The following is a 144,179-nucleotide window of genomic DNA, read 5'->3' on the forward strand; positions in this document are numbered from 1 at the left end:
TTTTAACTACTTTTACATTTCTTAATCTGTAAAAAGACAGGGAGACTTCACTTACTTATAATGAGCTTTTCTTGCTGTATATACTATTTGCAAGGAGGTGAATGGTTGGGGAGTGAAATCTATAGTGTTATTCAAGAGTGTATAAATTAGCAGATTATAGAATATTATAATAAAAACAACTATTCTCTCTCTTTTTTAATTGCCGCTACTTGTCGGTGCCTTCAAGCCCGTCTAGTCTGCTCAATATGGCATCGTCTCGCACTATCATTGTCCAAAGTAGTTTTTAAAGCTTAGTACCAGACTTGTGTACTCTGATTCAATCGAATTGCTAATTTATGGGCAAAACCAAAGCAAATAGCTCAGAATTTTCATCCGAAGTTCATGGGTCCACATTCACTCACATTCTCATTCTCTCTCTCTCTCTAATACTTTCTAAATGTTTCCCTACCTTCTCTGCCGACCACTTCGGCTTCCGCATCTCCTTCATCTTCTATTTTCTCACTTGTCTTCTCTATTCTATCTTCAACCCTCAATCTGCTATCTTCTTTCTTTGTCTGCATCTCTGTGGACTTAACCTGGCAGCAACTTGTGCCAAGATGGCTTCCCTCTGGTGACTTCCTCCACGAACATTCAATCAGCAAAAAGGACATCACTGCAAGCTTTGCCATTAAGTGATTTTGCTTTTTTATGACCTTTGAGTCAAAAGTAGTTCAATTTATATTTTCTATTTTCCAAAACTACAGAAATTAGGCATTCCCTGCGTGTGAACTATGTATCATTTTTACAAAGTATATACTTCCTACTGGTCCTTGTGATAAAAGTTTGTTATCACAAAAAGCTCATTGACGTGCCATAAGCAGTAAGGTTAACAAACGTTTTTTTCTCCTAATTAAAATATGCACAGACTAATTCTTGTTCAATCTTTTCATATATTTTCCAAAAGCCCAACTGTTATAATTTCTCTTAGCTTTAAGTTAAATATACTTTAAACATTGTAAATTGTATCCAGCTGCATCTCATAGTCCACTCTCCTGCTCCGTTCTCTTGATCCATGTAAGAAAACATACATATGCAGTGACATAAGCTAAAATATTTATTCAAATACAGGAAGCTACTTCTTTATCCAAAAATACAAACACATGTTTCTATATGTGAAGGAGCTGCATGAGTCCTTGGTTCTGTTGTGTGTTTTAGAAAGAGATGAAGAAAGAGGCAAAAACTTTCAAATGAGGTTATGAATTAACAGTAATTATAGTGGAGCATTTGTGAAGCAGTGTTATCACTAAAGCAACAAATGGAATCAGCAAAAACATTGGTTGCTATGGTGATAAGATCACATATAACTTTGTACCAGAATCATTTTTTATACATAAGCCCCAAAGCCTTTCTCCCGTTCTTTGTTTATGTATAAGAGCGAGATGGGGGGAAACACAATGGGGTTATTTAATAAAAAGCAACCAATGGTATGGTCCAGTCGCCAGGAACATATAATTGGTTATGTTGATATTTTTCTTTTGTAACATCATTGCTCTTTGTAAATAAAACTGAGTGTGTTTACAATGAATTTAATGCATAGTGTCGCACACTGCAAACATTATTTTCACTTTTCAACAAATGTATGTTGTGATTTCATCCAAATGGTCATGCAAGTAATTTGGAGAGTATACATCCATCTTGTTGGTCATCTCTTTCACGGCAATAATGGCCACTGTCAGAGGCAAACTGATGTGTCTTTCGAATCTGGAATTTAGTGTATAACTATTTTTTATGGACATGTCTGGCAACTCATTATTTGCCCTTGAGTGTCAGCATTATTACTGCAATCTCAAGGGCTCAAGATGCAGTCAGATCCTCAAGGTCATGTGAAGCAGCATTACCTCATTCATGTTCTGAGTTGATACCATGTTTGATTTACAGTGTATTGCTCTCTAGTACATGTCTGTACTGAGACCAAAAGTAAACATAGGCATTGAAAGTGCACCCGCTCACAAGTGATTACATTTGTAGGGATAGTTTTTTAGTTGTTCACTAAGATCTGGTTTGGGTACATATAAGGCAAATCCAATAGGGGGCATAGATGTTGTTCTGGCACATGTAACAATGCAGCTACTTGCTCTACTATGTTATATATATGTATAAATCTATTGTTGTACATGTAATGTAAAAGAAAATGTGATTCATCAGACAAGGCCACCTACTTCCATTGCTCCGTGGTCCAGTTCTTATGCTCACATGCCCATTGTAGGCTCTTTCGGCAGTGGACTGGGGTCAGCATGGCACCATGATTGGTCTTCGGCTACGCAGCCCCATACACAACAAACTACGATGCACTGTGTGTTCTGACACCTTTCTATCAGAACCAGCATTCATTTTTTCAGCTATTTAAGCTACAGTAGCTCGTCTGTTGGATCTGACCACACGCGCCAGCCTTCTCCCCCCATGTGGATCAATGAGCCTTGGCCCCCCATGACCACTGCAGACCAGGAACACCCCACAGGAGCTGCAGTTTTGTGTGTGTTTAAACCAAATATCTCAAAACAATTACACTGATTAAAAAACAAGAGCACGTGATTTAGCTATGGTGAAGGTTGCAAAGATCATTGTTTTAAGAGAAAAAGAATAATACATTGGTATAAATAAATACAACATTTGAAGTATCATTCATTGTATTCATGAATCTCCAGTAAATATTTATATATTTATAAATATAGCACTCTCATTTCCCACAGCACTGCACAACTGATAAAAAAGGAAAAAGTGCATCACATAATAAATTGGTAATGAGGGCCCTTCACAACAAACTTACAATCTAGATGGAAGTTGGGTTTTATTATTTCTTTAATTATGTAAAATTGTGCTTCATAGATTTTTCTTTGCTAGGAACATGTTATTGTCATGCGACACAAAAGCAGGCACTGATAGGCTGCTGCCATAGATACCAAAAAATATATTTCTGTGTTGTCTTTAGGCAATTAAAACTTCAAAAGAATAAAATGGGAGATGCATGAAAATCTATTTCTTACTACTAGAAAGAGAAATACAGATTACCAGGTACACGCCTGCAATTTTGCACTTGTTCCAAGTTTTGAACTGGAATTTTAACCACAGGCATACAGTATAGGCACATTTTAAAGGTTAAAGGTGCCTTTCTATGTAGATAGTACATTTGCTTTCCATTGTTGGTGCTCTAAATATGTACAGATGTAGCTATAAAGGCAGTTGGAATGCACCTATTTAAACAGACTGCAGCATCGTAACAGTATAGCCCACCATTTCAAAAGATCATGTCAAAATCCACAGGAAGTCTGGGTATTTCTCACCTACAGATTGCGGAGCATTACTGTGTTTTTTTGTCTTTGAGGCTTTTTACGTTAAAAGGAGGTTGCATAAAATGAAGAGGAAAGGAGGGAGGTATGTTGGGCGAAGTCAGTACCAGAATGGAATTCCAATTATGTGTTTATTTGTGTCACAGAGCCAAAAGAAGGAGTGTAGCAGGGTTGTGGAGACAGTCGTTGCCAGATGGGGTACCACATTAGGGCATATTACAGAGCTGGACATTTGTTAATAGACTAGATCACCAGAAGTGAAAATCCATAGATGAATTTTGCTATTTAAGGAGCCTTGGCAGTGCAGCGAATTTTATTCTGGGAAAGTATATTCTTCAACTTTCCCTGTCTAAAGTCTAATGATCTCATGTTCATTTTTTTGTGAAACAATCACATTCCTGAATGCTATATCTGCATCACTCATTGGAAACTAAATGTATTTAAAGTGTTGTTGGATTTGCAGTGAGATTCATTATCATTTTGTGTGTAAAATGAGGACTGCGATCGTCAGATCTTTTTTGGAAGATAACCAATAGCCCATATTTTTCTGACAGTGTAATTGTTGAGGAAGTATTTGGTATGAAAGTAAAAGACAACTTTATGTCGTGAACCCCCCTCCCCTTCCCGTTACAGAGACATTGTATACACTTTCCTTTTTCTTTCCCTTTTAAATCTATGGATGGATTAATTAGAATCTCATTATGCATGTGCACTTTTTCCCTGCCACCCCTCCAGCCCAAACACACTTCCTGCTTACAAGCAATCTCTTACAAAAGAGACAGAAAGTGCCCCCATTGACTTTAATTAGAGCGATTCCTTGCTAATGAGTGGCAGCTTTAAGCAGCCAAAACTGGCAACAAAATGGCAAAAAAGTATTGGGGGCAGTGCACTACAGAGTTTTTAAGTAAGTAGTTTATTTTATTTATTTTTTTAGAAATTATTAAAATGCATAATAACTAAAGCTTCCTTACATCAAATAAAAGTAAATATCCCAGGGGTTCTGTGGACCTCAAGCTACTAGTTTTTACATTTTAGTCTGCGCTATTGCAGTGAGAGCAGCACAATATTCCTCAAAAATAACAAACTTGAAAAGTAAACTAATGAGCTGAGCTCAATCAACTGTCCCAAAATATAATAGAATCCTCGCTTTACTACAGAGGTTAAACAACTAACAGGGGGTAATATGCAAAGAACAGCCCCGTAGGGAAAGAATGGGACGGAGGGGCCCCATGAATGAAGTGCCGGACGAGGTACCCCTGTTGAATGCCTGGTTTTAAAGGTTAAGGGATGACTAGGCAACAGTTTGGTACTTAATGTGTTAATGCTTTGTGGCATGTGCAAAGACCGAAGGGGTGGGGTAATTGCCACCCCTGAGGGTATATATTAAGGGGGGCTTATGCTATAGGGGCAATCATTTTAAAGAATATTTTCCTGCCCATCCCTCCCCTATTTTCTGCGTTAACCAGGGCTCAGGTTTTTTAGGCTGGTACGGTGCAGGAGCTAACCATCTATAAGAATGGTTACTTGTGGTGCACAGAGGTGTAAGTGCAGGATACTCCAGGGGCATCTGCCCCTGTGAATCGTATGGTCGTGTGACTGTGGCGCTAGGGAACGCCGGCAGTTCCAGCAGGGACACAGGTGGATTCGCCCATACCAGCAGGTTACTTCATTGGTTATGATTGGTTATCATTGTTGCTTTTATTTTGACGGTAAATGTTTATATACTGTGTCAAAATATGTTTGGCTAATAAATGGTTAAAAAACTTATAAATGATGTAAAACATTTAATAAAGGTTGAGTGTTGCGGTGCTGTGTTGTATGCGGTCCGCACTGCGGACAAAATAAAATCCATAGTTGACGATTAATAAAGTTTTTGAAATAAAGAATTGTCTCTTGTATTATTTAGTGGGGGACTGGAAACTGGACGCTACTTCATTCATGTGTATGAAAGTTATGATGTTTGTTATTTTTGGAGAATCTTGTGTTGCTCCCACAGGTGTAGCACAGACTAAGTTCTAGTAGATTGAGGTCCACATCTAAGATTTTTACTTTAATGTAATAAAGTTTTACGTTATGTAAGCAATGTTTACTTTATTGAAAGTGTGTTGGTTATGTGGAACATCATCCCAACAGAAATAGCTGAGGTCTGCAGAACCCTTTTTCTTTCTTTTTATTATCTTTGCACTTTATTATAAATTGGTGTTTCGGTTGAGATTTTTCGAAGGTACTATTTTTTATTATAAGTTTAGTTTTAGGACAATCTGAGGTAGGATTTTTCAGTACATATATTTCTGGCATTGCAATGGTTAAATATAGCTTTTTTCCTTTGCTGTATGTAGCTTCTTGCAACCTGGCCTTAATTGTTTTTTTGGAAGGTTGCATTTGCTAATACTTAATAAGCAGCACCTGTTATTTTATTGGATACAATGCTTAACACATGTACCCACTTTAAACCCTAACCACATTTTGTGGGAACATTGCCAAGATACCAATCACAGCTTGTTTAATCCTGTCTAACTAACATCTTCTAACTTACTGGCAACTATCCGAGAAATGTGTGAGAGGGATGACTTAGCTACAGCAGACAAACCAATGAATGAATCATAACCAAATTTTAAAGGTTTTGCCATTTGTTTTCATGTGTTTCATTAGGGGTCCTCCTCATTATCGGAGATTTGTACACAATTGTCAAAATTCGCAAGCCTGTTAATAAGCGATCAACAAGTGGAAGAACATCATATGAGTTATATTTCAGTACTAGAGGAGAGTACTCATCCTATCCTGGATCTGATATCAAATGGTTAAATGTAATAAAATATATGTATGTTTTGTTTCTTTTTTGTGCATTAAAAGTAATGGGTTAACCTTGGCTGTCTTGGATCAGTTCTTCCAGGAAAATGTTTTTATCTAAATTGATGCACCTTCTAGCTTCTAGTCATATATTGGTTTATACTTCAGAATCATAATCAGTAATGTTGCTATGCTCATCCAAGACAGGATGGGGCATAATCATGATTGGTCAGAGTATATATGGCAATATATTGGCCGGTATGTAAGTACAGAGAACCATGATTAAATGACTTGTAAACCTGAATCTGAAACATGAATCATTTGCGATTCAATTAATTGTCTAAGATTAAACTCTCAGGGGCAGAATCTAAACGATCGCTAAAAAGTATTACAATGAAAGAAACATTTGTACTTATGCCATTCATTGGTGGAAATTAGAGCATATTAAATTCATACATTTTAGTCAGATTTTCCAGGCGATAAAAAGGACTAAACATTTGTAGACAGATCTTAAAGGGACAGTCTACAGTCTAATGCCCCAGACACCTCCTCTAAAGAAGAATACATATTAAACTACTCTGTGTGAAACTTAATGGCAGATTCAGTCTGCCCATTTTTCCCGATCTAAAGACTCAGATGTTTATCAGTTCTTTGTCTTGTCTTAGATTCTAGATAGCTTTATGCTTATTGCATGCATATTTACATATTCTCACTGTATTAGTCACTGTATTAGTCTCTGTCACTTCTGCTGGGAAGCTATTCCATTTATCTACCACCCTCTCAAAAATGTATGAACAGGTTTTTTATTATTATTTATAGTCCATGGGCAATCTGCTTTTCCAGTTTCTTCATTTCATATCTGATGATCTTGTTTTTTTATTTTCTTTGCCTTCATGACCTTGAAGGGACCAAAGTCTGTTAGATTTTATCTTCAATTTGTTTTTGCCCAATTAGCTGCTGCCTATTTCTCAGTAATATTTTCCATGTACCAGACAACACAAACACTTTTGTTAAGTGCTGTGTAGACATTTAATTACAAAGTCAGTAAGCTGCATGCACTTGAAAGGCATGACCTACTTTTACACTAGAGCTGGGGCCATCTACCAGAGCCCTATTTTGATCTAGCATAGGGACACATGGAGACACAGGCTAAGCTACACAGCCAATCTCAAAATAGTGTTTGAACATCATGATGGCTTTGGTGAGCAGAAGAGTATTCTAATATGCATTCTTCCAAAATGAAAAGAAAAAAAAAGAAAATGAGGACCTGGCCTGTGAGAGTTTTGCTTCTCTTCTATTTAAACAGAACTGCAAGGTGAATCCTGAGGATTGGTAAACCTAAGTGCAAAATTCAGGTGAATCCTGGTAAGTAAGTGAATTAGTTGGAAGACAGGAAGGAGGGAAAGTATAAATAGTACACTTGCATTTATTGCCTATGAAGCATGGGGATGGAGTGTAGGAGGTATCTAGAGTACAAAGATGGGTAAACTGAAAGAGGGGAAGTAGGGTAACAGGTTTAAGGAGGCTAGCTCTGGACTTGCTCAACCCAACATTTTTGCTAGTTTGTGTGAGGATGCTGGGGACATCAGTTTAGATCTGGCATTACTAGGCTGGCTGATTAACCTAGGAGGCAATAGTCTGTCTAGTACAGATGGGGAAAAAGGGTAGAAAGGTTATCTGAATACTGTTGGACAAGAAGGCCTGGCTCCTAATCTCTGTTCCAGTTCATCCCAAAGGTGTTTAATGGGGTTGAGGTCAGGTCTTGGTGCGGGACAGTCTTCCACATCAAACTCATCCAACCGTGTTTTTATGGACCTTACTTTGTACACTGGGAATAGAAAATGAGAATTCCCAAAGCTGCTCACACAAAGTCAGATGCATAGCATTGTCCAAAATGTTTTGGCATGCTGAAGGGGACATTTTGTGCCTCACAAATACTCTACTGGATGAACCGACAAAAATACCCACTGAAACACTCCAAAATCTTGTGAAAAGCCTTCCCGGAAGAGTGGAAGCTGTAATAGCTGCAAAGGGGGGACCAACTACGTTGGGTGATTAAATCAGCCAATCAGTGGCAGGAAAATATTCCCATATAAATCAGCAATACTGCACATGTGCAGTGGAGCCTATATACACGTTAAAATAGCTAATTAATATGTACCAGCATTGCTGTGCAATACAGGATATCATAGATTGTGTAGTGCATATGTATAGCATATATTTTAATAATGTACTGTACTACTAGTATTCAAAAGATAAAACAGTATGCACACACACACACACACATATATATATATATATATATATATATGTAACATACACCCAGAGGAAAAAGGTTGTATAGACATTTTACTCTGGGTCTGCATAATTGAAGTTGCAGGCCACAATAATTAGATCACCAAAGCATTGCTAACCTAACACTTCCCAACTCCTGTAAGTAGGGTTACTTGCTTTAAATGTTTCTTGTGAACTTTGATCCTTTCTTTGTGGTTGCCCTTACCATACATTTTTTTCCTGTTAGGTATTAAAATACTTTGCACATCAGGCTTTCCTGTTGAATTCATGTTTTCCTAGAAATGTCATACAATATGTAAATTAGATTTATTTTGTATTTCTAAACTTTTGACAGTAGTATGAAACAGTTTATCTCAGGAATTGCTGGATTAGTAACAAACACGCAATAAGGTTAAAGCCTATAGTTCAAACTGACACATTCACTTCCTTAACCCCTTAATGACAAGACTGTTTCTTTTTCATAGTACACTTTGGGACAAAAGCTCTTTTAACATTTTTCAGTGTTGCTGTTTAGCTGTAATTTTCTTCTTTCTCATTTTGTGCATCCAAACAGATCACATTTTTTTTTTCAGGACAAGCAGGGCTTTCTTTACCTTATATTCCGGCGTAAAAGACGACTGGGCATATAAGACGACCCCCAACTTTTCCAGTTAAAATATAGAGTTTGGGCTATACTCGCCTTATAAGACTACCCCTCTACCCAGTATACAACAACCAGCTAATCACGGCAAGCGATGTACCTTACCGGTGATTGGCTGGTTGTTATATACAAAGCCTGCTTAGATTGGGTGGGTCAGCTCTTCCTAACATATGCTTGTGCACACAGACATGTATAGACATACACTGCCCTCACACACCCCTTCCTTTACACACATATACACGTACACACCAGCTTACAAACACACATATACACATACACTGCCCATACACAGACATATACATACATACACTGCCCTTACACACACACATATATATATTATATACACACACACCAGCTTATAAACACACAAATACCTACACTGCTCTTACACACACCTGACCATACACATACCCTGACCATCACACCAACATATATACACATACACTGCACGTACACCCCTTTCTCCCCATCTCTTACCTTTCTCATCTTCTATCTTCCATCCAGTGGGAGGGTGAGGTCTGTCATTTCAGACCTCTGCTTTACTGCTCCCTAATCACTACGCGCCGGCAATTGATCATCCCCGCGCTTGGCATCAATAGCCGGCGCGTAGTGATTAGGGAGCACGGAAGCCGTGGTCTGAAGTGCCAGACCTCGAGCTCCCTAATGTTGGGGTAGTTAGAGGGAGGTCGTGATCTCCCCAACCAGCCCTGCTCATTGGGCGCCCGCTGATCAGGGCTAGTTGGGGAGATCACGATCTTGCACCTACCTCGGCGCGGCCCTGAAGACCGGCCCAGGGGAGGTGGCTTCTCCGCTCGCCCCTCCCCTAGAGATTCGTGATTCTCCAGTCCGGCTCGGTAAGTTTCAGTACCCGGCGTATAAGACGACCCCCGACTTTTGATTAGATTTTCACAGGTTAAAAAGTCGTCTTATACGCCGGAAAATACGGTAATTTACTATAAAAACACCCCCGGGTATTTCAAATGCTGGTATTTTAACCCTTTCCATGCACTAATTCTACCATCAGCCTTTGTCACACACATTGTACTTCAGGTGTGAATTTACCGCTCCTGGTATATGTCACTGTCAAACAACACCCCGATATGTGTTCAGTAACATCTGAGTACAGCGATACCCCCCCTATGCATGGGTTTGTTGAGTTATTTGGGTGGCAAAGGGCCACCTTTGTGAGGTGTACATTTTTTGGCATCTATAGCTATATTTTGACTTTTTTGTGACAGTGGTGGATTATTTTGAAATGTTACCATTTATTTTTTAAATATTTTTTTACCATTTTTTTATTTTATTTTACTAATCACATTGACCTGCATGGTTGAATGCTGTACCTGGATAGACCCTCTGTGAACTCATTGATCTGACAGTTGACGCCGCCATTTCCTGATGGTGCTTATGGTAGCTCTTCGGAGCAATCACAAGGCGATCGGATAGGGGGCTGTGTTACTGACATGCCTTGATACTGAAGCATGTCAGCAACACCAATTATGCTTAGGAAGCGATTGTTGATAGCTTCCTAAGCACTGTTGATCGGTTTGGCGGCAGTAATTTTTTTCGGGGGAAGGCTTTCCTCCCATGATCCACAGGGATTTTCGGCGTGAGGGTAATGTAGAACTTTTGGGGTAAGGATATAAAGACCACCAAACTACCTTATTGATTGTCCACTGGAGCTTTCTAATGAACATGAATCTAATTAATGTTTACATACATGCATGCATACTTGATTGACCACTTCAATGTTATACTTAATGTTATATACTTATCATTGTTATTCTTCTACTCCCAGCGTAATGCAGGTGCCACTGCCATCATACACATGCAACTGGACATCAATCAGTCACAAAGCATGTGCCGTGATATGCAACAAACATTATCAGAACTGATCATACCAGCTGTAAGGTTCACAGTCTACATAATATTGATAACATTATATTATTAGGTGACTTCCTATAACCTAATAAAGTTAACATATTAAAATAAAAGTGTTTTCCAAGACACATATAATTTTTACATATTGCTGACCAGCCCAGATAATGTGCTGCCCTAAAGTATGGGGGAAGTATATCTGACTGGGGTGTTAACCAAAAAACATACTCTGAAAAATTGGTTCATAAACAGAACAGAGGGAGCTCTTAAAAAGATATACAATGATTTGTGTGCATTGTTGAGGAAATTACTTGGAGACGTGTAAAATTAACTCAGCTGGGTTTGTTCTAAAGTCTGTAAAGTTGCATTTGATTGAGACTTTGCTTAACAGATGACCTTGGTAAAAACTTTCCATAAATATGATAGCATGTACCAAACTCGGTGTACAAAGGTCTTTGCATTGCGTTTGTTTGAGTCACAACAACCTATTTAGTGCTCATAAAGGGATACAGGATCCAGTCTTAGTATAAATGATACTTAAAGTAAACACTTATGAATACACCAATAAATATTTAATAATAGTAGTAGTTATATAGTAAAATGTGCAATGCTCCTGCTCTCCTTTGGAAGATCTCCCCTTCTGACAGTAGTGGTAGCCAAAGTGCATAGACAGAACTGGATAATTGTAGTGGTCTAAATTAATTCAGAAGTACATGTTATCTTCTGACATGGCCCATGTTTATATTTAGTGGCATATTCTGGCATAAGATAAGTCCAGGTCCCAGTGATGCACTACTGGGGGGAGATGCCCCTATTGGGTGATCAGGTTCCACAGTGCACCAATGTTCTATGAGACAGTTGGTCAGATCAGAGACCTCCCTTGTAACTGTTTCATTTCCATTATGGAGGTCTGTGTCTAGCTGTCTCTTTCATTAAATCATCCCATGCTATATAGGCTACTTTTGGTTAATAATTGTTGGACTTGGTGACAGGTCCCACCAAATGCTGGCTAAGCCCTTTGGGAGGTTAATGGCAACTGCATGGTGGCTTGCCCCTGGTTTATGTAAAAGTAACAATATTTAACTGTTCCCCGTTCTTCTTGCATGCATGTTATGTGTATTTTATTTACTATCAATCAATGGGAAATTTACACTACTGTTAAGGAGAGTTAACAGGTTAGAGCTGCCAGTCTAATGCAAGAATCGGTGCAAGAATTCAAGAATCGGTTTGTGAAACAAAAAAATAAAATAAAGAAAGAAACTAAACACTGGGGCCAATGCTCATGAGCCATTCTGAAGGTTGTTCATGTACTTTCCACTGAAGTTATAAAAAAACATACTGTACACACTAACACAGGTTAAGAAACTAATTTGAGCTGAGAGACAATGACTTATGTAATATGTGTTACAAGGGAGCTCTGTATTTCCTCCCTGGATGCTGGCAGTCAGGAACACCAAGCTGGCTATTAGCGCTGCAGCCAATTAGATGAATCATGCACGCATTGGGTCAGAATTTGAAACTCTGTTATCTAACTGCTTTTACATACCTATCACCTCTTACTTAAAGTGTAGTCGATATGTGCCTTCCTGGGAAGTCTCCAGTTGAACCACCGCTTCTCCAAGTCACTAAGAGGGAAACTCGGTGTAGCGCGAGTGGTGCACGCCCCACTTTTTTAATCATTTTTTTTATGCTGTAACATTAATGTTAGCCTTCACTGGAAGTAAGAGGCCAAAACCTGGAAACCAGCCCATGACCATTAACTCCTCCACCAAACTTTACAGTAGGCATTATGCATTCTGATAGGTAGCATTCTAGTTGCATGTGCCAAATTCAATAGAGTCGCTCCCGGGTCCGTGGTCAGACGGCTACCATGACCCAGAGCGCCCAAAGATGGTGTTCAGGAGTTATTAAGCAGTAGCGGAGTTGGACAGGGCCTGGTGCAGGGCGACTGCACTTTTCAGGGTGTTGAGCACCTAGGGTTGTGCAGCCACGTACCAGCACCCTGACATATTAGCGGATGTTGTCCAGTTCATAGCCACCCTGGAGCAGGTATGAGACATAGCTCTACAGACGAATGTACAGGATGCGGCAGGCTGGGAGTAGGGAAGCTGAGCAGAGTACAGGAGAAACGTAGCAAGCAAGGGGGACAGAGCAAGGAGCAGGGAGACCTCGCAAGAAACATAACCAGACAAGACATACATGGTACAGGACATGACAAAGGACAGGGAACATGGCAAGGAACACAGGGGATGAAGTAAGGAGCCGAAATCCTCAGACGCTTTTCCTTTAAGCAAGGATAGGATCTTAAACTGGGACACGGGGAGATGATCCCGGGAAGAGAGGGCAAAGGCACATAAAAGACTGACACACATAAAATCAGGATTAGCCTAGGACTATGTGACAACAATTGGAGATTCATATTGACCATATAATGCTTACCACTACGCCAAAGTACTCCAATATTCGGTGGGTCCTAGCACTAAACCCTGCCTACAGAGGTACTAAAAAAACTAAACATGAAATCTAAACACATAGAGAGACATACCTGTAGACTGCAGACTGAGACAAACATAACGGGTGGGGTACACCTTATAAAGGAAACAGAGCTGAAGCAAAGAGCAGAACTAGAATCAAGGAATCAGAAGTACAGGACAGAACATAGGGAAATCCAGGAATGGATTACTGCAAAGGGAGAACTGTAGCAAGGACTAGGGAAACTGTAGCAAGAACTAGAGAAACTATAGCAAGACAGGGAAACTAAAGACATGCAGCTCCGCAGCCCGGATGGGGCCTGACATCATGGCACCTGTCAGTGGGTGGGATATAGTAGTCAGCAAGTGAAAATTTTGTCTTCAACGTTGATGTGTTGGAAGCTGGAAAAATGGGCAAGTGCAAGGCTCTGAACAACTTTGACAAGGGTTAAATTGTGATGGCTAGATGACTGGGTCAGAGCATCACCAAAACTGCAGCTCTAGTGGGGTGTTCTGCAGTGGTCAGTACCTATCAAAAGTGGCCCTAGGAAGGAAAATCAATGAACTGAAAACAAGGTCATGCGCAGCCAAGGCTCATTGATGCACGTGGGGGCAAAGCCTGGTCCGTTTGGTCAAATCTAACAGACAAGCTACTGTAGCTCAAATTGCTAAAAACGTTAATGCTTATTCTGATAGAAAGGTGTCACAATACACAGTGAATCGCAGTTCCTTGCGTATAGGGCTGCATACCCGCAGACCATTCATGTGCCCATGCTGACCCCTGTCCACTGCTGAAAGCACTTACAATGGGCATGTGAGCATAACAACTGGACCACAGAGCAATGAAAGAAGGTGGCCTGGTCTGATGAATCACTTTTTTATTTTAGTCACTTGAGTTGCTTCTGCATTGAGATAGTCTCTTTCCAAGTAGGCTATTTTAAGTAGGAGTTAAAAAGAAACAGGAGTTCCCTTGGAGGAGTACAACTGGTGGAAAAAGCTTTATTTGGTTGCATTTAACCCCTTGATGACAATTGCCGGTCCGGGCACGTCACGGAAAAACATGTCGTTAACGACAAATGACGGGTTTAGGAAGCGATCGCGAGCCGCTTCCTTTGCTTAGCTAGTGTTGCTAAGATGCCTCAGTAGCGAGGCATCTTTGCAACACCTGTTTAGCAAAGGAAGCGACTCGCGATCGCTTCCTAAATGCTTAACTTACCTTCCCGGTACCGGCGTCTTCGAAACACACGCGGTGTTTCAAGATGGCGGCGCCCATCAAGCCGGGGGGCAGAGCCTGCTGTCATCATCGGGGGGGTTGTGCTGGATGTCATGGACATCCAGTGAATAACACCCCTAGTGGTCAGATCACTCATAAGAGTGATCATGATTTGATAAATCAAAGGCAATGTTTTCAGTAGTGGATCTGCCTCCCTCCTTCACTTGCTTCTAGTGAGGGAGACAGATCGGTGTGTTTTCTGGTATTTCAGGTATTCTGAATAAAATAAAATATATATATTGATCCTAAGGCTCTTATAAGAGCCACCCATTCAATATTAACCCCTTCATTGCCATTGATCACTGCATAAACAGTGATCTTGCATAGTGGCAATTGTTTTAGGGGTTCTTTTTTTTTTTACATTTTTTTTTTCTTTTTTGCTTTTTTTAGTTTTTTTTTTACATTTTTTTTATTTTTATGAGAGCCATTAACACTTTCCTTCCCCAATATTTTTGCTGCAATTGTAACCATGCAGCGCAGGTATACGGCTGAGCAGGCGTATGCCTTTTTGGCCACAGATTCTGAGGCCACTGATACAGCGTCAGATTTTGACGTTGGTCAGTTCACAGATACATCTAGTGATGTATCTGTGGCTGTTAGGAGGCCTGCCACACGTAGTCGTGGCAGTGCACCAGAGGCATGGGTAGCGCCTAATAGGTACAAGCCAGCTATCCCTCCTTTTTCTGGAATTCCTGCAGGTTTTTTTGGGAGATGATGTCTTGGGAGACATTGTCACACAAACTAACCTTTATGCCCAGCAGCACCGTGCTGCTAGCCCTAATTCTTTTTGGGCAAAACAGCCATGGACTCCCATTGATGTGCCAGAATTTCTTAAATTCTGGGCACTCACAATGTTAATGGGCATTATAAAAAAGCCCTCCATCCGCTCCTACTGGAGCACCAGCCCCATCCTTAGTACCCCCATTTATGCCCAGACTATAACTAGGCAAAGGTATGAAATGATTCTTCATTTCATGCATTTTAATGACAACAGCCTGTGCCCCCTAAGGAGCACCCCCAGTTTGATAGGCTCTACAAAATCCGCCCCCTGATTCGCCATCTCGCTGCCAGGTTTCCAGAGGTTTATACACCTGGAAAGAATATCTGCGTGGATGAATCCCTGATGAAATATAAAGGAAGGCTGGGATTCAAGCAGTATATTCCTTCCAAGCGCTCTAGGTATTGAGTGAAGGTGTATAAGCTCTGCGAGAGCGAGACAGGGTATACTCATGCCTTCCGGGTATACGAGGGTCAGGATAGCTACCTTGACCCTCCAGGTTGCCCAGAACATCTGGGCACCAGTGCCAAGATTGTTTGGGACCTAATATTCCCCCTTATGAACAAAGGCTACCACTTGTATGTAGATAACTTCTATACAAGCGTCCCTTTGTTCAAGCTGCTGTATTGTTTCGATACAGTAGCTTGCGGTACTATAAAAAAGAACCGCTTGGGTTTCCCACAACACCTGGCACGAACCCGGCTAGGAAAGGGGGAGACCTCAGCTCTACGCCAAGAGGAGCTTTTGGCATTGAAGTTCAGGGACAGAAAAGAGGTGTGCATGCTGAGCACCATCCACGATGAGAGAACCGTGGAGGTTTCTGTCCGTGGCAGAGCTGGGGTCACTAGAAAGCCAGTGTGCATCAGGGCCTATAATAAGAACATGGGTGGAGTTGATCTGTCAGATCAACTCCTACAGCCCTACCTCATTATGAGGAAGACAAAGGCCTGGTACAAGAAGGTTGCAATTTACCTAATGCAAATTGCAACCTATAACGCTTTTTTGTTGCACAAAAAAGCAGACACTGTGCTGAAACTGTCTTTTTTGCAGTTTCAGCTCCAAGTAATTTCAGGTATCTTGTACCGTGATGCACCTGGTCCCCAAGTGGTGATGGGAGCCAGCAGAATTGGGGCTACCCATTTTATTTTTAAAATCCCCCCTACAGCAAAGAAGCAGAATCCCCAAAAGAGATGCAGGGTATGCTACAGCAGGGGGCAAAGAAAGGACACCACATTTTACTGTCCAGATTGCCCTGGAAAACCTGCACTGTGTCGGTGACTGCTTCAAGTTGTATCACACAGTTTCCCATTTTTAATTTTTTTTTTGTTCCTGCTCCATTTTTGTATTTTTTTTTTTTACATTTTTTTTTACATTTACTGTTTTTTAGCTTTTATTTGCACTGTCAAGTGAACCCTGTGTCCATTCCGTGGCATGAGGGACCGCTTAAGGTGCTAGATCAAATCCCTTCTTGGGGATAGGCTAGGCTTTCTTGTAACCTGTCCCTACTGATAGTTGGGTACAAGCATTTTTCTTTACCCAGATGTAAAACTTCCTAGTTGAAAAACTGAATTGCTCATGTTCCAAATGTGGCCCTTTTGCCCCCAAACAATCTGACAAACCAATGCATGTGGGGTATCAATGTACTCAGGAGATGTTGCTGAACACATATCGGGTTTGTGTGACAGCAACATATACCAGGAGCTGTAATTTCACACCTGAAGTTCAAAGTGTGTGAAAAAAACACCAAAAACAATTACTATCACAAACTTTGATAAGGGTTGGTGGTAGGATTAGTGCATGGAAAGGGTTAAACTATCAGCATCTAAAATACCCTGGGGTGTCTAGTTTTCAAAAATATATGGTTTGGTGGGGTAAATTAATTTCCTGGCTTCAAAGATGCCCCAAATACCACATGGAGACAAAATTACCAGATTCAGAGAAAAATGGTTTTGAATTAGCAAAACGCTACTTGTACTTATTGCCCCATAACGTGTAGAAGAAAGCAAAAAAACATAAAAACATTGGGTATTTCTAAACTCGGGACAAATAGTAGAATCTATTTAGCAGGTGTTTTCAGTAGTTTTTTATGATGAATAAAAGATTTTTCAAATAAAAGTGAGAAAATTTGTTTTTTTTTAAATTTTTCGTCATATTTTATTATTTTTATTATAGGAAATTACATCATATATGGTGTCTGAAGAAAGCCCTTCTTGTCCTGAAAAAAACAATATATAACTTGTGTGGGTTCAGTAAATGGGTTAAGAGAAAATTACAGCTAAACACAAACACCGCAGAAACGATAAAACAGCCATTGTCATGAAGGGTACAAAAATTAGAATCAGCCTTTGTCACGAAGGGGTTAATTATCTGTTTTGGGTGCTTTATTTTTGGTGTTTTTTTTTTTTTTTCTTCTGTGTGCTGCACCTCAGTTAATTGAGGGGAGTGGTTACCTAGTTTCAGAGCCGGCCTTAGGTGTTCTGGCGCCCTGTGCGGACTACTCCTCTGGCGCCCCCCCATCCCAAAAAAAGAAAGGAATAAAAACTTGTAACAAAACTTGTAACAAAACCCCAATCACTATATACTACGCCAAACATTGATGTGGTCTAGGCCTACCACTTAATTGTCTGGCTTAGTAGTAGGGATGCACCGAAACGAATTCTGGACTGAAACCGAAAGTGCAGCATTTACCTGGCCAAAACCGAATATGACCCCCCCAACACCATAAAAACACTTTTATTTAAAGTAAGTAACACACCAAAATAGGAGAAAACAATTAAATAATATTATATATATATAAAGTCCAAAAATAGTTACCGGCACTCCAGGGACTTTCCAAATAACCACACAAACAACTTCGGTTTTCAAGTCTATATATATCATATATATATATGATTAACAGCAATCACATTCCTATCATGCCCAGGCATACCCAGATTCCAGGATTTACTCGCAGACTTGGCATGATAGGAGTATGATTGCCCTGTCTACCCCTTCTCACTCTCTTCTGCCGTATCTACCCCTTCTCACTCCCTTCTCCCTATCTACCCCCTTTCCCCTGTCTCACTCCCTTCTCCCTATATACGCCCTCCTAACTATCTACCCTTTCCCTCTTTGAAGTTCACTTACCTTTCAGGAGTCCTGCGGTGGGGGTGCAAGGCCTCTGCCTCCCAGCTCTGCCACTGTATGGAACAGTATAGAATGATGGGAGTTATGATGTACTTTTAGAGCATAATTAGATCATGAAAAAGACATTGGAAATGGTACAGCATAACACCCATCACTCTCACACATTTACCAATCCACACATATACTAATCCACACGCATACCAATCCACACGCATACCAATCCACACGCATACCAATCCACACGTATACCAATCCACACGTATACCAATCCACACGTATACCAATCCACACATATATACCAATCCACACATATACCAATCCACACGTATACCAATCCACACGTATACCAATCCACACATATATACCAATCCACACGTATACACTAATCCACACATATATACCAATCCACACACATACCAATCCACACATATATACCAATCCACACACATACCAATCCACACACATACCAATCCAGACGTATACCAATCCACACATTATTATTATTATTTATTATTATCTTTTATTTATATAGCGCCAACAGTTTACGCAGCGCTTAATACAATACATAAATTCAAGGGATATGACAAGACAAGAATTGACAGACTAAGACAAACCGATACATTTGGTGGAGAGAGCCCTGCTCGCAAGCTTACAATCTAGAGGGAAAATGGGGTGATAAACATAAGGCATAGAGAAAGGGTGAGAGGTATTGTGGGGGTATCAATGACAAGGATGTTCTAGCAGCTAAGATGGTATGCTTCTCTGAAGAAGTGGGTTTTTAGATGTTTCTTAAATGTCGGGAGGGAGGGTGAATTCTGAAGGTTCCTTGGGAGCAGATTCCAGAGATATGGGGCAGCTCGAGTGAAATCTTGTAGCAAAGTAGCACACATATACCAATCCACACGTATACCAATCCACACGTATACCAATACACACGTATACCAATCCACACATATACCAATCCACACATATACCAATCCACACATATACCAATCCACACACATACCAATCCACACATATATACCAATCCACACACATATACCAATCCACACGTATACCAATCCACACGTATACCAATCCACACGTATACCAATCCACACGTATACCAATCCACACATATATACCAATCCACACATATATACCAATCCACACATATACACTAATCCACACATATATACCAATCCACACACATACCAATCCACACATATACCAATCCTCACGCATACCAATCCACACACATACCAATCCACTCTCACTGAATGCTTTCCTGCCTTTCCTCTTTTCTCCTTACAGCTCCTTTTCCTCCTCTTCGTTCTTCTTCTTCAGTTCTTCTGTCTTCTTCCGGGTCAGAGGGCACGGACAGCGGTGGGCGCTGTGGTCTGTTAAAGACCTCCGATACCGCTCCCTTGCGAGCCTGCTCCTCCAGCGGCGGACATTACTGTCCGTCTCTGGAGGGGTGCCGGGTGCCCCCCTGATGAGCGGCACCGGGTGCCGCTCGCCCCCCCCCGCTAGGTACGCTGCTGGCGGCAGCGGTACACTACGGTGGCGGCGGCGCCCCCTGGAGTGTGGCGCCCTGTGCGGTCGCACAGGTCGCACACCCCAAAGGCCGGCCCTGCCTAGTTTCACCTGTGTGGGTTTATCTATATAAAGCCCCAAGTAACTCACAGAGCTTGCTCACTTGAGTTGCTTCTGCATTGAGATAGTCTCTTTCCAAGTAGGCTATTTTAAGTAGGAGTTAAAAAGAAACAGGAGTTGGAAAGAGAAAAAGGGGTTCCACAAGGTACTGTATTTATACTGCTATATATTTATTGGACTGTTTTTGTTGAACTATAGTTCTGTACTTTTAACTTTATTTTTGACGGGTGTTCTTGTTTAACTGTTATTTGGTAGATTCTCTATTTATTTTTTTCTCTTATACTTGATTGTGAGAGGTTATGGGAGTTAGCAAGATTGATGATCTGACTCAATGCACATCTTGCTTCATGTATGCATGCCTGGATGAATCCGTCCAGGGTCCATACCTCTGTGGCAGGTGTGAGCAAGTGGTTTCTCTGGAAGCTCATATTAGAGATCTGGAGAAGCAAATTGCAACTTTGAGAGCGATAGACAATCTTGAAAGGAGTCTGCTGCTCACTGAGCAGAGTTTAGTGGGTGCAGGTAGTGAAGAGGGAGGAGATAAGTCAGCTGGGGAACAGGCATGTAGCTGGGTAACAGTTACATGTGGTGGTAGAGGGGGAGGAAAGAGGAAAGGTTTAGCTAGTCCTGACCTTGTGCAGCCTAACAGATTTGCCCGCTTGAGTGAAGATGTTGGGTGCATCAGCTCACGAGTAGCTATACTGGAGGAAGCTGTTCCTTCTAACAGCCGAGGGAACAGCCCCTCTAGTATGAGTGGGGTTGAGAGCGTAAGAAAGGCTAGACAGGTTGTGGTGGTAGGGGACTCTATTATTAAGAGAGTAGATAGGGTAATCTGCCGCTCTGATAGGCTCAACCAGGCAGTTTGCTGTCTCCCGGGTGCTCGGGTCCGGCATGTTGCTGACAGAGTGGATGGATTATTGGGAGGGGCTGGGGAAGACCCAGCTGTCATGGTCCATATTGGTACCAATGACAAAGTCAGTGGAAAATGGAAGGTCCTAAAGAATGATTTCAGGGAATTAGGAGATAAACTGAAGAAAAGGACGTCCAAGGTAGTATTTTCAGAAATATTACCTGTGCCACGCGCAACAGTAGAAAGGCAGCGGGAGATCAGGGAGGTAAATGCATGGCTAAAGTCATGGTGTAGGAAGGAGGGTTTTGGCTTTCTAGAGCACTGGGCTGATTTTGCGCTTGGGTACAATCTTTATAGTGGTGATGGATTGCACCTAAACGAAAGAGGGCCTGCTGTGCTAGGGGAGAGGATGGCTAGAAGGCTGGAGGGGTTTTTAAACTAGTGGTGGGGGGGAGGGACAGAGAGATCTTGAAAATGGAGATAGCACAGAAAGGAGAGGGGCTTCAGATCAGAACAAGGGGGTGGAGATAGGGGGAGGGGCAAGATCAGAACAGAGGAGGTATGTATTAATACAAATTCTCATAAAATTCAAGAGACTCAGGGTAATATTAAATGTATGCTTGCTAATGCAAGGAGCCTAAATAACAAAATGGGAGAACTAGAGGCAATAGCATACACTAAGCAATATGATATAATAGGCATAACAGAAACATGGTGGGATGAGACCCATGACTGGGCAGTTAACTTAAAAGGTTATACATTATATAGGAAGGACAGAAAAAGCAGGAAGGGAGGAGGAGTATGCTTGTATGTTAACAACGAGCTAAAGTCAAATATTAAGCATCTTGAAGGCGACAAGGGATTTGTGGAAGCTTTATGGGTAGATATCAACTTGGGGCAGTAGCGTACCTAGCTGGGGGCGGGCGGTCCGCACCGGGTGCCGCTCATCAGGGGGGTGCCAACTTGCTGGCACCCGTCACCCCTCCAGAGACGGACAGTAATGTCCGCTGCTGGAGGAGCAGGCTCGCGAGGGAGCGGTATCGGAGGTCTTTAACAGACCTCCGGCTCCCTTGAGTGATTTTAAGCCGGGTTCAACCCTTGAACCCGGCTTAAAATCACTCAAGGGAGCCGGAGGTCTGTTAAAGACCTCCGATATCGCTCCCTTGCGATCCGCGCGGCAACAGCTGCTGTGCGCCGGGATTTGTTGTCAGATCCCGGCGCGCAACACTGAAGCCGCGCCCACTGAACCGGAAGAAGACAGAAGAACTGAAGAAGAGGAGCAAAGAGGAGATAAAGAAGCTGTAAGGAGAAAAGAGGAAAGGTAGGAAAGCATTCAGTGAGTGAGAGTGGATTGGTATATGAGTGGATTGGTATGTGTGTGGATTGGTAAGTGTGTGAGAGTGATGGGTGTTATGCTGTATCATTTCCAATGTATTTTTCATTATATAATTATGCTTTAGTACATCATAACTCCCATCACTCTATACTGTTCCATACAGTGGCAGAGCTGGGAGACAGAGGCCTTGCACTCCCACCACAGGACTCCTGAAAGGTAAGTGAACTTCAAAGGGGGAGAGGGTAGATAGTTAGGAGGGGGTAGATAGGGAGACAGGAGTGAGACGGGGGGATAGGTGGTAGGTAGGACAAAAGGGAGTGAGAAGGGGTAGATAGGGCAATCATACTCCTATCATGCCAAGTCTGCGAGTACATCCTGGAATCTGGTAGGAATGTTAACAATCATATATATATATATATATATATATATATATATATATATATATATATTAATATTTAAATGTTTTGTCCTATTTTGGTGTGTTACTTACTTTAAATACAAGTGTTAGATTTTTTTTTTTATGGTGTGTGGGGGGGTCATATTCGGTTTCGGCCAGGTAAATGCTGCATTTTTAGTTTCAGTCCAGAATTCGTTTCGGTGCATCCCTACTACTAATGAAGTGGTAGGCCTACACCACATCAATGTTTGGCTTAGTATATAGTGATAGGAGTTATGCTGCACTATTGTCAATGTCTGGCTCAATGTATAGTGATAGGGATTTTGCTGTACCACCGTCAATGTGTGCCTCCGTATATAGTGATAGGTGTTTTGTTGTACCACCGTCATTGTCTGCCTCAGTATATAGTGGTAGGTGTTATGCTGTACAACCGTCAATGTCTGCCTCAGTATATAGTGATAGGTGTTATGCTGTACCACCGTCAATGTCTGCCTCAGTATATAATGATAACAGTAAGTGTTATGCTGTACCACCTTCAGTGTCTGCGCCGGTATATAACGGTAGAAGCTATGCAGTTTTAAAGTGTGTGTGGGGGGGTGCCACATACAGGATCCGCCCCAGGTGCCAAATACTCTAGGTACGCCCCTGACTTGGGGCAAAAAAAAGGAAAAGAACTACTGGTTGGAATATGTTATAAACCACCTAATGTTAATAATGATGAGGAAGAGCAGCTGTTAGAGCAAATTGAGAAAGCTGCACATCTGGGTAACACGTTAATTATTGGAGATTTTAATTACCCGGACATAAATTGGGATAGAGGGACTAGTAGTTCTGCAAGGGGATTCAGGTTTTTGAACCTGTTAAATGACACATTCTTGTCACAACTGGTACAAGCACCAACTAGAAAGGATACTTGTTTGGATCTGGTGATAACAAACAATGTTGATCTTGTGTCTAACGTTCAAGTGGGGGAGCACTTGGGTAATAGTGATCACAATATGGTCTCTTTTGAAATAAACTCAAAAAAGATATTGCCCATGGGGAATACTAAAACATATAATTTTAAGAAGGCCAATTTCAATAAGATAAAGGCAGCCTTACAACTTATTGACTGGCAAAAACTCTTCAGGGGTAAAAATACTGAGGAAAAATTGAGTATTTTCAAACAAATATTAGCAGGGTACACTTCTCAGTATGTACCACTAGGAAACAAATATAAAAGAAACTAATTGAAACCGATGTGGCTTAGTGGGGACGTTAAGCAGAAAATTTAAAATAAGAAAATGGCTTTTACAGCATTTAAATCAGACGAATCAGAGGCATCCTATATAAGATATAAGGAAGCCAATAAAGCATGCAAAAAGGTGATTAGATGGGCTAAACTAGAAAATGAGAGGGTGATTGCCAAAGACAGCAAAACTAACCCCCAAAAATTCTTTAAGTACATAAATTCTAAAAAAAACAAAAAATGAAAACGTAGGTTCACTAAAAACAGAGAGGGGAGTGTTGGTTAAGGAGGACCAGGAAAAAGCAGAAACTTTAAATGACTATTTTTCCTCAGTATATATTAAGGAGGAACCTATGGCAATGGATATACATAGGACCACCGAGAAAAATTTTCAGTCAAACTGTGAGTGGATGACTCAGGACAAGGTGCTGCAGCAACTAAAGAAAGTTAATGTCAACAAAGCTCCGGGGCCTGATGGTATTCACCCACGAGTACTTAAGGAGCTGAGTCAGGAAATAAGTGAACCTCTGTTTCTAATCTTTCGGGATTCTTTTCTTTCAGGAATTGTACCAGAGGATTGGAGGAACGCAGATGTGGTTCTTATTTTCAAAAAGGGTTCAAACTCTGTGAAATTATAGACCTGTGAGCTTAACTTCCGTGGCTGGGAAAGTATTTGAAGGACTGTTTAGGGATAATATTCAAGAATTCCTCGGGAAGAACAGTATTATTAGCAAAAATCAGCATGGTTTTATGAAACATAGGTCCTGTCAAACTAATTTAATTGCATTCTATGAAGAAGTAAGTAGAAGTGTCGATCAGGGGTTTGCAGTGGATGTAATCTACTTGGATTTTGCCAAGGCGTTTGACTCGGTTCCACACAATAGGTTAGTATTCAACTGAAGGAAATTGGTCTAGATGCAAATTCTTGTTCTTGGGTAGAACATTGGCTTAGAGATAGAGAACAGAGAGTTGTTATAAATGGTAAATTTTCAAGCTGGTCAAAAGTGGTAAGTGGTGTCCTTCAGGGTTCTGTTCTGGGACCAATTTTATTCAACATATTTATAAATGACCTGGCAGTAGGAGTTGAAAGTCATGTTTCTGTGTTTGCAGATGACACTAAACTAGGTAAAGTAATACAGGGCGAGCAGGATATTACTGTGCTGCAGAGAGATCTAGATAGACTGGGGGACTGGGCACACAAATGGCAGATGATATTCAATGTAGATAAATGTAAAGTTATGCACTTCGGGGTAGCGAATGCACAAGCAACCTACACCCTAAACCAGGGGTTCTCAAACTGCGGCCCTCCAGCTGCTGCAGGACTACATCTCCCATAATGCTCCTTCAGCTAAGGGGCTGGCTGAGGAGTATGGGAGATGTAGTCCTGCAGCAGCTGGAGGGCTGCAGTTTGAGAACCCCTGCCCTAAACGGTAGTGAATTAGGGTTAACGATAAATGAGAAGGATTTGGGAATTGTTATAGACAACAAACTAGGCAACAATGTGCAATGTCAGTCTGCGGTTGCTAAGGCCAGTAAGGTATTGTCGTGTATAAAAAGGGGCATCAAGTCGCGGGATAAAGATATAATGTTGCCTCTGTATAAATCAATGGTAAGGCCGCACCTTGAATATGCTGTGCAATTTTGGGCACCTAGTCTAAAGAAGGATATCATAGCACTAGAAAGGGTGCAGAGGCGGGCTACAAAATTAATAAAAGGAATGGAGAACTATAGTTATGAAGAAAGGTTAACTAATTTAAATCTGTTTAGTTTAGAAAAACGTCGCCTCAGAGGGGATATGATAACATTATATAAATATATTCGGGGCCAATACAAACCATTGTGTGGAAATCTGTTCATAAACAGGCCTATGCATAGGACACGTGGTCATGCGTTCAGACTGAAAGAAAGGAGATTTAGACTAAAGCATAGGGTTTTTTTACAGTAAGGACAATAAGGATGTGGAATTCTCTGCCTGCAGAGGTAGTTTTATCGGAGTCTGTACAGACGTTTAAACTGCAACTGGATGGATACCTGGAGAAACATAATATTCAGGGATATAATATTTTAATTATGGGGAAACAGCTTATTGATCCAAGGAGAAATCTGACTACCATTTTGGGGTGAAGAAGGAATTTTTTCCCTGGTTAGTGCAAAATTGGAAAGAGCGAAACCGGGGGTTTTTTTGCCTTCTTTTGGATCAACAGCAACAAATTAACAGATATAGGAAAGGCTGAACTTGATGGACGCATGTCTTTTTTCAGCCTATGTAACTATGTAACTATGTAATCATGTGGATGGCCAGGTTCGTGTGCATTTCTTACCTGTAGAACACATGGCAACCATGATGCATCCCTTCTTACAACTTACAAGACTTAACCCCTTCGCGACCTTTGCCGGTTCAGGACCGTCATGACAAGAAGGTCACTAAATGACCTTTGACGGTCCTGAACCGTCAAAAAATTAAATAAGCTTAGAAAGTGATCAACGATCACTTTCTTCGCTTAAATGGCGTTACTGTAATGCCTCGATGTCGAGGCATTCAGTAACGCCGAGATCGGCATCGGGGGCCATGTCTGGCCCCTCCCCGGGGCGTCAACAGCCGCCATACATTGTATAGCGGCGGACGCCCGTTTTAAAAGCGTTTAGGAGGCGATCAACGATCACCTCCTAAACTTAAATGGTGTCGCTGGAATGCCTCGATCAGGAGGCATCCAGCGACACCAAACACTTACCTTTGGATGGGATGTGACCGCTCCGGAGAGCGGTCACAGCCGCAGCTGCCGGTGATCTTCGCCATCAACAAGATGGCGGCGGCCCGGGGAAAAAAACAATAAAGAAGAAAGAGTTCGCTAGACGGTCTCCAGACCCTCTAGAGAACTCTGGCTCCACTTGCAGGTTGAATACAGGTACTACATTCAACCAAGCAAGTCAATGGAACCCAGCTTTCTAATCACTATGTGATTAGTAAAATATTCAAAAAAAAAAAAAAAAAAAAAAAATGGAAAAAAAATAAAAAAAATGTGCTAACATTTAAAAATAATTATGCAGTGATGTCACTTGATGAACCATCCAGTACCAGCAAAATGTGTAAAAAAAAATCTAAAAAAAGTATTAAAAAAATAAAATAAAAAAATAAAGTTTATTATTTTGAGCAAGTGCTAAAATTTCTCAAAAATGTCAACAAAGAGTTAAAATAAAAGCACTTCAAATACCCAAGGGGTGTCTAATATATAAAAAAAAATGGCTGATGGGGTAAATTGGAGTGGCCGAGCTCAAAGATAGGGCATAGGTACAGACTGACCAAAATGGAGAAAAAAAGCGCACTTCCCAAATGTGGCATTTTAAATCTCAAACAACCCGACAAACCCATGCATGTCGGGTATCACTGCACTCAGGAGATGTTCCTGAACACACATTGGGGTGTTGTTTGACAGTGACATATACCAGAACCTGTATATCTATAACTAAAGTACAATTTGTGTGAAAAAAAAATAAAAAAAATTACTATTACAAAGTTTGACAAAGTGTAGTTCTATAATTGGTGCATGGAAAGGGTTAAAATAACAGCATTTGGAATACCCTGGGGTGTCTAGTTTTCAAAAATATATGGTTTGAATGGGTTAAATTGAGTTAACCGGCTTCAAAGATATTCCAAAGAGGAGATGGAGGCAGACTGAACAGATTTGTTGAAAAAGATTTGGAAATCATAAAATGCTGCTTGTACTTATTGCCCTATAACTTACAAAAAAGAGCAAAAAAAACATAAAAACATTGGGTATTTCTAAACTCAGGACAAGTAGTAGAATCTATTTAGCTAGTTTTTTTACTTGCTTTTTTAGGTGAGTAAAAGATTGTTCAAATAAAAGTCATAAAAAGGCCCATCTTGTCCTGAAAAAAACAATATATAACTTATGTGGGTACACTAAATGGGTGATGAGAAAATTACAGCTGAACACAAGCACCACAAAAGTGTCAAAACAGCCTCGGTCCCACAGGGTACAAAACGAAAAATGAGCACGGTCCTTAAGGGGTTAAAGGATAATGTTACGGCTGATCGATGTATCTACTGCACTCTACAGTCACTATAATCATACAAAAAAACCTCTCACCAAATATATATGGCTAAGTTCCTTATTCGTATGAGCAGTGCTCCTATAGGACAAAATAGGATTTAGTGCCTAGGAGATGTGACTATGTTTTGGCTGTTTGCTTTGGGGATTGTCATTTTTATTACTCCCCCCCAGTATGGACATGATAACTTTTTGAGCAATTCAGTCCCCAGGTTGAATGAGGAGATCCGATTCACCACCATTTAGGAATTACCGTATTTGCTCGATTATAAGACAAGGTTTTTTTCAGAGCAAATGCTCTGAAAAATACCCTTCGTTTTATAATCGGAGTCATCTTATAATCAGACCTCAAATAGGTCTGACTATGAGACTAAGATCCAGATCCCCCGCAGCGCTGCAGGGGACCTGCATCCTCCTGTCTTATGCCCCCCATTTAATCCCCCCAATTTACCGGTGCTTCTGACTCCCCGGTCATGTAGGCGGGGCAGCGGGTAGACGTCTACGCGATCCGCGTAGACGACTTCCGCTGCAGCCGGAAGGAGGTGCGTTTAGCAGCGGGGGTTGTCTGCGTCCATCGCGCAGACCTTCCCCGGCTGTCAGAGATCAGAGTTTCCCACACCGGTGCAGGGAATTCTCTCTGGCAGTCGGGGAAGGTCTGCGCGATGGACGCAGACAACCCCCGCTGCTAACCACACCTCCTCCCGGCTGCAGCGGAAGTTGCCTACGCGAATCGCGTAGACGTCTACCCGCTGCCCGGACAACACACCGGAGATTCAGAAGCACCGGTAAGTTTGTGGGTGGGGGGAGTGTTAAATGAGGGGCATAAGGCATTTCTGTAGGCAGAGTGCTCTATGAAATGCCTTTTAACCCCCTTAATGCCACTCTGCCTCCATAAATGCCTTTTAACACTCTATACGCCACTCTGCCTCCTGAAATGCCTTATACCTCCCTATATGCCACTCTGCCCCATAATATGCCTTTTAACCCCCTAAATGCCAGAATGGCACATAGGGGGTCAAAAGGCATATCATGGGGCACAGTGGCATATAGAGGGTTAAAAGGCACATCATGGGGCACAGTGGCATTTAGAGGGTTAAAAGGCATATCATGGGGCACAGTGGCATATAGGTGGTATAAGGCATTTCTGGGACAGATGTGCATAACTGGGGGGGGGGCAGGTTGGAAAATATAAGGAAATAAAAACAAAATATTTTTCTCAATCATAGCTTTTATTAAAAAAAAATAGGTTACATAGTTTGCATGAATTAACATTTACCGCTAAAACTTTTTTCCTATAGGGCCGTCTTATATTCAGGTTTTTTCTTTTTTTCCTAAATTAATATTCAGATTTTGGGGGGGTCGTCTTATAATCAGGGTCGTCTTATAATCGAGCAAATACCGTACTTTGACCCCCCCAGTATTATTGCAGTGAGGATGGATCTAGCTTTTCAATAAGCTAATAACTTTTTCGTATCAGTTCAGGTAGCGGCTGTGAAATGCGAGGAAGGGGTTATCATGTGCACAGGGCTGATTGAAGGCTCTGGTGGGCCGTGGGCAAACAATATAATAGTGGGTCCCCCTCCTGTCCTTCTGCCAATCAAATGCAAAAACTGGGGAGTACAGGGGCTTGTTGTGGGGGGACAGACAGGGGGCTTGTAGTGGAGGGCCCACGTGCGGCCATCTTTGAATTCCACTACCGCGGACCTAGGGTGACCATTTTATTTCTGCCATTCCGGGACACACTATGAAGTATATATATATATATATATATATATATATATATATATATATATATATATATATATGTGGGTGTGTGGAAGCATTGTTAAACACTCATCTACAGACACCAGACAAGCCAGAAGGCTTGTTGTTCCCTCAGAAATCTCATGGTGATGCCACAACCACAAGGGATTCTGGGTAGGCGCATGCCAATAAGGTCAACAATTATCACCATTTGCCTCTATATCCACTTTATACATGGATCCCTTGAAAGTAATTGCCTGCTGTACAGGACAGCCTTTAGACAAAACTCGGGAAGAGGTGCAATAGCCAGATCACCACTCATGGACAGCTGTTTCATCCTTAATGGGACTCGTCAGCATGAGGTTGTGATACTGGCTTAATACTTGAGGCTTGGGGCAAACTAAATAATATGTATCTTATCTCTTTGAAGTAAAGACTATGATTGAAATATGATTTCAAAATAACAGATGAACTACTCAGTTTCTTTAATGTTAGACCCTGCTGCCGATATATATTAATATTAGCCCAAACTGTCAATATATATATATAAATATTACCCTTACGAAAAAATTACTGCAGTTTTTCTGAAGTAATACTGCAGTTTTTGGACATGAAAAAACTGCAATACTGCACTTTTACTGCAGTATTACTGCACATTTACTGCAGTTTTACTGCATTTGTACTTCACTGTACTGCAGTTTTACTGCAGTTATTTTTGTACGGAAGTACAAATGCAATAAAGCTGCGGTACATTGAAGCACAACTGTAGGTTTGCAATATAAAAAAAAAAGTGCAGTAAAACTGCAGTACAGTGAAGTACAAATGCAGTAAATGTGCAGTAATACTGCAGTAAAAGTGCAGTATTGCATTTTTTTAATTTCCAAAAAACTGCAGTAAATTTTCGTAAGGGTAGACCCTGCTGCCAATACATTTTATATTGATAAAATTGGACCCTATGCAAGCATTTCCTTGGAACCTGCTCCACGCGCCATAAAATACGTATAGATCAAATAAACAACACATAAAACTGCACTTGCATGTAAAGATTGACTGAATAAGCGATACAAACCTACATAACTACATACATAAATAATGTATGGAAACAGCATAGCAGGGATAGAGCAACACATTAACACACAAACCCAGCTTTGCATGTATAGATCAATTGAAAATCACATGTGAACTCAGCACTGAAGGCATAGAATCAGACAAGCAAATCTTGTATTTGCAGGTATAGAATAGTAATGTATGGAAACATAGCATTGCAGGTACAGAACACACAAGCCCAGCATTGCAGGTATAGATCAACTGGAAATCACATGTAAACTCAGCACTGAGGGTATAGATCAAATAAATACATGGAAACAGCACTACAGGTATTGATCAACTGAATAAGACATACAAACCCTGTATTTGCAGATATACATAAAATATGTATGGAAACTAGCCTTGTGCATTCATATTCGGGTGAACATGAAAAAAAACACGAAGGGTGCGTTTTCGTTGTTCAGCCCGAATACCGAACATACGAACATGACGGCCCTGCGCAGCCCTTTAACTCCTGCCGGCGCAACCAGTGGTCTCCCCCGGCCAAGTTGCGGCACCAGGATTTTAAGTATGTATGAGCGACTCTATTGGCCGCCAGCAAGGGGCTCGTCTGCCATCAACCAATGAAGTGCACTTCCATTGGTTGATGGCAAAAGAGGCCCCTGCCAGCGACCAATAGAGTTGCTTGTTTTCTTATTGTGTCGTTTTCATCAGATATTTACACACATGCATACAGTATATGTCAGTTTACACAACTGACAGACTCTGTTTGTATGAAATGTTTATCCACATTGGAATTGTATGAGGCTGTGATGGTTTTATCATGGAGTTTAGACCCTTCAATTATGCTCCTTGGGTTAGCTCCCTTGTCCCCCTTCTTATTTGGTTTTGTAAAAAATTCAATAACATTTTGATTTATAAAAAAGTTACTTGGCCTTTGTGCTTTTATCATTATTTGGAATGTGTTATGTATGGAACCCATCAATGCTCTCCTTCCACACTGACAACCCTCTCCCTCCCCTCTGCTTGCAGCTGTAACCCTGAAATATCCCTCTGTTCAGGGCCATATTCTACACTCCCCTCCCATTGTCCTTCACGTTGTCTCTAGCTGTATAAGAAGACCCCCCCGTGCCCTCTGACCAACAGACATCATGCTCCTTCTTCGTAGATTGCCTGGCCGTCACTTTCCCCCTGGGCTGCAGAGCTTTCACTCAGTTGTGGGTGAAACCCCTGCAGTGGTCAATGTATCCTCAGAAGTAAACCCTTTACCCTATGAACAACTACCTGGCAACTGGAGGAGAGGCTGGCATTCACTGTACCGCTTCTGGAGGAAAGATGGATTCCATAACATCCATCATCACATGATGGAGAATTATCGACACTTTGGACCCATATACAGGTAGGAGGGGAAATGTTTTTGGGAGAGAGGATACATGTTTTGCAATGATGTTTAGAACATTGGCAGGACGAGAGACCCTCTAATTTAGGGACAGGCAATAGTTTGCCATCCAACTATTAATAACCTAATGGTCCTATTATTCTCATTAAGCATCCTAGGAAATATGTGCTTAAGGCTAACCAAGCAGAGTAATAATTGCATTTCCCCAATAGCTAAGTGCTAATAGTTAAGTGTCTAAATATAATAATTTGATAAGCAGAAAAAGTCAGTTTGCTGCCCAGTTGATAAGACCACTTGAACTTTGCATCAGACTCACTTTTTATATGCACCCAATGTTTACTGTAGGTGGCAGGATAATGATGTCCACAGATGTTCTGTATACTAGAAACAAATAATCTTCACCAAGTAAAAGTAAATCATAACAATTTATAACAATTTCCTCCAGCTAGGCATCCCAAGTATTTTATGTTAATACCCACTACCACATAACATGGACTTTTGAAATTAAACAGGTCTTGAAGTATGAGCAACAGGGCTGTAATGGATTTCATTTGACTTGATTCACTGACTCATCTAAACCTTGATTGATTTTAACATCTTACTAAAATGATATTCCCAAGGGTTGAACCTAGACTGCTAAAAAGGCTACCATAAAAGCTAATAGAAACATCAGTGTCTAAGTGATTTTAATGGGGTCTGTCAAAATAGTGCATGTTAAAATTATAAATTTTAGTTAGAATTTCTAGAAAATCAAAATAAAAACTGTACCCTTAAACTGTAAAAAAAACACTTAGCACATACACGTTAACAAACACAATTTACTCTTTTATTGCGGGGCGAATTTGTATATGTGTCATCATTACAATGATGGAACACATAATATTGTAGTATGTAGTGCATATCATTTCATTAATCTTATTAAGATAATTACTAACAATAATGGAGATAATTAACAATACATTAATAAATGACTTGATTTAATTTATTTCAAAAAGTAAAAAAAAGTTGCCACGCTTGCCAGGCTTGTTTTGTTAACCATTTTTTTTACTCAGTCTCATAATTGTTTTCTATGAGCCAGCATTGCTAGAAAACTAAAATTTTAAATAACCACAATCACAAACTTTTTATTGTACATTTTGTTACAAATTTCACCAATAAAAATGACAGGGTGCGCTGATCCTATAAGGGCGAAAAGTTTAAAAAAAATCTGAGACAGTAAAAAGTGTCTTAAAAATAACCCTTTCAATACTGCCACTTTTTTTAGAAACAGTTATTAATATATTAATAATCAATATTGTTAATATTAGTAATTATTAAATTATTTATATTTTGACACACAATTAGCACCCACATATGTGTGCAAAACATATATTACATAGGGTTTTAAATTTGTATGTTAAAGTTTTATTGACATGTTTTTATAGCTAATTTTAGCTTAAATGAACCTAATTATTCAATAACTTGGATCTCAGTTGGCAGCCTGCGGGTTTGCTGTTATCTACTTAGATAAGCGGTTATTTTAAATTGAAAATAGTGTTCTTTGTGAAGAAATGCAAAGCAACATGCACTAAATGTGTATGTGTAGTTAAACAGTTAGTGCATGTTACTTATGTGCTCTGGAAGATGGATTGCTTTGTAACAATTTAGCAATTATTCCTTTTTTTTCAGCAAGAGTGTAGAAATGGGCCAAAGAATCTGGTCCATTATTTCAAGCATTTTTGGGATTGTGGTAGAGGACTGCATCGGGATTGGGATCAAATCCCCATCAACACATTCTGTGTGTTGCGGGAGCGGGCGGTCACACAATATACCTACTGGTCCCGGTAAGGCTAGGTTTCCACTTGGGTTTTTGTCCTGCGTTTTTTTTCTTGATGGAGTTTTTTCTGGCGTTTTAGCCTTTCTGTGGAAATTGCTTTTTTTGACCTTAGGCAGTTTTTCCAGCCTTTACAAGTTAGAAGTTTCACCCAGCTAAAAAAGGGATTAGGATAAATGGCAAGTATCTGCCCCCTGATGTCATCTACTCGGTAGAGTTCTACTTAAACGCCCCGGCGGACCCTTTTGTCACTTTTCTGTGGTTTGTAAGGCCTGCTTTATTCTGAATGTCTGCTCCTCTAGGAAGATTGGCCCCAAATGATGGTGCAACTTGTTTGCTGTTGCTTTTGGCACGCAGGATCCAGTTGATGCGTCGCGTATGTTTGTTTGTAATGGCATGTTTGTTCCAAATGGTGTAGAATTCAATATGAACTTTGTTTTGTGTGAAACTGTTTGTTTCCAGCCTATTTCTCGTAGGACACACAGATACTGGGTCCATCCTCTGCATTGTAACTGTGGAAAAAACGCCATAAAAAACGCCAAGGCAATAAACCCACATGGCTTTTTCATGGCGTTTTTGCTCTCCCATTGACTTCTATTGGAGAAAAACGCCAAGATTTCCTTGCAAAAAACGCCAGAGTGTCAACATGCTGCGATTTAGAAAAACTGCCACAGAGCCCAAAAAAGCAGAAAAACGCCAAAGAGGACTGAAAAAAAGCCAAACAAAAAAACGCCAAGTGGATATGGCATTCTGCGTTTTCCTATTGAAGAACAGCTTACATCTGGCTGCAGCGTTTTTTCACTAAAAAAACGCCAGGTGGCGCTATTGGCGTTTTTATGGGCGTTTTTAGCAAAAAAAAACCTAGTGGAAACCTAGCCTAATCCTGTACACTCCTGCAAGGCTGCAGCGGTTTTTCTTTTGCTTCGTCACATTCAATTTCAGAGGCGGCCCTAGCTTAACTTTTATATTCAGCCTCGTTTTCATAGAGATGGGAGAGAGAAGAAGCGGGAGTGAGTGACTCATGCATGCAGCGCTGAGCTGAAGACAGGTTGATGTTAGACACCCAGCCCATTTGTGAGCAGGCCCATTTCAGGCAGATTTTTGTAAATCCCAATTATCTGTAAATAAATGTATTGGCATAGAAGCTTGCGGGAGCAGGCGGGATTGGACACACATGTTGCGAGAGCGGGCGGGATTGGACACACATGTAGCGGGAGCGAGCGGGATTGGACACACATGTTGCAGGAGCAGGCGGGATTGGACACACATGTTGCTGGAGTAGGCGGGATTAGACAGACATGTTGCGGGAGCGAGCAGGAGTGGAACACACACACACTGCGGGAGCGGGCGGTAATGGTCAGAAATTCAGCGGAGCTCTAGATTTTGAAGTTATATAAGAATACGAGATTTGGAAAGAAATTAGCTGAGATTTGGAAAGAAATTAGAATAATAATAATAATAAAAATGTCCGATGCTTGATCTTTAACAGCAGGTAAAAGTGTCTCTACTCTACTGTATTAAGTTTCATGTATAGTGTATTTGGGGGGCTATCTGAAGATTTTTATATTGAGTTCATATGGTAAAGTTCTTTTAAGGCTAGTATAGGGCTAATGCCTAGCAACACCCTGAGGACACATAAGGTATGCTCCTTTAACCTATGATGTTAACCACAGTTGTTTTTCATACAACAATTAGTAGGGGGAATTAGAGATAAATAAAAAATGTGAGGTGTAATTAGCCGCAAAGACCAGGCAAACATTGTGAAAAAAGGCTTTGGGAAGACTGGGTAATAGTGATGTGTAACATACAGTAAGAAGAATATTGTTAAAAGGTAAACAACAACAAAGAATTCCGTTTATCAACTCTATAAACCCTTGTCAAGAAGATTAGAAATTGTTCATTAGTTCAGTAAAAAATGTCTTCACCTTCCGTTGAAAATGTTTCTTTTGTACCTTTCCCTACACTTTCCTATGCTGCAATACCTCCCAGTCAGACTATATGTATAGCGTCACACAAGGGCTGATTTATTTAATATTCCTACTCAGATTTTAGAAGAAACACTAATGACATAACTTAATGCTGTTTGTCTTGCAGCAACGCTCACTTGACTAATTAATCAGAGCTGAATTGAATTTAAGTTAACCTGACATACAGCAAGTTTAAAACTGAGTTGCATCACTTTGTTGGGGGGAGAGGTGGGCCGGTACCCAAATCTACCGTTAAAATATTTTGCTGAATACCGCAAAACGAAAATATTCAACTTGGCACTTTGTGAATACAGTTCATTGAGGACAGCATAGTGCATCACAGCTATGAATGGCTGCACAGTGTGATATATCAGCTCGTGCCATAGAGGTAAGTCGCAGTAGCCTTTGATGTGCTTGGCTGGATTAGGGGAGATACACTTTAGCAGTGTTGATTAACACTATTACTTACACAAAATAACATGTGACTCCACTTGCTTAATAGAGACATATCAGTAATAGCTGTATTGCTGTGAGAACTGAGGACCTGTCATGAAATATCTTGATTCAAGTTGTTTTTCCTATACTTTTAAATCCCAACTGCATCCAGTTACCAGTAGTTTTAACTAAACAAAACAGCAAACCAGGAAGAGGTCGGATCACGTTGGCAAATTATATGGTTTATGCACGGAGAAGCAAATGTCAGCATACATCTATTATAAAAATGTTAAACCTAATACCATCATGATACTATGCACAGTCAACAATAACTGTAAATGTTAGGTGTGCAACTTATGCATAGTCATAGATGACTATTTATATTACATACATTAGGGAATAGCTTCTTCACGTATTATATGCATTGAAAGATAACATTTTGAAATCATCCATTACTGGTGAAGAGGCCTAGCTTTATGTATCAGGGGGAAATTTCACTGCTGAGCGTTTAAATTCTCTATGGAGTGGTGAGATTGTCTGCAGGACAACACTGGGGGGCACAAGCTTATCCATGCCTGGAACACAACATTATTGAACTTTTAAGACCATATTCCATCAATAAGCTAGTCCCTGAGGACAAGATCTCTGGTTAAGGCTCTTATGAGGTTAAACATTTTGCCCATAGGCAGTCTCATTCTTAGATGATATAGTGGCAGAGCTCTATACCGCCAAATATCTTGTTGACATTGTAATATTGTAAACGGTAAAATAAACTACTGTGATCTTGTGGGTTATGTGATTTTAAAGTATTTAGTTCCTAGAAAGTAAACTTACCATATTGGTCTGTAATTCTATTGGTCTGTAATTCTAATGGGCGGTCTTGGGCTCTGTTGTTGGGCCTCATACGTATATAGATGGACAATACATGCCCATAACGTCAAATAAACTCACCCTAGCTTGTCAAAACAGCCCAAATTTCATGAAATGTTAATTTGACATATGTGCAACACACATAACATAAACATATCTGTACAGTGTATGTATGTGTGTACCGCTATGTATCAATAATTAAACATTTCTGTTTACTGTGACCATCAAAGCCAGGATAGACAATAACAATCCAGACAGGAAGTACCTGTTAGAATATTCTTTGTCTTGAATATCTAAGCTTCTCCAGTGATCAAACAGCAATCAAGACCACAGCTTCTATGTCTATTAATTAGGTTTATTCGATGACAAATTATCAATTCATACAATACCAATGCTGGAACAAATGGTGATAAAAAGGTATTGTAGGCTAAGTATCTTGGTGAGATGAAGATGAGAGCGTGGAAAGAGACCTTGTCCTTGTAGTCATGCCAATTTATAGCCCTTTACATTTGGTAAGGGTATACGTAAAGGAATCCTAGCGGAACAGTCATATGATACACCGGCATTCAACAGAAGACCCTCTAAACTACGTCACTTAATTGATACCATATGTTCCTAGCACTCAAGTTGCATTCAGGCCTAAAATGTGCAGAACAAAATAAAAGTATAAAAATGATTTCTTACAGTACCTATGGAACAAACGACTTGAGGAATTGGGAGAGGGATTTTATTCTCATACGTGTTGCTCTAACCATAGAGTTCAGCTAGTTTTTTGAAGGTGAAATGGGCTGCTCAGGATGTCTGGGCCCTGGTCACTTTTGCCATTTGGTCTGTGTTACAGGCAGCCCAGGAGAGATGTGTATTACAGATATAAACTGTGTAAAGCGAATAATTAATTTATAACATTTATGAGGAAGAATATAATGGGGGTTATGTATAAAGTATTCTAGTGCAATATGCATATATCCATAACAACCAATGGAGCCTTTCTGATTATTGGACATTTCCGTGCATATGCTATGGTGATTAAACCATTTTTGTACCTTTTCACGACAAAAAAACATGTTTTGTATGCAACCTCCACTGAGATTTCTTACATTTCATACTGTGTATTGGATACAATTTTAAATGTCACATTTATATAAAGGCATGAAAATTAGGATTGGGGTTTATGTGCAGTTGCAAGATCAGTCCTGGTGAATGAAACCACCCATAGGGTGTCTATACATAATTAGATATGATACATTCCAGAGAAGGTAACATCAAATGATTAGTTAGCTCCATGTGAGATGCAGAGAGCAGTCTATGCACGGATTTACTAAAACATACTGGTGAACGGGAAAGCACTTTCCCATATCCTGCATTTAAATCCACAGTATATAAACCTATATAATGGTGTTTACAGTGAAAATAAACAATACATGAATTAAAAGCTCACTTAATGTGTACCGTGTGAGCAGCTATCTTAACCTGTGGCATGATTATTCATCTTCATTAAGTTATCACCAGTGGTGTTCACAGATATTATTCTGGTAAGAGGATGAGGTAAAATATTAGCCCTGTCCAAGGGGTGGGGTATGCGTGGAATAGGATGCCAGCATCTGCACACATTTCTTGTGGGGTGATTGCCCCATTTTGTTGACGCTGTTGTTATCATTCACTTCTCGGTAAGTTACTTAGGTTGCTGTTGTTAGGGTCATAAATAAAAACTGTATTGGATCCAGAGCCGTTTCTGTTTAATTTATAAGGATATTTCTTTGAACTAGATTTCTGTGTTTTTGTTGGTCAACAAAGCTGAGAACTGGAAATATTTTATTTAGCTAGGTTTCATCTCACTTTTATAATACTATTATGTTACTATACTAGTGGTAAGGTACGGTGCTCAGTTTTACTCTATGTACCATTATTTTGTAGCCTATGCTGCCTATGGTGCATGCATATGTTCTAACACATGAATAGCATTACTTTGATAGTTTTGTCGTTCTTTTCACAGGGAAACCTTGGGCACATATGACAGTGTGTATATCCAGCTTCCAGAGGATGCTGCTACTTTATTCCAGGTGGAAGGCTCTCACCCGGAGCGCCTCAGAGTCCAGCCATGGTTTGAATATCGCGATTTTCGTAACAAGCGATATGGAGTTCTACTTAAGTGAGTATAAAAAGACAATTACATCACTCCTAAGTTGTTCCTCTAGAAAGTCAGAATATTTTCTGGGTATTAGTTTATTTTGAAGTTTTAAGGTACGGTGGAAGCAGGCTGCTTCAGGGCAAAGGCGGCACAGGCAGACTGCTTCAGGGGCAGAGGAGGCACAGGCAGGCTGCTTCTGGGGGCAAAAGTGGCACAGGCAGGCTTTTTCAGGGGCAGAGGCCTACCACGTAAATGTCTGGCTTAGTATATAGTGATGGGGGTTATGCTGCACTACCGTCAATATCTCCATCAGTGTATGGTGATTGGGGTTATGCTGTACCGTCATCAATGTATGGCTGAGTATATATTCTTTAAACTTATTTAATTTATTTACAAGTTAATAATTGATTTTTTTCAGTTGACATACAGTTTACAAATTTGTGAAATAAATATTCTTGCCAACATATTCTATGGTGCCAAACACTCTAGGTACACCCCTGAGCATACTACATTTGCACTATTCAGTCATATAACAAAAATACTCTTGCCACTGCAATGAAGAACATAAAAGGAGCATAGTGAAGATTCAGTCACAGGGCAAATATGGGCTAAAGTCTTTGTCACAAAGAGCCACAATGGCTACATGTGAAATTACTAGTAAAATACAGACAAAACACTGCTTTAGGTAGTGGCTGTAAATGTTCAAATCAGATGAGGCCTCCCTACTTTACACACTACAGACATTTTAGAGAAAATTGTGGGATCTAAACCAGATGGGGTGTTCTGTTCTAATTCTTTGAGTCTGCTCTACAGAGCTTGTGATCATTTTTTTGCGTAGACTATTCAATCTTCAGTCTCCCCTCATTTGCCTGCCTGTCAGCCAGTTGGCAGAAAGAACAGCTCTCGACTCCAGAAGATGCTTGAGCATTCGCCAGCTGCCCCTTTTACCACATGGAAAAGACAACCCTGTGAGAACGGTTTACTGGAAGTTTTTAACAGGCATTGTCTGTCTCTCCACAAAGCTATGGACAACTCCCATGAACTTTTGTTGCCCTTTTGGCTGAACCTCATTGGAGTTGCAGTCCACACCAGTTGGAATAACAGAGCCAACAGTTACAAAAACATCTAGTGACATGTCCATGACCACGAACACAATCTATGGTTTTCCTATTCTTTTGAATAATCAAGAAAGGTGTTTATTTAAAAGAACTAGTCACAATTTTAATAATGTTGTTGTTTAAGCCTGCATTAAACTTATAATAACGACAACTTGTTTTGGTTATATTTTAAATGGTATGTTATATCAGTTCTGTTGGCCATATTACTAGCTGGAGAGCAATGAAAGAAAATTAAAGCATCCTATTAATGCTAACCACAGTAAAGAAACTTTATGGGATAAAAAGTTCTTATACTCGTAAATGATATTAATATAGAAAAGAAAAATGAATACAAATCTGTGACATGCCTTTCTATTTGCACATCTGCCAATTTGTGGTTTAGATGAGGGTAATTAGCAGATCCGCCCAATTTCCAAAAGAAGGTATATTCCTTCCAAAATCTCCCAGTTTTACTGCATAGCTGACATTCTCCGTCTCTGTTAGTATATTGAGTTTGGCCTGATATTATCTCAGTTGGGTCCAATGTTGTACAATTTCCACGTCCAACACATAGGGCCTAAGTTTTGATTACTCAAACTTCGCTTTTCTCGCATTCCACCGTTCCCTATAGAATGACCTCATTTAACTAATCAGATCTGCATTCTTCAATATAATGCAAGTTTTGTTACTGAGGCAGTACGTCAAAGTGTCACACACTTATCTATATCTTTCTTGAATGCATTATAACTTTGCCAGGCACAAGACACCCCTTAATTGAAAAAGTGTTATTTAACTAAAAGACCCTTTCGTGCATTCACATGCTTTACTTCTAAGAAGCAACATAAGCATATTCATTAAGCAGAATACACGTCAATAATTATAAATGTTTTGGGTTTTTTTTTTAAACCAAAACGATGGCTAATAAGGTTTTCCCAAGTGGAAATGTTCTCTATATATCCATCTAGATGTGTAAACATTATTTCATAGACAAACAGAAAAAAAATGTTTAAGCTGTGGTTGCTATGGAGAGGAGGTTAGAAGGGGTAATGGGTACAAGATGTGCATAGTATCTTATTACAGAACATGACCCCTGGATGAAATGGTACGTGATAACAATATTCTGGACTAATGGTAAATATATTATTTAAACCCGGGGCAAACTGCGGATATAGTAAAAACTTTCTCTCTTTTCAGGAGCGGGGAGGAGTGGCGCACTCATCGACTGACTCTGAATCGTGAGGTTCTATCTGTTCCAGGCATGAATCGTTTTCTGCCCTTGCTGGACAGTGTTGGACAGGACTTTGTCAGCAGGGCTTTCACTCAGGTGGAGAGGAGTGGTCGCGGGAGATGGACAGCTGACCTGACCAATGAGCTCTTTCGATTTGCTCTGGAATGTAAGGCTAAGGAAGGGATAGCTGTAATGAATGTGTACAAGTCGGTGCTGTACTCAATGCTTTTTGTGTTGCAGACACATGCTTATGAGGGAGCCCATGTAACAGTGGGTTAGCAGTCAAACACCTTGTGCCCTCATCTGCATTGCTACATTGGAAATTTTACATTTAACATATTTGAAGTGAGAGCATATGTGTTTTTAGACGTACCCATATTGACATAAGTGGCCAATGATACAGTAGAAGGCTAATGTCATATTTTTGTCACCATGTGCATATTGAACCCTGCATGTAAACATTCAGAAAACCTGCTGTGAGAATATGCTGAGTTAATATTGTAACGGGTTCACCAAGAAAGCTGTAGTAACTCCCAGAGATCACCCACATGTATCCTCCTGTTGTCCCCAGAATAACTTCCAGCACCAGCCAGCATGCACACCTTGGAACCCTGCTATGTGTACCCAATAAGTAGACACAACTACCTTGAATTGAGTACAGCAGGAATGAACAGTTTATTAACATAAATCAGCATTGATAAACAGGTACATGTAGACAATCCCCTTTAGCTACTGAATCTCCCCCTGGCAGCAATCCTGTTAATGGAATTAGTTTACACAATGGAGTTCCTGCCTGTTTGGCAGCCATGCTGGAGCTATCTTTGAGTACCTTGGGGCCCTGTATGACAGGTCATTCTGTCACAAATATGATTTCAGCACTATCCAAATTATGTAGATATTTCTTTCATGGCACGCTCAGTCCACAAAGCAACCTGGTCCAGACAGTTAGTGTGTGTGTGGGATACGGATTCCACTGTTTAAATGATACCGGTATTATATAGTTTGTTGTAGCCCCAGTGGATATTGATCAACAGGGCCCACCATAGTGTTTCTAGTCTATGTTTACAGTGCCTCACTCCTGCATGTACGTGCAATTATGGGAAAGAACATCATAGCAGTCCCCCATACCCGCTCAGCTGCCTAGTCTTCCTATATGGTAGGGCTTGCCTTGGTTTTTAAACATAGTAGTAGGAAGTAAGCATTTAGATGAATGGCCATGTGTTCTGTTGATGTCAAGTTTATTTTTGGTATGTATTTCTGTGTGTTATATAACATTATAGTAATGTATCCCCACAGCGGTTTGCTATGTGCTGTATGGTCAACGACTTGGTCTCCTGCAGGACTACATTGACCCTGAATCTCAGCGATTTATAGACTCGGTGACTCTCATGTTTCACACCACCTCTCCGATGCTGTACTTGCCCCCAAGACTCCTGAGGAGCATCAACTCCTCTATATGGACAGATCACGTAAGCGCATGGGATGCCATCTTCAGCCACGGTGAGTTTATATAGGCACTCAGCTATGTCCTTGTTTTTATCATATCTGTTGTCAACAATTTGCCCTAGACTTTTTATGCAGTCCATGGGCTATGGCCAACTCATACAAAGAAAAAAAAACATAATTAAGCTTATAAAGGCCCTACTCATAATGTGTAAAGTCATATGGAAGTAGTCAACCGAGTATAGTCTAAGGAAGCAGTAAGAAGTCTGAATATACTCAGATTATATTAGAACAGATTTAAACACTGTCTATGTATAGACTGTGCAGTGGTCTAGATATTTTCCACATGGTAAAAACAGTCCTCCACGAGAAAGAAATTAAGCTCATCAGATATGTTGATGAAACAACATACATGTAGTAGGAAAGAATGTGGAAAAGTGATCTACCCAATACATATTTGTGTTTTAGGCCAAGCTATAAGAAGTAAAGTGGAACTTTAAAAAAAATAGACATTTCTAAACGTTAAAAAGACACAAGGATGTATGAAGATGTGTCTCTATTTGCACTGCAAAAAATATTACTCTGATGGATATGAAAATCAATACTTCTAGCAGCCAAAATGTGAATACTGATGTTTTAGCCCACATTGTTTGCATGCTGTCTGTGGAGAACATTATGTGTCTTTAAATCATGGATCTCTTCTCTCCCTAGCCGATCGGTGCATACAGGGAATATACGGCTCTCTGAGAAAGCGCTCAAGTGATGTATATGCTGGGGTCTTGCACAGTCTTCTCATGCAGGAACAGTTACCTCTGGAGGATATTAAGGCCAGTGTGACAGAGCTAATGGCTGGCGGTGTAGACACTGTGAGTCGCTTTTACATAGCAGGGTTCCTGTGGGATGTAGAGCTTCAGTTAGCATTTTTTACAACCTGCTGCTATTACCGGTATTTGTCCTTTAAGCAGAATGATAAATGCACAAAAAACAGTTTTATGCATTCTGAAAAAAAAACCTTTGTATGGGTTATGGTAGTAATTATATTTTATTTCAGTTGTAACAATATATATATCATCATGTTATGCATTTATCCTAATTTTTGCATGTAAATGATCCGAACGTACATTGCTTTTGCAAACCACCTGTTGTAGTAAAAATACTGATGCTGTTTTTATAAATGTACTAATGATCTGCACAGGATCTTTAAATTCCCACTCATTTTGTCCATCCTTGACTAAAAAGTCAACTTCCCTAGTCTCTCCTCAACTGCTTCCCCACACGTTTACTTCCACATACAGTTTATCCTAAACACCTCTGTAAGCTCTACTACACTGGGCCAGTCATCACACTAACTCACTATAGTTTATAGAAACAAATTTAGAAACGTAACCCTTAGGGTATATTTAACTATATATATCACACAATGAAATATGTTTGAGATAGCATTAAGATAAACAAAACATCTTTTGAATATATGTGTGTTGGTGCTGTGCAGGATCCTTTTCCATGGTACAACTTTCACTGTCTGCAATAATATTTATTATACCCCATATCATTGTATAGTATTGTGTCTGTTGGCTTTACTGTATTACTATAGATACCTGGTGACATTTGATAATCACAGGGGAATATCGTAATAATCATACGAATCCATAGTAACATTGTTCTTTATCTGCACAGACATCGATGACTTTACAGTGGGCTATGTATGAGCTGGCCCGTACCCCAGGTGTGCAAGAAAAGCTTAGGTCAGAGGTTTTTGAGGCGAGGAAGAATTCAGGGAATGATCTTGCAGCTTTGCTCCAGAACATTCCATTGGTGAAAGCTGCCATAAAGGAAACACTCCGGTAAAGTAAAGAGATATAATCATGTTACACCTGCCACACAATATTGCATGTCATTCAGAAAAGCATACCTCTTTCCCATCGTCCCTTCCTGCTAGTGACCCATCTGTATTTCAGACTGCATCCCGTGGCCATCACTCTGCAGCGATACACTCAGCGGGATACAGTGATCCAAAACTACATGATTCCACGAGGGGTAAGAATTAGGAAATGCTGGAATATGTAAAAGTAATTAACAGGCTCCACTGCATTCTTTTTTTACATTTGTCAATTCTCCCTACCCACCAGACACTGGTTCAAGTTGGACTTTATGCAATGGGTCGGAACCCAGACGTCTTCCCCTCTCCAGAGCGGTTCTTCCCTGAACGCTGGTTGGGACGTGTATCCACACATTTTAAGGGACTGGGCTTTGGTTTTGGGCCCCGACAGTGTTTAGGACGCAGGATTGCAGAGATGGAGATGCAGCTCTTCCTTGTTCATGTGAGTGAGCAAACAAGCATTGTCAACTAACCAGCAGAGGTTAAAAATGAGAGCAACAGAAGTGTATTATACAATGTTAGATTCCTTTGCTATAACTGTGGATGACTACTGTAGCTATAGTGCTTAACAAGCTTTGATGCAGTATTAATGAGATATAATACATATATTTCCCTGGCGCTAAATTAAAGCATTTAAAGTATTAATGTAGAGGGAAATGTTTGTGAACTGCTGTGATGGTCCAGGAAAAAAAGGAATCAAACCTCAAATCAAAAGGTTTTTTTTTTTAATTAAAACTCAGCTTCCCTGATACTGATAAATGTTGATATAAATAAAAAATATATAAAAAATCACACACTACCCCTTCCACAGAGCAGCGTGTGTACCTAACCCAGGACAACGTCGCCACCCTTACTACTGGGCATCAGGATATCATGTCACATCCCAGCTCTCCGCCTTTTTAAGGATGCATGGCCTGATCACCCAATGGGGCAATTGGTTATGAGCCTGCTGCCATAGTCCTAACTGTCCTAGGCCTAGGCCAGAATATGCCACTGCTTCCACACCATACCTGCATACTCTGGATAGAGCAATTGTAATTTTTTGTAAACAGTTTTTTCAAAACCGTAATGTTCCTGTTCAAGAAATTAAAGATGAGATGATAAGATTTTTTTTTGAGATTTAGAGGTATTTATGGAAAGTGGGATTTGTAGTTGGATGTATAGCTGAGTTGTGGACCAGGTAATGCCCCATTAAGAAAAGATCCGTAGTCAAGGCAATATATATATATGCCCCTGTGGCACTGTCATTTATGGCTGATTCAAAAACTTCAAATCGACCAGGTATAATCAAATTGAATATGAATTTTCATTTAATAAAATAATTCATCTTCAACAATTCATAGAGTTCCATAGATGATATGAGATTATTACTTACGATCAGAGGAAGGTAGATATGATTTATAGCCAAGAGGAATTGTAGGGGCAATAATCATTTCTATTTCATGATATTAGCATTTTATAACATTCATAAATAAGTGTGGAATGTTCTGGATAGCATTTAGTATGCTGGGAAGCAATTTCCCTTTGCATTCATCACCGTCTACAGTGTTTGCCTTCTCATAAACTGCTCATATAGTACTTCTAAGAGCTATAGCTAAGAAAAACTACTTCTCCACCTACTGGAAAAGGAAAAACATGTCAGTTCAAGCGTCATTGGTTTAGCTATAAAAAGAGATGTTAACATTTATGCTTGCAAAGACTCTCTTATATTACACAAGCTAACAATTTAGCTGTAGAAGTGCATTAAAGATGAGGCCCTAATTATTAAGTGATGTGCATTTGACTCATTCCTTTGAGCAGGGCCCTCCTCACCTGCTGATCAGAGTCAAATTGGAATGTTATATACTTTTTGTTATGTCTGGTCTACCCATTGTACAGCGCTACAGAATATGATGGCACTATATAAAACGATACCTAATAATAATAATACAGTTAACTACCATAAAAACGTGGAGGGCAGAGATACTAAGAATTAATAGATATTGCAGGAATACTTCAAGTATTTGAAGACATTTTTTCAGAATGCAGGGGTCAAGCAGACTTAAGGACATCAGCGAAGTGCAGAGGTTGGTGCATGGGCTGTACTGCACCCAGTAATATGAAGGTCATTGTGTGCATCTTCTGATAGGTGACGCTAGTAGTGTATTCTGATGTGGCTTAGGACAGCTGTTCCAGTTTTGTGACCCCTTTGTCACAAAACCAGGACAGATCACCGGATTGAGCATTCAGGCTCCTCAGACCGCCACTGCCCCATGGGCCGGTTGGGTTGTAACTTGCTCATACATACTGTCGTGGACTGTGACTACCAGGCAACACCTCCATAAGGAAATTACTTAGTGCCATGTGACTTTAAAAGACAGGAAACTTTAAAAAGCAGGCATATGAGGTCATGTTCTGATGCTAGATCTAGATAAATAGTGCATGGTATTTTATATTGCAGTAATATGATTTTACAAAGCCCACATGCACTGTAGGTACAGAATGTGATTTAGTGTTGGATGCAATGAAATGAGGGGAATCTACCATATAATCTCCAAGCATTTACCTTTTTCTTTCAGATTCTGGAAAATTTTAAGATAGAGACAAATCGCATGACTGAAGTGGGGACAACATTTAATCTCATTCTCTTCCCATCAAAGCCCATCCTTCTGACTCTACGACCTCTCAAGTAAATGTTTGGTGGGGCATATTGCAGTGCACTTCAACACCTGATGACTGCTGGTCTTATCTTAACTGTGATATAGAAGATACACCACTTTGAGAATACTTTGCCTAATCATGCCATGAATCTGAAGATAATTAAATGTAAGCACTACAAAAAAGACATTTGTGCCACCTGTGGTCAATGTGTGAATTTAGGAACAGGTTCCAAAACTTCGTGTCCAATAGAGGGATCTGTTGCAAGTAATATGGACAAAGTATGTTGTATGTTGAACGCATCATAAGCACTGTATGCTAATGCCATTTTAATACCAATAGTAAAAAGAAAATCAGATTATAAAATAAAAATACAAATCTTTAATCAATATGCTTTGCAATAAATTACAATAATTGTGTGCATAACTAAGTCATATTACATTATGAAAATACATGTCTCAGGGTATTTGTGGGAGCTTCAGTGCTGTTACCTGCTATGATGTTATTTCTACTTCATACATGGTTATAATCACTGTACATTCACATAAACGTGTTGTTCTTCACATTGAGATTTGTAATAATTGAAACTTCCTTCTGCTTTAAAAGCACTGAAAACCATTTTAAGACATGCTTCTGTCTGCAGAATCCATTGTGTCACATTAAAGGATCCAGTTTAGTGGGTCTCCTTGAAGATACGTCGGGTTCCTTCTGCAAAGACAATATAAATCACGACATCACTCATGCAATAATGTATATGTAGTCAAAGTGGCATTTCTTTATTTTTTAATGTGAAAGTGAAAGCAAGTTTTTTGGCTAACGTTCTGGTAAAATGATCAAAAGTGGTGGAAGTATGCAAGGGAGAAGAACATAGGCATATTCACTAAACTGTGTAACATACGAATTTACAGTGAGACTGTTTTATCCTACTATACATTTTTAAGGACCAAAAAATGTTGGGTCTGCATAAATCCTTACAGAAACCCACCAATCTTAACACCAATTCTTTCCCAATACTGGATGAGTTTATCAGGGCTGGCCCTTTGCTTTGTCAATGCAGTCAGATTATTTTTTTTTTTAACTCCCAGTAATGGGAATTATAAATACAAATGGCCATACACAAAATCCCCATAATCGTAGCTAGATTCTGTTTAATGATATAATGGGCTGGATTGTTTTTTGTGATCTGTGATACAATATAGTAACTTTGCAGAGTGCATCATGGCTACTTATTTCAGTTGCTTTCCTCTGCATATAACTTCTTCAAAATCCTCATAACAAAAATCCCACATTCCATACGAGTGGACATTTTAAAGGTAGTAATGAGGCAATAAGCAGGTGAGAGTAACTGGTTAGGTGAATAGGCAGAAGCAAGCATCACACTACACAAACAGTGATGGCAAATCCAGTATGTTTTTTTTTAGGTATGCATGATTCAGCATGGAATTCACTATAATTCAATTCACTTTAGCTTCACTGTTACAATGTTAAAATGAGAAGCGCCTGGCTCAGAATGTATGACATCAGAGAGCAATCTGCAAGTAGTTAACAGCTCAGTACAAAAGCATGCGCAGCTACACAATCAGAAAGAGGTGGGCTGCATAGTATTGGACCAAATTTACAAAGCACAAACACACTGTTGTGTCCTATTTTATGAATTAAAATTCCATAACCTCTCTCTCTTTCCAAAGCTGTTATATGTGATTTTCTGAAGACAAGCAAAATGTGTACTCTATGTAGATTTACATGTACAAGTAAAGCATATTCTAAAATGTTTTACAGCTGCTTGTGTTTACAGCTATTATATTTGTCATTCTGCTTAGAGGAATGATTTTATACTGCTATGTAGTAACTAACAGAGCTGAAGCAGGCCTATCGTCGTCCATATCTCCCTGGGAACAGCTTAACATCAGCAACTAAACACACTGGAATGCTGCTGGCACATCCTCTGTTTCCTAATTAATAGCTGGTTTGTATGAGCACATCTGTGATTTTCTACAATCAATGATATTTTTATTTAATGTTACACAAGAGAATCTCATTGTAGCAGCCTGGGGCTCTTGCGGTTACTTGTGTTATGCCAGGCAACTGTATAATATATACTAGACCCCTGCATACTACAGGGGTCTATGAAGACCGCAACATTATTTAATTTCATGGTATGTCCAGCAAATACAAAATCTAATAAAAACAGATAATGCTCCACACTATGTAACATACTGTGCAAATCAAACACTAATATATGTGCTTTTGCCCATTACATTTATAAAGTGCCATTCTAGGGCAACGTTCTAAATATAGAATGGTCACCATAGAAACCAATCCAAAGTTCAAGCTGTTTCTTCCACATTTAGCACTTTGCTCCTCATTAAAATATGCTAACTTTATATTTTATAGGAATATACATTTTTAGTTTTTGAATGCATGTGCAAAGTAGGTGCAGTTCTGTTACTCTCTGATTTGTCTGTTACATTATCCTGCCCCCTAATGGTATACCTGATAATCACAAGGCAATGAAGAACAGGTATATTTGGGGTGTTTTAGGATTGTATAAATAATAGGGGAGTATATGTCCTTAATAAGTGAAAATAGGTGTACAAAGAATATAATATATATATATTATATAAATAAATATTAAATATTACAACTAATTACAGCCTTAATGCAAAAACATATACTTCCACAAACCTAGCTAATACATGTAAAAAGTAAGACTGAAGGGAAAGTGCTGTGGGAGTAAACTGACATATTAAAGGATAATATGATATGGTTATACAACAAATTATACAACTGAAAAAAACCCAGAAACATATATTATATATTGCCCTGCTTTGTAGAATCAGAAATCCCACAAGACTTATTTCTTGGTCCCACTGATGAGGTCAGGCTGGAATATTTCAACTATTCATTCATACTTGAGCTGGTACACATAATTTATCATCTTCACACCAAATGACAAATAAACAAGTGACAACTAGACTCTGAATGCATTCAGACTGCAAGGGGCGAGACAATCCCGATTACCTCACTGATCACTTTGATCAGCAGACAGAGAGATCAGTGTTACAAAAGAGAGAGAGAAACAAGTTTCTCCCTCTTCAATAAACAAATACATTTTTAAAAAGGACCATAATGATGTCACCATCACATCATCAGGAGCCCTCTATAGTTACAAGAGAGATCTCTGGGCTCTACATCCAAGGACATCTCTAGTTGTGTTGCACTGCTGTGTGAAAAAAAACTGAAGTAAAGAAAAATTTAAAATGTAACGTCCTAAGCACATTATATATCTTCCAGTAGACATTTTGCGCATGCTGTATTAGAGGTTGCTGGTGAAATAGAAGTAGAATAGTCATTATGAGAATTGCCTTGGTTGTTTGCTTTTCAGAAATGAAAAATGAAATGTGGGACAGATATGGATTGTGAGATTTATTATGGCTACATCATTCCAAATCGGAAAGAAAATAAAAACTTCCAAAAGCGATGTCCATCTTGTAATATTTGCCTGTAATTGCCAAGGATATATGAAACTCAAGACACAGAATTTATTTTGAGTTGTTTTGTATTAATTTAAATTTAACGAAAAAAATACTGAGATATGTTGGAAAAAAAAACAATCATCCTCTAGGGATAAATGTACCCTATAATTAAATGCACTGCTTTAGCACAGCGATTTATTTATGTCTAAATTAAAAATCTCTTTAACAGTTGTCAATTACTTCCTAAACAACCTGTCAAAAAGATTATTTGGAGAGAACATTAACAGAAACTAATGCCAACATCAACCTTTAATTAAATTAATTCTAAAAATGACAAAATCAATTTTGGATTTTAAATTAGAAACCATAAATGTTTTTAAATATTAATAACCCTTTACATGTTTGCTAATATACTTAATCAGATGCATTCATCTAATCAAGGGAAGGAGAGGGCAGAGGGTAGGAGATGTAGAAATAGGTTCCAAGAAACCCAGCATCACACCTGTAAACAAGTACTGGAAAACAATTAAATAATAGGAAATGGACTTAGTCTGACCTCCGCCTCCCTGTGTTCTCCTGTAATGTATTATCGACAGAGCACTCACCGTAGGGAAGTGGTGTAAAATGGTTGTATGTGTACGGCTGAACCCCATCTCTTGCTCAGACAGCCTAGTCAGGAGGTCCTGCTTCTCACGACCCCAGCGTCGTGCAGCCTCTTCCAACTAACAGAAAACAACAGAAATAATGAGGACCACAATATAGGAGCTGGGTACACTGCTTACAAAATAGTACCGGCTACCCGTACCTCTCGTTCCAGGCTTTGCACTCTAGCCTGAGATTTCTCTAGCTTGCTAAGAAGGGAAAACTTCTCAGATGCAGAGAATACTCCTTGGGACTGAAAGGGAGATAAAATATTTCAGCAAATAAAAATATCACTTTTAATTACAACTCACAATAATGGCAATGCTTAAATTATTACATAATGCTTCTTCTCCTTATATTTCCTCCTATTACTCCCCATAACCTCCCTCTTTGAACCTCTATAACATATAGACAAACTCCAATTTGCTCTATATAAATTCTCACCTTGGAAATAGTCTATATTTAACCTAAAGTATTTGGGTGATGACTTTCTCTGATCTCTGGGTAAGATTCTTCTCTCACCAGTCTCTTCCCAACTACTTCCTGCCAACTCCTCTCCATCTAAAGGCAGTTTGGTGCTGGCCCTGTCCCCTATGCATTGCTCTTCACACCCCTCCACAAAGCTACTCCCACAAAGAGGGAGAACTTGGTGTAGGCTACCCTGGGATGTTCCAAGGTATGCCCATAACTAGTACTTTTGCACGTGATAAGCTATTAGTATTGGTAATGTCTTCCAATAACATCTGCTCCATATATATAATTCACATGTCTATTCAATACTCACTGGTACATTAGGTTGCACTGTTATTACTGGCTGTCTTGCTTTCTCCAGCTCCTCTCTCAGACGGGTATTCTCTGCCATCAATGTAGCATAGACCTCACCCTGCAGAATATCCACCCGGCCACCTAAGTGATAAAAAGAATGATGGAGTTATATTACCCAATGAAGACTTTATGTGTTTACACATGCCGAAGCTTTTAGAAATACTTGACTGCAGTGTTACCTTCCACGCTTATTTGAAACAGGCACCACCAAGTCAAACAATGCACCATCATTTACTCATATTGTGATGTCTCCTTATCTGTGTGGCATATAGAGGTCACCACTCATTCTTAAAAGGTACTTGATGTCACTAATCATTGAACTATATTCCCCCCAATCCCAGACTAAGATTAGATGCCACCCCTGACTCGCCATTGTGTGTATGTCTCACACCAGTGATATTATCATAAAAAAACATTGTCGATTCATTCTAACACTTTCAGAGTGCTCCTTCTCAGTGTCAGTAGTATTACCTCTATCTCCTCCCTCGACACGGCCTCGTTTCTTCTCCTCTCGCAGTTTATTGTCCAGCAGTTTCTCCATTTTCTCAATCACCTATAGAGACAGAGCAAACCAGAACCTTTAAAACATGGCTTATTCTGTTGCATTGTGTGTTCTATTGCCTTTGTATCATTGAAACTTCAGAGGGTGGAGTGATGTTTAACATCTAACACCCCTGGCAACATCAGAACTCACCTTCTCCTGCTTGCGCACAGTGTCCTGTAATGCCTTGGCTCGGTTAGCCCGCTGGTGGTATTGCTGTAGCACGGCCTGCTGCTGCTGATGTGCTCTCTGTAGAATAAGCAGCTCCTTCTCTCGATCATTCCTCTGTAACAATTAAAGAAACACTGAGAATAAGCATGACAAGGCTGAAAACCCTAGTACTCTGCAAGACAACACATAGAAAATAAATAAGAGAAGCTTATCTTTGGCTATTTTACAATTATAATTCATGTGTCATGTTAGTGAATGCTAGGAACCAGAAACACTGATATACTATGAGGACAACTAGCACAAAAGGGTGGTAATCAAGTTGCCTGTTAGCCTGCCGATAGCTTTGTTGTTATGCTAGTGACATCTTCCCTGAAGGCGGAAAGATGGTTTCTTGATGCATGGAAATTATACTTGTGAGAGGCACTCACCCTGACCAACTCATTCTGCAGCTGCTGAACGCGGTCTCGCATCCCCCGGAGCTCTGATGTTTCACTAGCAAGTTTCTGTTTTAGAGTCACTGTGATGGATAAATTAGACAGAAAGAGATCATACACATTATAGCCTCAGTACTATACCACTCATGCCATAAATATTTACATGCACCTTGTTCTAGAGCAGAAGACATGACGTTGGGGGATTTCAGAGGTTGAATTAAATTAGAACTCTTTGTATCTGTTCCTTTAAGCGTAGCCTTGTTGACAAAACGATTTCTACGAAATGATGCCATTACAGAGTTACATTCACCAGACGGAGCCTTGAATTATGTTTGGCTTTATAAGGACTTGTACACTGGAATGTATCAGATAAAACCTCGTTACCCAGTCGATCGGCAATCTCAGCCTTGGTCATGACATCAATGTCACCATCACTTAGCATGCTGCGGCCCGCATCCTGTAGCAGACTGCGTTCGCTCCGGAGTGCACTATTTTCAGCTTCCAGTCCTCCCATCTGACGGCGCAGTGTAATAATGTCATCTGCCATGCGCTGCATGGCAAGTCGGTAATTTGCTACTTCCTAGAAATAAGAGGTATGCAAATTAGTTAATGGACTTACACCAGGCAATTTTGTGAAGTACTACAGTTGAAAATGTCTGAAATAACACTATATCTAGAAAAGCAATAAGAAAGTTGCATTTTACAATTGCCCAATAGGAAATGTTGCTCAACATTGCCTATATTGTTGGCTTTGAATGCCAGTACAGAGATATATTTTTGGGATTGTGGCCTATTGGATGTTAATGATGGGGAACGCATGTGCTAAAACATCTGTCTTAAAGATATGGCCCCCCATACCCTTCAGAATCTACCGTATTTGCTCGATTATAAGACGAGGTTTTTTTCAGAGCAAATGCTCTGAAAAATACCCCTCGTCTTATAATCGGGGTCGTCTTATAATCATACCTCAAATAGGTCTGACTATGAGACGACTAAGATCTAGATCCCCCGCAGCTGCAGGGGACCTGGATCCTCCTGTCTCCCCGCCCCACTTACCGGTACTTCTGAGTCCCCGGTGTGTAGCTGGGGCAGCGTGTAGATGTCTACGCGATTCGCGTAGACAACTTCCGCTGCAGCAGGAAGGAGGCGTGGCTAGCAGCGGGGGTTGTCTGCGTCCATCGCGCAGACCTTCCCCGACTGTCAGAGATCAGAGTTCCCCGCAGAGTGCTCTGAAATGCCTTTTAACCCCCTTAATGCCACTCTGCCTCCAGAAATGCCTTTTTAACCCTCTATACGCCACTCTGCCTCCTGAATGCCTTAAACTTCCCTATATGCCACTCTTCCCCATAATATGCCTTTTAACCCTCTAAATGCCAGAGTGGCATATAGGGGTGTAAGGCATTTCTGGAGGCAGAGTGGCATATAGGGGGTCAAAAGGCATATCATGGGGCACAGTGACATATAGGGTTAAAAGGCATATCATGGGGCACAGTGGCATTTAGAGGGTTAAAAGGCATATCATGGGGCACAGAGGCATATAGGGGGTATAAGGCATTTCTGGGGCAGATGTGCATAACTGGGGGGCAGGTTGGAAAATAGAAGGAAATAAAACCAAAATATTTTTCTCAATCATAGCTTTTATTAAAAAAAATAGTTTAGATGACATTAGACATTTACTGGTAAAACTTTTTTCCTATAGGGTCGTCTTATATTCAGGCTTTTTCTTTTTTTTCCTAAATTAATATTCAGATTTGGGGGGTCGTCTTATAATCGAGCAAATACGGTAATTCAAACTTCTGACCTACAGAGCCCTTAACAACTCTGCACCCCCCCAATATTTCTACCCTCCTATCCAAATACACCCCTAACCACCCTCTTTGTTCCTCTCATGAACTGCGTCTCTCTCTTCCACCGTCATTACCTTTTCCTACTCCCGCATTCAGAATTTCTCCCATGCTGTACCCCTTCTCTGGAATCCCCTTCCCCGTTCCGTCAGACTCTCACTCTTGTACGCAGATTTAAAAAACTCCATCCCATTCCTGTGTTCGGTTCATATTCGTTTTTTTCTTAGTTTTTGGCAGGTTTTTTTTTTTTTAGAAAGGGTTAATACGGGGTTAACGGGGTACGCACTACACAGCTACTGTATTGGTCGCCGGACAACCATAACTTGCACTGACAATGATGGGAATTGCAAGGCTGGTGGAAAATCAGTAGAGATGTTTCCACTGGTGTCCACAAGAGGTCTCCACACACCCTACACGTGTCTCTTTGCAGCCCCACACTTTGATTCCTAGTCACAGCACCTGATTACATTACAATGCTTCACTTCGTGAATTGTCCTGTCCGTACCTAGATCAATACTTTCTTCATACATTTGACCTCAGCTACGAAGGCAACACCTTTATATAACAGATCTCATTATAAAGGCACACAATTCTGGTTATTTCACAAAGAAGGCTGAGTGCATGAAGGCAGAGAACAAGGAGCACTGTGTGGGGATTCTGGATTATCCTTCCTTTCATACCTTTCAGCCAAATCAGAGCCATTCCTAATTTGATGTGGGGCTCAGGTCAAGTTTAAAATTTGTGAGACCCTTTACTTACCCCATACAGCAAACCTGTGAAAGAAAACACTAAAACTGAACATTGACTACCATGGTGCAGCGACTGTGCAGAGTGGATCACAAGACAGCTGCACCAGCCTGCCTTAGCCTGGGAGAAATCAACGGATAAGATTTTCATTGAAAATCGAATGGAGACAGATTGAACCGCTCTCACATTTCTAATGTCATCAGTGGAACGTTGGTTTCAAGGCCAAATGCTTTACAAGAGTTTAATCACCAATCCCAGTTGTTGGGCATGCAAACACAAAAGGATGTGTACATGGGGATAGCCAGTGCTCTTGATAAACTAAGTTCAGGTAATGCCCCGGTGACATAAGGAGGATGCTGGGGACAGAAACCTAGCAGTATTTCTTATTGAATCACTGCTCACTTTTAACTTGTATATGGAAGATTGTTTGTTCCACCGAACTTTGCTCCAAACAGCAGTAATGCTGTAATTGCCAAAATAAGTAATACTAGATTAAAGGAGACAGAATCTGCTCACCTGTTCCTGGTGCTCCATCACTCCATCTGCAGGCAGTTCCATGTCCTTAGTGCTGATGCGTTGTGCGGAGGTCGTGCAAGTACATAAAATAGGCGAGGAGAATAAGAGAACAAAATAAGATGTATGGGAAAACTAGAGCAATGACCTTACCTCAAATGACAGGATAATACAATATTTTACAATGTCTGGTGAATGTGTGACTCTGCTACTCATGCACGCATTGTCATTTTGCACATTTAAAAACATGCATGGCGTAAACTGAAGGACATCATATTTATGCATGTGTATAAATAATTAGATTAGTTGCATCTGTAATGCCAGCGCTAGAAGCCCCTCCTGGACCAAGAATTCTGGGGGCATTCTCACTACACTGATATTGGCCTTCTGAACGCTCCAAACACTGCTCTCCTCTCCTAGTATAGCTGCTTACCTACTATAGAGGCTTTTTACTTTAACAACATATCTAATTAACTTGTATCTTACAATAATGATATGTGTGATTGCAATATCAAAATCAAAATCTGCAAAAATACTTCATAAGCATTTGTTTTTACACTGGCTTCTGCTATCTTTAAATCTTTTAATATGGTAAAGGCTGAATTGTTTCAGTCTTATTATAAAAAGATCATGCGTAGTTGCTAAAGCAACGGATTATGCTTTTGTTTTATGGGGTTATACTGCAGCATTCGCAACATGCTACTTAGTAGCTAAGGCTTATCTGTCAGATCTTGGTCCTAGCAACAAAATACACCTGTAATTACGACACAGCCTTTTTTATGTTATTCAGCAGATAACGGTTACATTTATTTATATAGCGCCAGCAGATTCCGTAACGCTGTTGCAGTAGGGAAAGACCATTTAAAATGACAATATCATTAACACATGTTAAAACATACCGGTACAGAAGGAGAAGAGGGACCTGCCCTTACAGTCTATTAGGATATGTTTTATATGTGCTTACAATCTATTGGGATATATGCTATATGAGACATACAGTCATACTCCACTACATGTAACTAGCATTTCTTGACAATTCATATTTTACTTTTGCTGCTTACTTTTTGTATCACACGCTTCTACATTTGCTTATTTCATTTGGCAATAACATTCAATTTATTAAAATATACCTTTTTAAGATGCACCTTTTGTATTTTGTAAGGTTATACATTTTTTAGAAAGGCTTTTTTCATATGAGCAGAATTCCACATACCCATACTAAAAAGCTGGCTTAGAATAACATTTAATGTTATAGATGGTGACATCAAACAAAGGACCCGGTTAATAAAGAATATTTCTTCAAGTTACTATTTTAAAGAGGGGCTTCTGGATAACACATAATTTAGGGGGTATTAATATCACCAGATATTTCACACTGGGTACTTTAAGTATCTGTGGGATTTCCAATACTTAACATTAGTTTCTACTTTATAGAAGCATAAAATATGTGCTTAGGTATCGTCAGGACTCACCTTAAGTAATTGGAGGAGGGGTCTGCATGTACGTGTCCTTGATGCCCCCCTGGATCTGCAGGCTTGGGGTCAGTGGGTATGGGTTGAGTCCATGGGTTAGGAAGAATATCAGCCAGAGCATTGTAGGGTGGGAAGGATGTTCCATCTCTTTGCAGCTGGGAAAGTAAAAAATGTGTTTCTATCTAGCTATTTGACCAATAGACAATAAAAACATAAGTAGGTCCAGATAAAACCTGATGCTCTATAAATTAGAACATACACAACTTTAGTGCTTTGTGTCCTTTTAGATGTAACTACTTACAGAAGAGGAGTATGGCCTGTAAAAAGTATCCATCCAAGAAAGATGACTGTACTCCCAGACATATGTCCTACTGAGACATACCAGTACTATCTGACCATGCTATCCACTACTAATATATAGATGTCCTGCCAACCCTACACACTATCTTACTAGGAGATAATCCCAGGCCTGCAAACATCACAGAACAGCTCTCTCTGCTATATTGCCAGTGATTTTAAGGCGCAGCTATTATCCCAATCATATACAGTATCCTAGTAATAGCTGTACTCACAGCCCTATACCGTATCCTAGTGAGTTAAGTGTTATACAGTTACCCTCCCACCCAAAACACACACACTCCCTCCTCCCTCCACCATCATCAAATAGCAACCAGTGCCACTCCACTCATCATACTCACCTTTGGCAGGGCAGCCAGCATGGGCATGAGATGCAGATTACACTGCGGTTACTACTCACGCCTTTCTACTCTCCACCCTAAATTATGATCCTTGTGGTTTAAACCTTCCTTGTCCCTCCTGCAGTTTGTCTATTAGTATGTAAGTAGATTACCCCTCCTTTATAACCCCCTCTTCATTATGTGAACGGTTAGCTACATTAAATCTGAATCATTTTCCATTTCTAGTTTTCATTAAATCTAAAACCTCTTCCCTCCACTCCTCTTTTTTCTATATCACTGTCGCTCTATCTTTGGATAATTGTTGCTACAACAAAATATCCCCTTGGAAACTGTGACCAAGAGGAAGAAGGCCGGGTCTGAAACCCTTGTATACAATGTAACGAGAATACAAATGGCAGGGTAAACAGTTTACTAGTGGCATGCAGACTCTGCTTAGTGTGAAAGGAGCCTGGAAAAATACCTCTGTAGGGGAAGGGATCTGCCTTTATGTGAGTTACAGGAGCAGGCGAGAAAAAAAAGAGCTATAAGTAGAGAGTATATGGAGCAATTTCAACATGAAATGTACAGGTGTAGGGGAACTCTTATCTGAGAAGTCTGTGAATAATTGTAAAAAGTACCGGTATAAGAATACATATTTCACATTAACATAGAAACATAGAATTTGACAGCAGAGAAGTATCGTTCTGCCCCATTTAGTCTGACCATTTTCCTAATGTAAAGATTCAGACATTAATCAGTACTTGGTCTTGTCTTAGATTCAGGAAAGTTTTACGCCTATCCCATGTATGTTTATATATCTTTACTATGTTAATCTCTACCAGTTCTGATTGGAGGCTGTTCCATTAACTTACCACCCTCTTTGTAAAATAAAATGTCCTTACATTACATTTAAACCTCTGACCCTCTAGTTTTAGATTTCTTTACATGTCAAATAAGCTTCCCTCCTGTGCTTTGTTAAATCCTTTTAAGTATTTAAATGTTTCTATTACATCTTCTGTCTCCCTCTTTTATCCTCCAAGCTATACCTCCTTTCCTCCAAACTATACAGTTTTTTGATAGTTTGTTATTTGTATGTTCATGAAATATTTAGTTTTCACTTTGCTCTTCTTTCAAAATAGTTTGACAGCATAGACAGTTATATTTGTTTTAATAAAGTAATTACATGGATCACCATTGGCATCCAATAATTCTGTATAATTTCTGCTTTCCTTTTGACTGATGTTTAGATCTATTGCTATATGTTTTCCATATAATAAAAGGGACAGTAGCACACACTGGCCATTGTTTCTAACTTTTGGATTAGATCCATGAAGACCAGGTGGAGTTAGGTGGCAATTATAGAGGGAAACTAATATATAATAAAAGAGGGTCATGCAGGGTAATAGATGGGGAGGCGGCGCATATTTGGCAACCGAAGGTGTTAAATCGAGCAGTTCTAACAACTCAAGTCTGACTGTTAACACTTTCAATGCCAGGTGAACTACTACGTGCAAACTGGGTCACTTGCAACTTGTTTAACTACAAACTATATATTTAAAATAATACGATCTTGGCAAGTAACCATTGTGCTTTTCTAGCAAACTACAGCTGTGGTATCCTGAGAATTTTCAGAAAGTTGTCTATTTTACTTGTAACTCTTTAACAAGCTTGCACTTTTTTTTTTAGCTGTAACTGGCTGCATAACTCCTAGTGTTGGTCTGCCATAGCGCCTCCTGGAACCCAATGTCTCCACTATGATTTTACACATTATTGGAAGTTTATAAATCATATAAACAAAAATAACAAATGCTATCATTTTGGCAATCTTTTTTTATGCCTAGCAACAGATAGTATTGTAACGCATAAGTGTGCTTTCAATGCACTGCCCACAGAGCATTGCTCATTTCAAGACTATTTATATACCGTATAAAAAATAAAAAACTACCTTACATCCTCCTGCACATTACACCATGCTGCATAATATATTTGCAGTTTATAGTAGGAGAAGCTAGGTCATTATTAGCAGTATATGCTAGGCTGACAATGCAAGCATTTTAATCAGAATGAAGAAGGCTACGTAGACAACCCTTTTCATCTACTACATGCTCTTCTTCTTAAAAACGCACCAAGATTAATATTTACCCCACTGGCACATTTCCCTTCATTGACCTCCTCATTTGCATTACCATTTTTTCTCTACAGGACAATTTACAGGACTATGGCTCCCAGGATGGCCATCTGGAATGACCTCTCCCACAACAAACAAAGATGATATAATTAAGGAGATAAACTCCTGAAGAAAGTTATCAGACTATAACAGTACAGCATTAAGTATAATCCTAAAAGAGGTAGGAAACAATACAAGATTAAAATTAATTAACCCAAGATAAACTCCTTCATGCAAGCCCTTCCAGTTTTTGGAAATGGATAATATTTGTTTTAATTACTGAATGCTAATTACTTTCTTTAACATACAAGGGATAGGCATCGTCCACTGTACTATATGTAGTGGGAATGATTGACCATTCCTTTTTCTACGCAGTCATAGTCTTTCAGGTATAAGCAGGTACAATAATGTCTCAGTTTCCTCCTGAAGCCATAGGTTTAGTAAATTAAACTAGTCAAAAAGGAAACTCACTAGACTTAACATACAAAAAGCAGCTAAATGGCCTATACGGATATGCTCTTCTTTTTGTAACTTTTATCATGTCACACTTCAGTCCTTAGTGAATAATGAAGAGTGTTACAGAAGTATAGGCTGAAGTTCTCCCAAGTTTTATGTCCAAAGTTTCGTGTCTCATTAAAAAGTTTTTGTTTTTTAAAGTCTAGCTTTTGCAATAAAATATGTCATTTCATGAGATGAATCCATTACTCAAACTCCATATTTAAAAGGAAATATTCTAGGCCAACACCCTTTGCTAACGCTGTCTGGTGATGGGTCAATAGTGATACTCCCATTACATCATTACAACAATAAGGGCATGTTTTATGAACAAAAACACCATGTGTTGAATTGAAAAACACATTTATGTTATAAGACAAAATATATTTAGGGGTTATAAAAGAGGCAATGTCGGCAAAACATCCATATATCAGCTAAAATACATAGTTCTCAAGAAAAAAACATTTGAGTAAGAACAATTGGCTACAGAGGAATTCTATCTGGTCTCTGTAGAGAACAGCAGCTACTGGATCTGAATCACATTTGACATCATCAATGCAAGAAATGGTACAAATTCCTCTATCCCTATGAGCATTCAAGGGACAATAATGCTATTTGCAGGCCACTAATTGCCCCTTTGAAGAAGAATGCTTGAAATTGGATTATGCCCTGCAAACTTCAATTGCAAATGTTTTTGCATTAATGGCAAATAAGGTCTTTGTAGCCTTGTAAGATAACTACAGATCACCCTTGGTTAGACACATACACTAGATGTACTGTAATTAGCATGCCTCTCCCAGGGTTACTTTACAACATATTTTTTATAATGCCTCATTTAATTAGCATACTATATGGAGGTGTTAATTGTCCTATAAAAAGAAAACTAAATATGTTGTTTTAAAGAAGTAAAACTTCCCACAATAAGATCCTGACAGTACATTTCTTTTTTACTTTTGGATGCATAGCTGTCAGACATCATGTGATCGCACGTCATCAGCACATTTCAGAAGCATTTAATGTCTTTGAACACAGCGACCTGAAAGTTGAGCACAGTAGCACCTTTGTTCGATTGAAGCATGAACAATGACTATGGAAAATACACAAAAGCATCAGGAACCGTCAGTTATGCAGCTGCTGCTACCAAGCATTTCCCAATAAGGATTTTAATTTTCTAAACATTTGTAAAAATCTGCTCTCAAATCAGGTCTGTAAGTCCAGTTGTATGCCACACACTGCTGTAAAAGTTTCAACATCTTTCATACCCATCCCAATATTTGCTTATCATCAATAGTCTGCAAGTTGGATTTGAAGAAGCAGACAAAGCATGTTTTTGTTTCCGGGATTAGCGAAGTTTAACAATGTTTTTTTGAACTATAAAATATTTCAGCACATACAAAATTCAAGGGAAATGAGTCATTGTAAATCAGTTAGTTTATAGCCATATAATATACATAATTCATCAAAGCTCTAGTACGCGTGAAAAAGCTAATATTACAATTGTGATCAGTGTTGAACCAAAGAATTTCAAATTAAGACAAAAATCCAAATTCTCAATTTGTATAGTGGTGGCCAAATGCAGCAAGCTACGACAGTTTTGGCATTATCTTAGGGGTGCTGGCAACATGCATCTTAGAGGGCAAGCTTTGCAAAATGACCCAGTATTCAACGAACATTTAGCAGAAAAAAAGCATTAAGTGTGGTTTATCTAGTCCTGCTCAAAATACATTTTTTAGGGACTGAATAAAAAAAAGGATCCAGTCATTGAATAAATATCACATAAAGCTCACATTACTCAACACCCTAGTTGTTTTTTTGTGGAAAAGCAAGTAAACATAGAAAAAAGCTTTCAGACGATGGTTAAAAAAAAAAATCTTTAAATCAGCAATTGCCTACCCGACTCAACTTTAACCACAGAATGAGAGATATTTTTGTGACCCTTAATGTATAGGTTTTATTCATATATAAATCAGACTATATACTTAGCCAGACAGGAATAATTCCTGTTAAAATATTGAATATTTCCTAGTGCTAAAATCCTATATTCATCAGCTGATATCCGATACCAAGAAAGAGACACATTGACTGTTCATTAAAATAAATTGAATAATCCTATAGCTTCTTCATTCAGTGGCATTACCTTGAGAAATGTGGCTTTGGGCCAACTAAGCAATTCTGTGGAAATTCCCCACTTCTTTATTATTATTTATTGAATAAACCTCTACGTCTATCCTATTTATCAGTTTCCACTGTCTCTTTTCCATCTTTCTTTTTAGATTCTTACCCCTATGCCTTTCCCAGTGTTTTTTTTCCCTCTCTTTTCAACTTCTCTCTAATTTGTAACTCTCATTCTGCCTCAGTCTCTTCAGTATTCTGCTTCCCATCTCTCAGATCGCTCCTTTGCTCACCACTCTCTCCCCCTTCTATTCCTATAAATCTCGCTCTCATTATTCCACATTGTGTTAACAAACTTCGCTTTTAATCAGATCCCCCCCTAGTGGGCCATAAATCTGCTCAGGAAATGCCCAACCTTACACCATCAGAGAACATACATAAAGCTTTGTGGTCTACTACATTAAAAGACAAGATTATTTTGACGCCAAACACCGCCTCAATAACGTTAGACCTTTTTTTAGCCCAGCTGTTCCAATCTGGCAGCCAGGATAACAAGAAATATTCCCCTAGTAGGTTCCTTCTGTGCTTTTTCCTACATTTGTTAGGGTACAAGATTACTATATACATAGTCGGGGGTGTACATACTTCAAGGGTATTCTTCACATTTAAGGGAATTTAGGGGATATTTTGGAAGACAAATGGTAAGACAGGACAAGTGATGATTTTCCCTAAATCAAGGACATCTAGTCATCACAGCATACAGTATGTACAAAACAAGCCATACAATATTCACAGTCAAACAGCCCAGATGAGAGAGCTTAGTCACGCACAGCTCTAAATGAGACGTCTCAGTGGTCTCCACACACATACTGTTTCTATTCTGGAAGTCTGAGATAAGCTAAACTGCTCCTCTGTCCATCCTTTCATCCTTCACTTTCATCCTTCTGTTTTGTGCAATAATCCAACTGCAGATACTCAGCCTCTGAGGATGAGAGAACAGAGCTCTCCATGTAGGAAAGCTCCCCCCCTACCCCATTTGCAAAGTCCCTTTTACAAAATTACCCTTTCACTCCCCAACTCTTCCTCTTATTTGCGATATATATCGCTCTCCTAATCATTCTACCCTTTCTATGGTTCAGCAACACAATTTCCTGTATCTTTTGTCTTTGTCACTGGAAATCTGACAAATACTATGCAGAAGTGTTGTGTTTCAGCTGCTATACATTATGAAGGTCCATCCAATGTAAGCTTCTTATAACGTATGGTTAAATCAGTGAGATTTCTCCGAAGTCTCCTCGCTCACCGTATAATGCATTATGCAGGACCAACTCAACCATTCTAGCTGGAATGTTGACCCCTCATAATGAATAATGACATAAGAGTTAAAACTCTGCTGCAAACAATGCCTTTAGTGAATAGACCTCTCTGCACTTCTCACTGTATACTACTCAATTATCACTTGGTATAAATTACAGGTATTTCTGGACAGCAGGTAGTTCTATAACTGGGATCTCTGAGGATTCTAATCCTCCTCATCGTGGAGCACATATTGGTGCAGTTTCTCATGCAGTGATTTCTCCTGCGTGTCTACTGTAGCAGAAAAGAGGATATCTTTGATAGCTGTCTGGAATAAGGCTCATTGAATGCTTTCGGGTCACTATATTTTCCATGTAATGATTAAGCTAATCTGTTCACATAACCAAGGGCCCAGGGTAAGATCATACAGACAACTCCCAGGTATCTAACTCACCTCTTCATGGTTGAGGGCTGCTGTCCTCCCTTGAGTGGGATTATCTGAGTGGATTTTTTGTGACTGTCTCTCCACCTGGGCTTTGGCATCCAATGGGCTCAGAAAAAACTCTGGGCGCTGGAAGAAAATGTATATACAAGAAAGATTACAAGTTATTGTTATGTGTTGAAACTTGAAAGTGCTATGCTATTTGTATGCCTGTCAGTCTGGAGGGCAAGCCCAGTCAGTTGGCCAAGTCATAGTACCCCCAGTCGGGATAGAAGAACATATTCCTCAAAATAGACAGCATAAAATGCCCATAAAGTGAGTAGATTCAGACTGGGTGTAAATGCAGCCTTACATAACTGTTTAATAAACCTACTTAACAGCCCTCCATTTTGGGTAGTTCTATTTGAACAAAGCACACTATAGTTGTGCTTGTGGAGAAGAAATTTCTTCAGTAACCTGTACTGGTACTCCAATAACCTGAGAGCTTGCAGGTGAGTTGCATTTTTAACCAATTTTTCAATCATACAAGGCCAGATCACTCCTTGAGACTGCAGCTCTCCTGCAAACCCCTGTACATTGAAACGTTATATGTGTCAATGCAGTATGTCTCTGTGTGCCACACCTTGTGTAGCGAAGCATTCTCCTGCACTGTATCTGTTTACTGGCACAAAGAGACACAGTGAAATGCTCATGAAAATTGGAGCATTCGTTGGTAACAGATGCTAATGACAGAGGCTGAAACTTCTCTGCCATTGAGCAACAGTGTGTGTGTGTGCATGAGCCCCTCTCATTAGGCTTGTAATGACATGAGGGAAATGAACAGCAAGAAGACGCAGAGCATGTTTAGAAATACTGATGATATTTGCATCACTTTCCATTTACCCTTCGCAAGTGGAAGACAAATCCCAAGGGCTGGGAACCCACGGTTGCTAAAATTTTACTGATGGTGCCTTATTGGTTTCTGGCTTATGTGTAGATGTGTGCAGGTAAACACTGTTTGTCTCTTCTTCCCTGTGATCCACCGCCACCCTCTCCTTGCATTCCATATGCCAGACTCCCCTAGTGTCACTATCCTAAAGTTTCAAAATGACTGGTTGTTTGTCCACCAAAGCCCCCGCTGCAAAATGCCTGGAAATTTTGACTTGGCTATGGGGAAAACTTTTTTCTACACAAAAAATCAAATAAATCACGGTGAACCACTTGTTGCAAGACACAACAAGACAATATATCAAAACCTACATATCGTGTTCCAAGAACAGCGGATTGCTCTAAGTTGTGTGCTTTTGAATTAATTCAGTGCCTAACATCAGAGACGGAGGGTTATTTATTGCAGCTGATGGGTGGTAGACCCCCTGAATTATTCAACAGGCACCCCCTCCTCCTATCTGTTTCTGCTCTGTCTCATGGGGGATATTAGGCAGAAGCTTCCACTCTCCTCTCCGCTCTCCCCCACCCTGAGGGGATGATATGAAAAGGTATCGACAGCTTGTTAGTAAAGATTATAAATGAGAAGAGAGAGATGGAGAGAGGACTCAGGAAATTAGGAGAGTGAGAGTGAAAGTGAGATTCAGAATTGGTTTGATTTGTGGCAATATGCTCCCGTTTATATGTTTACATTTCCTGCCTGTTACTTTCACATCAATGAATACAAAACACATGCATCAGTAACTGGACATAAGACACAGAGCACAGAGCAAATGAGCAATGGATACGATGATGAGAATGAAGGGGGAAAAAATGACCAAGGGAGAAAAACTGATGGAAAGAAAGAGCAAGGAAAGAGAGCGTGAGAGCGTGGAAAGAGAAAGTGAGAGAAAGGAAAGAAAGCGAGAGAAAGGAAAAGAGCGCGAGAGAAAGGAAAAGAGCGCGAGAGAAAGGAAAAGAGCGCGAGAGAAAGGAAAGAGCGCGAGAGAAAGGAAAGAGGGCGCAAGAGCGAGAGCATGAAAAGAGGGCGCAAGAGCAAGAAAAGAGGGTGTAAGAGCAAGAAAAGAGAGCGCAAGAGCAAGAGCAAGAAAAGAGCGCACAAGAGCAAGGAAAGAGAGCGCGAGAGCAAGGAAAGAGAGCGCAAGAGCAAGGAAAGAGAGCGCAAGAGCAAGGAAAGAGCGCAAGAGCAAGGAAAGAGAGCGCAAGAGCAAGGAAAGAGAGCGCAAGAGCAAGGAAAGAGAGCACAAGAGCAAGGAAAGAGAGCACGAGAGCAAGGAAAGAGAGCACGAGAGCAAGGAAAGAGAGCATGAGAGCAAGGAAAGAGAGCACGAGAACAAGACAAAGGAAAGAGAGCAAGACAAAGAAAAAAGAGAGAGCGAGAGAGAGAAAGGAAAGAGAGAGCGAGAGAGGAAAGAGAGAGAGAGGGGAAAGAGAGAGGAAAGAGGCTGTAATAGCAACAAGAGAAAAGTAACCTGTTTCACCTCAGATCTCAGAAGCAGCAGCTGCAGTGCCACAGAGGGAGGCTCCCCAGAGACAGTTGTTAGATCTGTGCCCTGAGGATGGAAGATTAACATGAAAGAGCATTATACTGACATTGTCTACAGTATTAACATCCCTTGTAGCGCTAACCATGCCAGCAAGCAAACAGCAGCTCTACCAGTCTTTCTTATCCACTCTCAGCAACCCTTCCTGTCTTACAGAGAAGAGCCTTGCTAGTCTTTCCACCTCTCAGGTGGAACTCCTCTGAGAGACACAGAATGGCAAGGCCTGACACCACTCTCACAGGCACTAAGTATCAGGGCCTGACACCCACTTACAGTCACATAGTGATAAGGTCTGAGACCACCTGTTTTTTTATTTATGCATTTAGTGGTATTAACTTTTAAAACAGAGTTGTGTTTGTCTATGGGATCAATGAAGGCAACATCTACACAAGTGAAAGTATTAGCTTTCCCATCACCTGAACTTGTAAAGTCCAATATGTGTCCTTACCTGTATCGTTACACCATTTATAGTGCTTGCCTTGCTGTGACTATTTGAAATCAACTGGTGGTAGACCAGCATGTCCAGAGGGATCACAGAGAACCCACAGTAGCCTGAGAGGTTCCAGGGCATTCGCATTGAGTCTACAAACAGAGTAACAATTCATAAAGCTACCAAATCCAGACACATAGATACAGTGGGCATATACTTAATGGCAAGAATACAGATACGAAGCAGCAGGAATGCCTGATAGTTTGAACATGATGGGATTTTCAGCCTTGTTACAGGTTAGCAACATATTAAAATACGCTTATTTGGTTTAGAGCAAGGGTAGACTTTTTCATAACCTTAGTGCTCTTTAACATTAGGTCCCATTATCATGATTTTTGTCATTGGCCACCTACCCCTGGCTCCTGGTCAAAAATTGCTGCTTCCAACATATCTAAAGGTAAAACAAATTATTACTGTTGCAGTGGTCTTTGACTGCAACACTATGGGACATAGTGGGGGGAAAAAACAAAAGTGGTGAAATCAACCGTGTTTAAAACACAGAACTTGCAGAATCAGTGACCTAGAGGTAATGCACAATGCAATATTCATAAAGTTCTTATTGTCAAACACTAAATTCAGAAATTACCATTTGTCACCATATAATACTCTAATACCAGTGCTGCCCCTTCACTGAACAGGGTTACACCGTCTCGCCCCTGAAACAGATACAAGGAATTCCACACAGGCTGAGAAACGGGGAGTCCAATAGAGGAAATCTGCCGAAAAGAACACGTGTGTGTGTTAGGGAATGGAGACCAAATAGAGAGAGTCTAGAGGAAAGACTAAATAAACAAGGAAAATAATAAGCAAGACATGAATACCATGGTGTGAGTGACTGGAAATGAGAGCAAAGGGCAAAAACAGAATAAAAGTAGACGCCAAGAATTAATGCAAGAAAGAGAACAGAAAGTTGTGATTGAAAATAAGAAATATCAAGTGATTAAATGAAAAAAAGAAGGAAAGGAGAAAGTGGATTAAACATAAATTCTAAAACAGAGAAACATGCATGCAAATCTAACATAGTAAGAAAAAGAAACAAGAGCAGTTCACATCAGGGAGTGGTGGGAGGATGAAAAAGACCAAGTGCACAACTCAATGATAATGTGGAGAAGAGACTGAAGGAAAATTGTGAAAGAAGGAGGGAGTCAAGACAAAGACAAAATTAGTAGGAATGCAGGGGCAGACCAGGGAAGTCTGAACATCTACAGAGTAATGTTTATTGATAAAGTGTCAAGAAACTTACTAGTTTTCCACAACAAACCAAATGCATATTTATTACCTGTGGATGTCCCTCTGAGGCTGTAGGTGGGACTTGGAAAAAGGATAGAGCAAGATCTGGAAATGTGACAGTAACGTGGGGTACACCACATACCCCAGGAGGCTTCAGGGACTTGCTAGATGAGGTAAAATAATTTTCAAAGTGAAGTAATCATGTACACATGCAAGGAACAGAATTACAGTTTTGTTTCTATTTCCTATACTTTTGGGCTCTACCTTGTGTTATCACTTTCATACATTGCTAGCATTTCAGATGTAAAGGCAAACACGTTCTGCCAAGTTTTAGAAAACTGGATGGACAGATCTGAATATAGGATGCTTCTGCTTTACCCCACCTGGATTAAAGAGTGGGCATAGGTGCACAGAACTGAGCCATAAACAGAAGATGAGCTACACTGCATGCTACAGTTTAGAAGCAGGCAAAGAAAAGTGGACCTGTTCTGTGGATCATATGACCACCTTGAGATGCTGCAAGCAATAGGAAGAGCTTATTTATGACTCCAAAAGTGGGAGTATTTTGTATTTAATCTAGTATATCAGGCTTGATCATCATATACATATCATTTAAACCTCAGTCATGAAAGTAGACAAACAATGTTAATAGGATAGGAGACGTAATGTTAAGAGTTAAAGACGTAATCTGGATAGTACGTTATCAGGGACATTAGTAAGCAGTCTCATTAAAGTTCACAATGTGCTAGCTAGTAAGATTTATACAATAAGTAGTAGAGAAGATGCTTGTACTGAAAACCAAGCACACACAGTTAGAAAAGACATGCTCACACAATCCACTACCTGTAAACTGTGTAGTTGGGCACAATTCGTGCCACTGCCAGGAGAGGGTGGGCCAATCCCTGCAATGGGGTCTCCACACCTATTAACAGGACCTGTTGGGAAAACCGGAGTAACATGTAATACAGGGACAGGTGTGTACTATTGCCACACAGTAACACAATTGAAATAACTTACCTGCAGAGCACTGTAGGTAAACCCATCCTGCTGTGCAAGGAAGCTGCTCCTGCGCTGAATGCTGACATTAAGGCCACAGCCTACAGGAACCTGGTTACCGGACTGACAAAAAAAGGAAACAAAGGGTGTCGTCTACTCAAAAGCTGCCTCGTGCTGACTGCGTAATGTACACGTGTGTACAGGGCCGGCCCTACAATGGAGCCGAGTGGGGCAATTGCCCCAGGCGGCACTTTTGAAGAGGCGGCACTTTGCTGCCCCAAGCGCTTTTTTTTTTTGAAGCGGAGGAGAGAAAGGGGCACCCGCTTACCCGCTCGGCGCCCCTCTCTCTCTCCTCTGTGAGCCCTCTAGCTCGGTCTCGGTGCCGGCTTGTAATGCTGAGCGCCTGAAGTGACGTCAATTTCCGGCGCTCAGCATTACAAGCCGGCACCGTGGCAGAGCAGGGAGACTCGCAGGACTGTTTAAAGGTAAGTACAAAGGGGGGGGGGGGTAGATAATGACGTCAGCGACGTTTAAAATGCCGCCCCCCCCCCTGGCGTCGGCGGGGGGGGCGGCATTAAGTCTTGGGCCGGCCCTGCGTGTGTATCCCTATAACATTACAATATTAACATAAAACCTGGATCCATATTAGACTGTGGGTATCTAATAGAGTGAAATAGATTGCCAGCTCTGAAATGTTAACACCCCAAACAAAGCAAATACACATGAGACCTCATGATGCTCAAACTTCTGTTTTTTTTAGGTCCAATAAAGAGTACTGGGAAAAACTAGTAGACACACTTGTACCTAAACTATGAAAGTCCATATTCATGCCCAAAGATAGTTTGGCACAACAGGGATTTTTTCTACTAAGTTATATAACGATTGCTGTTTGACGGAGCAGAGGCTTTTAAGTTGTTACATATGCACCATGCGCATGTGTAATTACATCTCCTGATTTACAAACAGAAGGTGTGCTTATGTATATGGATGTTGTAGTGCCCAGAGCTGGCCTTAGGTGTTCCGGCGCCCTGTGCGAACTACTCCTCTGGTGCCCCCCCCTCACTACCCCCCCTCTGCCCCTTCAAACTACCCCCCCTCTGCCCCTTCAAACTTCCCCCCCTGCCCCTTCAAACTACCCCCCCTCTGCCCCTTCAAACTACCCCCCCTCTGCCCCTTCAAACTACCCCCTCCTCTGCCCCTTCAAACTACCCCCCCCTCTGCCCCTTCAAACTACCCCCCCCTCTGCCCCTTCAAACTACCCCCCCTCTGCCCCTTCAAACTACCCCCCCTCTGCCCCTTCAAACTACCCCCCCTCTGCCCCTTCCTTCAAACTATCCCCCCCCCTCCCTACTTCTCCTTATCCTAACTTACCTTGAGGAGTCCTGCCGGCATTTCATGTTGAGTCCGGCGCTCAACATGAGATCCCGGCACCGCAACGGAGTCACGGAGAGTAAGGGGCGTCGAGCGGTTGCTGAGAACTTCACGAGCAACCGCTCGGTGCCCCTGCCCGTGATATAAATGAAAACATTGTTGGTTTTTGTTGTTGTTTTTTTTTACTTTATTTAACATCCTCCATGTTAAATAAAATGTAAAAAACTTTATTTAACATGGAGGATGTTAAATAAAGTAAAAAAAAAAACAACAACAAAAAACAACAATGTTTTCATTTAGGTGCAGAGGGGGCGGCAGCGGACCCCGCGGCAGCGGACCCCGCGGCGGCGGAGGAGGACCCTGCGGCGGCGGCGGCAGCGGCGGACAGGGGCGGCCTTTGGGGTGTGCTACCTGTGCGACCGCACAGGGCGCCACACTCCAGGGGGCGCCGCCGCGGGGTCCGACGCCACCGTAGCGTACCGCTGCCGGCAGCAGCGTACCTAGCGGGGCGGGCAGTCCGCACTGGGTGCCGCTCATCATTGGTGTATGTGTGGATTGGTGTATGTGTGGATCTCCCTTGAACCCGGCTTAAAATCACTCAAGGGAGCCGGAGGTCTGTTAAAGACCTCCGATACCGCTCCCTTGTGATCCGCGCGGCAACAGCTGCTGTGCGCCGGGGTTTGTTGTCAGATCCTGGCGCACAACACTGAAGCCGCGCCCACCGCTGTCCGTGCCCTCTGACCCGGAAGAAGACAGAAGAATTGAAGAAGAGGAGCGAAGAGAAGAAAAAGGAGCTGTAAGGAGAAAAGAGGAAAGGTAGGAAAGCATTCAGTGAGAGTGAGAGTGGATTGGTATATGTGTGGATTGGTATATGTGTGGATTGGTGTATGTGTGGATTGGTGTATGTGTGGATTGGTGTATGTGTGGATTGGTGTGTGTGTGGATTGGTATGTGTGTGGATTGGTATGTGTGTGGATTGGTATGTGTGTGGATTGGTATATATGTGTGGATTGGTATATATGTGTGGATTGGTAAATGTGGATTGGTATATATGGATTGGTATATATGTGTGGATTGGTATATATGTGTGGATTGGTATATATGTGTGGATTAGTGTATATCTGTGGATTGGTATACGTATGGATTGGTATACGTGTGGATTGGTATGTGTGTGGATTGGTATATATGTGTGGATTAGTGTATATGTGTGGATTAGTGTATATGTGTGGATTGGTATACGTGTGGATTGGTATGCGTGTGGATTGGTATGCATGTGGATTGGTATGCATGTGGATTGGTATGCGTGTGGATTGGTATATGTGTGGATTAGTATATGTGTGGATTGGTAAGTGTGTGAGAGTGATGGGTGTTATGCTGTACCATTTCCAATGTCTTTTTCATGATCTAATTATGCTCTAAAAGTACATCATAACTCCCATCATTCTAAACTGTTCCATACAGAGCTGGGAGGCAGAGGCCTTGCACCCCCACCGCAGGACTCCTGAAAGGTAAGTGAACTTGAAAGAGGGAAAGGGTAGATAGTTAGGAGGGGGTAGATAGGGAGAAAGGAGTGAGACAGGGGAAAGGAGGTAGATAGGGAGAAGGGAGTGAGAAGGGGTAGATAGGGCAGAAGAGAGTGAGAAGGGGTAGATAGGGCAATCTTACTCCTATCATGCCAAGTCTGCGAGTAAATCCTGGAATCTGGGTATGCCTGGGCATGATAGGAATGTGATTGCTGTTAATCATATATATATATATATATATATAATATTGTTATTTAATTGTTTTGTCCTATTTTGGTGTGTTACTTACTTTAAATAAAAGTGTTAGATTTTTTTATGGTGTGGCGCGGGTCATATTCGGTTTTGGCCAGGTAAATGCTGCACTTTCGGTTTCAGTCCAGAATTCGTTTCGGTGCATCCCTACTACTAAGCCAGACAATGAAGTGGTAGGCCTACATCACATCAATGTTTGGCGTAGTATATAGTGATTGGGGTTTTCTTACAAGTTTTGTTACAAGTTTTTATTCCTTTCTTTTTTTGGGATGGGGGGGCGCCAGAGGAGTAGTCCGCACAGGGAGCCAGAACACCTAAGGCCAACTCTGGCGGCGGACCCCGCGGCGGCGCCCCCTGGAGTGTGGCGCCCTGTGCGGTCGCACAGGTCACACACCCTAAAGGCCGGCCCTGGTAGTGCCAGCTTATTTTAGAGTACCTGAACCATATTGAGGTGGTAAGTGTGGAAGGGCTGCAGAACACGGACAGGTATACGGTACGTAACCAGCACATCCAAAGAGCGAGAATCGGCCAGAGTCAGTATAAGATCTGAGAAGAAGATAAACAGTCAGAAGTCAGAACAATGTCTGTTTCACCTGGGTTTGTATAGATCATTCAATCATACCCAGCAATTATACAGTACATCATGATATTTTTAAAATATAGTGACCATTTAGTATCTGCTGAAGATATGTTGTGCATTGCTGTTAACAGGTGATAATGGCAAAGAAACCATGTGAAGGTCTATATACATGAGGTTCCAGTGTTGCAATGACCTGCATTGCCATTTACATACATTATCAGCACAGAGAATTTGTGTTGTCAGCAGAAAGGCGCTGTGCAGCAGAACATACTGTTTGGGTTCACTGCATAGCTATATTAATGTATAAATACACAGCCTACCAGTAGGGCATTGCTGAGTTATGTATATATGGAGTCAGAGTGAGTGAGAGTGTGACTGGCGTTGGGCACACACATACATATTAGTCGACATGTGAACTGTAATCAGAAACTTTGATTAAGTCTTAATTACCTTCCTGCTCTACTTCATCCTCTTTTACAGTCATGGTAAGGGTTTCCCCCCAGGCTGGGTTATGAGTAGGACTCTTGGCATGGGAAATGCTCTGAGCCTTAGCTCCATTCATCTCATCTGAGCTGCTCATCCTGTAACATACATCAGTCTTTACATCCCAGGGAAATATTAAACAGTTTACTAATATAACTTTTAAGTGTGACTTAAGAAACACTTTAATACTTTTGTTTAACTTTTAAAATTATTATTTTTTCTTCTTGCAGATGCATGGAGGAATTCATTAGAATCAGCACTTTGCAATCTACTGGTGGTATATAAATTTAATGTAATAATCCCATCTTTACATTTGCCCTGTTTCTCTGCCATCCAAAGGTGCGATCAAAGATATCTCCTGCAAAGTACTGCGCATGTGTGTACACACAATGCCAGCTAGCTCCACCATCAGCCTATGTATAAATGGGGAGACTGAGCAGCATGCTGGGGGACCTGATTACCCAAGAGTGCTATCTGCCCCTTGGTTTTGCAGGAAGGGGACTGTTGCCCTTGCTGCACTTGCTGCCCAAGGACTAGTCGGCCTAGGCCAGGATACGTTATGGAACGGAAAAAGGAAAAAAAAACCCGAAGGAAGGTGAATGGGGACAAATCGCTTTGGTGAGGTTCTAAGGGAGATTAAACTGACATGACATTGCACGTGTCTAACTATTCTTACCGTGGAACATATATCTCCCCTCTCTTTCCCTCTCTTATTGTCAATCACTAGCAGGCTGTGATTGACAACTAGAGAAGGTGTGGGGGTAGTGCCCATCACTGTGGTCTCAGTCACGTGACCTGTCAGCTGTGAACATGGGGCAATGAAATATTAATGCCAATAACGACCCCTGGGACAAAATGGAAGGGTAGTAAAATCCCATTAATGCTTCTGCACAAACAATTTCCATATTGTTTTTTTCTTCTTCTTGCCTCACAAGTGTTTAATGCTCAAGGGTCCAAGGTCTTCAGTAAGCTTCAAGCTGCAGCCAGCATTAAAAACATTGCTAAGGGAGGGGGAGGGAGAGTGAGTGAGGGAGAAAGACATATTCACGAAGTGCACAGGCAACATGGAAAAAGGGAAAAAAAACCTGAAGGAAGGTGAATGGGGACAAAGAGAGGTTAAATATATAAAGATAGACAGTTGGCTGATGTCAAGACATGGGTGGCTTTATAGATGAGGGGCCTGAGGATTGACTAGACCCAAGACATAATACCAACGTGCATTAGACTGTAAGCTTTAGTTGGCAAAACATCTTGGTGATCACTGTATTTGTTTACCAAATTATATATCTGATTTTACAGCAGATCTTGACAATATAGGAATAAACTATAATAATAACATAGCATTAGAATGCAGGCTAGAAGGGATATGCTAATTATCTGCCATCCTACAGAGAGGTCCTTAACCCAGCTGGGATAGCTAGCTATTGCAGAAATTGTTACCTTAGGGCAGTAAAGTAATTAGGTCCCTTAGGTTGATTTAAGTTACTTTGGTTAACGGGACTATAACTTGTGTGTCCATTTCTTACTCACAAAGTGACAAAAGGAGATGGAGCTGAGCCAGCCGTAGTTGTGGGGAGGTGAGTGGCTGAGTGGAGGGTAACAATAATTTTCTCTGTTCCAGGTGAGGGCAAGAAGCTAGACTCTCCATCTGATCCATAAACAGGGTCACTCTGTGCTGGTGGCTTGTCTGTAACCTGAGGAAGACAAGTTTTTATCCGTGGATAGATAAAAAAAAATAAAACAATAAGGAAGCAGTGCAAAGAACAAGAGATGAGGAATGCATACAATTTAGTCATCTTTCAGACATCCCACTGTGATAATTTCTCTGCTATTACTGCCCTTGTCACACAGGCATAAATGCACAAGTGCATTTCCATGCAAAAGATCTGCTAATCCCGATCTGAACACATGGGTAAAAATCTGTGGATCCATCTCCATCTTACATGTTGAATGAAACAAATAAGCACCTCCATGCTGCAACCTCTGCTACACTATATGGACAAAAGTATTGGGACACCTGACCATTACACTAACAGGGACTTTTATGACATCACATTCTAAATACATAGACATTAATATGTAGTTGGCCCCCCTTTTGCAGCTGTAACAGCTTCCACACTGGGGTTTTTTGCCTTCTTTTGGATCAACAGCAACAAATTAACAGATATAGGAAAGGCTGAACTTGATAGTCGCATTTTTTTTTTTAGCCTATATTTTTGGTCCACATAGTGTATTTCTGCCCTGACTACGTGGTCAGAGATGTGTTATTGCACCCAATGCCATTCGAGGAGAAGTCAAATAAGTATAAATTTCCACTTTTGCTCCTGTAACAGCATGCAGTCACTGGTTGACTGGTGTGAGCAATCCTGTACAGTAAGAGACATTATCTTTACCTGGGTATTCTTATTACATAATACATATGGAAAAGGTTCAATAAAAGGATTGCTGTTCTGTACAATGTATTGTATCCTAACCATGCTCCACTAAAGCTGCGGTTAGGGCTAAACTATCAAATCCCCCTGGTTTATTTTCCACGTGCTACATTTATGGCCTCTTATCGAGTGTGCTACTGTGTGCTCAACAAGGCTGATCAGTAAATATTCAGTCAATCAACATATGTCGGGGGCAGTATATCTTCTAAAATTGCAAGCAACCGTTTTATCACTGCACCCATATAAAGATACAAGTATTATTACAATCCTTCTCAGCAACATCATATAATTCTCTAGTACTGCAACTGTGTCTTGCATTTAATCTGCTTTATTGTATTACACACAGCTCTATTGTTGAACCTTTTACCATTATTCATTGTTATTTCAGTTCTAAGCAAACACATACCAGCAGTCTACAATTCAACACTGCTGCCACTTTTGTTTCTTCTTCTATGCATGGATACAAGCAGCAACACATCAAAGTAAATATTTCATTTGTTTTATGCGACTTGTCCCATTATGTGGTTTTGCATACACATAGTATTGAAATGGAAACAGAATTTGACAACATAAAAGATCACTCTGATGCATCTAGTTGGCATTTTCCTCCTTGTTGTGGAGCCTGAAAACTGACGTATACCTTAGCTATGACTTTGGTTGAGTAATCTATAACAAATGGCACTCTACTTTTACTTGATTGTTACTGAACGAATAGTAGGTAGGTACTCACATGAGTCTTTTTGATGGGACTTGGTGTCTTTGGAGGTGAAGGCAGTAGCAGTGGAACATCATCTGGTAATCTGCTGGAGACAGGAAGCACCGGAGCAGGAGACTCCTCTGAACGGTCAGTGAGGTCATGCTGGGAGAAAAGTTAACAAAGGAGAAAAAGGTGCAAATGAAAAACAGAATGGAAAAATATTATTAATTAACATACATTCAATTTAGTCTTAATTAAAGTTATTTATAATGAACAAGAAAGGGAACCAATAGCATCTGCATGTGGAGAAGAAAAAAAAGGTGTAAGTAGTATTATCACTTGACCACAAAAAAAAGCACATGTGTAATGCTAAATGTAATGTAATGCTATATTTTAAATTTGTGAAATATTACTGATTTGGCTTGAAGAAGTTAATGGATCAGTATTAGAGGATATTTACATTATGCATTTAAATGGAGAAGCAGAGATAAATATAAATAGATAATAAAAAAAAACATTGGGATAAGCGTTATACGACCAAACAGAGATAGGTTAGGCCCTATATATATTTAAGCAATCTTCCTGAAGAGTCCTTGGGAATTACTGTAAATTATTCACCCGCTTTCACTGCATTTGGACAGGTCTTTGTGGAGATACAAGCTCTAAGAGGGACTACTAACATCTCTAGTTTTATTTGTATCCTATGCATGAATAGCTTTCCAAAAATAAATCTAAGTTATATAATACATACTGATATATGGTAGTCCTTTATTTTAGGGATTACAATTTCAATTAGAAACACTTATTTGTTCCATGGTCGTTCATCCACAGTCCTTTCCATTTAATGGATGATCAGCGTAATCTAATTGAAGCCAGAGTCCGTGGTGCTCACCAAGAATATTAGCAGCTCTTATACTGACTCTTCTAAGGATTTATTTTAAATGGAGGCTGCCCTAAACCTGCCATCAGCCTGTTGTATACATATCTGTAGCCAGTCCTGTTCCACCCAGTGTGGGAAGGAGTGAACACTGGAACCATGGGGCCTTGACCTTGGGTGTAAGAGAAAACTTTATGGACTGGTAAGGTATGTATGATTGCATATAGGTGCTAGGTATATACATAAATAATTATTATAAACTGCTTGAACATACTAATAGTGTTTTATAAATGTGCATGGCACATGTTTGTGCAGCTACACAAAAGAGGGCATCCTTTTATTATTTAACTTTAGTTTTTTATATTTAGCTAATTCACAAATGGTCTAGTTGGACTTTATTCAAGAGATGGTAATTGTTAAAGGGATAGTCCAGTCCTCAACATTTATTATTATCCATTATATTATAATGGATTCTGCATACATTCATACATTTTCCCCTGCTGCAAGCATTGAAACATGGTGTGTGCTGTAAGGTAAGTTGAACAATGGGCAATACAGTGTTCTTAGCAATTACCAATAATTGGTCTAATAATTACCAAACATTTTAAAAGTTAATGAAATGACAGGTTCACTTTAACACCCACAATTACAAGCTTGCTCAGACTGCCTCAGCTTTAAGTGCAATAGATGTACTGTCCCACCAAACGTATAATGCATTATATAGAATTAAAGGCGTTATGGGGGGATGGGACAAAGGCCTTATTTAAACTTGATCTGCCTTCCCTTAAACCTAAGCATTACCTGGTCTTGTAGTGAGTCTGTATCAGGAGATAGTCTGTCCTCTTCTTCAAGGGTGGTCTGAAGATCTTGGGCATCTGACACTTGATGTGTTCTCGAAGTGTAGCTGCCATGCAAACTGTCTATTTTGGAAGATTCGCCTTGGTAGGAAACTGATCTGGGGGTGCTAGATTGGGGAATTGGGGTTCTGAAAGTAGGAGGTGTGGGGGAGGCTGGTTTAGGTGTGCTTAGATGATGAGGGTCATGTCTAGGGGTGGTCTCCAGGGAAGTTCCACTTCTTGCATTGCCTGGTCTAAGTGAGACGTTTTTGGAGATTTCCTCAGGTGTAGGTGGCTGATATTCTTTGAAGCAGACGTTGTATGCCAAACGGCCGCAATGCATAGCCATCTGGTTGCCTCCCACTCGGAGAAGTGCTAGGATCCCCTGGTAATTGTATAGAGGCTGGAAGGGGCCAGCTCGTAAGTTAATACGGGGCTGGTTGGTTCGGGGGTATATTGCAAATATAGCCTGTCCCACCTTTCTTCCCTTGTTTGGGAAGTTACCTCCAAACTTAAGAACATCAATGCATAATCGGACATCATGGTGCTTATCATTCTTACAGAGACCTAGGATGTAAAGTGAAGAGAATCATTAGAGCTGACGAATCTACAGAAAGGAAGAATGGCGGTAGAAATGAATGATTATAATAACATTAAACAGTAGATAATATAGTAGTATAATTATGTCTTTTAAGGACTGTGCTCAGAGGCAAACTTCTCTTCAAGAGATTATAATGGCCAGGTGCTGGGCATTGCAGGTAAGCTGCAGTTTGAACACTATGCATTATGAAGCACCAGTCAAAGTAAGCGTCTCTAGCATGAAAGCCTGACCTTGCCGTACATAATGTGTAGATTCAACAAACCTCACCAATTTCACTTAAAACTCAGCACTTCTTGCAAGAGAAGCTTCCTTGGCTTGGCCCTTCTTAATGCATAGTAAAGTCAGAGAGTTGAGACTGAAACACACCCAAAATGCTTGCTTTTATCTGACATAGGGGTACAGCCCTTTAATAATTTAATCGATTATTTTAAATAGTCATCAGAATAAAAAAAATAGTCTGGAAATACAGAATAATCACAGTAGGTGTCCCCAGGCCACAATATTAGATTCATTCATTACTATAAGGTGAACAGTGTGATGGATTCTTAGTATTAACCCCTTTTAAGAAAACACATTGTTTAATTATTTGCATCTCTTCATATATATTATTGACAGACATCTTTCAATGATGTGTGTAAATTTAAGAAAAATAGGTATCCAACATGATACAATTGTGATCAACATATAATTGTTCAATTATTTTCATTATGTTAAAAATGTGCCTTTTGGATGGCTTCATAATGAAATAGACACCCGTATTGCTGGCCATGCAGGATATAGCTGTATTGTTCCCAACCCATTTACCCCCCAAAAAGAGAAATATACAAAGAGCAGGATAAACAGGTATGTGTGAGTGTGCCCCGTTACCAGTCACCTTGAGGCAAAATGAAGAGGAAGGTGTCCTTTTCAAAGTTGATAGTATCTGTCAGGTCTGTTTGCTCTGCAGTGTCAGACTCAGCCTGGTTACTGTGGACTATGTCCCCATGGTTGATGCTAAGAGTGACTCCCTTCACTGAGTCGTCTAGTAGAGGATTTTCAACACGCAAGACAAGCTGGTACTGGCCTGGCTCATTAAACTGGGCATCGAGAAGGCGGAATTCCAGAGACAATACCTTGTCATCCAACCGAAGGCGTGGGGGCCCAGGTGGAATAGCAGGGGCAGCAGCTGGGGCTGGCATGGGAAGCTATAGATAGACAGTTTCATTGATAACTCATTGTCTCTCTCAATTCTCCGTGTTCACTGCTTTTCTTGACAGCTCTGCCATGTTCCCTCCTGTCTGCTTTCCTCCTCCCTTTTTCTGCCTTCTCTTCCCTGTGTTCTCTACCTGCTTTGTACACCTGCAAGGAGTGGTAAAGGGGGTTGTGATAAAAACAGCCACATTTACCTGGCTGCTGTTTGTTTGGGACAAACCAGGTAACCAGGAGTACTGTCTCAACAAAACGATCCCCTATTTACATATTCAATGTGAGCTGGAGCAGCTAAGTGCCTTGTGTTTGTCAAAGATAGCTGCAGGGTAGAACCAGGGTGGGGGTGACAGAACATGTTGTGATCTTGTTCATAAGTGTTTATTTAGTTTTCCATCATTACAGTTATTTACACATTATAATAGCAAATAAAGGATATTAATTTTGTGTTGTGTAACAGTCAGTCTCTTTGTATTCAACTGTATTGTAAAGCTGTAGATGTTTACTGCATAATTAATAATAATGAAAAAGAAAACTTACAAACTGTTCCAGAATACCAGAATCTATACAAAAAGCAGTATTTATCTGGGGAACATTCAGGATAATGAACATTCATACCCAGAGCTTTACTCCTGTGTTCAAAGCAGATGCAACATGAATTCCAGGTTTCATGCAGCCAGGTGACACTCTGAAAAAAAAAGAAGTGGGAAAAGAAACGAAGCTTGTCAGTAAGTTTCACTCAAGTGATAGAACTGTGATGTGAACAACTTCGATTGACCTCTCATTGGTTGACACTTGAGAGAGGCCCTGGTGAATTAAACCAGCCTTGCAACACATTTACAGCATTCCTCCCACACCCCTTGTTTGGGGGGAAAAAATCTTATTTTTTATTTTATACACAGGAATGGATACACATTGAAGCCACGTGGGTAACTCTTGAATTTTTAATTATACATTAGTGCAGTGTTTTCTTCACACATGAAGTGTGCCTGTTTAGGAAGGACACTCACCCTGGCAATTAAAGGGGAACTCCCATCTTACATTGATATTGGGTAAATAAACCGCATTAAATGTGCTTATAATCTAAATATACACATTTTTAGACATCGAAAGATTTTATTAGGTCATGGTCAGTAGCGTATCTAAGGGTGGGGCATACCGCCCCCGGTTCCCAGTGGGTCGGCAGATGGGTCGACAGCCGCCTAACATGGGCCCGCAGCTCGCCACACGCTGTGTGTCTTTCCCCGCCAAGGAGAGGCAGTGAGTGTTTTGTGGCAGAAATGGGACAGGTGGGCTGTTTAGGAGGGGCAAAATTGGCACAGGCTGTTTAGAGGGGGCAGAGGGGGCACAGGCAGGCTGTTTCAGGAGTAGCGGTGCCACAGGCAGGCTGTTTTAGCCACGTCAATGTCTGACTTATATATAGTGATGAGGGTTATGCTGTACCACCATCAATGTCTGGCTTAGTATTTAATAATGGGAGTTATGCTGTACCATACCCATTCAGTAAACGTTATAAATTAATTAAATAAGTTTTACTAAATAAGTTAATAATTTATTTTTTCAGATTTCTTTCTAGTTGACGTACAGTTTACAAATTTGTGAAATTATTTTTTTTTACATTTAATGTCTACATTTGGGGGGAGGCACATACAGGATCCTCCCTGGGTGCCATATACTGTTATATGGGTATACAGGAAGACGTAGTAATGAGATAAAACACCTTTTGGTTACAACATTCTAGTTCTTATTTTACTGTTTAGAACCTTTGTACCATTTTGTAAAAAAAATCTCTAGGGCCTGCATCAATTTCTATATGGTATAATATGGAAGGGAACACTATGCCAAGGGATAGCCTGACATTTTGTTGGCAATGATAAGGGATGTTGCTTATTTGAATATGTGAGATAACAGCTGATTCATTCACTGGGTTGCAGTGATAAATTTGGTGAGATCTGGTAGTAGAAGTGACAAGGTAGGTGACAAGAAAAGATTACAGTGTGCCGTTGGTATGGAATTATGTCAAATTACAGGTTGTAGAGGAAGGAAGGGTGACTGATATATGGGGAAGGGTACAGTGTGACTGGGTATGTCGTGCAAGGTAAGGATTCTCATGGGTAAAGCAGAGTGTAGAGAGAGGGGGCAGCAAGGTAACAGAAAGTTGGCAACATGTTAAAAATGTTCCCTTGGTAGTCACATCTCAGTACGTCAATCCATCTCCTTAGTATCTCACAGCACGTTGCTGGCTCAGAACTTGGCAGGTCATTCTGAATTGGAATTCTGAATTTGTGCCATAGAGAGGACTGATCCGCTCAGCATAACAAATACCGTTATATAAGATACATAACCGTTACTAAAGACATTATAATGCTAGGAAGTGCAATAGTGCACGGGCTATAATTGGCATAATAATAGACAGAAGTGTTCTGTGGTGTATAAAAGGAACCCTTAGTAGTGGCACTAAGCAGTTTACTTGTCTTATTGCCAATATAGAGTTAAAACACCTGGTCCATTTTGTAACATTGTATTTGGCCATTTTGCAGCATTGTTGTTGTTGGCATTACTGGATATTCCGCATTAAGAAAATCACTGTTCGCCTGAAAACCTGTATTAGGAGTTATACATTTGTAAAGAATAGCATAGCCTTCTTTATTAAAGCAGCATTTGAGAGGTTTTGGGTTGAATGATACATAGTAACTGGTGGTTCTGCTGACTGCACAATATTGCTTACTTATTTCATGACATAATAGTGTGGCAGGAGGTACATCATTTAGGAGATTCTGAGCTATGTTCCCAAGTTTTGTCCTCTCATAAAAAATGTATTACTTCAAAATCACCCTGCAACCAGCAGAACCGATTGTTGCCTGTGTTCAGAATAATTTGGTTTCAAGGAGAACTGGAACTTCTGCTTGTCCTGAATCATTCTTGTCCCAGTACTTAAGGATCTCTAACCCCTGATTAGCAGAAGTGGGGGGGTTTCAGCGAGTTTACCAGACTGCCAAGCAAACCCACATTCCTTGTACAGTTGCAAACATAAAAAGTAATTCCTAGAAGCTTCCTTGGTAGCAGTCAATAATCTTTGATCAAAACATTTGCCTCTGTTACATCTTTTTTCTCTTGCTTTTCTCTGGTTGAGCCATGGATGTCCTTTGGCTTAATCTTGAATTTAAAAACCCACAGAACATCAACATTGTTGTTCCCTGCTGCAGTGTTCATTATTTTCCATCATGGGAAATAGACCATTGCAGGCAGTGTGTTGTTGGTAATGCTTCTCTTGGCCCAGTCTGGATATTGATGGACATGGTGGTGTAATATGTGATGTACCAGTTAAACTGTAATGCAGGTAGTCTATCTTTGGTATGACGTGAAGAATCTTCTAGCATCTCACGTACTTCAAGCTCCTGCAATCGATTTGGCTAGACTCACATGCCCCAGACACAAGTAGTCCCAGAATCTGGTTCAGACATACCAAACCTTTGCCAGCTTGCCCATTTGTTTACTGATTTAAACTATTTTTTATAACACAAACTTACAGTATATTTCTGACTTTCCCTTTTTCTCTGGGGTGTTCTACCATGATTTGTCATTTCCTGGTCTTTGAGAATAACGACTCTTCAATAGTTGGCATATCTATGGAAACCTCATATAGGTTAGCCGTTTGCCTAGTGCCAAAGCTGTTTGATATTTCACACCAACCACTTTACAGAATAGCACAGTATGACGTGGAAGCCAATGTAATGCCACCTGGAATGGAATGTCATTTCACCAACATACTTACTGTGGTTCATAAAATAAATACTGATTTGTTTACCATATCTAATAAACCAAGGTAGACACCTAGAACATGAATTGTTTTCTTTATATAGAGCGTGAGTTTTAGCAACGTGAGTGCTACATTGGTCATGTTCCCGAAATAGCCTCACATTTCCACTAAAACATAACAACTATATATATATCTGTGAGTGCAGTCTCAATGGTATATATATATATATATATATATATATATATATTTGGGAAACAAGGGCATTTCAGTCTACATTTTAATTTAAAAGTTGTTGATCCATGGAGTCATTACCATGTGTTTACAAGGGGTTTTGTTTCTATTAATCTGCATTTTTTCAGAGATAAACTTAGTTAACACCCATGCTGGATTCAACTGCTATAGAATAATGTAACGTTTGATTTCAATAGTGTGAGCATCCCTGAATAAACTTCCAGGACAAAAGTTGCTAGAAGTAAATACACTAAGATTGTTTTGAGGCAGACTGATGGCACCAGACTTACAGTATCCTTTAGGGGCCACCCCCCCTGAACCCCCTGTGTTACTGTTAAGGGTCTTTCTTAGATGAGAAACCCACAAAAAACTAGCTGGGACTTAATGTAGGGGGGAGTCCATTAGCAAATGTGTTTTTTTATTTGAGTAAAACTGCAGGTATTTATACAGTGTAGAATATTGTAATATATAAAACAAACAAGATAAACAATCAGAGTTGCTTTCCACAACAATAGACCAACAATAACAAGGAGGTTTTTTTTCACTTTATATTAACGAATAGGGTGTAGCGGAAGGCCAGAACAAAAAACTAGTGTGATAAATGCCATCTTTTTTAATACACAGGTACCTGGGCTTACCATGTGTGCCATTCGAGAAGGCTGCCCTGTGCTGAATTTTCTATGGTTCCATGCATTTGCTCACAATGGACCTTATACAGGTTCCACCACACAGACATTAGACAAAGGGTTACTGGTATATGAATTTATAGCACACAGGAGTGATTGGCAACAGATAAGAATCTCAAAGTCTAAGAACATTGTTGAACTGATATAACATCATGGGGCGGATTTCAACGCAATATAAATACCTGAATGTAGCTGAATGTTACTTTTTATTGTGATTATTATGAAAAATATCAATGTTATGTCTTCCTGCATTTTAGTATTCAGTAATGTTGGTTTTGCTTGATTCCATTCTGTTACTTTTACAATTGATGACAACTAACTAAATTTAAAGAGACATTTTAGTCCCACATTTTTATCCATATTGGACTTCATTTTGCATGCACTCCAGTGCATTTTGTTGCCCGCAATCTGGTGCATGTATTTTGTTTATGGGAGTTGGAAAATGAGACTTCTATCTCATCTTATCTCCTGTAAAGTGGGCAGACCTTTTAGACATTGAGAATCCTGATGGGTTGGAAGCTTTAATTATTAATTCAATTTAATTAGAAGGTTAATCTAGTATGTTGAGGGAAGGTACTGAGATATTTGGATCAGTTATAGTATAAAGCTGAGGAGTTTGGACACATCCATGCATTTACAGGGCCAGCCTTAGGTTTTCTTTTTGGGGTCTAGGCAAGCTGTCTCCAGTACCTCCACACATGCACTTAGGTGCATAAGGTAGCTGGTAAGGTAACTTATGGGACTTTTAGGAAAAGTTTTAGGGAATGAAAAAATACATGATATCACTAACTTGGAAACGTTGCCTCAGTATCAGTATGTGCAACTGTAAATCTTAAAATTAGTCAAATATATTGCTTGCAATTCCACATACATACAGTATGGCAGTGCTGTGAAGTACCACCACACATTTCACTACCTCCATTGCGCTGCCCCTCTGCATGCCCCCCAAATCCCTCTTTTAAACCTAAATACATATGTTGCATTTCTCCCTTGATGGGTTTTTTGTTCTAGGAATGTTTGGTGGTTTTGAATGTACCACAGCCCTAAAAGTTACAATAATGTGTTTATAAATGGAAGAAAATGTGCTTGTAAATTAAATTGTATTATTAACTCTTCTAAATCTCAATAGGTATTAGTATTCATTAATTTGAAATGCTGAGAGGTATGTCTCTAAAGTCCATTTCTTAACTCTACTTACCTCTAGCCCACATTTCTTTACCTTCGCTCCCTAGAGCATCTCCAAACAAATTTTAGGACTTCATAAAATACATTTCATTTTAACTTTAGTAATACCCCAGTCCCCTGCGAAGTTTAACACAGCTTGTTTTGCCGAAACAAAGGCATCGGTGAAGCAAGCGCTGCTCAGTAGGCTAATGTATTTTTACATTCATATACTCTGCTTACTGTTGCTTCACTTCTTTTCAGGACTACAGAATCCCGATTTGTGGTGTATAAGAAGACATCTCGATCCGCTACATTTACTAATACTCAACTAGCATTAGTAAACTCCCATAATATTATACTAAGCGTACCAATGTGAAAGAGAAAAGTTGACTATGTTAAGTTAATACTGTGCTTAAAGGAAATTGGATTCAAAGATTTTGCTTGTTGATAACTTAACGATTAATAAGAGACTTACTCATATGCCGTCTAAGGGCGGCACTTTTATTTAACCTTTGGCATAAACACAGATAAACAAGCAAGTGTACTGAAGTGGCATGCTGTAGGAGCTAAAAGGAATACTCTGCATTTGTTTGACTTAAGTTAAAGTGATTCCAAAGGTAGGAAGACAGCATTTTTCAAAATTTAAATTTGTTTTGATATATAGTTTTAAAAAAATGTGGAACATAACCCGATCTGCACCTTTAATTCAGATTTCCCATATGTTTACATGGGGGTGGTCAATGGTCATATATTGACTTGACCTTTAAAAATTTCTATCACCTGTTGGGAATTACATCAAATACTGTAGACTTTATTTGCCACCAGTAATGAATGTATCATGGTTTCCTTCCAGGCATCTCTATGTAAACATATATCCAGTTTAAATAATCTAGAAAGCTGGCAAATGTTTCACTCTCTCCATGCTTTATATCATCTTTATTACATGTATTTCTATGAAATAAGCTACTGCTTGAGTCAATTCATGCTCTGGCTGATGCCAATTTACCATGTTTTCATTATTATTATCAGTTGGCATTATGGTTATTGATTTATACGGCAGAGTCGTGTACTGTAGTTCTGTGTAGCGTGTGAACAAGACTAGTACATCACTTTAAAATATAGTATTACATTGCACAAACCGTGCAGTAATTAGCAGGGACTAGGACATTATTCTTTAAATCCTTATTTTAAAATAAAACGTTTGATTGATTAATTATTTTCTTAAGGGTCTTAAAATCCAATCCACTCGTCCAGCATGCAGAGAAAAATGTCTGATTTGTGATTTCTTTTTAAGCATCACACTCACATCACCCCCATCCAGAACAATGTGGGTAATGGGCAGGGACGCCCTGAAAAATCTTGGGGCCCAGGACATGCTTAATGCCTGGGCCCCTAAGCCCCTCCCATCCTCTGCCCCATGTCCATCCCATTGCTCCACCCATCACTCTTCCTTAAGCACAGTAGCACACCTTATGAGAACAGAGGTAAGCTTCGGGTTAGTGGCCTCTGGGTGCAATATTTCTTCAGGGCCTCCTTATAACTTACATGTATATATACTAACACTCAAACTTGGTCCTTGCTCTTGACTAAAGTTCAGGATAGCCTTATGCCTATACCATAAATATTTGAATTCCTTCATTATATTTTCCTCTACCATCATCTGCTGGGAGACTGTTCCACTCATCTACCACCCTCTCAATAGAGTAAAATGCTCTTCTATTACATTCATGCCTCTGATCCTCTAGATTGAGACATGCCCTCTTGTCCTAATATTACAAGATATTTGATGTATACTCCCCCCCTGTACTTGTATACCTATATTTTGCTTCTTTAGGATAATTGTGGGATAATATAACTCCTTATGTCTGTCTACCCACTGACATGTTTGTACCACATCTATGAACTAAGACATTTTATTGTCACTTTCACTATTTGGTTTGGTGTAAATGGGAAAATAATGTGGGATCATATGGGATAATTATAAGGATGATCGTATTATTACCATTATATTGTGATGGAATGCAAATCTAGCCTTAACTTATTGGTGAATAACCTACTAAAAAAAATGTAGGTTTTCCTAGGTAACATTTAAGCTTTTTATAATTCTTACATAGATTCCTCTATTCTGTCCACTCTTATCACAGTCCAAACAGAATTCCATTTTAAACAGAAATTCTATAAAATGTATACCCCAGACAGCCTCGGTTTTAAAGAAACAGTTTACTATACCTGACAGCCCAACTAAAGAAGGATGCATATTAAAGTACTTTTTTGTAGAGTACTTTCATATGCATTCTTCCAAAAAAATAAAAAGCACTCAACTGAGGTAGAAGCTGCAGCAACACTGTGTGGTCTGAGGATTTTAGTCACTGATTGGCTGAAATAGTTCCCCATCTGAAGTGTAAGCAAAACCTTATGTTGGACTGGCAGTATAAGATGCAAGGAGATTTGTTGGGCCAAACACATCTCATTATTATTATTATTATTATTTCATATAGAGCCATTGTATCCTGTAGTGTTGTACAATGAGTAAACAGGACATAACAAGTAGTATATAACATAACAATTTGAATTACAGAAACAAGTGAGGAGGACCCGCCTCAAACAAGTTTATAAATGGGGGTGGGCAAAGAGGCAAATGCGTATAGGTGTTTCTGCAGATTTGCAAGGTGACTCCACATAAAGTTAAAGGGATCTCTCAGCTACAGTATCATACATATTAAAGTGTATATGATTTCTGCAGTGTCCCTTTAAGCTCTCCTTAAAAAGGTGCCATCGGTTTACCGTGGGGTATTCGGGGACTTGACAGTACCTTGGGGTTTACAATCATAGATCCTTATTTTCCTTTGTCAAATAATCTGTGCAGATTGACCCCCAACAACCTCCACCCGCTAGAGATGGATTGAGAGACCTATTAGAGATATATCTGGAATGAGCCCTCACTGCATACCTGGAATTTGTTTTCCAATTTTGTGTTTTGTCACACAGTCTTCAGGTAAATAATTCTTTTTTATCTGATATAGGAGCTTCTCCCAACAGGTCCATTTCTCACAAGTATGTCCTAGTTGAAAAAGAACCCTGCTTGAACACAGATGTCTCAATTAAGCATGCGTTTTAATTATGGCTTTAGTTAGGGTGTGCTGGTGCTGGTGGAGGATTAATGATTTCTCAATGTGAAGGATGGGATTTGTAAGACTCAGAATAGGATGTGGGTAAGGGTCTGCACTCCATTCCGGGGTTAATACTTTTAATAAGGAAAGCAGGGAGTGTGGAAATATTAGTAAATGTAACTGGCAGAAGTTAAAGGGGACGTTAGCAATGCCTGTGTTTGGAGCAGGAGAACAGTATGCTAGTACTTTAATATAAGGGCAAATTTGAATTGCAGTCTAATTTATACAATAAGAGTAAAATTGTTTCATACGCTGGCCAAGCTGGAAGTGTAGCAACAGGTGTGCACTGTGTGTGTTCATATGCAGATACTGTAGTAAGCTGTAGAAAACATGGCTCCCCTTTTCTGTTTCCATTTGTCACGGGCTTTAAATGAGACGCATTTCAATTTTTCATGGATATAAATGCTCCGGCTCCCCATCGTCCAGAGCACATATTGGAGCTGTATAATTGTAGCCGTCTAGATGCAGTGGGCTGTGTTTGTCAATCCGGTCTGTGATGGCAGGGGCAAGAACATGGCTATTTTTTGTAGACGGTTACGGTGTTGGTGCAGTTGGTGTGTTTGTGTCTAGTACAGAAACACTGTCCATGGTAAAAAACCAGGGACAGGTTGATGGATGCATTCAGCAGCATAGCTGGAAAAATCTGTACACTGTTTACAAACAGGATCCTTGTTCAAATATATACTTGAATACTTCTTTATCATGCCCTGACTCTCTGCTTGGCCCTTTTGCTCCTGTTCCTCTTACATGCCTAGTTGCTCCTTACATGCCTAGTTGCTCCTTACACACCTGAGCAAAAACCAGTGTGAATGTGAGCAGCACTGGCACACAACATTTAAGTATTCAGGAGATGTTCACTCAGGTACTCTTGTACAAGACTCGATACAAGAATAGGAGCAGGTCAAATTTGTGAAGATGGTGTGGTAGGTCCAAGGGAGACTGACATGTGGAGTGGTAAGAGTTACATGTGGAATAAGCACATTAGCACAAGAGACTTTAGGTATGTTGCGACGCTGGTAATGCTGTAGATCTAATGTTATTAGCTCCCTTTCTTGGCCAAAATCCACTACCTTCTAGCTGTGCTGGGTGTAAAGTTCCCCCCCCCCCCCTCCAGCTGAACTTTGCCTGATCTGTCTGGGAGCTCCCCCCCCCCCCCCAACCTCCTCATCACAGATAAATCAGACTACCCCCCTTCACACACCCAGGCTAGAGGAGTGAGTGGAGCCTGCACATATTTCCTTCTCCGTCTGCGGGTTACAGGTAGTTTCACTACTAGTTTGGCTGCTTCGCTGCTACACCTGCAGCATTCGGGGAATCACAGCCACTGGACACCAGGTTTGTCATCACTTGATGGAGAAGGAACAGGCAGGGAAGGATGAAGTTGGCCAGGTTCTTAGTTGATGTGTGAAGTTGACATATAGTCACCTAGGTATACTACTAGGTATGTGCAGGTAGTTTTATTTTGTCGGAATAGAGTAAAATAAGGCAGAATGGGTGTATTAGCAAATGTATCATGTATGCTTGCCAATATATATTTATATATATAAGGCTAAGGTGGTCAAAAAATGTGAGCTTCGGCTTTAAAGCAATTGGGACCTGATAGTTAAAACCTGGCAGCATGCACAATGTAATACATATAAGGGATCTCAGATCATTGGTTTACATTTTATTTTTTATCCGTTAAAAGAAATAGCTTTGTGAGATGCACAATATCACCTGTCTCGTTTGCTTTTGGATAGATTCCTAAGCTTGGCATGATGTAGCATGAGACCATGTGTATTTACACACACACTTTATACGAGAGTGTGAATTAATTTGGGGTAGGATGATGCTTTTTTGCTCCTTAGAGTATGACTTTGGTGACTTCTGAACACAATGGGGATAATGTCTTCCGACAGTGATTGGGTGATATGTTTAGGAGCTGTGAGATTCATAACTCTGTTTCTTCAATACCTCCAAGATCCTCAACTGCTTTAGTTTCTCTCACCCCCTCTGTACTTTTGTTGACCCCGATCTAACTATTCTCTTGTTCCCATTACTCTGTTTTCTCATTCTGCTCCCCCACCTTTTTTTCCTACTTTTCCCCTCCTGTTTTTTTGTGTTAACCCCCCTTTCTGTTTTGGCCTCTCACCCCAACATTCAGTTTCTGAAAGAATTATTACCTTGCTTATTAAACCCTTTGTATTATAATCATCCCAGTAGGAGAGTGGAGTGAAAGGTTGATGCCCTTCAGTGTGATAAATGTGAGGGTAATAAAAAAAAACAAAAAAACTTATCAAATTAATTCTACCCTATTCTGTTATGATCATAGAACAGAGTGTGTAGAACATAAATGACTGGTTAGCTAAAATATATACTGCAACGTAGGAACCCTCGTGTAAGACTTCACAAGCTCAAGAAAATGTAGCCCATAAGAACTGTCAGCCCAATGCAATAAATCCTATTAGATCAGCAAAATAAAACACCCAGGAACAGATATATCCCAAAAAGTTTTGAGCTCTGGCTAACTCCACACCGAAAAAGCTCACAGGGAGACTTCTTCCCCCGGGCCACTGAAACCTCAATGGATTGGCTTGTCCCAAGGCAGTAAAGCTGCAAGGAACTGATTTATCCTAAAGGCAATAAAAATATCTCAAATTATTACCCCACTTAACAATAACCTCGGCATATATATCAATTACAAAAGACCAATAATGAAAAACACAAAGTGGAGGGTTGTATTTATTTAATAAATATATATATTCTTTCAAATTGGAAACAATGAGTATGAGTGAGTTACATCAGAGTTCCAGAATTCTTGGACTGTTACTCACATGACATGGTAATATTAATTAGTAATCTCCTATTACTAATGAGGGAGATTCCAGATTTTTTTTTTCTTTGTGGGCATTCATTTTCAAATGGGATTAGATCCCTCTAAGAGAGATCAGCACTGTTGTAATTTAACGTGAGGAGTCAGAATGTCTGACAGCAAGAGCAAAGTTTGTATCGTCAGGTGTTGTTTTAGACACTCCTAATGCTCTTCTACTCATCTCCTGTACCCCATTCCACCTTGTATAATGTTTTTCTACTTTCCTTGATAGCATCTGCAGCTTTTACTACTCCTTTCCGCTGCTATTCCATTCCCTGGTACCTGCTGGCCCCAAGGGAATGTTTATAATCCCCTAAACAAAAGATGCTGTGCATAAAGGTCAGATGATCTTGGATATATAAGGCGTTATGTTGATTACAGGAGCAGTAAGGGGGTAACACTATGTCAGTCCAACTTCTCCAAGGAAGCCCTGAACCTCCACAGGAAGATGAATATGATGACTGGTACATTGATGAACCCCAAGAACCAGAAATACCACCACATGAGTAAGTGAAGTCTTGTAAGAACAGAGTGTATATATGTATCCATGTATAACAGCCAATTGTGTAAAAGATAACTGTATATTTGTGACCCCTAATGTTATTGCCTTCCCTGTAGAATTATCCCGGAATGTGACCTAACGTTGCCAGATGGACTATATCATCTCGTCCTGGCACCTGTGTCTGTGAGTCCATGCTATTAAATCTATACTCCCTATCACTTGTCAACCTATATTACCTCTGCTTATAAATACTCTCTATATAAACCTCTAGTCTTTTCATATGAATTCTGTCATTTATATTGCTTCAATAACGACACTGCCTTTCCCATACCACTTTTAACACCTTTGTTAAAGGAAGATACACCTACAAACAAAAAATGCTTACTGTGCAAAATTGTATCAATGCTTTGTCTATTATGTTAATCAACCGTGTAAATATTTCTCTGGTCTTCTATAAACTGCATGTACCCAAACTGCTTGGTCCAAGTATTTTCTTGTTGCGGTCACTGAAGAGTGTCTTGTAGGTATGTTTTGGGAAAAAATTAAAGGCCAACCCTGGCAAGATTCTCTTCTAAGAGAAACCAAGTTGGCATTCATAATGTGTATTTTTGCTTCTTATCCACAACTCAGTCCATTGTTCTTGCTCTTAGAAGGTAGCTTTTTCCACAGTTATAGGGATATGGTGACAGTTGTGTACAGTTGCATGTGTTAAGTTAGCAGTGTATGAAGACTGGTAGACCCTAGAAAGATGTTTGTGCCATAAATGTGAGTGTCTGCTAATGTAGAGTTAACTCTTATAATCCTAGGGTTTGGATGTAGGTGCATCTGTTATTTCACTACCACCATATAAAATTTTGTTAAATGACTATAAAGTTTCTCCCAAAGCTTGATGCGTTTCCTTTTTATAAACAGCCTTTACGTATTAGTTCTTCATATGAAACCACAATCATTTTATTGCTTCATCTAATCTTTCCCTCTAATTCCTGTTACCCATCCTTGTAATCCCGCTCTATTTCTCTACATACCTTTTCATTACATGACCATGACTAAAACAGTCTTCCTCATATAACTATGGACTATTCTAGCCCTGATTTCAAGCTGCTTCCTCTTATGGTCTCCATAACTCTCATATTGAATGCAATAAAAAGCAACTTAAAACTCCATATGTTGCTGCAGAGAAACCAAGGTGACATACTAATTTAAAGACTAGTGCTGGATATTTTTGTTTTATTCTAAGTATTTCTCTGTATTGACGTTCTATACCGTCCTTTGCTCTTTCTCTCATTATTTTATAGCTCTGTGCTCTCCTCCTTCTTTCCTTCCTGGTTCGTCGCAAAAAGCTCTGCAGATCCTGTTGCTGGGGGGTCCCGGGTGTTCTCAGGTACATTTGGCCATCTATTTTATAATTTCTCTTTTCTGCGTGTGTCTTCTCCTAAGTATAGCATACATAATTTTGTTGCTCAGTCTAACATCTCAATATACCCATTCTATAGCCCCCTGAACCTTCTGGATGATTCTGGAAACAGGTGGATTCCATGTGCAGTGTTTGGTCTACTCTTTTCTTCTCTCTGCCGCCTGCTGTTGGACCCCACATTCCTCAACTTCTTTCCAGAAATTTATGGCGCACACCAAGGTAGATTTTCTCTAGAACAGTAGCTAATAGCCCATATAGAGCCTGGTCCTACATTGCATTACATTAAATTAACTACATGATCCTTTGTTCCATACTGATCAAGAGTATACGATACTGTGTCTCATATAGTACCTAGAGATAATGAGAAATAGGCTGTCAGGACTACCAGTACAATGGCACTTACCGCAGGAGTTATTCTGCCCAGTCCCCTGATACAAAGGGAGAAGCCCCAAGTAACAGAGAACCAGGACTTAGAGGATCCCAACAGTAAGGAGGCCTAGTACGGGCAGGTAGATATAGGTACTGAGTAAACAGGTGAAGGAATCTCCGGACGAGCCAAACTGGTACACAGAGCAGGTAGTCACACAAGCCAGGAGTCCAGACACGGAGCGGGTAGTCAGACGAGCCAAACTGGTAGACGGAGCAGGTAGTCAAACAAGCCAGTAGTCGATACACGGAGCGGGTAGTCAGACGAGCCAAACCGGTACACAAATCACCGAGCAGAGGTACAGAAACACAATCCAAAAGAGTAAACAGGCAGGCAGAGGGTCAAAATAACGAAGATCAGGAGTTCAGCAATATACGAGCTATAGGACCACAACAGGGTGCAGGAGAAACGGATTTCCGGCGCCAGCCTAAAACCCTGCCTCCAAGCTGACGTCACGGCCGAGCCCTCAGCCGTCCGTCACCACCCCGATGCCAGCCACGCGGCATAGCCGCGCCCCCAGAGTTCCTGCGGTAGCCGCCAGAGGAGGAGGTAAGTATGGAGGCCAGGGGGACCTCAGACTCAATCCCTTGAGTTCCGTGCCGGCGGCAACGGAGCTCCGGGGAGGGATCTCGAAGAGCCGGGTGCTGGGTTATCGGGCGCCCGACATCTGCGAGCGGCGGTTCGCCCGCCAACGCCAGGAGTCGGATCAGTGACATAGGCTTTCTGAAATACCCAATAGGCTAGTTAGTTCTCCTGAACAGGAAGTTCTATATAGTTCTAGATTTCTATATCTCCATTGTTTCTTCTCCGTAATCTGGTCCTTCGCTGTCCTTAAGGCTGGGTCCATGGTACTCTACAAGCCTTCATCATATGTGAACTCTAGTACTGGAGAATTTAATTTAGATTTTGGTGCCTCTTTAACCAGCTCTGTTTTAGTGTTTGTGTTCTTTCCTTTCTCCCTGTTACAGCACTATGGAAAATTGTAGCCCTTTTCTATTATCCTGCTCTATATTACCCGCTGCTGGCATGCCAAAATGTACAAGGGGCAGTTGGGTGTTTAGTGGGGACGATCCTATCCTGGCTTCACTGTGCAGCACTGATCTGGCAGAAAGTAGAATGTCCACAAACTCCACAGGTAAGTATGGGAAGAAAGTAGGGGTATATGTGGAAACAATAAACAAGAACAAAACATAAGGTAAATGGCCAAAGAAAATGCAAAATCAGAGAGTAACTGAGAGAAACCTCATGGTATAGATATAAATAATAATCCTAAAAGGACAGAAAACATTTTATACAACTAATAGAGTCCTAGTGTGTTAAAAAATAATATCTATCTATCTATATATCCATCTATATATATATATATATATATATATATATATATATTTAATGTTGACTCTCTGTTTCCACAGTTTTACAGATACTATTCCCTGCTCTCCACCGTGCCTCAGATCTGCTGTCTGATTGTGCTAAGTGTTGGGTACCCTGCTGTGCTGCTTAATAACCTGCGCAAGCCCTTCCATTCTCAACAGGTACTGTACTCTGCTCTGGTCATAGGCTCTGTGTGCCTGTCTGCCATGAAATAGACTTGTTATTCTGCCGGGATATCGGGAATGTCTGCCCTGCTCAGCATACTTTTCACAAGCCTCAGAGACTGGCACTGGCCGGGCTCTACCCAGCTCTCCGTATTAATGGCAGAAAAGGGGATTAGTTATGCATGTTAGGGAGGCTTATATCCACATTCTAACCAGTTATTTTTAACTATTTATGTGCTATGAAGGCACTGTCCTTGTCACATATTTACATAGTATGTTTAATACCACATGTGCTCAGTTTGATGAATAAATCATCAATAGAAGTATTACTGAATCACACAGCGTGTATAACAAATACCGTATCTGTACAGTGTGTCCAGCTTGTCGTTAAACGCTGTGTCTGTTGGGAATACTGATATTGTTTAGTATAATAAGTATAGCAGTGGATCAATTTGGACAGCACTGCAGCATATGGATCAGATTGATAATAGTGTGCCTTGCTTTGTGATGAAAGCTTTATTATTGCTATATTACAGATGAATGTCTAGCATTTGTGAATAGCTTAAACTTAAGTCCTGCGTGTGTTACCGGATGTGCATGGGATCCTTGTCCAGCCTATGGTGTGGCCAGTTCTGTGTATTAAGGGAATGTTGGTCCCACCTTTTGGTAAGCAAGCTGTCCCAAAGTCTTAAGTAAGAAATGTTCTGCATATAGCATTTTCTACAGTGCTTCCAGCTCTGCATGTAACCTGTAGAATTATACACGTGTGTATTAGCCATGTAAATATGTGCTTCCAACTGTGTGCCAGCTCGAGTGTGCAAACTGTGCACTTGCCCTGTTAATATCAGGTGAACAAAATGTCCATTGTGTGTGTTTTTGTGTGAGGTTGCGTGCATGCTGGCAGAGCGGCTGTCCACTTCAGATGTTACCTAAGTCCTGTCCATATAGGAGGGGGTTTCCATGGAAGGTGGGTGACCCAGTGAATAGGTTCATTGTCCAAAAAAATCTTTTCCATGTGACTAATCAGCCTGGTTTCCTCGGCAACAGGCGGTTATCCAACAAGGAGTTTATCTGATTAATTAGCAGGTGATGGGAATATTTTTTAAGTGTGTATTTACACGTAACTGTGTATCCTTGTTTATGTAAATACCCAATGTTTATTTGTGAACAGATTTGGATAATAGCAGCTGAGTTTACCTGATTTTGGCTAAAGTATCTAATTCGCCTTTTGGTAATCATTGGTATGCAGTACTTTTTAAGGCATTTTCTGGGTAATTAGGATGTCTTCTAGACTGCTGGAAATTCCCAGCTCTTCCTATCGCGGTGTGAATGGGGAATCATATATAGTAGACAAATGACTTATCTGGACCCAGTCCAAGATAGATTGCATCAGCGGAGCTCATCTCATCATTGAATGATTTGATGCTGTGCAGATCCCACGTTTATGCACATTCCAGTATCTTTACTGACTGACGGATTCTAGCGCCTGCGCAGAGGCTGTTAATGCATACATACCCCTTTCTGTGCGTCAGGCTAGACGTGGTACAAAGAATTCTGGGTGGTATATGAATGTTAGTAATGGATGAGAAGTTTATTTTAAAGGCACTTTGAGCATTTGTTCATAATGATGAGGTCATCAAAAGAGAGTGGATTTCTCTTGTGATTCTTAGCAAATTTGTAGGTTATACACTATATTATTTTATTGAATTTAGGGCAGGATTAAGATTGTCTTGGAACAGAAGGGTTGTAGATGCAAAGGTAACCAGCAGTTACTGAAATGCAAATTTCCTGATGCTTGGCCTGAGTGGTCACAAGCAGCCGAGGGTCATGGGAGTTGTAATTCAATAAAGTAAGGTGAGATAACCTGTTGGCTACACATGTACCACAGAATGCAATGTATATAATTGTTGTACTATATTAAAAAAACAATGAAAATAGTTGTATTGTGTCTTGTATATTAGTATGTAACACTGTCTTTAGGTTGCTTGGTATATTTGCGGTTTTTGTTCACGCGTTGGACATACTCCACATACGTTATTATATGGTAGGTTTAGCAGAGTAAAGCGTAGGCAATATTGGGCCAGCCACCATACTTTTGTGGTCTGTAACACCAAAATACTTTGTTTTGGACAAAAATTTCTTGACATCAAATAATATATTTGAATACTTATGAAAACCCCAAACCATACAAAATGTTATTTGAATTGGGTATTTTTAAACACAATTAAAATTCCCATTTCTGCATGAAATATTTTAATATATATGCTTTATTACATTTTTCATTTTTTTTTTCCACTTGATAAAATTGTCACCCGAGGCATGCATACCAGATTTGCAAGAAACTTGCTTAGAAATCTTCTGTCAGATGCAGTAGAGTGGTAATGTCTTTATTCTGTGTAACAAAATGTATTTGTTTTTTGCATATTAAATCTTATAGTAATTGTTTAAATATAGACACAGAGGCTGGTCATCCTAAAAATGAATGAATACATACATTTAAAAAATGGTACTAAAGTTAAATATTTTCATATACAAAAGCTCATAGCATAACTTGCTGGCTTTCTAGTTGAAGGTTTCTGTAACATAGAACCCAGCTCTTCCTCACATGTCCCTACTTAGATTTTGTCAATCTTTAAATTAGCCCTTGCTACTTCAGTTAAGCCCTCGACACTCCTACCTATTGACCTGACCAAAAGGCATTCTCACTGAGAGTTTTAAGTACTGCTTTATGAACAGTGTTGGACAGTTTGATACGTCACTTAATAGTCTTTAAACTATGATTTTTGGTCATATGATGACCTCAAAGGGCTCATATAATGCAACACAATCTCACATGCTTTACTAAGTTTTATCTTATTCTACGGAAGGGCTTAAAGTACTTTAGTCTTTGAATAGCGATACAAAATATTCCTGTTCATGTATAAAAAAAAACAAACATGCTCCATTTAATTACAACAAGCCTTCAGGCATTTTACTAAATCTTTAGGAGATAAAAGTATACTATAATCTGTCAACAGAATGTGTAGCCCTCAATCATCTCTCCGTTATAAAAGAAACTGTAATGCAACACCCTTTGAACTGAAGTAAGGTATGTTTGCGTGACTTCCCCAGCTTAAATGTATGAAAGGGTGCTGGTAGGAAAGTGAACTTGTCCTTGCGTGGGGGGCTATTTGTTGAATGGCTGGCCTTGTGAGTAGCATGAACATTATCTGGGGGGGGGGGGATCGGATACCACTACTGTGCTGGACCTGTGTCAACCTGTTCCTGCACATGCGTATGTGCCACTGCCCCCATGCACAGCCTAAACAGGGTATTTCATATAACAATGATTTTGCTTTTTTGATTGTATGCCTATTATATCAAACTGGGGTGGGGGTACCACAGTACCAATTATAAGACAGAAGCCATTGGTATTTGTTGTAATGCATTTGCTATTTGTAAACATATAGAAACGATGGAGCATTTCAAGAACAGGGTTCTAAAAAAACCATCTGAATCATAGTCACCGTTAGACGGCTCTATATCATGGGCTTTTGTACAATGGTCGCTGATTCAGATGTGATTGCGTGTGTTTTTGATTGGCGGAGTAGAATGATTGCTGTAATGAGAAAGTCTAAACACTAAATTGGTTTGCAACGTGTCTTAATCACTGTGTGCATACAATTGATTTCATCCCTTGATCATTTTCTAGACAGAATGCGTTGCAGCATTTGTGAGGGCAGATGGTGTTTTTTGTGGAATTCTCTTTTTAAGGGAATATTAGTAATGGTATGCTGCCCCTATTACATTAACATACCAGGTATGTCGTTCACAAGAGTCAGCATAGCTTTGTGTATCCTTCCCTTTGCTGAATACTGAGCTCTGTAAAATTGTGTAAAATTGACTCGCTTAGTAGTCCCATATATTCCAGCCAGTGAATCCTTAAAATAGCATAATATGCATAATAGCTATAAGCTTCTGACATCCAATTTATACTGCTTTGGTCTTTAATGGTGAGAGATCCCATGTTTCATATTTGTTTGCTTGCCATAATCATGCATGGAAGATTTGAGCAGGGCCCTCCTTACCTCTTGTTTCTGTAAGTTGAATTATGTTCTTTACTATGTGTTTTGTCATGTTTACCTATTGTACTGCGCTATGCAATATGATGACGCTATATAAAACAATAAATAATACTAAAAGCCACAGTCTTAACTGAAAACAAATCCCATAGAGCAGTTGAACCCCATAATTCCATGTCGTAGGTTAATCATAAATATTTTTCCGTAACTCAGTCTATTGAATATTTTATATATGTCAGAATTGAAAAGCCCTTGTCCTTGTCCTTTTAGCTGCCATACTTTCATATTCTATTTCCAATGTATACTCTTTCATAAGATCTGCGTTTCTGTGGCTTAAAATCAACAACCTTGAATTTATTATTTCAATTTATGGTCCACTGCTTTTGCACTTCCATTACCAGCCAGCAGATGGCACTGCAAATTCCTTTGTATGAGCTTGCTGTCCAGAGCTTCTCATGCGGTAATAGGGGGTAAATAACTTGCCCTCCGGTTATTCTGTGCCATTAAGAGGCTGCCTGGATATGTTTGTGGTCTTTTGGTGTATAAAAGCTTTGTCACGGTCTGGCAGACTTCAAAGCGCTTTGAGGTTATGGTCCAAGATCTAAAGCCAATTTTAGATTTTTTTAAGAAATAAATGTCAATAGTCAATGTCCACACTCAATGTACCAGTAAACCATAACCAAAGGCTGCACAAAACACTTACTCGGATATCCATAGGTTCTGGGGCTGGGAGCTAGCTGTGTATCCTACAGAGAATACCACAAAAGAATATCTATTACCACAAAGGATCATTCTATGCTTACACATTACATAGTGCTAATTTGCTGCGTACATTCTATACGAATATATGTCTACACCAAAGACCAGAAGTAGTGTTTAACTGGGCCCCAGCTTTCACAATTCACATTATACATTGGGAGGGGGAGTTCTGCAGACTGGGTTACAACAATAGGCATGGTGGCCCTCGTTCATTAAATTATTCAGGAAATATTGACTGCGCTAAAAAGGTCAATACCCTGATTATCACAGACACAAAATGAGGCGAAATGCAGCTTTTATGGAAATTAAGCAAATCTTAGTATTGAAAAGAGGTATATGAGTCACCGAACTTGCGTCTGGTCATGTACAGTGACTATAGTCTCTGATCAAGGTATGATCTCCAACGTAGGGTTACAGTCATTAAGTATCTCAGTAGTTGAATGTTCCTTAGATTCTTGCTTTGAATATTCATCATAACAATGGAAATGGTAGAATTGGACGTCTTCAATCAGTAACCATTTCCACCATCCGTATAATTACATTGTACTGAATATTCTGATACGTTATGATTTTTTTTTGTTTTTTTAGAAAACACGCAGAAATTATTACTTGAAATATCTCAGCAGCCTTTTGAGACGGAAACCTAACAGCAGGTTTGAGAAGAACAATCCTAAAATAAATCTTCAAAGCTTTACCCCATTATCTCGGGTCCTATAGTTCTGCATCGCATGGCTTTAAAAACTTTTCCTGGCCTACAGAATATTGCATTTTTACCACAAAACATGAACATCATCGCTGTATTAACTATAACTTTACCAGATCCCTGCATCTCAGCTTTGCATTCTCCTCTCTTTATGAACTCTTAGCAGGCTGTATGATATTAAGTACTATTTGGGCCACTAGTGTCACTCTAATTCTTTGTCTTTCTTCTTCACAGTAAGAACTTTGTCACCAGTGGTTCCCAAGTGTCACACACACTCTTCTCCTATCTATATCCTCCAAACACAGGTATAATGCTGCATGTCACCAGAAAGGATATGGGGATACAAAATAGTAGCCCGACAGAAGTTTGCTATGTCTTGTACATCATAAAGTTACATTAAGCTGTTCCTTCACTGGCTGCCAAAATTGACAGAGAAAAGAATGCATTTTTTGTCATGTCACCACAGCTCTCCCTGCACTTTCTTATTGTACCTTTTCTCTCTACAGATTTCCACTTATCGTTACCTTCTGTCCTTGCCATAACTGTGTCTGTATTTTCTGCATACCAGGTAATGATCTGGAAGAATGCTTGGGCCGTTGCATTATAACAAAATTGGAGTTGTGATATCGGGGCTAATAAGTAATAAAATATAGAATCAAAAAAAGAGAAAAAATACGAAGAGAATTGGAGCTTGAATAGGCTCAGAATCAATACCTAGAAAGATTAGATGTGCATTGCAAGGTTATGTTTAAAGCGGAAAAATACATACTGGCCTATAAATCCAGAAGATGAAGACATCTGGTTAACCACCCATCTTATCTCTTCTGTAGGTGGCTCTCCTACTGTTGGTTATTTTTCTCCCCACTGTGCAGAAGATCCGTGGAGCTATTAATGCAGAATTTATCCTCATGCTGGCTGGGTTTGGTTTGACAGTGGATGATGACAAATCTAGAGCCGTGGAATACATTGTGTATTATATCTGGGTAGTGGAAGGTGAGGAGACTTAGGAGACATATGCCCCGGACACCTAACCTTAAAGGAACACACCAGGCATCGTATGCACATCAGTACATATAATAGCTGAATGTCACCTTTAAATCAGTGGGTTTTTTATGTTTATGTAATTTCTTTTTTTCATGCAAGAAACAAATGCATATTAATGTACCGGTACTTACAAAGTACTCTAATATGTATTCTTCTTGGTGGGACTGTATGGGGCATTACTTTAAAACTTGACTTTAATCAATTTGCATGGGCTGACAAAGGCCATTTAATCTTGGCTATAGTCTGTACCCGGGGCACAATTTTTGATTTCTTGATAGGGATGGATGTAGAGACCGCCATTAATATATTCTTCTCTCCCACAGTGTGTTATATTGCTGCCCTGGTTCTGTCGTGTGTTATGACAATCGTCATGCTGCTGAGGTCACTGGTCAAGCACAGGTATGCAAGACTGCATGTTCAGTATGCTGTTGTAATACTAACCCTATAATGCTTGGTGCCTGTTTGGAGGAAACCCATTTAGTTTTCTTTTGTACATTGAATGTAGAAGCATGTATGGCCTAGTTAGTTTGTTTGTTTCTTGAGAGTTTAATAACTAAATGTGAATTTGATAAGTTAAAACTGCGTCTTGGCTTAGTTACGCTTTAGAGGGTGCCAGTCTGGTGAGGTCTTCAGTAAAAACTGAGTTTACCCTTCATAATACATTTTTAAATCACTGGGATTTCTTGACTACTAGCTCAGTAAGTATGTATTATGCCGTGTCATCTCAGCTCTGAAAGTAATGTATAGTGAAGTCACTCAGTCAAAATGTTTGCAATTACCTGCCAACTCCTGGTATAGTAAACATACCACATAGGGCATAAAAATATGTTTATGAATTAATACACGGGGGGATGGGTGACAGTAACATCTGAATAGCTAAATAGACATTCTTTGGTTATTAAGGGCTATCATACCCCTTAAACCCAACGTTGCAATTTCTTTTTTTCTTTTTTTTGTGTGTTGGTAAAGGGTTAGGAGGACATACAGTATCTTAGGGCAGCGCTGATTTCATCTGTAGGGGTTTTTTTTTAGGTAAACTTCTAATTTTTCCCCCCATTTACAATTTTTACTTTGTACCAAGTGATTATCTGTGTAAAAAAAAAAAAGAACTTTTAAAAAAGCCCCATTTGTCCAGGAAAAAAATATATGCTTGAAAAAAAAATACTCCATTACTTCCTTACCAACCCAAAATGTATGAGTTTTACCCTAACTGTTTATTTTCCCAAGAAAGTAACCCTCAAACCCCCTCTTGTATTTTCTTCCTCAGATGGGCCATGCAGTCTCTGTGCACTGGTCAGTCCTCCTTGGTTTTCCTGCAATCTCGCTCTCTCAGCCCTACGTCATGGATACTTTCCAGCTGGATGAGTCACATCAGCTACCAGGCTGCGTTCACGTGTTTAGGTGGGTTTTTACTAAAAATGGAAATGTGTAGCGGTTTCTGTTTTATGTCCAGTGGTGTATACTAAGACATAACTCTTCTGTGGTTAAACGCTACGGAGTCTGTTGGCGCATTATAAATAAAGTATAATAATAATAATCCTGCCCTGTATATGGAAGCATGCACTTAGCCCTGTCCTTGTATACTGCATTGCAAGATAACTGTGCTGGGTACTTTGTATATTTTTTTATATATATATAACATATAGCTGTGTGTTGGCTGATAACTCAAAATGGTTTCTTGTTCCCAAAGGTCTCATCCTCCAACATGCACTGCTGTTCCTTGTTCACCTGTATGTTACATTTTTTATAATTATCCCAATTGTTTATGGAAAGTTCCAGATTACCCTCCACATCCTGGAAAATACATGGTGAGTTTTCATTCAATCGTAACTTGTATCGATATTAATCAGAAATACTGGATTTAGCCTTCCTAACATTAAGACCACCACAGTTCTAAATTTGTGAAGGAGTTCTAAAAGCTTTTAACCCCTTAAGGACCAGGCTGTGTTTTACCTATTGTACCATTGGGACCGAGGCTGTTTTAATACTTTTGCGGTGTTCGTGTTTAGATGTAATTTTCTCTTCACTCATTTAGTGAACCCACACAAATTATATGTTGTTTTTTTCAGGACAAGAAGGGCTTTCTTCAGATACCATTGTTTTAATCATATTATCTAATTTCCCATAAAAAAAATAATAAAATATGATGAAAAATGTAAAAAAAACCCACGTTTTCTGACTTTTACCCCAAAAATCTTTTACTCATCCAAAAAAGCTAATGAAAAAACCTACTAAATATATTCTACTATTTGTCCTGAGTTTAGAAATACCCAATGTTTTTATGTTTTTTTGCTTTTTTCTGCACGTTATGGAGCATTAAGTACAGGTAGCGTTTTGCTATTTCAAAACCATTTTTTCCAAATCTGGTAATTCTTCCCCCCATGTGCCATTTCGGGTATCTTTGAAGCCGGCCAATGCAATTTACCCCATCAAATCATATATTTTTGAAAACTAGACACCCCAAGGTATTTCAAATGCTAGTATTTTAACCCTTTCCATGCATAAGATTCTACCACCAGCCTTTGCCACACTTTGTGTTAGTATTTTTTTGGTATTTTTTTTTACACAAATTGTACTTTGGGTATACATTTATAGCTCCAGGTATACGTCACTATCAAACAACACCCTAATATGTGTTCAATAACATCTCTCGAGTACAGTGATACCACCCATGCATGGGTTTGACTGCTGTTTGGGGTTAAAAGGCCACATTTGGGAAGTGCGCTTTTTTTCCCCTATTTTGGTCAGTCTGTGCCTATGCCCTATCTTTGAGCCTGGCCACTACAATTTACCTCATAAAACCATATATTTTTGAAAACTAGACACCCCAAGGTACTTAAAATGGTAGTATTTAACCCTTTCCATGCATCAGATTCTACCACCAGCCTTTGCCACACTTTGTGGTAGTATTTTTTTTTTATTATTTTTTTCACACAAATTGTACTTTGGGTATAAATTTATAGCTCCAGGTATACGTCACTATCAAACAACACCCTAATATGTGTTCAGGAACATCTCCCGAGTTCATTCATACCCCACATGTATGGGTTTGTCTGGTGTTTGAGGTTAAAATGCCACATTTTGGAAGTGCGCTTTTTTTCCCCCCCATTTCGGTCAGTCTGTGCCTATGCCCTATCTTTGAGCCCGGCCACTCCAATTTACCCCATCAAACCATTCATTTTTTTAAATTAGACACCCCTTGGGTATTTGAAATGCTTTTATTTAAATTTTTCCACGTCAGGATTTTTGGGAAGATACAGCGCTAATTTTAGCACTTGCTCATAATAATAAACTTTATTTTTTTATTTTATTTATTTTACTCTTTTTGGACTTTTTTTTTACATTTTGCTGGAACTGGATAGTTCCTCTAAAGCATAATAATTTTTAAATGTTACCATGTTTTTTTTAAGCTTTTTTTTTTTTTATTTTTTTTATTTTTTTTTTAAATATTTTACTAATCACATAGTGATTAGAAAGCTGGCCTCCATTGACTTGTATGGTTGAATGCAGTACCTGTATTCAACCAGCAAGTGGAGCCAGAGTTCTCTAGAAGGTCAGGAGACTGTCTAGCGAACTTTTTCAACTTTATTATTTTTTTCCCGGACCGCCGCCATCTTGCGGATGGTGAAGACTGCGTGCAGCTGCGGCTGTGACCGCTCTCCGGAGCGGTCACAGTCCATCAAGAGGTAAGTGTTTGGTGTCGCTGGATGCCTCCTGATCGAGGCATTCCAGCGACACCATTGAAGTTTAGGAGGTGATCGTTGATCGCCTCCTAAACGCTTTTAAAACGGGCGTCCGCCGCCATACAATGTATGGCGGCTGTTGACGCCCCGGGGAGGGGCCAGACATGGCCCATCATGCCGATCTCGGTGTTGCTGAATGCCTCGACATCGAGGCATTACAGCAACACCGTTTAAGCTTAGAAAGTGATCATTGATCACTTTCTAAGCTTGTTTAAGTCTGATGACGTGTCAGGCACGTCATAGGTCGTTAAGTGACCGTTTTGCATGACGTGCCTGACCCAGCAATGGACGTTAAGGGGTTAATGTGTTTGAGCTGTTTATTTTTATGTCTTATGAAGCATGTTGCTCTTAGTAATTCATAAGCCAAAACATGGATTAATTTACATATATTTGGAATTCTTGACAAAAGACATAATTAATGTTTTTGGTTTTTTTTTTTAATTGGTGGCTCTTTTCCAACACGTTTAGTTAACTTGATAGTAAGCTTACAACAATATTTGTGAGAAGACCCCCTAAGGACAGTGTTTTCCCATCCAAGTCCTCATTCTATGAACCTGTCTGTTTTATGAATATTGATTTTGGAGCAGAATAGGGTAACTACTAATCCCTATCCTTGAGGGTCTTGAGGACTGGGTTGGGAACCACTAGATAATCAAATGTTCCTGCTTGGAGAGGTACATAACGGGCAGTGACTTAATTCCATTTGCAGGTATGGAAATTCTGTAGAGCATTGTACTTATCTCAAGATTGTAAACTTGCGAGCAGGGCTCTCTCCACCTAATGTATCAGTTTGTCTTAGTCTGTCAATTCTCGTCTTGTCATACACCTTTAATCTATTATTGTATTAAGCATTGCGTAAATTGTTGGCGCTATGTAAATAAAAGATGATAATAATACTATATAATATAAGCAATCACTGCTTTTTTGATTCTGTCTTCCATAGGCCATTCTGGCTCCTTCTCTTCCTGGTGACAGTCATGCAGTACCTCTTCTCGCGGTTCCTGTTCCTAAGAGGACAGCCAGCTCAGATCCATAACAGGCATGTAAATATATACACGTAGCTCATTCATTAGCATAATATTAATGAAATAGCAATCCACTTTCCTGTTCTGGATTGCCACATGTGGAATACAAACGTGCATGTTTTTAATAGCCATCTGCCTACAGTAGTTATATAATTTTAACTGTGGGGTTATCAAGATTTTCCCAACAAGCATTAATAAAACATCTGTTTCCTATTAAATGCCATTGACATTGTAAGTGGTATACAGAACATGTGCCCACAAGGTGGGAAATATGTTTTGGATCATATGTTTTAATGGGCCCCAAGGCAGGGGGTGTGCTTTGTGTTGTTTGAAATTAATCAAAGGACACCTGTGAGTGGCTGACTTTTGGCAAAGGGCAAAAAAGAGAGTAGAATTTTGTATTTTCACAACTAACCTGTTTGGTGGTTTTAACCCTCAAAAAATGAAAGGTGGCTTAAAACAGATGAGTTATTTGTTCTCATCTGCTTCTGCTGTCCCTTTTAATATGGAAATGTCAAGTTCCAAGCTAGCACCCAGGACACCTTGCGTATGTTGTTGCAACATGGTTCACACGGAACCATATCTGAGTATACAAGCAAATGTGTATTTTCTGGTAATGGGTAAAGAGTTGGGTATCCATATTCAAGTAGAGGTGCAAAATACTAATGTTTAGGTATAAGCAGAAGATACATTCGTATGTATGTCATGTATTGATATTTATACCTATAGCGTGTGTGTGTGCGCACTAAAGAATAACTAGATGCACAAATAGACATGATTCGATCAATATGTAGATTGATCCACATACCAAATGACCTTTGAAATATTCAACATATAGATTGAGTGTGGGATGTGTTGCCTGATGACCACTTTGCTTGAATCCATTTCCCTAACATCACTCCGTATCTGAATTATAAACAAATATAATTATATGACATGCTACATTTATGCACAAACATGCCTGCCCTGATCTTTTTTCTTCAATTTCTTGTTGGACCCAGGAGATGCCTCTTCCTGCTCACTTACCTCCTGCTCTTAGTGAATTTCCTTCGGGGGGGTCTGGTATCACTTGCCCGCCTTGTGGTCTCCATCGTCTTTAATGTGATCCACTTCTGCCGGTTAGACCTGAGTCTGCTGCAGCACAGTGTGCAGAGCTGGGACCCAGGTATGTGTAAAGCATTGATCCTTTAACACATTTGCTGCCAATGACGTTCACTTTAAAATTGCGATTTACAATGGATTTAATGAATACTAAAACAGAAATTTGAATTATATTTTATTCTTTCGTGTTGTATTTTACATTTTGAATATTATATATTATACAGTATGTGCACGTATACATGCATATGTTTATTTATGTAAATTCTCTTTCCATTTGATGTCCACTTACAGGTTTCAGAAATTATTGCAATTTTTTGTTGCTGGAGGTTAGTGAATGCCATCCTTTGGTCCAAGCCTTCTGTCTACTACTCAAACCCCAGAAAGGGAAACAGCCTGACCTCGAGGAGGGTAAGACACTAGAATATGTGTTTAGGCATCGTGCATGGAACAAAGTGGCATGACGGCAGTAGTTTAAACGATACAAACTTTTTTAATGACGTTGCCCCCAACAAACACTGTTGTTAGCCTTGTGTAACCATGTATTGTAAAGCTGATGAACCACTAGAAATCTCTAGACCTATTTTACATAAGGCTTCAAAACTGATTTATTTTTCCCATTGCACTAATGATCTGTGGTTAACCTCTGTCAGATCAGAGAGATCAGCTGCAAAAGGGTTCATTTGCACAGTATGTGGCTGATTTCCCTGGAGACTCCCTGTCCCATCAAAATACAGTGGTTTTATTTTAAAGATAGTTTAAGGTGCAGAGCAAAATATGTTTAACATTTGGTAGGCAAATTGAAATCTTTTAGTTTCTGATTACATGCAGTATTCCATACAATCCCTTTCTTGTTCCAGATACCAGTGCATTATTTCAGTACCTTTGTCATTCCTCTCTGCTACCTGCTTTTCCTATATTCTTCTGTAGTTTCCCTGCATCAAAGATTACTAATCTGTCCACTCTTTTTTATCGTTCCCAGGAATCCACTTAATGCCCTCAGATGGTCGATATCAAAAGGGTGGACGCTCCCAACTTGCCAGAGCGCGCTGGAGTCTGGCTTACACCCTTATCAACAACCCTTCCCTCCTATCACAAAGAGTATCCACCTGCAGCAATGGAGCCACCTTTCTGCGACCGACGTAGCATTCATACACTTTACAATGATGATAGTCTACCTCCTCCCTTTTGCATACACCTGCATTGGCAGGAAGGGGTGCCGTGGGAGCTAGCTGATACCTTTATTTTTTATAGCTTAGTAAAGTATATTTCTCCAAGAATACTGACTCTGCACCTATATTATTCACATCATCATCTGTCAGTGTTTATTCTGTATGTCTTTTTGCTTCTCTGCTTTTGTCTTTTTTATCATTGAGTTGGTAACCCTTTTTCATCACTTTTCTTAATCTTTGTTTCCTTCTTTAAACTCTGTTGCCTGTTTATTTTTAGATGTTTTTTTCAGTTAGTTTAGTAGGTCTTGTAATTACCAGAAATTGTGCCTAGTGTGTAGCTATACATAACCAGACCATACAAAATGTGATGTAATATATATGCTACTATACTTAATGTCCATAAAATTGTGTTCCATTGCCTCTCACTGCAGACGGTTTATAATTTCTGATCAGTCCCACAGAAGTACCAGGGAACATAGCATTGACCAAGCTAATGCATGAGACGCTAGGTTGGCTTCTGATTTGCCTCTTTCAGACACCACAACCAGTAGCAGTTTCTCATCTTTGTCCTTCAACTCTCCTGAAACTTCGTAATAGGATTGGGAGGTAGTGATATACTTTTTAGTGCTTGTTGCTTGGTTGGGGATATGGCAGTGATATACTATATCATGTTTGATGGGTGTTACCATAATGCTACCATTTCCAAGGAACTTTATTGTCACCTTGATCTTGTTGGAATTACTGGACAACAAACTATGGTCTACAGACTCCCTGCAAAGCAACAACATCTTTCCAATCAAGCTGTCATCTCCTTGAATTTCTAATGGTTTTTTGCATTGCATCTCAGGTAGCTTTTGCAATGAGACACCTAACAGTTCATGGGGAGAGGAACAGACAATATCCCCTTTCCTGTCGATGGTAACTTTTGATTTTTGCAGCCAGTCCTTGAGCCAAAACAAAGGGCAAGAACAGTTAAATGGATTATTGTAGACCTGAAGGTGAGACATTGATGTCAGTGGGTCAAAAATTGCCTCAGGTAGAGAAGAAAACCTGTTATTGCTGAGCTGAAGGGATCTGAGATTTTTAGACCTATTGAAGGCTTCTGGAGGAAGGGTCACCAAGTGGTTATTATTAAGGTTGAGGATTTGAAGATTATGGAGGGCCAAGAGATCACTCCAAGGAAAATCCATGAGTAGGTTATGGCTGAGGTCTAGATTTACAAGCTTCAACAGGACGCTGAAAGTCCCAGGTTCAATAGTGGTGATCTTGTTATATCGTAACCAAAGTGACGTGACGTCTGTGGTTGCGGCAAAGGATGTGACATTCAGGGCACTAATGTAGTTAGCAGACAGGCTAATTTGACTAAGGTTGGAAGGTAAGTCTTTTGGTACAGAATCTAGTTCCTGATAAGAACAGTCTGCTGATAAGAGAGCTGATCTGGTTACACACTTGCAGTTTACAGGGCAAGAGTTGCTTTGCACCAAGCACGTGGACCACACCAAGCCCAGGAATAAGATGGGGCTCATGATGTTGCACCTATTTGAAAGGAGATATCATGAATAAATAAACAATTTTACAATGACTGCTTATTCCTTGCAAAGATGTGTCTAGGAGATATGGGTGATAATATAATGCAAACTATACATAGGAATATATACACTATATGACCAAAAGTATGCAGAAACCTCTCCTTTATTATTGATTTTTAGGTGTTTCAGCCACACTCATTGCTAGCAGGCGTGTAAAAACAAGCACATAAGTAGACATAACTATAGACAAAAATTGGCGGTAGAATGGGTTGTACTGAAGAGTTCCCTGCAAGATCTGCCCTGGTACATAGTAAAAGCTAATAATCGTGAAGCAGAGGTGCAGAAGGAGTAATAGCAGCTCAGCCACAAAGCGGTAGTCCACCCATCTCATCTCTGTTCCACCATGACTGTGCTCCTGTGCGCAAACATGATCCATAAATTCATGGCTTAAAGAGCTTGGTGTGAAGGAACTTGACTGGCCTGTGCAGAGCCCTGACCTTAACCCCACTGAACACCTTTGGGATAAATTGGAACACCAGTTGTGAGCCAGGCCTCCTTGTCCAACATTAGTGCCTGACATCACAAATTATCTTTTGGTTGAATGGACAAAAATTTGCACAGAAAAATTCCAAACTCTTGTAGAAAACATTCCCATAAGATTGAAAGCTGATAAAGTTGAACAATGGGGGACTCCATGTTTAATGTCCAACAAGCTCATATACTGATGATGGTCCACATACTTTTGGTCATAAAGTGTACGTTGAAGGGATCTTGATTTGGATTTAATGACTTGCTACAGTCTGACAAATGTTGGACATCCTTAAGGAGATCTTGTGGAAAATTTCAAAATACCCCTATGGATTTACCCTCCATAAATTGCTTATAAATGTTGTACTTTTACTTTATTTGTGCTGTCCCCTACATCTATTTCTATCTAACAAGAGGAATGTAGGATTTCTGCCAGCCCCATTTCACATCCTCCTCTTACATGTGATACGGCCAAGTATTTAGTGTCTAGAAGGAGCTGAAAACTCCTATATAGAAAGATAGAGTTTGATAGTAGATAAGAAGTATTCTGCCCATCTAGTTCATCCATTAATGGATGTAATGTATTAGCCTCTACCACTTCTTCCTGTAATGCCCCCAACCTTTTTTGTCTTCTGTCAAAATTCTATCTTTCATTAATTGTTGTTACCATCACAGATACACCAATTCACCTCTTCCCAGCACCTATTTTTTTCTCTACTACCCTCCTGTATCACACTCACCCATGCCATATTTTCATGTTAACTTTCATTTTATTGTTCCCAACTTTCTCCTTTCTCTCCTTACCTCAGCCTTCTCTCTTCTCTGTCAATTGCATAAAATAAGCAAGCACTTTCAGTCTTCTTCCTCTACTAGCCCCCCTCCTGCTTCCTCTACACAGACTTGTCACAACCCCAAAAACAACAGCTTTCTGAGCCAAACTCCATCCCTCAGCAGAGAGAAGACCCATAATCCATTGCCGCCTTTGCAGATCTGTAGCTCTTCGACCATCTGGTGTTAGTGCGACTCCTTTTTTTATTATGGGTCAGTTTGTCAAGAAGACAGCTGGGAATAATGCTAAAAATATGAGCTTTCATGTTCAAGTTGAACTAAGACGATCTATAATGTACAGCACTGAGAAGGTTTACATTACCAATAGTACATAAGCTCAAAAGTGGTAAGCAAACTGATACTGTTGCAAATACAAAAGGCGGTTTAAAGGCAGTGTCTCTTTTAAGCTTGGCTGCCCTAGAGATGCAAGCCACAAAAAACCTTTCCAATCACTAAGTATGTGAGGGTTGTAAACTGTAGAAACTGTGGTACCTTGAATGATTTTCCACTATAGGGCACACCATGGACTCAACTAACATTCATGCAACAGGTGCACCAACACAATGTGGATGTTCTTTGTTTTAGTTTCTTTATGGAGCTCACAGCTGATGATAAATTTACAGTAAAGTATATAGATTGCTCAGAAAGTGAAATGCATAAGTAAATTACCAGTATGCACATGATCAAAAACTGAATTTATTAATAATAATATATAATCAATGTTGGTATACAGTTGTTCTTCCTTGTTCCTCTATCACCAACATTTCAGTTCTTTGTACTGAAAAGTAACACTTCTTATCAACATGGATGGACTGTATATGAATATATATGTAATATGTAATGATATATCTGTATATACAGATAAAGTTTGGATTACTGGACACAGTGACTGTACTTTGTAAAATGATGCTTGCCATGAGAAGAGACAGATCAATGTCAGAATGAATATGATTTGGCTTTTCATTCGTAATCAATATTTAAAAACAGTGTAAATTTCCCACTCTATTAAGCCATGTTTGACCTAGTGAATGTAAAACATGTCCTCCAATATTTGCTTTTTATGAGGGATGAATGGCAAACTTTAGCCTTTTGTTAGTGACACTGTCATTTTAACAAAATTTATGAAGAAATACATTAAATTAATGATAGTCTACATTTAAAAATGTGAATGTGATTTAGTCTTATTTATTTTGAGTTAATTACCTTTAAATGATGAGTTACAAACATTTAAAACACCAACATATGACAAATTGTATCTTTATCACATCAGAGGATCAAGTCTATAATTAGGTAGGGTAATACAGTCTAACCTTGACGTTGCTTCTCTGCAGGATAATTTAGACAGGGATCGAGCAGGTAAGTGGCAAACTAAGTTCAATATAGAAAAATGTTAAGTGCATTATGGTAAAAATAATAACAATGCACCATATACATTAAATAGGATCCCTGGGAAAAACCACTAAGGAAAAGCTTTTAATTGCCCAGAGAGTTTTCTGGTTTAATGTGCTCTGCTAGCAAGGACATTTATATGAGGCTCAATTATTCCTTAACAACCTTCTTTGTGGTATTCATATTTGCATAAAACAGTGGCCCATTTTCCTGCTGAATTTACCTTTTGTTTTCTATTTTACATCTAATTTTCCTTGCCACAAAAAATGAGTCTAATCCCAAAAAATTTAAAAGATTTTTTATTTATTTTTTACTATCTAGAAGTTTCTCCAATTTTGTGTTCTCCATATATTGTTCATGCAAATTACCCTAAGGAAGCCACCTCAATGATCTGCCATTAATGCTAAGCTCGGTTTTAGAGACTCTATCTATCTAGCTATCTATCGTATATCATGCATATTGCCTGGCCTATGGCCATTTCTGGATTTTTCGTTTTTTTCTTTTGGATAAAAAGTGAATATGATTGCATGTGTAATGTATGTCTATGTATTACTGCTGTCAATGCAGTTAGTGCACAGCATGAGCTGAATTCACACTACTTAGGCAATCAATGAGGTGAAGCAGTTAGGCTAGAAAGGTAGAATAAAAGATGACGTCCGATGGAGATAATGTGAAAGGTAATCAGGATAAGGGTGTGTCAGAGAATAATGGATAAGATGAATGTATGAGAACGTCTGTGAGAAGGATGTTTGCATGGTGCATTGTTGGACACATTGGAATAGTAGCTAAGAAGGAATGAGGCTTCATGTTAAATATAATAAATAGCGGGTGAGAAGTGAATTGTAAAGACATTGGGTGGAAAGGTAGGCATTTCACTGAATTGTAAACATACGATTGTGGGAAAACATAGGAGTCGCAATGGCATAGAACTGGTTGTGCATGGAAGAGAATACATAAGGCTTTTTTAAGATGTCATGCGGCAGACTCCTGTAGGTACATTTGAAATGCCTGATTAGTGGAGGCTGTTTTAGAAAGGAAAAGAACTACAAAGGACATGTGTTAAAATAGACACTACTGAATTAACCTGCTGCCCATCCATACATTGCATATGTCATGGTAAATGGCAACTTGGTCATTTTATAGGGGTAGTGCTTGCGAAGGAGAATGGCAGCTGCAGCCTATGCTGTTGTAGCTAACTGCCAGCCCTGTTTGAGTACTGAGTTATTATTAAAATTAGCTGGTATTAAATGTAAATTGAAATTTCCCTTGAAATCACCACTTCTCCATTTTTGCAACCAGCATTTTTATTAACCCCTCTCTATATTGCAACCATCCTCTCCATCCCCCCACTACCACTTCCCCAGCTGTCAGATTGAGGTCAGATAATAATCACACCTCCTGATAAAAAGGTTTTTTTGCCTGTATCACAGCCTGGGGTCCATGTTAAAGAGATGGAAATGCAAGTTGGGAATGACATGTGTGCAGTGACATGGAGAGAGTGTGAGGTTACATACCAAAGATGTGGGATAGAGAGACACTATTTCAGTGGAAGGGAGACATCTAGACTGCACAGACTGAAACTGAGACATTATTCAAAGGAACAGTATGACTAAGGCTCTTACACACATCATATCCTACATGACTCAGAGTATCCAGTAAATCAGTAGAATGAGCACTACTAGAATTGCCCGCTGATGCATTCCTTAAAAATGTATCCAGAGAAATGGTTGTGAATGCATGAGCTATTGTTCCATGTAAGAGAATTCATACTGTCTTAGACTGACATGACATTTTACTAACTACAGGATCTGGACAAAAGTATTTAGACACCTGACCATTACATCAAGATGGGCGTTTATGGCATTGCATTCTAAATACATAGACATTAATATGTAGTTGGTTTGCTGCGTTAACAGATTCCACTCTTCTGAGAAGGCTTTTCACAAGATTTTGGAGTGTTTCTGTAAGGATGTTTGCCCATTCATGCAGTAGAGCATTTGTGAGATCAGGCACTGATGTTGGATGAGAAGACCTAGCTCGCAATTTCTGTTCCAGTTCATCCCAAAGGTGTTCAGTGGCGTTGAGGTCAGGGCTCTGTGAGGACCAGTCAAGTTCTTCCACACACAACTCATCCAACCATGTCTTTATGGTTGCTTTGTGTACTGGGGCACAGTCATGCTGGAATAGAAAAGGGCCTTCTCCACACTGTTCCCACAAATACCCCATGACATTTTACTCCCAGCACCAGTACCCATGCAGGACCAATGTGAACTTATGGAATCAGGAAATGGAAATGTTGGGAAAAGGTAGGAATTAATGGGGGCAAAAATCAATAAGAGGGTTAAACTAGTAGTTGAAATAAGTTATTATGTAATTCCTCCGCCTGACAGTACAAAACATATCCTCGCAAAGACCCACATGTTTTTGCCCTTAATTGGGTCCCGTGTGTGTGTTTTTTCCTGCTATAAGAGCAGGGGGGGGGGGAGAATGCTATGAAAAAGCCCCTATAATATGGCTCCCTTGGGGGCAGCATTTGTTTCACAACTTCCTTCTTGTTGTATTTCCTTAGAATAATCTGGTGAAGGCTTTACACATTTATTTATTTATGTGTTTTGTATGCTGGCCATGAATGTAAGATCCATAATGTTTCAATTAAGAAATGTAACTAGCTATGGATCTCAGAAAAAAATCTCAAATGTGTGCAACACTGCAGAGTATGTTACGGTCATATAAAAATGGCAGAGCAGCAAAGTACTAAGAAAGAATGAGCATGTTCCCAAGAGAGGTTAATAGAGTGTCAGCTCCCCTCCCGTTTACCAATAGCCTGCAGTAAAGACACTGTTTCACTGCTTTGAGGAGTCTGAGGCAGGAGGCTGGGAGTGCAGCTGTTGACAGGCATTGTACATGCTCCAGCAATAATCCAATGTGCGAAACAAGAAACCGACAGAGCCAGGATGTGAAGCAGAAACATTTCTCCATCTCGTATCACGCTGTGTGTCTCTAAAAAAAACTATAATAAGTGGGAGAGAAAAGAAGGCTTGGGTTGGGGTCACAAAAGATATAGGGGAGAACTAGAAAACAATGGTGCTGTTTTGTCACACCAAATATTGATTTGATTTAGATTTTTCTTCTGTTTACCCAGATTGTTTTGCCTCTAACTCCGTTCCTTGATGCATTTTCTACCTAGGGGAGTGATGGTAATCTGTGCATAGAAAACAGAAGCAAAGTCTACTATGATTAGAACATTTTCTATTCAGAAAAGGCCAGATAAGTCTAGAACAATATACTACCAAGTCCATTAGAGTACTGGCTATTCCTCGTCGACTAAAAGTCAGCATAGACCTGTTGCTGTGCCTCACTGAATTAATCAGGCTATCTCCTCATCTTCCACCTTTTTGACCCCATTTCACTTATTCGATCTCTCATTTTAATTAACACCAGGATGGGGCTGATGGAGTACACTGAGGTTACTAATACACTCGTCCACATTCTCTTCCAATGCTGCTAAAACATCACATCCCTCAGTATACAGGACTGTCCAGGCTGGTGGCAGCTCAGCCCTTGCTCTTTTCTAGTTCACTTAGTTGGGCTGGTTAACATACTCTTGACTCTCCACCCCATTTCTTGGTTGCTCATCAGTTGTCCTCTAGTGGGAAAATTGTCTCTAGATCATAGAGAGGCAAACGTGTCACCACCCCAGTAGCTTTGCACTCTGCATGGGTGCCTGGGTCACCTATATTATACTAGCCTTTTACTATACTTGTTGGAGGTGTTGTGTGTGGTACGTGGTTTGTGCGGCTAGGTTATATGCTTTGACTTTATTTGGCAGAATGTTGCCAGCCAGGCCCCTCAACAAGTATATGGAGTGATTCAATGTTATGTATTAAACGTATCAAAAAAAACCCAACACACTATTTTCCCATCAGTATTTTACTTGTAATAACCATCACAATATAAAAAACCCTACAAACACCAACCCTCAAGAATAGCATACACAGAAACTCACATTAATATATTTCCATCTTAACTGGATGAAAATTCACAATTAGGAAAAATAAAAAAAAGTAGGAAAAATATGTACAGAATAAATATATGTATCTGTTAACATGTATGTGCGTAAAGACAGTTTACTGGCACTCAATGATCTGCTAAGCTTCTTAGTGAGACGTATATCCACGACCAGTTCACGACCAGTGGCATATTCATTAACGCATTGTATGGGGGCTGTGCTGACTTGGTACAGACTTCTGTAGTGTACATGGCCCAGGTGGGAAGATCAGAGATCTTCCTTGTAAATGGTCTATAGAGCAGTAGCACACTAGGGAGCCTGATTACCATATCTGGGAAATGTGGGTGAAGCACCACTTTGTGGGGTCTCCAGGTCATGCTGCTCCATCTCTGGGGTGCATGAGCTGCGCTTAGCCATGCCCACTCTCTACCCATTTCCCCTCCCACTCCCATTCATTTTTCTGATATCTTGGGAAAGCCCTGCCCTTATCAGTGGTTAGCCCCACCCATTGAGTACTGCCCTCTCACAAACTCCCTCCCCCAAAAGAGCTTGGGCTCCGGGGAGCCTGACCTAAGAAGCTCTCAGGTATGCTGATCACCCAAGAGGGTTATCTGCCCCCAGGTTTTGCAGCTGATTTCAGTTTCTAACACTTACTGATGCCATCAAATCAGCTCACTGTCTTGTCTCAAACACACAACATATTGCCTGTAAATTTAATCTGGGACAGGTAGGCAGCAACCGGCATTGTGAAGAACATTTGACTAAATCCCCCATAGATATCAATGCCTTTCCCAGTCCATGTCACAGACTTAAGTGTCCTTGTACAGACACTGTGACTTTACCAAAGTGGGAGCTAGTAGAAAGCCAGTTCCACTAGCTTTACAGGAGAGAGTGAAAAGTCACCCAGGGCACCAAACTCTTTTTATGGTCAAGAGTGGCTTGAACCTTGAATAGAAAAATAGGGAAACTATAAAACAAAGTAAAAAAAAATGTGTATAACTTGTATTTTCAGGGTTATTCTTGACTTTTGATGTTATAATTTCCCATATCTATTTCATTTCTATTTTACTTAAATGTTATTTCCATAGCAAAACATTAAATATTTGTATTTCGCTCTTTGCCTGAAACTTTCAGGCAACCTTTACTTTATAGTGGCTGCACTATTCCCATTGCTTGTAACAAGTTTGTCATTTCAATAACCATTGCACCATTCATCAATCCACTGTGTGCCAGATGTCTTCCAGTTTGCACAATACATTTATGTGTGAAGTATATACATAGTACACGCAAGTACACAATGTTCATGGGTCAATACATTTGAAGTATTTCAATTACTCATTGTGAACCATACACAGTAACGTATATGTAACCGGTGCAGCATAAAGTGAATTGAGATGTCATCTGGTTTCCATGCTTAAGTATGTCTACACAATCTTTCTACACAAATATATAAAAACAGTTAAAAATTGCTTTGTCACTAAAATGCATTATTGTAAAAAAATCTTAGGAACCCTTTCATGAGAATTGTGCTCATAGAAACGGAAAGGATTGATTGTGCATCAGCTTGGCTTTTGACTTCACTAGAGAGTGGAAGAAGCTTTTCATATTCCCATGGGGCAGGATCCAGGGCTTTTAGATGATATGGCTCGATGTAGACATACAGCAGATCTGCATTTGCCATGCTTTTTACCCATAATTCTCATGCCTTAATGCAATAACAAACCTCTGGGATTTAAGTAAACCTTGTTTTCTAATTGTCAGTGATGATACAAAAGGATCTGCAGTAATCACAAGAGAAACTAGTGATTCAATGTTCTTCTTTGTTCAAATTCCCACCCTTGTAGGTGTATATTTGCTTCCACCATATTATTCTCACACCCAAAAGTGGACAGATCAGATGCAATTTGAGGGGGTCATTAAGGTTGGATTTAAGACCCGGAACACAAGCTGAGCCAAGAAAACCAAAGTAAGGACATATAGAAAAGAAATCACATTTTTACCCCCTCCACAGCTCTTTGATTGGTTTTAACACTGGCTTGTCCTGGCTCTGATGATTCACGTTTTTAGATGAGCCAGATTTAAGATTTTAGTGGCTTCCTTGTTAGTTTCCACATCTTGAATAACGCAAGGACTGTATGACATAGGCATGTCCTTAAATACCTAGTTATATGGCTAATAGACTACTCAGCTCCTAAAAAAACATGTTTTTGTGCTAGAGCTAGCGCAATCTTCATGCTGACTTTTTAAACCAGTACTAGTAAATACAGGCACAATGTTTTAGACACGGATAAACATTGTACTGTATTCCTGAAATAAGCACACAAACAAATACATACAGGTTGTGTATACCAATGCACACTGAACTGCAAAAAGCACATGTAACCTGTTCTGTACACACATATACATTATCGTGCATGGGCAATACATGCATATATACTGTATGTCTGCACACATGATTCTGTGTATTAACATAGACTGATATATATATAGCTCATAATTCACAATGCTGTAGGTACTACATATCTCAGCAAGCTTTTCTATAGACTTATTTACATGTCACATACACTGTGCTGCACGCACAGGGCTGGATTTTACAGTAAGATCTAGAGAGCGTCTAGGGGTATAAGGCTGCCAGCCAAAAAGCCTAAACTATATAATTGACATACACGCTGGGTATTCTAAATATAAGTATTTTCACAACACTAAAATGTTGCATTAAATGGAATCAGGACTAGAACTGACAGAATGCCGACATCATTTTTACCAAACTACAGGGTAAATCAGAGAGATGGGCCATACTCAGCTCACTACTCTCACATACGACAGGCCAAATCCAGACCTGTGTTTACCATATGTTTGCATGCAGCAACCATAGAAATGACTGTATATAAACAGGTAATTCGAACTACGTGCACACATAGAGTTTTGTGTAGGTTTCTGGCACCAAATGATTTAAAGAAAACTTATCACAGAAATGTGATATATTGCAGTAGTCTCTTTCTGATAGCTCTCACCTAACAATGTTGTTTTTATGTTATGATTTTTGGTTATATGTGTATCCGAGCACCTTGCACTTGTTATCTGTTAAATTTTCCTTTTGTTTCGTTGTGCAATTAAACAGTAAGTGGCTCTGGTGTAAGTAATCATTGTTTGCTACTGATAAGAAACTAAAATTTCCAGTGAAATAATCTGCATACTTTGTTGTGTGAGGGTAGTGCAGAGCTAATATGATTTTACAGAAACAGACCTGGGTTTAAACCTTTTGGAATATTAAATTCATGTATTTCTGCAAGACTGTGAAATTTAATATTACTGCTGCAAAACACAGAACTGAGAACTTCCTGGTTTCCTACAAACCCACTTTTTTAATCATTTTGATATGTATTTGTTGGGGTCTTTGGCAGTTACTATGTTAAATATTTAAGGTTCACTTATCCCCCTATCTCATCTCAGATGAAGAACTAATTCTGGCACATATTCTTGGGACAAATTTTAATGTATGGGGGGTAGCACTGAGTCATACAGGTCAGTTTGCAGGTTGTTTATAATTGCCATTAATTTCCTCAGAGATGGTCACAGCTTCTGCCCCAAGAGGAAGCCTATCACTATACTCTGAACCTACTTCAAAATCTTCTGGGTTAGTTTTGGATTGGGAATTAGGAAGGGTCTCATCCAGGACACTTCCCTCTGGCTCTCCTTCCACCTCCCCATCCACAGGCACTGCTTCAGCTTCCCCTTCCTCAGCTTCACTGGGGTTATAATTTTTCTCTGACTCCACATAAGAAGCTCTTGGGTCAAAGTCAGCATCTATGCGCTTTTCCATTGGATCAGGTTTGTGGGCCTTCATTATGAGTTTATAGTTCTTCCCATGGTACTTAGAAAGTAAGTGACAACAAGTAGCTCCCATCAAGGGTATGGTAGCCAAGCCTAAAAGAAAAATGCTCACCACGATAATGATGATTAAAGAGGGAACTTCTTTCTTGGTAGTGAAAACAACTTGCACTTGGCAGTCTTCACCTTTGTAAGTTAAGCATACTGAATAGTTGGTGCCAGGAGTCAACCCTTGAAACCAGTAGGAGTTAACCTTGTCTTCAATTTCTGACCACTGGACCAAAGAAAAGCCATTGCTGCTCTCTTGGCATAGGTAGAGCATCTTGAGGCGATTTTTGCCTGGGCTTGATGGATAAGGAGTGATTTGGATCTTTGCGTCCTTTTCAGAAACATCCAGCGCAATCACCCCAAGATCAAATATATGGGGTTTAAGGTTGGAACTTTCATTAAACGCATGATTTGATACATGGTGACTATTCACGTTTCGGCCACATTTATTTTCAAATGTCACTGGATGGTCTTGGGTTTCCAGGATGCCCCCTTCATTTATATTTGTTCCCTCAGTTTCTCTAGTGGGCAGCACGGTCTTAATTTTTTCCTCTGGCGTATCTGATTTGAGAACACTGTTCCCTGACACCTTTACTCCAGATTTCTTCCCCTCTGAAGATGTTTTTCCAACTGTTGGATCCTCCAAGGTCTTGGTGGGATACTTCTGGCTTCCTGCCACTGAAACGTTGACTGAGCTCTGACTGCTTCCCATTTCATTAGTAGCTTGGCATGTGTAGGTTCCTTCCATCTTCTTGCTAAGGTGTGGAACTACTAGAGTACCATTAGAATACACCAAAAAGTTACCAGAGGCACTTGGCTTGGACAAGCTGGTGGGTACCTTAATTTCTGTCTCTTGGGTGGAATTGCGGACTTTCCACTGGATGGCGGGCATAGGGCTACCACTCACCATGCACTGCAGAGTTAGAGTGAATCCATCATAAAGCTCTGTGTTGTCCAGGTTAGGGTGATAGCTCAGCTGAACAGTGGGTAACTCACAAGGCAACTCTGGGATTTTAGAGAGGGGAGTTCCACGGAGATCCTCTGGTGAAGCACATGTAAGTGAATCCTTTTCAGCCACTGTTACCTGAGCTTCCTCCATCCATTTTTTAAGCCACATGACTGAGCAAGAGCAATGGAATGGATTGTTATATATTTGAATGTGTAAGAGGGAAATTAGTGGCTTAAAGGTACCCTCCCGTATGACAGAGAATTGGTTATTGTTGATCCTTAGAGATCTGAGATCTGTAAGGTTCTGAAAAGCATCCAAGGGTAGGTTAACCATGCGGTTATTGTTCATTTTTAGAAGCTGGAGTGCAGGTAAGCTAGCCAAATCCTCCCAGGGAAAGTCAACAAGTTGATTATGACTAATGTCTAGATTTTTTAGGTGTACCAGTGTGGCCAAAGTGCCCTTTTCCACTGAACTGATCTCATTGTGAGCCATCCACAGTGATGTTATCTGGGGCACTCCCAAAAAGGAGGACCTTTTAAGGGAGCTAATCTTGTTGGCAGAAAGGCTGAGGGTTGTGATATTAGAAGGAAATCCAGTTGGAACCTTTTGAAGTTTCTTGTAAGTACAGTCGGCAAACTGCTGGTTATACTTATCCACACAGGTGCAGGTATCAGGGCAACTTTGAGTCAGCATCAGCAGAGCTGCAGCCACAAACAGGAACAGAAAGCTGGCCATTGTCTTGCCTGCAAAACACAAGTAATGTATAGGCTGAGTGACAGATAGTAGTATAGTTCATTAATAACTGTATTATAAAAATAAACTTATTACAACAGGATAGGAGACATTACAAATTAGGCGCAGGAAATCATGTTAGGAAACTAATAAACAGTATGTCATGATGCAAAAGAATATTCTAAAGAAAAAGAAAACAGTAATTGGACACTATTACTTATGTTGTCAAGTTTTATGATTGAGTATGGTTTCACATAGAAACATACAATTTGATGCAGATAAAAACCATTCGGCCCATCAAGTCTGACAATTTTTCCTGATGTAAAAACTCAAAACTTAATTAGTCCTTGGCCTCCTTAGATTTTAGCCTTTAGCCTTATGATGTCATACGATGGCGCTCTGTAGCTAGGACAGTAGCTCTATATATTAGTTGTATACAGAGTGCCTACTATTTCTATTTATGCCTATGACTTCATTAACGCTCTGATGAAAGATAGGTTAGATTTAATTGTTTTTAATTTTTGGAAATGTAATGAAAATTTACATTAAGCACAAGTGTATGTAAGCAAAACACGTAGAACAATTAAAATCAGTAATCAGTAATCAGTAAATAGGAAATAAAAAGTAAGTGACTAGCATTATAGTTAAAAATTTTGCAATAATTATATTTTTGGCTTATGTGATAAAAAGTTGTTTGTCCAGCACTGCAAAAAAAATGATGCTATATAAATCAATAAATAATAATTACATATAAATGGGGCTGAATTATTTAAAAATGTTTCATCTAACCTATTACCATTCTGTTTGATCCATGCAGGTGCAAGCTTGTGATATACATGAGCAAATCCTCCATGATACAGGGGCATGCCATCTTGTTGAGGCAGTATTTGTGCTAATATATATTTTTCTATTAACAAAACTCGCTTTATCAAGCTAATTAGCCCATTGGAATAGACAGCATGAAACTGGTGATGATCGCTGGCGATAACCCGATTCGCGTGTGCTGGGTGGCCGTCTCCAGGAGGGGTGTGCTCGCTCATCGGCTGACGCTCCCCACCCTGCCAGAGGACAACTCAGGACAACAGGTGCTTGTGGAATGTGTGCATCCATCAGCGCAACGGCAGCCCGGTGAGAGCGGCTACCAGCCCGGCATCGCTAAACATCACTGTCAGACACGAGTGTCTCTATTATCTTGTCCCAGGCTGGCAGTCTGCAGGGTATCAGCCGTGTAATCAGCTGCTCATAGCAACGCAGCCTAATGGAGGAGCGACAGAACATCTCACCTTGAGCAGCACAACACGAAGGCGAGCTCCTCTATTGTGTTAAATGCACAGATTAGTCACTTAGTGCTAATTAACGTGAACACAGAGCACATGCACAGTGCGCGTACAAAGTGCCTGGCGCGCATTTATCACACCTTATCGCTTTCCGCACTAAAGTGGTTTCCATAGCTCTATCAATCTATATATATAGATATAAATATATATATCTGATATGTAAGGAGAACAAATCTCGCTCTGTTCTGACACCATTTTACATACTATATATATATATATATATATATATATATATATATATATACACACACACACACATAATAGTATATTTTAGCATTTATCCGTATTTTATGGTATAAATATATATATATATATATATATATATATATATATATGTGTGTGTGTGTGTGTGTGTGTGTGTGTGTGTGTGTGTGTGTGTGCAGATGCTAAATACATTCCCAAAGTTAATTTTGAGCCTCTGAACTGGGTATACACAGTAACATGTATAGTTATATATGTACAAAACATAAGCACACTAGGGAATATAATTGTTGCAGTATTTGGATTATTTTAGTTTCATTGTACAACGAATGGATTTGTGCTCCTATATTTTGTTGTGACTTCAATATTAATACTAAAACATCAACAGCAACAAATAAACAGATATAGGAAAGGCTGAACTGGATGGACACATATCTTTTTTCAGCCTATATAACTATGTAAGTATGTAACTACAAATATTTGATTTACAATAACATATTTAGTTTAAATACCTTAATATGCTTTTCAACAGAAACAATATTTCGTATTTAAGTAACCAGCATATCTAGTTTTCCCTAAATCCGTGATATATATTTATATATATATATATGTGTGTGTGTGTGTGTGTGTGTGTGTGTGTGTGTGTGTGTGTGTGTGTGTGTGTGTGTGTGTGTGTGTGTGTGTGTGTGTGTGTGTGTGTGTGTGTGTGTGTGTGTGTGTGTGTGTGTGTGTGTGTGTGTGTGTGTACTTATTCAGTAATCTTGTATTCGTTTTAGAATGTCCGCTCCTTTCAGCGGGGCAAGTCTGACCCTTTGTTTCTTGAAAACCACAATGTTGCACTGCCTGTTTTTTTCAGTGCTGCAGTATAAAAATATTATTATTATTATTTTGTTTTATGTCGTGAATAACAAAAAACTATCACCCTATCGTTACAAACAGCATTTATTATCGAGTATACATTTTTGTTGAAATGCGTCTGTGGGAAAACATTAACAATAATTATATATATTTCATTCTATTCCATTGTGTGTGTATATATATATATATATATATATATATATATATATATATATATATATATATATATAGCATTCCCCTGTGTGTGAGTTTGTATATATATATATATCTATATATCTATATCTATCTATATATATATAGCATTCCCTTGTGTGTGTGTTTATATATATATATATATATATATATATATATAGCATTCCATTGTACATGGTAAAACATTTATACAGTACATTTTTATATATTGTAAATATATAAATTATATATATATATATACACACATATATATTCAGTATAGGTGAATTTTCGAACATGTTAAATAGAGGCACAGTGTATATAATTTTTCATGTAATCAAAAAAATGAGATTTTGTTTTTTGTTTTTTAGAATTCGAATATCTCCCATATGTTTGATACAAATTGTATTTTTAATTTATGAGCATGTTCAGATATACATATATATATATATATATATATATATATATATATATATATATATATATATATGTGTGTGTGTGTGTGATGTATATTTAATTGCTGTATAAGAGGCTGGACAGACCGACAAACATTCGCACATGGATCGGTGTGTTCTCCATGACCTTGATACAAGATTTGATTAGAAACAATTAGATTTCAATTATGTGTGTTTCTCGAGTTTGCTTCTTAACCTTTGTGAACCTTCCCAAGCTACCCGTCCTGACATTCAGATCCACACCCGCCAAAACATCGTCCCCACCCCACACCCCCGCAGGGCTCTCCCCTCTCTCAGTAATTGTTTTCCGGTCCAGTTCTAGGCAGCCGCTCCATTTCCCGGTATTGTATTCCTTCCACCGACCCCTCCTTTGCTTTTCGTTAATTCTCCCCCTATTTCCGCACAATTTCCTGTATATTAACCCCAATTCTTTTTATTCACATTAGGGGGTGATTCATCAGGAAAAGCAATCAGTCCCGGTACTCTCCGCACCGTCCCTCCCTGTTCATCTCGTTTCTCCGTGCCTCCTTTCGTGTAATTTGAAGGCTCTTTTCTGCTCTGGTAAATGTCACCTCAATAATAGCTTTCTTTTCATCCCCAGAGAGCCCGCTCTGGAACCCACATCTCCATTTTAAAAACCCTTTTAAACTTGACATGCCGCCTGAGGCGTGCAAGAAAATTTGCTGTTTTTCTTAATCCTTGTTTTTCTTTCTCAGCTTCCATAGCCAGATCTGCCGATCACTCATTCTCTCCGTGTTCTGTCCCAGTCATTTGCTAAATTAACCTTAAATGCTGCACCGACAAAGGCGGCAGGTTGGGGGGACACACTCAGCCCGTCCTGCTTTCAATGGGCCGCTGGACCCCATGCTGACAGGGCACGGAGGGGTTAATGCAGACATGCATTAAACATACACGGGGAGAACAAGAGGGGGGGGTGAGGGGGATAATTGTGTACAGATTGGTACAAAAGGTCACAATAGATGGGGAAAGCGATTGTCATCCTGATACAAAGTAATAAGGACAGTCATTAAAAAAAAGTTTCAATTGAAATGTGAGAAAATGAAATGTTACAAACGATAGATATAGATTGATGGATAAATATAGGAAGATACATATATATGGTTATAGGGATAGATGTAGATATGGATAGATGGATGTAGAGAGATATATAGATATGTATAGCTAGGTATAGATAGATGGATGGAGATAAAAGATAGGTATGAATAGATAGATAGATAGATAGATAGATGATATATAGAGAGATAGATATATAGAGAAATAGATATAGACAGATGATAGATAGTTGGATTATATATTATTTTTATTATTAGTAATACTAATCATGTGTACAGTGTATGGATAGATGGATGTAACTATGGAGCTGTCTGTCAATCAGTCTATGTGTGTCCACCTGTCTGGCTATCTCCCCTGATGGGACAGGTAACGGAAAGTGGATAGACACGTCTACATACAGACATAGTGTTGGGTTAGATGGATAAATGCGTTCATCGACACAAAGTACTAAAGGAAAAATAAGTATATTTCAATATAAAACACGCACAATATAAAACAGCACTTTGCAGATAACCGTGTGTGGATGGATTGCTGCGCTCTACATGGAACTCCCATATGTTTAAGTGAATCTAGCCAGCCATAAACCATAACCATGAACCTCTCCTAGGGGAGGAATAAACCGGTAGAGGCTCATTGAATTCATCAGGAGCTGTCCACAGTGCTGCAATAAATTCTCGCTGATTAATTCCCAGCCACTTGAAGGAGCACATTGTCCCAACCTCAACACGTTGCTTTTGTTGGAAGTAAAACATTTCCTCCGAGGATATTCTACTGATAAAAATCAGGTCCTGCAGCTGCTAACTCGCTCCTAGCAGCTTAATCCCTCTAAATATTACTGTTCAGATCGCTATCTACAGTACATCCAGTCTTCTCTGTGTGCAGCTAGTGCGGAAGCCACGATAAATAAGATGCTAGATACATTCAGCATGAAAGTGTGAGCATGTGCCCTTTAATGTACTCCTTTGTAATATACTACATAGGGACACGTGTTCCTTTAAGTGGATAGATATGCACCCTGCTTCATAGGATATAGAGATAGATAGATAGATAGATAGATAGATAGATAGATAGATTAATTCGATTAGATGGATATATGGGTGGCTAGGCAGACAGACAGACAGACAGAGAGCGATCACAAGTATATATGTTGGTAAAGGCAGAGGTTTAACACTGTATGTGCCAAAGGGTGCAAAAGCCTACCCCTTGACAATGAAAGCGTTAAATGCACACAGCATATGAAGCTATAGAATCAGAACGTTGTGTACAAAAGACTAAATTCGACCTGCATAAAGTGCTGCCTCCTCACTGCATGGTAATGCAAATCTTTATCTAAGAGGGAATGGCTATACATGTCCAGCATACACATGTAGCTCAAGGACAAGTTAAAATGCATACACGTCATTTAGTGCATATACATATATATATATATATATATATATATATATATATATATATATATATATATATATATATATATACATATATCATTCAATATTAACACTATTTGGCAAATAAATGGATCTATACAGGTAGCTACCGTAGATGTTTCTAAGAATACATGCGCGTACATTATGCATCAGTCAATCCAGTGACACATATGGATACGAGTCTGCATGTCTACAAAAGATCACCCCCAATTATCCACAACCCCCATATCAGAAAAGCTGCTTACCTCCTGAATCTACCTTTAGGATTTGGTGTAAAGGCTTTGTGAAACGGGTTATCCAAACTTTGGGAGCTGTCAAAAATGTAGACAAGGTAAAAGAGGTGTCTACTTAGGTGGAGCAGCCCCTTGGGGTAAAGGGGTGTGGGTTCAACATCACCCTGTCTGCCCCCCGTTATTAGGAAGGGATGAGTAGAATTTTGTAGGGGTTCTCAGCCTACCATCAATAAGCTGCCCAGTGTTCTCTCATTGTTAGTCCACTCCCACACCCCACCCAAAGCAGATCCTGAGTGGGTTACAGCTGTATGGACCCCCCCACCAGCAAATGGAATGAAACATTAATGACACATCAGTGTGTCCCTGATCTGTACCCCTCCCTTCCACTCCATGTATCTGACAGTTCCCCACCCTCCCCTTCCCTGCCCTGCTACTCCTTTTCCTATTCCTCATTCAGATTCCTGTTTTCATTGCTGTGTGCAAATAGCTCCAAAGCACATGATAAGGCATTCTGGCTTAAAAGACACATGAATAAATGCAGGAACACGCATATCTTACATACTGAATTGAAATTAAATGTAAATATCAACGTTAGGTGGTCAGTCTTTCGTTCCCATCAAGTTTGGCAATTGTTATATGATCCTACATTTATCTCTACATTTATAGGCATATAAAGAATGCAGTCCTAGCCTATACACCACCCAACAGTATCTGTCACCAAGGCAATATGGCCAGGCAGGGGTTACATTTGTCTCCTTATTCATCATTCCTTCCAGGAATGAATATAAATAATTGATTTTGTTACCAGATTTTAATTTCTCGACAGCTCAGGGGTCCCTTGGGAAAGGGAGGTGTGAGCTGGGGATAAGCTCGCATTTGTGTATTGGGATATATTAGTGTGCTTGCCTTTACATGTGAACACAGGTCATATATGCAGGTATTAAATATGCATCAATGTATTGATCTTCATACACATATATAGTACCTTAGCTAACACATACCTGTCTTCCCATACATTTAATGCATCATATATGACGGTCTATAATTGTTCTGTCTAGAGAGAATGATATTAACGTTCAGAAATGCACCGCTTTCTAATCATCTGGTTTATATGCAAATGACTCTCCTCAAAACACCAGCGTTCCTTTTTTAAGTCGATTTTATGAAGTATTTTGTGAAACGTTTTTACACCGATCATTAACTATTAAAGTGCCAGATGAGAAGAATGCTTCTACTTTTATGGCAAGGGTTAATTTCTGAAATCAGCACACAATTGCCCTTACGTTTTAATGGTCAGTGTGAATAATATGAAGACTATGGTTGGGAAAGCTGGTGTGAGAGACACCCTGATGTTGGAGGAGATGAGAGTAGAGGCTGTGCCAGAACCACACCTGTTCAAGCTCTCCATCCCTCCCTCCGCAGCTGGAGGTCCTTACAGTGGCTTTATGGATGGACACCAGAGCCTTCATAGGGCCACTCAGCTCATGAACAGGCCAGGGGTCTGCTGGGTTTGTGGCCCTTGAGCATCATTATCCATTCGGAAACCTGATCTGTTAATTATCAGCATTTTGGTTATGTTCTTTCCATAGCTGTGCATTCATTAATAAACACATAGATATCCACAGGTGATTACAATACCAACACAAATAGTTTAATTTTCAAAACTCACAAATACACAGAAACATTAAAGGTAAAGACAATAAATGATCATGTATGTCAGAGTACATACAATACTGTTTGGAGTCACTTTTTATAACTGTGCAACATAATTGCAAAATGGTTTCTAATGATCAGGAGTGATGGTTACTCATAAAGGGCCTCTGTATGCCTATGAAGATATTCCATTAAAAATCAGCCTTTTAGAGCTACAATAATCATTTAAAGCATTAACAATATCTACATTGTGATCCATTTCCTGTTATTTTTATGGATAAAATTTGCTTTTCTTCCAATAACAAGGACATTTCTAAGTGACCCCAAACATTTGAACAGTATTATACCTGCAGTGTATGACATTAGAGAGGTGATAGAGAGATAGATAGATAGATAGATAGATAGATAGATACATGTTAATATGTCTGTTTGCAGCTGATCCCCTGAAGCAGAAAATAAGATTCCAGTATGTGTTTTCTCAGCCTGGGGAGTAAGGTCTATACAATGTAATTCTCCCTTCTTCATACCTGAATAGTCCAACAAGCGAAAGAGAAATGAGAAAGGAAACAAGATAGTGAGTGATGATGACATAGTGTTGCAATGAGAAAAATAAACTAATAGTTTATTAAACAAAAATTAGCAATTTTTGTTTCCAGTGTTTGTATTCCAATAAACAGATACAAGATTATAAGAAGATTAAAAGCGTACAGGTGGTTACTTATTCAAAGGGCAGTATATATAGTATATACTGGTTATATTAGTAAGTACACTATAGATGAAAGGTATCACATACACAGAAGGCATTCCTTGAAAGGGTGGCTGAGGAGAAACTAGAGGAAAAAGGAAATTGCTTAAATATAATGCTGCATGTGCCGGTACCTGCCACAAATCTCAGCTTCCATAAACTAAATGTTTAAACTAAATTCTCCAATTACACAGATTGACCAAAAAAAAATACAAGATATAGGTAGTTTTACAAAATCAGTTCAGTTATACACATAATGTCAACAGAGACTTTTAAGGGGTGTTTTAAGTTTCCATGGAAATCAGTGCCTGGTTTTATGTCACATGACTATTAAGGGTTACTGGCAAAAAATCTGAATGAAGCAAAGCGTTTTAATTATGCCACTATATGGGACAGCTCTTTTGAATATACATGTAAGGTTTTTAGAAAGTGTGATATATGGTGTGTAATCCAACATTATACATATTATGGTGCAAGAGACAATTTTGTACTTTCCCCTTATTGCCTAAAATATGGAGAGAAATTAACTTTGCATTGGTGACTGGGTAACGCATGGTTTGGACCGCATATACTGTTTGAGGCCGTCTAATGATGTTAATAGCATTCTCAGCTGAGGGCATAAAGACTCTTTACATGAGACTCGGCTAATGTTGGACTTGATTATGCTGGGAACCAGCCTGGCCTCACTGGCCACGTGTCAGTGGAACAACAGTACAAATAAATCTGGATCCAAAACAATCCCTATGTTATAAATAACAGGGCCAATGTCTCGGTTAAACCTTAGCTGCTGCCAAGAAATTTATAGTAAAAGATACATTTCACATGGTGCTTTTAATAGACAGTGCCTTTTGTATTAATACTGACAAACTGATTTTTAGTAAGCTTTAAAGACAAATCATTATTTAAATGACATAAAGGTATGGTAGGTGTTTAAAAGGGCAAAATCCAGGATAACTTTGATGGATCAGTGGATCCTGTAATTAGCACTGAGTGAAATGCAAGCTGCATACTGAAAATGCCACCTGGGGATTTGGACACTTCTGAAAATGCGCATGGATATTGGTTTGGTGAATGGATCAAGAAGAAGCTTTTAATGGTAAAAACATTAATTAGGTTTTCACAACATAGCTGATAAATTGTCTCCTTAGTCTGGCTTAGGATAGATTTCCACTTGGGTTTTTGTCCTGCGTTTTTTTCTTGATGAAAAACGCCAGGAAAAACGCCAAGAAAACTGCCACTGCATTCTCCTGCGTTTTTTCTGGAGTTTTAGAAAAAAAGGTGTGGAATTTCCGTGGAAATTGCTTTTTTGACCTTAGGCAGTTTTTCCAGCCTTTACACGTTGGAATTTTGACCCAGCTAAAAGGGATTAGGATAAATGGCAAGTATCTGCCCCCTCCTGATGTCATTTCCTTGCAGTGGCGGATCTACCGGGGTCGCAGGGGTCGCGACTGCGACCGGGCCCCGGCGGCAGGGGGGCCCAAGCCAAGGGGCCGCCCGAAATCTTTTTTAAGTTTTTTTTTTTTTTTTAAATAAGGCAGGGGCGTCCAACATGCGGCCCGCGAGACCTCGAGGTGCGGCCCGCGTAAGATCGGCAGCCAGGGCAACCGATATTACACGAGCTGCACCTCAAGCCCTGCTACTTACTTGTGGGAGGGTCTTCTGGACAGCACAGAGGAAGCGGAGTTCACGTAACATCCTACTTCCTCTGTGCTATAGCAGAGAAGGCAGAGGGAGGCCGCGCCCCCTGCTGAAGTCTGTGAGCGGCATCGAGGGAGCTGCAGTTCAGGTAAGGGGATGGGGAGGGTGTTTGAATGAGTGTGTGTGATTGAGGGAATGAATCTGTGAATTAATGATTATATGAATAAATGAGTGTGTGTGTGATAGCATGGATGTGTAAGTGCTGGAACCTAGGCATGATGGGACTGTGATTGCTGTTAGCAATCACACTCCTATCATGCCAAGTCAGCCAGTACATGCTGAAACCTGGCCAGCTGCCCCCCTTGTGTAGTGATGCTGCCAGCAGTATGGGGTCTGCACTTACAGCCACCCTGTACCAGCATGTACTGGCTGACTTGGCATGATAGGAGTGTGATTGCTAACAGCAATCACAGTCCCATAATGCCTAGGTTCCAGCATTTACTGGATGGATGTGTAAGTGCTGGAACCTAGGCATGATGGGACTGTGATTGCTGTTAGCAATCACACTCCTATCATGCCAAGTCAGCCAGTACATGCTGAAACCTGGCTAGCTGCCCCCCTTGTGTATTGATGCTGCCAGCAGTATGGGGTCTGCACATCACTTACAGCCATCCTGTACCAGCGTGTATTGGCTGACTTGGCATGATAGGAGTGTGATTGCTAACAGCAATCAGAGTCCCATCATGCCTAGGTTCCAGCATTTACTGGATGGATGTGTAAGTGCTGGAACCTAGGCATGATGGGACTGTGACTACTGTTAGCAATCACACTCCTATCATGCCAAGTCAGCCAGTACATGCTGAAACCTAGCTAGCTGCCCCCCTTGTGTAGTGATGCTGCCAGCAGTATGGGGTCTGCACATCACTTACAGCCACCCTGTACCAGCATGTACTGGCTGACTTGGCATGATAGGAGTGTGATTGCTAACAGCAATCACAGCGAGCACAGTCCCATCATGCCTAGGTACCAGCATTTACTGGTTGCCTGGGTATGATAGGAGTGTGATTGCTGTTAGCAATCACACTCCTATCATGCCAAGTCATATTGCTAATTTTGTCCAATTGTGTGTTACCTACTTTTATTAAACATGTGAGTTTTTATTATTATTTTTAAAGGTGGGGGTCATTTTCGGTTTTGGCTAAGTGAACCCTGAATGTTTTGGTCCAGAATTTTCATTTTAGTTCATCCCTAGAATAAATCTAGGGAATCCTGAATTTTACAGCAAGACAGGAGGCTTCGTATTTTGCATTACTTCCTTTACTGAATAACCTCCAGCAGCAAAACAGTTAATGATAAAAGAACAAATAACCAATAAGAACAGAGCCCAAAGACCCTATAAATGATACAAAGTCCAGTCACTCCTCCTCTTTCTTTGCTGCTTAGCCTCCAGGTGAGAACCTTCCATTTTATTTGCCCTAATTATTAGGCCTATTACTTATATTCCTATCTGGAAGATTGTTATTTAGGCCTATTACTTATTTACTTATTTACTTATTTCCTTATCTGGTATAGTTATTTAGCTATTGGGTTTTCATTTCTGTGGTAGCTACTATATTTTTGGTCCTACCTTCATTATTTTATTATTATTGTGGTATTTCTGTTGTATTCCTCCTGTATTATTTTATTATTATCGTTATTTTATTGTTTGGCCTCCATTGGTTTTTCCCCTTTTTTCGTTTTATTAACTTTCCTCCCGCGTGTCTACGTCGTTATCTATACGACGGTCACGTGGGCCTGCGCCTCGCGGTCGCGCCGCGGCATCTCTGCCGCGTGACGCGACTTCGCGGGCTTCTATCCGCGCGGCTGTGTCGTCCCGCGACGGTTTTTCTTCTGGGCTTGAGCTTTCCGGCCGCGTGGTCCCTGGTTGGGACCGCGCGACGGGATCACTCAACCCGTCCTTCACCGCGGTCTCGAATTGTAGACTGTCTGTCTGCAATCCGGCCGCGGTACTGTGTTTCCTCTCCCCGGCTGGTTTTCTTACCGCGTGGTCTCCTGTATCGGAGACCGCGCGGCGGGTTCGTCCAGCTTTTCTGGTTTATGCCGCCTCGGATTGTGAACTACTAGTTCACAATCCGGCCGTTATTTATATATTTTTTCCCCGCGCGCGGCTCATCTTCTTTAGTCTGACCACGCGGCGCGGCCATTTTGTTTTTCTTTAGCACAGTGGTACTGTGCAGGTCTTTTAGTTCTAGGGTCCTAGGTTCGATTCCCGGCCACTCTTTTTCATTTTTATTGCAGATAACTGAGTTGAACTAACTAAATAATTATATATATAATAAAAAAAAATAAAAAAATTAAAATAAATAAGATATATTTACCTTTAGCCTGCCTGCATCTCACATTTGTTTTGTTACCTGCCTGTTGGGGTGAACCCCCCCTTGTACATTGACGAGGGTGAACCCCTTGGCTATTTGCTGCCTCTGGCTCTCAGGTTATTTGGGTCTTGGACCCACCATTTACTACAGGGTCACGTACCCTTTTATTTGCGAGGGTGAACCCCTCTGCTGTCTGGTGGGGGTGACCCCCCCCTTTTTTCCCGCCTCTCTGCTACCGCTATATTACAGTATTGTTATTAGGAGCTGCTACCTCATTATACAAGCGGTTTTGCCCTTGCCTCTCTCTTACTATTTCCCCTTTATGTGTTTCAGATAACACATTGGGCATTATGGCGGATGATTCGGAGACACCTATCCCCGCAGCTTTTCAGGCATGGCTTCGTACAGCATTAGCGGCCTCTCTGCCCGCCGCTCTGGCTGAAGCTCAACAAGCCCGCCCGGGCCAGGCAATCATTCCGGCTGAGGCCGAGGAATCTGACAATGGGGTTTCCATCTCCCCCACCGACCGGGATCCCTCCCGCAAACGTGGTTGGGCGGCTGCCCCATCCCTCTCGGACAAGGGCAAGGGTCCTCTGAAGCGGTCCAGGCCTGTTACAGATCCCGAGTCACCATCAGCCGACCTAGAGGCAGAATATGAAACCTTAGATGAGTATCAGGCGGGCTCCTCTGGTCACGGCTCTCCTTCTGTTTTGGCTCCCGTTTTGCCACCCGACGACCCCAAACCCTCCTGTTCCAAGCAGGATCAACCTTTTGAGGTCACCGATCAGATGGGCATCCCACTTTTCGACCCCAGGGCAATACGTCATCCACGCTCCACCGAATGGACCCCATCGGATCACATTGCGGAGTTTGTCAAGTTTTGGGTCCGCAGACCACTGGACAAAGAGGTTCGCCAGCGGCTCCGGTCAGAATGCCCCCGGCCAACCGTTCCCGCCAAGGTCACCAATACACCTGAGTTTGACCAATCATTCGTTACGTTCCTCACACGGAATGGCAAGGATCCCAGGAAGGGGATCGAGCTTGGTCTGCGTTCCACTCAAGACAAGCTCTTGGATGTTACGGGTCCTCTTACTCACATTTTTCAGATGGCGGACGAGGCCCTTCTCGATGGATCTCCGTTGGATCCGCGTTTGGTTCGCGAGTGGACCCAGAGAGCCCTATGCCTTCTGGGAAATGCTAATTGTGCCCTGTCAGCTGAGCGCCATAAAGCGGCTCTCTTCAAGCTCGATGCCAAATTGGTGGAGTTGGCTCCCAAGGAGCTTGGTCCTGAAGCGAACGGGCTGCTTTTTGGAGAGAAGTTCCTCAAGGATCTTACGCGTCACGTTACCGTCTTCACCTCCTTGGAGAAGGCGCAGACATCTTTGAAGAAGGTGTTCAGATCCGGGGACCGTTTTTCCGCCAGGGCTGGCCGGCAGAGGGGTCGTGCCGCCAGCAGGTCAGCCACCTTCGGCTCAAGACCCCGATATCAGGAGTCGTCCAACACCTTCCGGTCCCGCTTCCGCACACCATTCCAGCGTGGAGCCTACCGCGGTAGAGGATCTTCGTCCTTCAGGGGGAAGACTGCGTCAGGTAAAACTCTCTCCTGTTTTTCCCTCTCTACCTATTGCGGGCAGACTCGCCCATTTTTTCCATGCGTGGTCGGCCCTTTCCTCGGACCCCTGGGTTCTTCAGACGGTCCTAGGGTTTCGTCTGGAGTTCCTTTCGCCTCCGGTCCAAGCGTTTCCTCCTTGCCCCCCTCGATTTGCGCGCGCGGCAGTCGCTCTCGTCCATTCAGAACTCTGCTCGCTTCGGGACAAAGGGGCTATAGAACGGGCGTCAGGTTCCCCTCGTTTCTTAAGCAACATCTTTCTAGTGCGCAAGAAGTCGGGAGACTTTCGCCCCGTCATAAATCTGCGGGCCCTCAATGCATTCATAGTCTACCGTCACTTCAAGATGGAGGGCATACATCTCCTCCGCGACCTCTTACGTACCAACGACTGGTTTACGAGACTCGACTTAAAGGACGCCTACCTTACCGTTCCCATGCACCCGAACGACAGGGGTTTTCTGCAGTTCCATTGGCGAAACCGCCTTTGGCAGTTCACTTGTCTCCCATTCGGCCTCAGCTCGGCTCCCTGGTGCTTCACGAAGCTCCTAAAGCCGGTTATGGAGTTTCTTCGTACGAGGGGCATCCGCGCCATTATTTATCTAGATGACATCCTCCTTATGGCGGGCGACGTGCAGACCCTCCTTCGCGATACCACGACCACGGTCCGTCTCCTGCAGGATCTAGGGTTCGTTATCAATGTGGAGAAGTCATCTCTCTCCCCCACTCGGACTGTCCAATTTCTGGGGTTCACGGTGGATTCTGTGGCAGCGGTACTCAGGTTACCGCCCGCAAAGGTCCAATCTATAAAAAAGGAGATTCGTCGCCTACTCGGTCGTCGCTGCGTTTCCTTTCGGAACCTCGCGAGGGTTATTGGCCTTCTGTCCTCGTCTATCCAGGCTATCTTCCCGGGCCCTCTCCACTATCGTGCTCTTCAGCGCTTAAAAACTTTCCATCTTCGTGCGTCGGGTTCTTACGATCACCTTATCATTCTTTCCGACGAGGCTCGTCTGGAACTCCGCTGGTGGCTGGGGCACTTGGAAGCTTGGAACGGTCGTGCCATTTTCGGCTCGGTTCCGGACTTCGTTCTGGACTCCGACGCCAGTCTGTTGGGCTGGGGAGCGGCCTGTGGCCCGGTGGCCACGGGAGGTCCGTGGACCGCCGAGGAGCGCGGCCTTCACATAAATTGTCTCGAGCTGATAGCCGGCTCCTTCGCGGTTCGCAGCTTCACCAAGGACCTTACGCACTGCTCCCTGGTTCTGCGCATGGACAACGTGTCCGCGGTGAGGTACATCAATCGTCTGGGGGGCTCTCGCTCGCGGCTTCTGACCGAGCTGACCAAGGATCTCTATCAATATTGTCTAGACAATCATCTGTCAATTCGGGCGGAGTATCTACCCGGGTCAGACAATTTGGTGGCGGACTGGTTCTCGCGCCATTGGAGGGACGCCAGCGACTGGCGTCTACTCCCCTCGGTCTTCCGCGCGATCGAGCTTCGCCGCGGTCCCTTTCATCTGGATCTGTTTGCGTCCCGGACCAACTGTCAGACTCCAGCGTTTTTCAGTTGGCTGCCGGATCCGCTCTCGCAAGCTGCGGACGCGTTCCTCCAGTCGTGGCCTCCGAGGGGAGCTTATGCGTTTCCCCCGTTCTCCATGATCCTTCGGGCTCTTCACACCGTAGCTCGTCAGGGTGTTACGATCGTTCTGCTGACCCCCCTCTGGAGAACTCAACCTTGGTTCCCGTTGCTCCTAGAGCTGTCTTGTGCGGATCCCCTTCTTCTTCCATCGTTGGGGGACCTCTTGCTGGACCCAGACGGGTATCCTCACCCTCTGGTCCTGCAGGACCGCCTGTCCCTCGTGGCCTGGACAGTTTCCGGGGCTCCTGGGACATGTCAGGTTTATCGGCGACGGCTCGAGATCTACTCTGGGGATCCTGGGCTCCTGGCACCAGGAAATCCTATCTCCAGGCTTGGAGGGTCTGGAGTCGCTGGTGTCTGGAACAGCGTTGTGATCCCCTTACGGCCCCTGTAACGTTTGTCATCAACTTTTTAGCTCATCTTTTTTCCCAAGGGAAATCGTACAGGACCATCAACCTGTTTCGGTCGGCCATTTCTGCTGCGCACGTTCCCGTGGCGGGCCTTGGGGTCGGTAAAGACCCCGCGGTCTGTCGGCTCCTGCGCGGCATTCGGTCTTCCAGACCCCCTTTGCCTCGCTATGCTTCTTTTTGGGACGTTTCCAAGGTCCTTGAGTTCCTGGAGAGTTGGCCAGACAACGACCAGTTGTCCCTGCGTCAATTGTCTGCCAAACTTGCCTTGCTTCTTTGTCTGGTGTCCTTCCGTCGCGTTTCCGATGTTCTGGCCTTTGATGTTTCTTCTTTTTCTTTTTCCCCTGCGGGGGTTTCCGTTCGCATTTCACGCCGGACTAAATGTCTGTCGTCCTCGGTTTCTTATCCTTATTTCCCGGACAGACCTCGGTTGTGTGTGGCGCGTTGTGTTTTAGCTTACATTCACGTGACTAGTCCTTTTCGTTCCTCTGATTCGGGTCCTCTGTTCATCTCTTACGTTCGACCTTTCCGCCCGGTTTCGAGTCCCACCTTAGCCAGGTGGGTTCGCTGGATCCTTCGGTTGGCTGATGTTCCGGACTCTTTCGGGGCTCACTCGGTTAGGGGTGCGGCTGCCTCGGCGGCTTTCGCTGCGGGCAGTTCTATGGCCGACATCATGTTGGCGGCGGACTGGTCGCGGGAGTCCACGTTCCGGACTTTTTACTTTCGCCCTCTGTCTCATGCTTCTGTTAGCTTTATGGCTGGGCGTTAAAATTGCAAAATACGAAGCATCCTGTCTTGCTGTAAAATTGGAGATTAATCTAGCCTTGGTGCAGAATTAATCTGAATTTTATTAAAGACAGGAGGCGAGTATTTTCCCCCCCTTCTAGATTTTCCCTCCCTGGGTTTTTTCGTTGGGTTTGCCTTTTTTTCGGGGATTGTTTATATGTGTTTACTGTTAGTTTTTATTTCATGATGTTTTCGGTATTATAACCAGTTTCTTGTGTCTTTATTACCAGGTTTTTTCCTTGTTACAAATGCCTGGTACTTTCACGTATTTGTTCTCCTTTTCAGGCCGCTCCTCCGCTGTCTAGAGTGTTCGTGGATCCTGTTCGTTCAGTTTTCTGCTGGGTTTTTCCGCTGGGATATGGCTGTTTGTTCCTGGTTTTTCCTGTTCGGCTTATCCTGGCAAAGAAAGAGGAGGAGTGACTGGACTTTGTATCATTTATAGGGTCTTTGGGCTCTGTTCTTATTGGTTATTTGTTCTTTTATCATTAACTGTTTTGCTGCTGGAGGTTATTCAGTAAAGGAAGTAATGCAAAATACTCGCCTCCTGTCTTTAATAAAATTCAGATTAATTCTGCACCAAGGCTAGATTAATCTCCAATTTGTAGTCGCAAAACTTTCAAGGCCCAGAAATCAGTGAGAGGAAGAGTAAAGGTTTTGTGTCATTTTACTTTATTTTAATCTGCATATTTTATTAAAGGCCATATTTTTTGTCACAGTGAAAAATGAGTGCGGCCCGCGCACGTATACAATTCTGATGAAGTGGCCCACTGCAGAAAAAACTTGGACACCCCTGGATTATGCCCTTTGTACATGCGCCCCTTTTTCTTTGATTTTTTTACAGATATGATTCAATATGTAAATTAAATTTGTTGAATTAGTTGAAAAAAAATTGTTGGGTAAAAATCATGTTTTTTGGGGGGGTGTGAGGGGGTGGGGGGGCCCTTAACAGATTCTCGCAACCGGGCCCTGAGGCGTCTAGTTACGCCCCTGTTTCCTTGGTAGAGTTCTACTTAAACACGCCCCGGCGGACCCTTTTGTCTCTTTTCTGTGGTTTGTAAGGCATGCTTTATTGCGAATGTCTGCTCCTCTAGGAAGATTGGCCCCAAATGATGGTGCAAACTGTTTGCTGTTGCTTTTGGCACGCAGGATCCAGTTTGGTATGTTTGTTTGTAATGGCATGTTTGTTTCAAATGATGTAAAATTAAATATGAATTTTGTTTTGTGTGAAACTGTTTGTTTCCAGCCTATTTCTCGTAGGACACACAGATACTGGGTCCATCCTCTGCATTGTAACTGTGGAAAAAAAACCCCATAAAAAACGCCAAGGCAAAACCCACATGGCTTTTTCATGGCGTTTTTTCTCTCCCATAGACTTCTATTGGAGAAAAACGCCAAGATTTCCTTGCAAAAAACGCCAGAGTGTCAACATGCTGCGATTTTGAAAAAATGCCACAGATCCCAAAAAAGCAGGAAAAACGCCAAAGAGGACTGAAAAAACGCCAAACAGAAAAACGCCAAGTGGATATGGCATTGTGCGATTTCCTATTGAAGAACAGCTAACATCTGGCCGCAGCGTTTTTTCACAAAAAAACGCCGTGTGGCTGAATTGGCGTTTTTATGGAAACCTAGCCTTAATGTGAATCTGTTGGTACAAAGCAAAAAAAATATGGATTTGTCACTATATTTGTAAAACATATCATGTGTTTCCAATTGCAAATGTAAATAACTGAACAATTAATTACTAGTGAAATAATTAAGAAATTACTGAACTTAGTTTTTAGCTTTTTCTTTTTGCTGTGATGTCATATGCCAGCACCTAGAAAAGTGGACAAGTGTAAGCTAGGTCTTTGGTCATGCCTAGGGCAGCGACAACAACACTCGAAATGAAAATGTCCATATGTATTCTATAACAGGTTCTTTGTGAACAGAAGAAAATGTTCTTATAGCTTCTGAGCTAAACAGGCAGCTTCTTAAGTTTTCCATCTACCGTAGCCATAAAATTCACCATCCCTTGAGCTACATAAAATGATTATGGTGGGTATAAAATGTGTGTATGATGTTTATAATTCTCTGCATATATATATATGTAGTATATGTTTCTACATATCCTTATAATAACTCTTCCACAGTGCATGGTCTTTATGTGGAGTTGTATCAGTAACAATCTGTTTTACAGTCTCGAGATGTGTTTAAGTGCTCCAGGGAGCCATAAATATAAAGAGCTGTATAAAGGGACCTTATAAAGAGAGACAGACGGGGTGAGGAAGGGATGGGAAGACAGTAATGGCAATGGAGTGAATATCATTATTATTATTATTATTATTGCATCATATTTATGTACCACTTGATTCTGTACCACAATTATAAACGTAATAAGCAGTATGTGTTGCAGAAATTGTATTATTATTGTTATTATTAACCATGATTAATTTATTGCCAGATATAAAGAGTCACCATTTTTTTATTTATTGTTTTTTCTTTTTTATTCTCTTCCACCTTTCCTGTGCCTTTTTTGTCTTGAGCATTATGCAGAGCTACTAAGCCCCTTCCCGAGTGCTAAAGTCTGCACCCTAGCCTTTACATTAGGCATCATAAAGTTTGCTGCTGGGTATGTAAATGTACTCCAATAGCCTATGTGCATGGTTTTTAGCAGAGTGCCTGTATAGATATGTAGCACTATATACCAAACTGGATCAACATAGATCTAATTGACTCCATAGAACCCCCAACTCCCT

At 40.4% G+C, this 144,179-nt stretch overlaps 3 protein-coding genes, 1 non-coding gene and 1 pseudogene across 4 annotated transcripts; 3 read left to right on the forward strand and 2 right to left on the reverse strand.

Moving 5' to 3' along the window:
* The first annotated feature begins 16,845 nt into the window (after positions 1 to 16,845).
* On the forward strand, positions 16,846 to 16,975 carry LOC149297669 (small nucleolar RNA SNORA35). The gene has a single exon (XR_016272482.1). It is a non-coding gene; the product is annotated as a small nucleolar RNA SNORA35 (small nucleolar RNA).
* Positions 16,976 to 32,082: 15,107 nt separating this feature from the next.
* On the forward strand, positions 32,083 to 47,814 carry LOC149297670 (cholesterol side-chain cleavage enzyme, mitochondrial-like). Its single transcript, XM_089488275.1, has 9 exons — positions 32,083 to 32,282; positions 39,361 to 39,516; positions 41,787 to 41,986; positions 43,117 to 43,320; positions 43,975 to 44,129; positions 44,941 to 45,107; positions 45,222 to 45,300; positions 45,393 to 45,584; positions 47,701 to 47,814. Exons 1-9 carry the CDS (start codon positions 32,245 to 32,247, stop codon positions 47,812 to 47,814), a joined length of 1,305 nt encoding a protein of 434 aa, XP_089344401.1. The 5' UTR covers positions 32,083 to 32,244.
* A 3,684-nt stretch (positions 47,815 to 51,498) lies between these two features.
* Positions 51,499 to 81,647, reverse strand: LOC149297671 (coiled-coil domain-containing protein 33-like). The gene is made up of 23 exons (XM_089488158.1): positions 81,344 to 81,647; positions 79,834 to 80,435; positions 78,189 to 78,317; positions 75,703 to 75,828; positions 74,994 to 75,141; positions 74,400 to 74,509; positions 70,839 to 70,940; positions 70,665 to 70,756; positions 69,871 to 69,985; positions 69,178 to 69,247; positions 68,550 to 68,683; positions 68,039 to 68,110; positions 65,646 to 65,762; positions 58,445 to 58,599; positions 56,976 to 57,027; positions 54,253 to 54,448; positions 53,863 to 53,951; positions 53,417 to 53,548; positions 53,194 to 53,275; positions 52,678 to 52,803; positions 52,061 to 52,140; positions 51,861 to 51,977; positions 51,499 to 51,507 (listed from the first exon to the last, which is right to left on the reverse strand). Exons 1-23 carry the CDS (start codon positions 81,645 to 81,647, stop codon positions 51,499 to 51,501), a joined length of 3,159 nt encoding a protein of 1,052 aa, XP_089344284.1.
* A 7,265-nt stretch (positions 81,648 to 88,912) lies between these two features.
* On the forward strand, positions 88,913 to 110,973 carry LOC149297672 (receptor for retinol uptake stra6-like). Its single transcript, XM_089488159.1, has 18 exons — positions 88,913 to 88,979; positions 93,908 to 94,022; positions 94,135 to 94,201; positions 95,314 to 95,399; positions 95,512 to 95,651; positions 96,828 to 96,994; positions 97,272 to 97,391; positions 102,803 to 102,867; positions 103,152 to 103,222; positions 103,424 to 103,485; positions 103,748 to 103,910; positions 104,285 to 104,360; positions 105,229 to 105,362; positions 105,652 to 105,769; positions 108,648 to 108,743; positions 109,731 to 109,894; positions 110,122 to 110,238; positions 110,810 to 110,973. Exons 1-18 carry the CDS (start codon positions 88,913 to 88,915, stop codon positions 110,971 to 110,973), a joined length of 1,992 nt encoding a protein of 663 aa, XP_089344285.1.
* An 11,835-nt stretch (positions 110,974 to 122,808) lies between these two features.
* On the reverse strand, positions 122,809 to 124,845 carry LOC149297673 (immunoglobulin superfamily containing leucine-rich repeat protein 2 pseudogene; annotated as a pseudogene).
* Positions 124,846 to 144,179: the final 19,334 nt, after the last annotated feature.

The sequence above is a fragment of the Sceloporus occidentalis genome, unplaced genomic scaffold (assembly GCF_023333645.1).
Source record: "Sceloporus occidentalis isolate IW3139 unplaced genomic scaffold, rSceOcc1.0.p SCAF_37, whole genome shotgun sequence".
NCBI lineage: Eukaryota > Metazoa > Chordata > Lepidosauria > Squamata > Phrynosomatidae > Sceloporus > Sceloporus occidentalis.

Coding starts and splice junctions, on each gene's coding strand:
- LOC149297670 (XM_089488275.1), top strand. CDS start 32,245: ATGATGGAGAATTATCGACACTTTGGACCCATATACAG. Junction 32,283..39,360: donor CACTTTGGACCCATATACAG/GTAGGAGGGGAA, acceptor TTCTTTTCACAG/GGAAACCTTGGGCACATATG. Junction 43,321..43,974: donor GGATGCCATCTTCAGCCACG/GTGAGTTTATAT, acceptor TTCTCTCCCTAG/CCGATCGGTGCATACAGGGA.
- LOC149297671 (XM_089488158.1), bottom strand. CDS start 81,647: ATGCCAGCCCCAGCTGCTGCCCCTGCTATTCCACCTGGGCCCCCACGC. Junction 75,829..78,188: donor GTCCCATCAAAAAGACTCAT/GTGAGTACCTAC, acceptor CCATGTTCACAG/CTGACAGGTCACGTGACTGA. Junction 68,111..68,549: donor TAAATGGTGTAACGATACAG/GTAAGGACACAT, acceptor TTCCATCCTCAG/GGCACAGATCTAACAACTGT.
- LOC149297672 (XM_089488159.1), top strand. CDS start 88,913: ATGTCCATCCCATTGCTCCACCCATCACTCTTCCTTAAGCACAGTAGC. Junction 95,652..96,827: donor AATTTATGGCGCACACCAAG/GTAGATTTTCTC, acceptor TCCCTGTTACAG/CACTATGGAAAATTGTAGCC. Junction 110,239..110,809: donor ACAGCCTGACCTCGAGGAGG/GTAAGACACTAG, acceptor TATCGTTCCCAG/GAATCCACTTAATGCCCTCA.